Raw genomic sequence first — 144,179 nt, 5'->3', positions numbered from 1 at the left:
CGGAAGTGTTTTTCCCAAAAATTTGTTTGTGTTGTCTTCAAAGACTTTGTCAATCAAAGATTTATTTACATTTTTAATTGGGAAAACATGGTCTGAGTAGATTTTATTATCTCCAACCAAAGTGTACAACACATTACTGCTTTTAACAGTAGACACACATGTCTTATCAACTTTGACAGGATTAATCACTTGTTTCTGAACAGGTTGCACGACAGGAGTAGGAGGATCACAAAGAATATGATTCTCAATTGGAATTTCTACTCCTTTTGTTTCATCAAGTGATTCATCCTTGTCATTCACATCTGGTTCATCATCTGAAGAATCATAGTCCTCAATGATTGGAGGACTTTGCTTCACGGATGATGACGTTTCTGGTTGCTTAGAGGATGAATTTTCCGGTTTGAACCCTAGGCCAGTAGCAAATTCCTCGACATCTAGAGGCACACTGGGTTCATACCGAGGCATTTCCTCCTCATCAGGCATCTTGGTATAATTGTTCATCAAAGGGGGCGGACATTTCTTGTACCCTATGCCTTTCTGATTTCCCTTTGGTTGTTGAACATCGATGATGTGATCAAGCACAAATTGGGAGTTAGAATAACTATCCAATTTCTGTTTGATCGCATCGTGCTCGCATTGGGCTATGGCTAATTGCTTTTTAGTTTCTTCCACAATGTTAATATATTCATTTATACTTACTTGCTTGTGGTAAACTACTTTGTTAACCTCGGACACATTTTTCTTTAATGTTTCTATTACAGATTTAAAATCTTTTTCATTCCGAGTTAAAGCCATGTTTGCCTCTTTGCATTTCGACAGTTCAATAACCAAATTCTGGTTATGACTATGAAGCTTTTCTGATTCAAGCTTCATCTCAGCACATGACTTACAAATACTAGGAGCAGGAGGTTTAGAATTTACCTGACTAGAAGAGGCTGAACCGTTTGCCATAAAGGCAGTTTGAAAAGAAAAAGCTCCATCTTTAGAAAATAGCTTCTCCATTTCCTTTGATGCAGTAGCAGCCTTCCTAATCAGAATTGATTTCTGACATTTAAGCTCATCAGCTTCATTCAGTAGATCCTGAATATCATCATCTCCTTCCTCCTTCACATCAGGCTCTGAGTGATTATCCCCAGAAACAGAGCCTTCTTCATCAGAACTTCCAGAATAACCAGAACTGTCATCACTTCCAGAAGATTCTTCTTTATGAACCTGCTCGATGATCTTTGCATAAAGAGCTGTTCCACTTCTCTGATCATCATCACCAAACTGCACTGACCAGTCACAGCCCTCATCAGCTTGAACAGCCAAGGCCCGATTGGTATTTGAAGATCCAGGCTGGCCCTGATTGTTATTAACTGCCACCATCCTCCTCTCACGGTTTTCATTCACATTCGTCGTACTCGTCTGGTTTCTGAAGGGGTTGTGATTGCCGTGTTTTGTTGGTAAAGTGCACTCACGTTTGAAGTGCCCTTTATTACCACAGTTGAAGCATGTAACGACGTTGATATCAAACCCATACTTCGTATCTTTCTTTCCTTCTAATGAAGTTCTACCAGTACGAGCCATGAAGTCTTTGGCCCTTCTAACCGCACTTGCAAAAGCCCACTTAATATCCATCAACTCCATTTCTTCCTTGTCGATCTGCTGATAATCTTCATTGGTCATGTTTATGTTTCCAAGCTGACCTGCTACCAATCCACAGTAAGCACTGACCATTGTATTAATAATTTCCATGTGCTCCTTAGCAACTTCAATGCTGAGGTGTGAAAGGTTTGAATTATCGACTCGGATTGTGTGAGGATTTTGAGGTTGAGGATTGTTTGTATAATGAGCCTGCTGTTGTTGTTGTTGTTGAGGTTGTGGTTGTGGCTGTGTTGGGACAGGAATGTAAGACCTCGGATCAAATTGAGGTTGTGGTGGAGCAGCTGTTGACTGAGGAAATGGAAAGGAACTTGTGTTGGAGACAAATGCAGTCTGCAGTTTGGGTTGCTGGGCTGCAGCTGCTCTTGCTAGAGCATCGAAACCCGGAAGATACATTTCTGTATTTTGAGGGGCGGGAGCTCTCTTGGCTTTCCTGATTTCTTCATCATTTTTGTGTTCCAGTTTCTGAATGAACTCATAGATGTTGACTTGATCTAGAGTTCCAGTATGCTTCAACAGCTCAATGAAAGAGCTCCACTTTGGAGGTAAGGCGTCAGCAAACCTACTCACCATGTCTTGTTGAGTAGAGACAACTCCATAAGCACACATTTCACTAATCAAATGATAGAAACGTGTGGTCATATCATTCAGAGTCTCGTTTTCCAAAAACTGAAAAGATTCAAACTCTTTCTTCAACAGATCATGCCGAGACTTTCGAGCAGCTGCATTGCCTTCTCCTCTAGCAACTAAGGCATCCCACAATGTTTTCGTGGTCTTGCAATATGAGAACTGATGGTAGATGTCTTTGTTGAGTGCTTGAGTAAGTGTGGCAAAGGCCTTTTTCTCCAATTCATAAGCCTTCTTGTCATTTTCAAGCATATTGGCATAACCCTCAGAAGTGGACGCAGCAGTCTCCAGATTTTCATTGAATGCATTGATGAAACACGTCCAAAGATCGGTGCTTTGCCCTTGGACATACGTGTGAAAGCGGTTTTTCCATGATGGAAATTCATTCATATGATTTAGCTTTGGTGGACGATTGTTACTGCCCGTTTCGCTTTCACTGATCAAAAGGTTTTGAATGCTTTGACTTTGATTGGATACCAAAGCCCATTGACTTGGACTGATTGATGCAGGAGGAAACATACTCTTTGCCCAAGCTGCAGCAGATGTTAGTTCTTGACTATTAGATTGTGAGTCCAAACTCCAATCCCAAGGACTTGTACAGCTCATTTTGATCAAATATTAAGAGAAAAACCTACACAAACACAAACTGTTAAGGTTCAAACAGACCCGAAATGAAAGATACAACCTGGTTCGAAAGATCAATACTTGTTCGAATGATCAACAATGTTCGAACGATCACTGTTGAGTTTCGAACAATGACTTCGAAAGATTGACTTCGAAGGACTGACCACACGAAGGATCCTTATCTTTCGAAGGACTGATTTCGAAAGATTCTCCTTATATTACGAACACAGATCTCGAAAGATTCACCAACACGAAGGATCCTTATCTTTCGATGAGTAATAGTAGCTCGAAAGATATATCCTTCGAAAAGATTCCTTGGTCCGAAAGATAGTTCACTGACTTCGAAAGATGTTCGAAGGATGGTATCTGTCGAACCTCCTTGATCGAGGAATGATCTTTCGAGTTCGAAAGGTATCTTTCGACTGCTCTGACACACTGACAAAAAGTTGACGGGTAGGTGGGAAAAGGTGATGGGTTGGTGCACAACTTTCGGCAGAAGGGATGTGCAGGCACCAACTTTTCACCAAACTTGTTGAATTTTAAAAAAAAATATGCCCAAAAAGGAAAGATCTTATCCAGATCCAGTACCGGAAAATATGACCGGAATTTTCGCCGGAAAATACCAAATTACTTAAAAACAAGTTTTCAAGTTACCCAACCCAACCTTGAACACTCCCGAAGGTTTAGAACTCGTTTTTCAGTTTTAAGATGCAAGAAAAACCACCAAAATGGGTGCTAAACCTAGTGTCCAAACACACCAAGAACTTGAACAAACCCGGTTTTAAACAAGGTAAAGAGCCACGGCTCTGATACCACTTGTAGGTCCCTTTCCGGAGGATGACGAACCTAAACCTTGTTATACAAACCTACTAGCGAGTGCGGAATCCAAGCTAGTAAGCAAACCGGGATGAAGCAAGTAGAGAAACAAACACACAAGAGTTCACCGATTAACACCACTGTATTAATACGTATGAAGGTTCCAGTTACAAGCACAATGTTTTCAAATCTAACTTGCAAACTCTCACTATGTGTGTGTGTGTTTCGGACAGAATGCTCTCAAGCTCTCAAGTCTATCTTTCTGTCTATGTGGGAGTGTCTTTTTAAAACAACACACTGCATGGGTATATATATACCCATACACAGCAGGTCTGACCGAAGGATCCGATAGATGGTCCGAAGGATCATCTTTCGAATACGATGCTTTCGAAGGATCAGCAAGGACCTCGAAAGATTGTCTTTCGAGGTCTATCTATCGAAGCATATCTTTCGAGGTGATCGAAGGATCTACATTATCCTTCGATCACTCATCCTTCGAGTCAGACAACTTACATCAATTTTACTAACTGTTGCCAAGTCATACCAGGAGGACGGTTGACTTGGTCAACTGACAGGACTGACAAGGACATCGTTTACATCGTGACCGAATACAGACAAAGTACAGACACAAGTGCATCAACACATTTAACACCTGATACAAAAATAAATATTGAATGTGCGATGTGTGTTTATATATATCATCGTCACACACTACATATGCGATCATCTCAAGGAAGCCCCCATACATTTTATAGTAAAACCACAAATTATAAATTGTGGTTCCTTTGGCGGAGTTTGCAAAGCATGGCTGGAAAATTCCCGACTTGCCAAACTCGAGAAGCAATGGTTGGGTTCTCAATTGCAACGGTCACAAGATCAAAACCGAAGAGAAAAATGTCATAGCAGGATCAAAGCTGAAAAAAAAAATCCCATGGTTTTTGTGTTAGTTTTGATTAAAATACAACATACGTTCTTAAAAAGTTAAGAACAATGCTTGCAGTTAATAACAAAAGTAGATTAGAAATGTTAATCTTCAACTTGTCTCATTCTTCATCAGTTTCTTGTAGATTTATGCTTATTTATGAATGGATATTCATAAACCCACAAATAATAATGATTAAAAATAACCACACTACACCAAAACAATCCCAATTTTTTCTAAATTCGATTCCTATGAACATATCAATCCTTGATTTTTATTAAGATGTGATACGGCTGAAACTAAAAGAATTAGACAGAGATGCGATAGAAATCGAATTGTATGAGGACCGAAGAGATTAAAGAACCTGATAAATATACAACGATCTTCATTGATTTCGCCCGTTTGAACTCGGACTCCAAGAGGACGTCTCCGTGTAAAACCCTAGCTCTGCCAGGGGAAATCATGACTTACACAGTTACACTAATAAATCCATAATTTTGTCTAAGTCTGGTAACTTTTAATCTTTATATCTTTCATCTTTGTGACAAAGCATGTTTTATTTTAACGCAAACATTTTTCCACTTTTAACTTTCGCCCCTTATAGTTTTCATCTTTTACAAATTTTTCGTTTATGTTTCGTTATAAATTTTGCAACTTAACATGCTGCAAAGTGCATAAGTGGTTCAACGTTTTTACATTTTTTTTCCCGTTTAACAGCCCTATCACAAAGCGTGGGTCCTAGCATGGGTCCTAGGTCGACTTAATTTTATTTATTTATTTATTTATTTATTTATTTATTTATTTATTTATTTATTTTACACTTTGGTGTAATTTTTGCGCGTTAACACACTCTAACATGCGTGCGTGATTCAACATTTTTACTTTTACTTTTCATTCGGTTAACCCTAAACCCTAATGGTCCAGCCACAATGCACCGGACCTATTGTGGTGTGGCATTGGTGCTACTTAGCATGGGTTTTCACCCTCACCGCAACGCGAGGAGCTTAAGACTAGTTACGATTTTATATTTCAGATTTGGGTATAGTTTTGACTTTTGAGAAATTATACATTTGATCATAATATAAATAGTCATTAGGTGGATGGAAATTAAACTTTTTGTTAGACATTTAGTAAATGAATAAAACGCCCTTAATATTAAATATATAAATAAAGTATGGGTCCATTTAAAATATAATTAAGTTAACGCAAACCAACCCAAGCTCCTTCCCCGCTATCCCTCTCGCTCTCTCCTATAGTTTCTGCCAGCATTGCAATTTCAGGAGCGCAGATGGACAAACATCCATGGGAGCAAATTAGGTGGGTTAGAAATGGTTTATTGCCCGAGGTGCGTAGTAAGGCGTTTCCCCGCAAGTGGTGCAGATTCTAGCCCCATGGTTGACACTTGTGTAAAAAATATAAAACATGGTTATTTTATTGAATCACCCTTTACCGGTGAACCGATCTGCAACCCCAGCCCCTTTTTCATTGTAGCTGATCAAATGTAGCAATGCATCACCAAAATTTCTTGGATGCTAAAACATATCATTTTTCGATGGGCATTGTTGGAAACCTTTTGCAACGACACTGACAGTGTCTCCAGGACTTCTAGTGGGCAAACAGAACTGAGACAAGGGGGAGAACAATATGGGTGTTGAGTCACGAATCAGGTTGGTTTCGTGGTGGTTTTAATCTACGTTGGTGTTGTCAGGATTTTGGTGGTCGCAAACTAGTTAATCCCCGGTTACTAGCTTGTGTGTGGCAATATGATGGAAACATGGCAGAGAAGAAAATCATGGAAACATGGCAGGGAAGGTCAGCGGTGGCTTTGGTTTTAGTTTTGTGGAGGTGAAACGTAACAGCCAAGGGTGTTAGAACTCGTTGAAAACCGAAAAAATGGAGATGGAAATGAGGGTGCTTTGGGTATAGCTAGGGTAATTTCTCTCTTCCTTCTCTCTCCATCAGATAATTCTTTAGCATTACAAAAATTTAAAACACTAATTGTGTATTCAATATCTTTAAGAAGATAAAATCAGAACAAGTAAAAGACTGTCGCGTAGTTAATTAGGGACATTTGCATAGAAGTCAATACACTCTTGGCATCCACAATCCTCAAATCTGCACATCTGACATCCGAAACAAACACAGTGTGTGCATCCTTTGCAGTTTGTTTTCTTCGGGCATCCGCTATGTCGTCTTGAGCTTCTCTCCTCAAGATCTTCACAAGTCCACCTTAAACAAACAAAATACATATAAACAGGTCAGTTTTATGTGATTATGAATCCTTAAAAATCAAACAGGTAGATCAACTTACCTGCCCGGTATCATGTCATGACAGGTCCGGGTTTCCCTAGAAGCAGCATCATGATAGAACCTACATGCATCCTTTGACCGAAGTTCAAAGCGACGAATCTTGTTGCAAGCACTACAGCGCAAGAACTCATCACGGTGGGAGACTTGGTTGTGCGGTCTCACGTATTCATCTCCTTTATAGTGCCTTAGAAGACAAGTTTCACCCAACTTTATCTTCTCACCATTGCACTTTTGAACCCAAACCTTTGACCTCCAATTTCGCACGTTTGTACTACTTGAGGCATGTTTTGCAAATCGTGCAGGACTATTAAATACTGTTTTCAACCCAAAGTACCATAATTAAGTTTTTATAATAAAGTGTATAAAAAAAGAAAATGGGTGTGTAAAGGAGTTTGATCATGCCTCGATTGCAATTTGGGTTGCAAAGGCAAGTGGTGGAGATGGTACCATCGTCAACTATTCTCATGATGCCCACAGAGTCTCCAAGCCTGTTGTTTGTGCAACCACACTCTATTTCAATGTAACGTGGTGCTCTCACTATGATATGCTCAGCAAAGGCACTCAATTCCTCATTGGAAAAAATAGTCCCAGCTCCTGTTGTTTGTGCATCCAAACGCAATTGAGTCACAATTTGAAAAACTATAGGCATGATTTGATAGAAATATAAGAAAGTAATTTTATTTAAAGGGAATATGATTTCTTTATCAGCTAGGAAAAACTGTTATTAAAGAAACTAATAATTTCTTTTATAGGGAAATCAACCATTAAGTTATATGTCTAATCCATAGTAATATGGTCAAGTAATTCAAGTATAAATATAAACATAATGACAACCAATGAGGAAAAATGTCCAAGAAAAACTTCACAGGACAGATTAAGTTATACACATTGAAGTTTTGAGTTATTATGTTTTCTTTTGACAGATTAAGAAATTTAAATAATGCATCAGATATGATAATTACAAATATTAATTACTCTAACCATTTAAGAAAGAAATACTAAATCGATCATAACACAAGTTTGTGACATTCAACTTTTACCAACTAGGAAAAATGGTAATAAAATAATCTGACCATTTAAGAAAAAATTATCTACATACCTAAATATTATCGAAATACATTTCAAAATCGAAAAGGCTGGTTTGTGACGATCACAGGCGGTAATCTTTATCATCTTTGTTACTGCATCATAAACCGCTTTTGCCTAAATTAAATTTAAAGCGTGTGTTGATTTCTGATAAACTAATTCTGATTGTTAAAAGTTAATTCCTAAATAGGTGCATTTCTAGTAAATAATCCATCAATCATGAGACAAGTTATCAATTTAACACTCAAGCGTTAGTCTAGAGTAGATCTAGTCAAATGATTGAAATTTAGATATTGATTGTGAAAACACCTACGGAATCAAATCATAAATAACAAATTAAGCAAACTTAGTTCATCAGAAATCAAAATCTGGCTCCTATATCACAATCATAAGTCACGAATAGATCCGATCAGTTGATTTAAAATTCAAAGCAATCTTAAAAGAACATATAGATTTTGAAGCATATATAGCAATTCAAGCAACTTAAATGAAACTGAAATCAAAATTGGGCACATATAGCCCAAGCATTAACTTCAATTTGCTAAATGAAAACCTAAAATCAAACACGATTTGTGATAATGGATGAATTTCTAAAAAAACATGAAGAGAATGTTTATCTACCTTGCGCCATGTATTGTAATGCGAGTACCCAGCACTTGTGTTCGAAGAGCCTTTCGTTTGTGATTCTACGCCAAAATCTCACCCTTCGGAATTTATAGAAAATGATAAAGGTGAAAGTTGCGGGCACGTTACGTTCACCTCTCTAAGGTGACACTTGTCATGATTATTTTTGCCAAATCAGCTCAAGAAACCCTTAACGACATCGTTTTCAGACAATTTTGTTTCATGTGAGTGTTGTGTCGAGTGACATGAAAATTGTGAAACCAAAATATCCTGTTCTTTATTTAAACTTAGGTGTCCAACAAACTAACTTCAATTTTAAGTTACTATTATATTATTAGGATTTCTTTATATATAGTCCATGTGTATGAGATTGGCTTTTTTGTTGATGCATTTTTGTGTATGTCGCTAGTGATGGTTCTGCAGTGACTGATGTCAAACGATTGATGTACAAGATACGAGTGACAATGATAAACAATGTTGCCCATGGAACCTTTGGTTTGATAATGATGACATCCTGACATCATCAAGTTGACTTGGAAAGCATGCATTTCACTGTCGATGTAACAACAACATGCCGCTGTCGATCCATATAAGCCAAGGGCAGTGCTGTTGTTGACACTCAATCACTGTCAATAGGTTATGTGAGTTGTTAGTATAAACAGCTTTTTCCTTGTCACTTGTAGGGGATCTTGAATGAGCTAGAGAGAGAGTGTATAGAGAGAGTTTTGGATTGCTCGTATTAGTTGCATTTTGTACCGAACTTCTGTCCAATTGAATACACGAATCGTCAATCGTTGAACCTTTGTTATTCATTATGTTCTCTCGCTCGGTTTATGGTGTAGCTTGGATTCTGCACTTGTTACGCCATCTGAACCAAGAAATCATCTTGTTCGATATCCGATATCGGGACCTACAAGTGGTATCGGAGCTTCGGTTCGATTTCTTGTTAAAAACCGAAACTACGTCAAAAATGGGCTACAATAACCTTTTTGGCAAAACCGCTGATGTAGAGCGTGATACGGAAACGAAGATCGAACACGTTGATTCTAAGAATACCCGTGTAGTTCTTCCCCAACCCCCAAGATTCCACCCAAAAGGCACCGAATTTGAAGAAAGTCAAACAATTATTTTATAGAACTCAAAACTATCCCCCAATACAAATTACATGAGAACTTATATAGAGTTTTTATGATCAACTCAATGGACATAAATTAAAACAAAACTTAATGAACACTAAATGTGGATTTATTTCATTACATAATTGAGTCGACACTTGATATTCCCGCATCATTCTCCCCACCTTTGGAAAAACTCGACCTCGAGTTTTGTCCCAGGCTAAAGCCACCTGGATCGAAAGGAACATCAATCCGATTCTTTTCGATTATTATCAAGGCCCGCCCAAGTAGTTCTACTTCTCGGGTTATCTCATTTGACTCTGAACCTGTACCACCTGGGTCGAACGGAGCAAAGGACCATTTCTTGTTCACTATTGTCTTGACCATCTCAATTAATATAGTTCCAACCAAATAACCATATAATCGTAAACCATGGACCTCATTGTATTTTTTTACAAAATACCCATCAAGTTTAACAACTTTTTCTTCATTTTGATCAATATGAGGGGCATCTTTTGACGACATAGCTTCTCCAACCTCCACAATCTGGCCATCAACCAAATTTTCAAATAGAACCTCGTACCAGATTTTTACAGCATGAGAATTTTGTATACCATGGTTTTCATCATCCAAAATAATTTCCTCAAAACTATTTGTTGGAAAATTACCTTTTAAAATTGTACAAAAGTAAATTTGAGAAGCACCAAAATCTATTGTGTTTCTTAATGCCTTCGACTTCATTTCTTTGCTCATGAAATTTTTTTGCAAGCCCCCCATGCTAACAGGTTGAGTTCCAAATGTAGCCGCTGGACCACCCGTTACCATAGTAGGACCATCACCCTTAACGCTATGACTTTCGAAACTTGATTCGTCATCACCGGCTCCCATGATCGTCGACTCTTTTTTGTGGTCATGTCTAATGGTGAGCACACTACTGGTACCACCCGAATCATCGTCGCATGCCCAAGAATACCATTGCTCATCCTCGTATTCATCAAAACATGGTAGAGTGTGGTACAAGCGATAATCCCTCTCACAAGCCATTTTGAGCCAGGAATTTAGCTCTGATACCAACTGATGTAGAGCGTGATACGGAAACGGAGATCGAACACCTTGATTCTAAGAATACCCGTGTAGTTCTTCCCCAACCCCCAAGATTCCACCCAAAAGGCACGGAATTTGAAGAAAGTCAAACAATTATTTTATAGAACTCAAAACTATCCCCCAATACAAATTACATGAGAACTTATATAGAGTTTTTATGATCAACTCAATGGACATAAATTAAAACAAAACTTAATGAACACTAAATGTGGATTTATTTCATTACATAATTGAGTCGACACTTGATATTCCCGCATCAACCGCCCTGCCACACATTAGGTGACTTATAGCATTTTAAAACACTTTTAGCCACACATTTTGTAGGTCCCTAAAGGAGGATCTAGAGAACCAATTCCTTGTTGGTTAACACACAAACAAGTGCGGAATCCTTGTTTATATGCAAATCAAAGCCAAGAACACAATCAATACAACAAAGAAATCACTTCAAACATTCACTGTATTGATATTTCAGTAGAGTAACATTACAGATTCAACAAGAATGCTCTCAAACTCTCTGGTGTGCTCTCTAATTGAAATAGGGGACACTCACTGGTATTTATAGCACATACCAGTGAGAATACATCGAAATACAGACTCCAAAAACGAAATAGGACGATAAACGGAATGGTCACACAGGAATGACAAGGGAGGAAGAGATTGGAGAATTAGAGAAACAATATATTATAAGTAAGGGATCTGAACATGAGAAGTTTAAATCTGAATTCCTAAACGAGTACTTTGAAAATCTGAATATTTCATCAAGTGAACCGGATTGGAATATTCTTATTCTGCAGCAATGTCCTTTAAGGATTTTCAAGACTATAAGGCCCTACTGAATATGCTCGAAGATGAAGATTATGTTATTAAATATAAGTATTACCTTGAAACTACATTCAACAACATGATTGAATGGTTCTTAAGGAAAAACTGGAAATTCACACAAGAGCGTTGTCTGCATACGCTTCAAATAATCGGAAGGTAAAGTTACTGGATCTGTATATGGTGGTAAAGAGGGAAGGAGGTCACCGGAGGATCACTGAGAATGGCATGTGGGCTATGATAGCAAAGGATATAGGTTTCGAGTATGAAGATGGTGAATACATGCGTCTGATATACGCTATGTACCTGGACGTACTTGTATACTACTACAAGTTCAAGTTGACTCAAGAAAAGGCACTCGGAAAAGAGGAAGTGAAGACGGTGGATCCCAGACAGAACATGAGCGAAGGAGACAAGGAGGATATAAGTAATGCGGGTCAAACAGAGACTGCTGGATGTTCAAGCAGTACAGGAGCAGTAGGAACGGATGCAGATCAATATGCATTATTTACAGATCAAGCAGGTGTGACCAGTGATTTATACGAGCAGCTGGAAGCTAATCAAGAAGTAGCTGGAGATCATTACGCATTCTATGGTGGCAATGATTGGCATGGACTCAAGAAACTGCAACAACCAAAAAGATTCGATTTTTCAAGGGCAAAGAAGGCTGTAAATGAAGCAAATTGCAGCATTATCAAAAACTCCCGTAAACATAATTATGTTTAGGGGAGAGTATTAGTTTATATAAACATAATTATAATTTGATAGTTTATTTGTACTCATACAATATTACTATATTTCGTTATATTTGTATGTATGAAACGACATGGACAAGCAGTTGTGACGGTTGGTTAAATGGTTAAATTTGACGGTTTCTCCCGCCAAAATAAACCACCAAATAATTGCCTAGTCTATGTAATGTATATAACCTTGTTGCCGGGAACTTCCCTTGGCACCAAGACATTCATAACTTATTGTCTGTCCATTTTATCCATTCTCATTGTTACAATCATGTCTATCAATTCGGTTAGTAATCCACTGTTTCGTGTCAAACCACCAAAATCCCACTGTGATGATGATGAAGATCATCGGCTTCCGCTATCATCAACTAGTCAAGATTTATCTATTTGGATGAGACTATCTGTTGGTGCACTTGTGTCTGTACTTTGTCTGTATTCGGTCACGATGTAAACGATGTCCTTGTCAGTCCTGTAAGTTGACCAAGTCAACCGTCCTCCTGGTTTGACTTGGACCAACAGTTAGAAAATGTTTGTAAATGTTCTGTGTCGAAGGATAGCTCATCGAAGGATAATGTAGATCCTTCGATGACCTCGAAAGATATGTTACGAAGGATAATGTTGGACTTCGAAGGATATGCCATCCTTCGAAGTATATGTGAATCCTTCGAACACTTTGTCATCGATAGATGATCCTTCGATCATCTATCAGATCCTTCGACCAGACATGCTGGGCTGGGTATATATATACCCATGCAGTGTATGTTAGAAGATAGATGCACACAGACAGAAAGAGAGAGTTCTTGAGAGCATTCTGTCCGAAAACACACACACACACTAGAGAGTTTGCAAAATACATTTGTGAACATTGTGCTTGTAACCGAAACCTTTCATTCGCATTAATACAAGTGGTGTTAATCGGTGAACCTTGTGTGTTGTGCTTTATACTTGTCTCATCCCGGTTTGCTTGCTAGCTTGGATTCCGCACTTGCTAGTGGGTTAGTATAACAAGGTTTAGGTTCGTCATCCTCCGAGAGGGACCTACACTATCTTTGTCCCTGTTTAGATGGCATCCATGTACAACATTCTAACTTGTGTTGTTAACTAGTGACAGGAGGATGTCACAGTTAACACACTTACAAACAAATCAAACTATAAACACAATAAACAACTCGTAAACATTACATGTTCAAGATCGACGCACAAAACAACTAGATAATAATACAAGCTACAGACACAAAGTGCACCAACAAACTCCCCCTTGGCTGCAGCTTAGTCGTCGATCTTCAATGTCTCTACCATCCTTTGTGAGTATTCGACCACTTGCTTCCTGAGTTGATCCCATAATAATAACAGCTTTGTACAATCCACTGAAACTTCATTGCCTGTCGAGAATCTGCATCGTCATGATAGATCTCGCTGTTGAAAAGTCTTTCAATATCCTTCTTCGACGTATTCACAATCCACATGCTGTCAAAAATGCAAAAGTTAGGTGTTTCATCCTTGAAGACTATGACAGCTTCAGTCATGCCTGATCATAGCACCACAATCGCATATTTCCCAAGAAATCGTTAGGCATCTTCAATAACGGAATCACGGTCATTACTTCAGGTGCCTTGTACTTGAGACGATAGCGGCATGTGTTGGTTTAAGGATCAGAAGTAACCCGGATCTGAATGCGCTCAGGAAATTGCGGCCGATATAACTCATTTTTCCATGCATTACTTTTCCCCATCTAATTCCTTGTTCAAATAAGTTCAGCAGAGGATTGTTCGCTCAGTTGATCATCTTGATACCGGCCAGGGCAGATACATCGTAATGTGGCAATATAAGAATCCTCAAAATAGAATTAAAGTACTACATCCCAAACTCCCTCTTAATAGCCACGCATTTCAGATCCTTGACATAAATCCAGCTGAGTATGTTCCCCTTTGACTCATCATTTTCCAATTGCATATAAGCAACCTGTCGTGGAGGAGGTTGTGGCTTAGGAATACGTCTCACATATTCAGCTCCCCATTTTGCGTGTCTTCGTTCTTTCTCTACTGGATCACGCAAATCATCTAGAGCTGTGTCAGGGTTAGCCAAACTTTGTTGAATATCTTGTTCACATTTACCCAACATTCTCTCGTCGATTGGACTAAACGCACTGCCATCCACACAAACATATTTTTCTGTATCGATACCAGACTTCATAAAGTCAATCCCATCTACACCGAGAAGCTCACTTTCATCACCATCAATTGGAGGAACTTCAGCTTCATATAGATTCACATTTTCCATTTCGAACAAGACTATCGGATGGGCTTCTGTTAGATCATAAACAATCTCTCCCTCTTCTAACGGCTCACCAGTAAACGGATGAATCTTCAACTCAATAGTCTTTGAATGTTCCTGATCCTTTTCCAACTCTTTTAGAATTAAATCCCAACATCTTCAGCACCACTTTCCGAATCTACCCTTTTGGACGACTCCCCCTCAGGAATTACTCGTTTGAGTTTGTTGTTTCTATTCTTCGTACTTAGCTCACCCCGAGGAATTGTATTAATAGGCACTCCTGCAGATTCTTCATTCGGAGCAGTCGTGGTGGTGGCTGGATTATACACCACAATAGCTAAAGGACCAACATTCAAACCACAAGCAGACATACCCGGTTGTGACCCACTTGGAGCGTTGTTAGGATTACCTCGATCTTCTTCATATTCATTTCTTTTTCGGAGTACGTCATGAGGCCTGCACCGATCCACCCACAATTCACTGACTTTTCCAATGACATCATTGAAGGTTTTAAACACATCTTGAAATCCAGCAGGAATCCTGTTATCACGACCTTCTTGTGTTTCATGGAATGTGGCGTTTTGCTCAACCAAACCTTGTATTATTTTTTCAAGAGCCCCATTCTTAGACTTTTGATGTAGCGTGTGTTACGAAAATGAAGATCAAACACGTTGATTATGTGAATACCAGTGTAGTTCTTCCCCAACCCCCAAGATTCAACCCAAAGGGCACGGAATTTGAAGTGAAATATGACTTATCTCAAAATTCAAGTCTGCTTTTTCATATTACTAGAGGGACATATAAATAGAAACCAAAATTCGAAATGGGCCTCAAAAAGACAACGGGCCAAACACAAGCCCAAAAACAAAATGCCCAAAATACTTCAAAAAACATAAAAACGTAAATAACTAAAGGAAATAAGCATTTTTTTGGCCCGGACGATGACCCAAACCGCCATAGGCATTTGCAGCAAGATGGAGCTCATGCTCACGTTCGTTTCGCCTGGTCACACGCCCAAAACGGACCCCCGTAGCCCAAGTTAGAGTCGTTTTTGTGAAGCCCCTTTTGTTACACGATCTTGGGCCTCGAAGCATAAGATGGCCCAATCTTCCACACTTGGGCCCGCATCATTCCCTCCTGGGTAGACAAAATTCGACCTCGAATCTGCAACAACCTCATCATCAGACGAATCCCCATGAAAAGGCAGCAAATGTTTGACAATGAAAACATCAGAACAACGAATGTGGCTTGGTAACTTCAGACGATAGGCATTAGAATTTATCTTCTGCACAATCTCCACTGGCCCAATCTTCTTGGCTGACAACTTATTATACTCCCCCAATGAAAAATGATCCTTAGTCAAAATGGCCCAAACATAGTCACCCTCTTCAAAATCAACTTGCCTACGAACTTCATGTAACTCAACCACAAAATTTTGCACCTTCTTGGGAACAGAACCTGAGGTAGGAAGTGACATCAAATCAAGAGGACCCCGAGGCTTAGCAGAATAGACCACCTCAAACGGGCTAAACCCAGTACTCCTATTAACAGCATGATTATGAGCAAACTCAGCCTGACAAAGCTTTTGATCCCAAGACTTCACATGATCACCCACAAGACACCGCAAAAGATTACCAAGTGACCGATTAACAACCTTCGTCTGCCCATCGGTTTGTAGGTGGTAAGCACTGCCAAAATTGAGCTGAGTTTTCACCATCTTCCATAGACTGCGCCAAAAGTGACTCAAGAAACTAGTATCCCGATCAGAAACTATAGAGGATGGCAATCCATGCAAACGATAGATATCCCAAAAGAACAACTGAGCCACATTAACTGCATCTGTTGTCTTCTTGCAAGGAATAAAGTGCACCATTTTCGAAAACCGGTCCACTACTACAAAGATCGAATCATTTCCACGCTAAATATAGGGTAATCCCAACACAAAATCCATGCTAATATCTACCCAAGGCTGCTGAGGAATGGGTAGAGGCATATAAAGCCCTGCATTGGTAGCTGTGCCTTTTGAAACTTGACAGATCCTGTAACGTTTAACAAACCGATCAACATCCCTCCGCATAGTAGGCCAAAAATAGGAAGACTGCACCAATCGTAAAGTACGGTCTCTCCCCACATGCCCTTCTCCATGCAGTTCTTTAATTATTTGAAGGCGGAGGCTGGAATTGGGAATACATAATTGATTTTCCTTAAAAAGAAAACCGTCATGCACAAGGAAATCTGTCCTCTTCCCAAACTGCACGTCCTACAAAATGACAGAAAAATATGGATCTGTTGTGAGCTGTTCCATGAGATTGTCTAGCCCAGGTACAACAACTCTCATAGAAACAAGCAGGTTACTCCTTCTGCTCAAGGCATCTGCCACACGATTCAAAATTCCAGACTTATGCTCCACAATAAAAGTAAACTTTTCTAAGAAATCCATCCACCGGGCATGCTTATGTGATACTTTATCTTGTGTGCGGATATGCCTCAACGAATCATGGTTTTTAAATAAAACAAACTCCTTGTGAAACAAATAATGACGCCAATGTTTCACAGCCTGGACCACTACATAAAATTCAAGATCATAAGTACTATAATGCAACTTCGGCCCAGTCAACTTCTCACTGAAATAGGAAACTATACGTCCCCCCTGACTTAGGACTGCCCTAACACCACCCTGCGAGGCATCCGTGTGCAACTCAAAAACCCGAGAAAAAACTGGCAATATTAGAATTGGTTCTATTGTAAGCTTTTCCTTGATTAACTGAAAAGCTGATTCTGCCTCCTGAGTCCATATAAAAAAGTCTTCCCTTTCATGTAGTTAGTCACTGGCGCCATAAGGGAACTGAAATTTCAAATGAACCGTCTATAAAATGAAGCAAGACCATGGAAACTACGTACTTCAGTTATCGTAGTTGGAGTTGGCCATTGCTTAACAGCCACTACCTTTGATTCATCCACCTGTATAGCGTCACTAGAAACAACATACCCCAAAAATAGGACCTTAGGGACCATAAAGACACACTTCCTTTTGGCTGCATACAAGTTATCCCTACGGAGCAAGGTCAAAACCTGCCATACATGCTTCACATGCTCATCAAAATTAGGGCTATAAATGAGAACATCATCAAAATAAACCACCACAAATTTACCAATAAAGGGTCTAAACAACTGATTCATGACCCGCATAAACGTACTAGGGGCATTGGATAAACCGAAAGGCATCACTAACCATTCATACAACCCTTCACGAGTTTTGAAGGCGGTCTTCCACTCATCACAAGGCCTGAGTCGAATCTGGTAGTACCCACTCTTCAAGTAGACTTTTGTGAAAATAGTGGCACCACTAATTTGATCAAGTAAATCATCAAGTCGGGTACCTCACAGTGATCTTGTTGACTGCACGACTGTCAACACACATACGCCATGTCTCGTCCTTCTTTGGAGTCAACAGAGCAGGAACAGCACAAGGACTCATGCTTTCCCGAACATACCCCTTAGAAATTAAGTCTTCAACATGCCGACGCAATTCCTCATGCTCTTTTGGGCTCATTCTGTAATGGGGCTTATTGGGTAGTTGGGCCCCTGGTTCCAAATCAATGTGATGTTGGATGTCTCGTAGGGGTGGCAACCCTGCAGGCAAATCATCTGGGAAAACATCAACAAACTCCTCGAATAATGGAACCATACATTCAGGAATTTCGACCTCCTCGAGCACTGGCTTCCCAATCAAAATAAAAACATTGTCTGCATCCTGCAACTCATCTTGAAACTGACTAATGGTCAACAGAGTACCCGACTGTTTTGTGGCTAACTGCTTAGGCTTGCTAGGAATAAGAGTTATCTTCACACCACCAAACAGAAAGCTATAAGTATTTGACCGCTCATTGTGCTCTATATTACGCTTGTATTCCCAAGGTCTACCCAATAATAAGTGACAAGCATCCATAGGGACTACATCACACACAACATCATCTTTATATGTGGACCCAATAGAAATAGAAACAAGGGCTCTTTTAGATACCGTCACTTCACCTCCCTTTTTAAGCCATTGAAGCTTATAAGGCTTGGGATGACAATCTATCTTCAAAGCCAATTTCTGGACCGCCTCTTCCGATATCAAATTATGACAACTTCTCGAATCAATAACAAACGTGCAAACCTTTCCCAAAATGGTACATATTGAGTGGAAGATGTTATGCTTCAGCTAGTCATCCCCATCTGCCTTTGGTGTGTAGCAAGAGCGTCTGACTACCAAGTTCACTCCAACATCACCGGTCACAACCTCCTCTTCGTATTCAGTTTCTTCATCGTACACCGGATTGTTTTCATACTCTTCATATTGTTCGTCCTCAGACTCAGCAAACAAGTGCTTTTTGCCAGTCCTTTTACACTCCGCTTGACGATGGTCCGTTTCACCACAATTGAAACATCTCGGACCACTACTACTAGCCCCCTTAGAAGTAGACCCGGTATTGTTAACCCCCGGCCTTTGCTGACTAGGCCCGCCACGAGGTGCCCCACTGCCCGAACAAACGTTTCCTCCAGCAGGGGTAAATGAACCGCCCACCCGACGGTTTCACTTCTTAAAGTCCAACGCCCATTGGTGTGCCTCTGGAATGGTTAACGGGTCAAAAAGATTCGCGGACTCCATGATTTGAACCCTCAGACCCCCAATATACCGAGAAACAAGTTGTTCCTCCGGTTCTTGAATATTATTCCTAGCAATCAACTGGTAAAACTCTGTGGTATAATCATCAACCGATTTAGCACCCTGTTTTAAATTTTGCAGACGTTGGTACATCAACCTTTGAAAATTATGAGGCAAAAAGTTGGACCGCAAGCACTTCTTCATCTTGGTCCATGTCACGATCCTTGACTTTCCGAGCCTATTCCGTGTTAATTTCAATTGTTGCCACAACGCAGAGGCCCTACCACGTAACCTGGTAGCGATCAAGGCCACCCGCTTGTTTTCAGGCACCTCCTTATACTCAAACACCTCCTCCACGGTAGCCAACCAATCGATGAACCCCTCTGGATTCAAACTAGCCCCATCAAATTCTAGAATATCAATCCTTGTCCCAGAATCCCAACGCCTCTTACCCCTTCCACGTTCACCCCTTGGTCGCCCTTCCTGTTCGTCTTCAGAAGTCGAACCATCACCAAATGGGTTACTAAAATCAGAACCATACCCGTCATTGGGTCTCTGCCACCTACGATTGATCAAGTCAGCCATCCGGTCAGTCAACTGATCGACCACTTGATCCAACCGTTGATCCACTCTCGCCATAAGTCGCTGCTCCAACTCTCGTTCATACACTTCATCGAGAGGCCTAGTGTTGTTTCTCCTCGGAGGCATTTTGAGCCAGGAATTCGGCTCTAATACCAACTGATGTAGCGTGTGTTACGAAAATGAAGATCAAACACGTTGATTCTGTGAATACCCGTGTAGTTCTTCCCCAACCCCCAAGATTCAACCCAAAGGGCACGGAATTTGAAGTAAAATATGAGTTATCTCAAAATTCAAGTCTGCTTTTTCATATTACTAGTGGGACATATAAATAGAAGCCGAAATTCGAAATGGGCCTCAAAAAGACAACGGGCCAAACACAAGCCGAAAACAAAATGCCCAAAACACTTCAAAAAACATAAAAACGTAAATAACTAAAGGAAATAAGCGTTTTTGGCCCAGACGATGACCCAAACCACCGTAGGCGTTTGCAGCAAGATGGAGCTCGTTCTCACGTTCGTTTCGCCTGGTCACACGCCCAAAACAGACCCCCGTAGCCCAAGTTAGAGCCATTTTAGTGAAGCCCCTTTTGTTACACGATCTTGGGCCTCCAAGTATAAGATGGCCCGCTCTTCCACACTTGGGCCCGCATCAACTTTAGCCTTTCAATCTCCATTATCTTTGCTGCATCAGCATCTGACAGTCTTCTGATCTCGGCTTGTTGTCTATCAATCGTTGCTTTCATGGTGTGGTCATCTCGAGCTGATTCTTGATCAAAGTATGGCGATTAGCGATCATGAATTCCCCTTGATGACTGAATGCGGCTGAGAATGCTTCGGACTGATGTGGCTAAAACAAACTTTTATGGTATTTCATATAGTAGTAATGGTCACACTTAAAGTAAATATATGTGGCTGTTCCTATCCTTTAAATGCTAGATTTTAACAAAAAAAATGTTGGTACCCTTTAGCCACACTTTTAAGTTCTACGGCCACTAAAAAGTGTGTATGGCCTTATGATACCTACGATGGCTCGGGGATTTGGTCATACACAACCTGAAAAAAATATGTGTGACGAAAGACATATACTCACTTTTTTTTTGTGTGACAGTATCCCTATTTTGGCGTAGTGCGAGTTTTCGCTGAGGTTTTGGAGTGATTTTTTTAGAATTTTTGGATAAAAACCCAAAACATTGAATCTTATTGGCTGACCTTGGTGGGGTTGGGACTGTCCCTTTGTCCCCTGCAAATTGTACCCCTTGTCTTTTACAACACTGCATACAAATTTCAATCGACAATCTTGGTTTTTATAACTTCAATCGACAGTGAAGCTCACTTCGACAGTGAGATACACAGCTTTCAGATCGACACTGTGATATCAGCTAACTCTATTTAATCGACAGTCATTGGTCCTTATAGAATCGACAGTGAATACCAATTTTCAAAACCATCAATCGACTGTTAACATGAATTAATTGATAGTTTACATGAATTAATTGATAGTTAACATGAATTGCTATCAATCGACAGTGAACATGAATTACCATCAATCGACAGTGATCACTTATTAATCAAACGACAGTGGATGATTGATTTTTAAATCATTCAAGCTATGGTATTATAAAGCTCATTAATTGCAATGTCAGTGTTATTATTTTAATCCATACCCACTTCCGTTTAAACAATTCAAGTCCTACATTGTTCAATTTTATTCAGCCACTATCATTTGCTAAGCCAATGGGCCACATTTCATTAAATTCTAAAACAACAGTTGGGCCCAAGTTTCATTTTGTTCTAGAACGACAATTGTGAGAATTCTTATTAAAAAACAATAGATATCGTTTAATTACATCTTTTAATTTAAGCCCCAATTGGTCAATGCCCAATATCGTTCAACTTCTTGTTTCATTATTCCAAATGAGGCTTTGCAAGAGTCCACTAACCCTTGTTGTAATTAATAAACGAGTTCAAATTTCATTTATTAGTTGATCCATTATCATTTTAAATCCATAGTCCAGCCCATCTTTACCATCGTTTGGACTTATAAACATCACCATTGTTATAGACCAAGTGTCCAAATCCATCATTCAAAACAGTTGTGAGTTTTCTTGGGCCATCGTTTGAAAGCCCATTATTTGTTGGTGCACTTGTGTCTGTACTTTATCTTTATTCTGTATGATATAAGACGATGTCCTTTGTTAGTCATGTAAGTTTGACCAAGTCAACCATCCTCCTGGTTTGACTTGGCCAAACAGTTAGAAAATGGTTGTCATGTCTGTGTCGAAGGATGACTCATCGAAGGATAGTTTAGATCCTTCGATGAGCTCGAAAGATGAACCTTCGATGGATGTTGATGGACCTCGATAGATCATCCTTCGAGATATATGTAGATCCTTCGAAAGGTTTCAGGTCGATAGATGATCCTTCGATCAATCTATCTGATCCTTCGACCAGACGACCAGTGGGTATATATACCCATGTAGTGTGTTCACTTCATAGAAGACACTAGAGACAGAAAGAGAGACACTTAGAGAGACACTTCTTTGAGAACACACACACTTAGAGAGTTTGCAAAACAGATTTGTAGACATTGAGCTTGTAACCGAACCTTTCATACGTATTAATACAAGTGGTGTTAATCGGTGAATATTGTGTGTCTTGTGTTTGTGCTTGTTTCATCTCGGTCTGCACTCTAGCTTGGATTCCGCACTTGCTAGTGTGTTTAACATAACAAGGTTAAGGTTTGACCTCATCCTCCGAGGGACCTACAAGTGGTATCAGAGCTTTGGCTCTTTTCCTTGTTAAAACCGAGTTTTTACAAGACTTTGGAGTGTTTGGACACATGGTTTAGCACCCGTTTTTAGTGTTTTTCTCGCATTTCTTGACGTAAAAACGTGTTCTAAACTAACCGGGTGTGTTAAAGAACGGGTTGGGTAACTTAAAAACTTGTTTTTAAGAAACTTGGTGATTTCCGGCCAAATTCCGGCTTACTCCGGTGACCGGTTTCTGGATAAGGACCTTCCATTTTAAGTTTATTTTATTAGTCAAATCTGGTTTGGTAGAAAAAGTATGGTCTGACCATACCTTTCTGCCGAAAGATCTCTACCAACCCGTCACCTTTTCACCAACCTGTCACTTTTCGTGTCAGCTGTGTCAGTAGAGATCGAATGATATCCTTCGAAGTCGAAAGATCATCTTTCGATCAAAAGAAGTTTGATAGATAATCATCCTTCGAACAATCCTTCGAAGTCTGAGACTTATCCTTCGATCCAGGGAATCTTTTCGAGGGATATATATTCGAAAGATAAGTATCTTTCAATTGTGAATCTTTCGAAGTCATTGTTCGAAATTCAACAGTGATCTTTCGAACACTGTTGATCCTTCGAACAATTGTTGATCCTTCGATCTTAGTCTGTTAAGGTTTAACAAGTTTGTGTTTGTCTTGTCTTTCGAGCTTGGATCCTTCGGCTGGTTGTTATCTTTCGAGATATTAACATAGAATTCATTTTTCTTATCCAACATGAATCCGAGTTGGTGGGGAACTCCGGCTCCAGATAGTGGAAAATATACAAGTACGGGTTCAACCCCCTCATGGTGGGGTACACCTGCTCCAGATGGGGGAAAGTATACAAATACAAGTTTATCTCCCTCATGGGCCGAATCTCCCACACCACCTCGAATTATGGCAGAACAATGGGCATCGGTTACTAATCAAAAGCAAAGTGAACCGAAAATGACAACAGATTTATATGGCAATCCGATACAAGTTCCTAAGCCAGCTCTCACCACAGACTTGTATGGAAATCCATTACCACCAGTTGCCTCACAATGTCATCTTTCTACTGAAGCGCCATCATCTCCTGATCCAAGGAACAGTAGTCAGACAAAAACGGCGTTGTATGCTGAAATTGTCAAAGATGTCAGCAATGGTGAATCCTCGGGAGGAAATGACAGTTCTGAACATAACAGTAGTTCAGATGAAGATGTTTCAACTTCTGTTGAGGGTGATACAATTCAAGTTCAAGCGAGGATGGGTCTGAATGTGAATCATCAAGGGAGGTTATAAATTCTGATGCAGAAAGGCCAACACCTGAGAGTGATTCCAGTCAGGTATGTGTCGATGAACCCACTGCTGTAGATTGTGATAATTGTGCTAGCTTAAGAGTTAAGTGTGCTGATTTAGAAGCAAACATGTCTGAGTTGCAAGGCAAACATGATGCTTTACAAGCTAGTTTGTTTGACTTGCAAGACAAACATGTTTCTTTGAATGCCAAGTGGTGTGAATTGCAAAGCAAACACGAAGCTTTGCAAGAGAAATATGATGTGATATTTATCCACAACCAGAAGTTGACCGTGGATCTTTCAAAATGCACTGAAGCCAACATGTTTTATGAGAACCATGAAAAAGAGTTTAAGTCGGTAATTGAGAACTTGAAGAAAGATAAAACCGAATTAACTAAAATGGTTTCCAGAAAACAAACTGACATCAATTTGTATATATCTCGCCTTGAGATAATGCAAAAGGAGATAGCTTGTGTCAAAACTTAAAGTGAAGCGATCCAGCTTATGCTAGACAGTTATTTGAGCTCTAGCTATGTGTTGGATCACATCATTGACGTTCAGAAAGAAAAACGGGATGTCACATGCATAGGCTACAAGAAATGTCCACCACCAGTGAGACACAATTATGATGCATTGCCTGACGAGGAGGATAGAGTGTTCTTTGAACCATCTGTTCCTCTAGATGTAAAGGAGTTTGCAACAGGACTCGGATATAAGAAAGATGTATCATCCGATTCAGATGTATCAGCAGATACATGTGTGTCTTCTGCTGAACTGAATCAGGATCCTCCAGTCATTACTGAGGATGCTGATTCTTCTGATGATGAATCTGATGAGGCTGTCCCAGCAAAGTCTGATGCGGTAGTCAAAAATGGGGACATACCTCTCGAGAATTACATTCTATGTGATCCTCCTGCAAAACCCGCTAAGACTGTTGCAATCGAGTCCTCGTCTGCACAAGAGTCGGAGGGTGTGAACTTGCTGTACACTCTTGTTGGATATGATAAAATCTACTCTGACAAAGATTTTCCTATTAAGAATGTTAATCAATCTTTAATAAGTAAAGTCTTTGAAAATTCGACAAGTAAGTTTTTGGGAAAGACAGGACCACGTGTTACAGTTACACAGTGTCCTCCTATTCCAAAGGCTGAAATTCGAAAACAATATGGCAATCAGAAATTACCAACAGAGAAGAGGCAGCCAAATCATACCAAACCTAAAAGAAAATCACCGACTCAGGGTCAGAAGAAACAGACCCAAAAGAAAAACAAGAATGTGAACTTTGTGAAATCCAAGGGAACGGACAAAATCGAAACTTTTGAGAACAAATCTAACTTAGATTTTGTTAAACAAGCAACAGTGTTGAAAAGAAATGAACCAGACTGTTCAAAACCTAGTACCTCGGGATCAAAAAGTTCATCATCGGCAAGATGATCACATGATACTTCGGGGATTGTTGAACGAAGATCATGTTTTGAATGTGGTACAATTGGACACATAATTCGAAATTGTCCATATCTTCATAAGTTGAAAGCAAAGGTTGATGTTCCCCGTGAACAAAATCATGACGCCCAAGAGAATGGAAAAGGCAAACAGGGCGAAAACAAGAAGAAGGTTCGGAAGATAAAGTTCGTGAAATCAAGAGGGACTGATAAAATTGATACTTTCGAAAACAAATCCAACAAGGATTCTGTTAAACAAAGTAAAATTTTGAAAAGAAACAGTCAAAACAACTATACACAACAAACAAACGGTTGTGATGTAGGACCAAGTACCTCAAGATCACGAAGTTCATCATCCAGCTATTACAGTTATGATACTCCAAGGTTTGTTGAGCGGAGATCATGCTTTGAATGTTGTGAGTATGGCCACATCATTAAGAATTGTCCATATCTCACCAAGGGAAAGTCAAAATTTGATGCCCCCCCATGGTAACAGTTACCATAAAAGATCTGCTTCACCAAAACAGGACCCTCGTCTTGTTAAACAACGAGAAAAGAAACAGAAAAAGAAACAAAGAAAAGAAGTTGAAAAGGTTTTAAAACGGGAGGTCATCCAAACAAAATCTGTTAAATCGGATGTTAAAAATGAAAAACAGAAACAAATTTGGATACCAAAACCGGTAGCTGTTTCAGGGGGAGCTACATCAATTCCGAATCATCGGGAAATGGATGTTACAATTCTCGATGATGACGGACGACCCAAGTCTGTGAAGGCTTGGGTCCCCCTCTCCAACTAATCTCTGAATGAGTGTGCAGGATGTTCCAGGAGGAACTATTGATAATCTTAGGATTGTTGATAGTGGAGCGTCCATGCACAAGATTGGCGACATAAGGCTCCGAAATATTGTTATATCTAGGAAAATGTTGTTGCCATTGATGGAGAGAGAGGGAAACAGAAAAGAAGAAGGATATGTTGGTGAAAGAATGTGGTTGAATGAATTTGCAAAATTCGACCAAACGAAGAACGTGCCAAAATTTGGTTGTTATGGTTTTTGATCGGGTCCTCAGGAAAGATTCCAATGAAATGTACGCACCTGCAGAACGTCTGAAGTTCAAAATCAACAAAATGGACGTGTAGTGTACATTTCCTCGCGGTTTGATTGAAGAAAATGTGTTTGTTGAACGAACTACACCGGATGAGCAAATGTCTTGGCGTGGATTGAACAACCACACACTACTCCTCAAGAGGAAGACAAAGACCTTCGCTGGTGCAATGTGGAAGACCAGCCGGAACCAAAGGTTTTTGATCGTGTCGCTGTGAAGAGATTTTTTTAGTAGCTACAAAATCGACTTTGAAGTCCACACCAGGTGGACATCCAGTTTGGGAGAGTGCTCAGATTCCTTGCAATGCACGAAACAGTTGCAGGATACGGTTTTTAAATTTCTAATCTCTCCTATACTTGTTGATTTTTAAGCTGCTTAATGAATTATTATCATCTCATACAACACTCTTTGACCTGACACATTGATCTCGAATATCACCTTACACGTGATTGTTTCACTATGAAACTCGTCAATGTTATCATGGTCCGCACCCGATGACCAACGTGCCGACTTTTTTTTTACCAAAGCATTTGACAAATCAAGATTTGACTTTTTATTATTGGTAAACGGCATTAAGGTCAAGCAAGAGTAAACCAACATCGGAAAATCATTTTTGTAAATACCTTTGTGTTTTAAATTTTATCTTAGTTTATTGATTTTAGGGGGAGTAAATCCAAATCCAAAAATCTGAAAATCCAAAAACATCGAAAAATTTCAAAAACACAAAAACAATAGAAAAACAAAAATGAGTTTCCTAGCGAGCAAAAGAGAAAATGATAGTACATCAGTGGTCTATCCAAACCTCTTTAAACCTTAAATGAAAAACGATAAGCAGCTCTATATAAGATGTATCGGTAGGCTCACAATCATTTTAAAGTGTGCAGGGTGATATAAACTTAAACCGACTGAAGACCAGGTGGGAACCATTCATTGGCATATGGTCTTAGTACCGAAATTTCGTTTGATAGATTGCCGAGGTTCTGAGATATTCGGTCTTTATGCTACTTATCATCTGGGTATCATGGTTGTATCTTTTACCGAAAAATAACGGGGACGCAAGTCTAGATCTTCCATGATACTATACATACGTGTACATATTGCATACGACCTCAATAAGTGATCAACAATCACATGTCCATAACAAAATAAGTGATAAAATATCACATCTATCCGGGAGTCAAGTTCGTCTCTCTGCTGTACGAAAGTACTGACCTGTTCACGGACTTGCTCCTGTGCCCTCATGCATATGAAAATCAAGTTCCTCATCAATAAGTGATTCTATCACATAGGGCTTGTTTTCAAATCAAAATAAGTGAGAATCTCACATCATATACGGTCAAACAGATGATAATCGGTATACTCACTGGTAAGATGAATCCTCGTGTATACCTTGATACGGGAATGTGTCGTGATGTGGATGAACACCGGTCGGTAAGTATAAATCATACCTTAACGTATCCCCTCGCCATGATTACATCTGATAAGTTGGGCTTAAGTGGACAACAATACCGATAATTGTTATAGGATGCTTATCTTAATGTTAACTAACTGAACAACAAGAGTGTTTTGGCATGACCGTACACTGATATGATTCTCTTACCCTTGAAACTCGCAAAAAGTGTGTCTGTAAATATTTATTTAATGCTTTCAGTTTCTACATCTTTGTATATATTTATTTCCTGCTTTCAGTCTTTACATTTGAAAAATTTCAAAAATACCAAAAAGATTTTAGGTGTGTTTTAAAATAAACTTTCTAAAAGCCAAAAAGATTTTATTTCTATTTTATTTTCAATCGTACGATGTTGGATCTCGAGTCTTCGTTACCTGAAACCTGAACGAAAACCGAATTGACTAAATCTTCATAAACGGTCGAAATTTGCAAGTTTTTGAAAGTTAAATCTAAAACTGACAAATTTATTAAACTTTCAAACTCTCGGACGGTGTTTGATTGTGACATGGTCATTCGTGTGTCATTTGTTTATACTAACTATATTCCAAGCAGTTGTTCTCATTACGCGTTTAGATTTCTTGCATGTGCAGATTCTAAAGGCAAGGAGAACATGGTCGATGACAAGCTTCGGAATGAAGACACGACGTGAAGGCACTCAAATGATGAAGATGATCGAGTTGCCGCTGACCATCATCAACACCACAAGGATCTTAAGCATTGAAGATCAAGTCATTCACGAGCATAACTCGAGGGGGAGCTTATGTTAAGGGGGAGTTTGTCAACACACTTCCTACATGATACGGGTAGTTTGTTGATACACTTTCTGCTTTCAAGACGTGAAGACTTTGAAGATCCTCCGACATTGAAGACTTGAAAGGACGTCAGAGACTTGAAAACACGAAGATCAAGACAAAGCTACAGCCAAGGGGGAGTTTGTTGGTGCACTTGTGTCTGTACTTTGTCTTTATTCTGTATGATATAAGATGATGTCCTTTGTTAGTCATGTAAGTTTGACCAAGTCAACCATCCTCCTGGTTTGACTTGGCCAAACAGTTAGAAAATGGTTGTCATGTCTGTGTCGAAGGATGACTCATCAAAGGATAGTTTAGATCCTTCGATGAGCTCGAAAGATGAACCTTCGATGGATGTTGATGGACCTCGATAGATCATCCTTCGAGGTATATGTAGATCCTTCGAAAGGTTTCAGGTCGATAGATGATCCTTCGATCAATCTATCTAATCCTTCGACCAGACGACCAGTGTTGGCTATATATACCCATGTAGTGTGTTCACTTCATAGAAGACACTAGAGACAGAAAGAGAGACACTTAGAGAGACACTTCTTTGAGAACACACACACTTAGAGAGTTTGCAAAACAGATTTGTAGACATTGAGATTGTAACCGAACCTTTCATACGTATTAATATAAGTGGTGTTAATCGGTGAATATTGTGTGTCTTGTGTTTGTGCTTGTTTCATCTCGGTTTGCACTCTAGCTTGGATTCCGCACTTGCTAGTGTGTTTAACATAACAAGGTTAAGGTTTGACCTCATCCTCCGAGGGACCTACATTATTTACTAAACCCAACTATCGTTTCTTTTTATAAGTCAAGTCCAATTACTTGTATAAAACGATAGGCCCAAATTACATCTTTTAAAACCCAAAGTCCATATCCGAAGCCCAATCATTTGACGAAGCCCATTTCGTTTATTCGTTTTAACTAAGTGGCTTGTGAACCAAAAGTTTGCTTGAACGTCAACTGTCTTGTTTTTATTAAATTTTCCCGAGTTTATAAATTTTCTGGAACCCAAACAATCCAAGCTCGAGAAATTATTCACACCAACTAGAACAACCGTCTAAGAACGTAAACTCCGATAACCCTCCACAATAATCATCCCATACTTCAACATGGGCTTAATTATTTTTAGGATCTCAATCTTCGAAAATCAACAATTGGGTTAAACCTTATGTCGGCTGTGATCGGATCGTACAGTTGGGGGGAAATGATAGTCAAACAAGAACTGTGTTTTGTGCCGAAATTGTTAAGAATGTCAGTGATGGTGATTGTTTGAAAGACGAAGACAGTTCAAGGTATAGTGGGATTTCGGATGAAGATGTTTCAAGTTCAAGCGAGGATGGATCCGAAGGATTGTCGCAGGAGGTTATTGATGAGAAAGCAACTGATTCGCCTGACAAGTTTTTCTCTAATGATGAGCATGCAAACATGGTTCCCTTGGATGGCCAATCTAATAAGGTAAGTGTGGATAAAACCAAATCCTTGTAAGTGTGTTAATTGTTTAGAATTAGAAGATAAATTTGAACCGGTGAAGAGTCACTGCATTGTAGAATTGGCAAAGTACACTGAGGCTAACACGGCTATAAAGAAAAATGAGGAGTTTTAAACAACAATTGAAACCTTAAGAAAAGATAACTCTAAACTTAAGAAAATTGTTTTAAACAACTAAACTTGTATTAATAATTACATTAATATCATTGACGAAACAAAGAAAGAGTTAGCTCTCGCACGATGTAATTATGAGACGATCAGACAGAAGTTGGATAGCTATTCCAACTCGAGATACGTCTTAGATCACATCATTAATAGCCAAAAGAAGAAAGGAGATGTGAAATGCATTGGGTATCACGCTTGCCCTCCACCAATGAAGGATAACTACACCAAGTTACCTAATGATGAGGATATGCCACGTTTTGAACCCATCGTTCCTTTAGACCCTGCTGAGTTTACAACTAGACTTAGTTTCACTAAGTGTGCATCTCAAGTCAAGGTCAAACGCTAGAGGTCAAGGATTCACCATAAGTAAACAAATAGGATGCTCCCATAGTTCAGATGATGATGAAACAATGATTTTCCAATCAGAAACGTCAATCAATCCTTGATTGATCAAGGATGCAAATATACCTCTTGAGAATCAAGTTTTTGGGTAAGTCGAGCCCAAAAGTTATGGCAACTTAGTGCGCTCCTATCCCAAAAGTCAAACTTATAAAGCAATTTGGGAATCAAAAGTTACCGGTTCAGAACGGTCAACAAAAGCAAAATCATGTCAAATTCTGGAAAGAAAGAGGGAAAAAGAGCTCAGAACTAGAAAAATGTTCAAGAGGTGAATTTCCTGAACTCTAGAGATATAGAAAAAATTAAAACATTTGTAAACAAATCAAACACGAATTTTGTTAAACAGGTCCAGATTTTGAAAAGAAAACGTCAAAATAATTATACACAACACTCAAGCAAGTAGCCAAGTAAGATTAACCCGTGTGCTCCATACCTATCATCATGGTAAATGTTGGAGGTGCGGCAGGGTTGTGTTACTTTGAGTCTTGGAAGCTACTTGGATGAACATAACCAAAATAAATAAGTGAGGTAGTGGAACTAGTTTGGAAAGCCAAGGGCTCTCACGGTTCACACATTACACATGCACAAGCTTTTCAACATAGAAGGTTGAAGCTTGGATGCTTTCAATCACTTGGAACATGTATGAGCAGAATTTAAAAGAGTTTTTAAGCTTGTTTCTTGGTGGAAATCAACCACAACACAAACCCACAACTATGAGCTTAGTTGGGAGCTTGGTGGGTACAAGATTTCACCAAGTTTTAGCCAAGAAATGCAAGAAACAAAAAGATAAATTAGAGCAAAATTTTATCCTACTTTGGACCTCAAATATGGTGAGGTTCCACCTTAGTTTGCCATGGCAAAGTTGTGGAAACCTTCCTAGAGGTTGCCCAAGTAGTTTGAAAAAGATTAGAAGAAGAAAGGTGAATAAAAGTGAGTGAAAACTCACTTAGAACACTTGAAAGTATTCTTCCTTGCTTTGAATTCTTGAGAGGATTAGAGAGTTCTGGAGTAGATTAGTGTGTGGAAAGTGTTTAGAAGGTGATGGAGGCTTGTATTTATAAGTGGGGATTAGGGTTTAGGAGTTAATGAAGGTGGAAGGTGATTGGAGGAGAATGGAGGCGGGGAAGGGTGAAATATGATTGCCTTAAAAAATGTGGAATGTGATTGGAGGAGAAAGGAGGTGGAAAAGCTTTTGGTTTTGCTCAACTTTAGTCCATGCACTTTGTAACTAGGTTATTTTGTGTTGTTTTCATGTATTTTAACACGTTTTTAGGTATCCAAAGTATATTTTAAGTCTCGGGTTGCGTATAAACACGTATTTAAAGATTGATTACGTGTATAACACAAATATGAAAGGTAACATGTATGAATACTAAAGTGAATTCCCATTATGATCAAAGTCCCGAGATCGAAACGAAATACGAATTACAATGTTTCTAATAATAGAAATATGAATACAATTTTTTAAATAAGGAAAGTAAAAAAATGCGAAGCTTTACATGTACGGCAGTGGTTTCTAGTGGTTCGACAGTTTTTACGGTGGGTGGTGGTGGATCAACGACGGGTCGTCGTGCTTCGACACGGGGGTGGGGGTGGCGGTGCGACGACAGGTGCCGGTGGCATGGGTTATATGGTGAGACGGCAGGCGTCGGCGGCTTGGGTTATATGGTGAGACAGCTAGTTGTAGTGGGGGACTGCAGGTGGTGGTGGTGGTTCAACCGAAGATGATGGTTGGTCGACGGTAGGGCGGCGGTTCAACGACAAGGTGGTGGTTGCTGAGGTAACGGATGATGGTGGTGGGTCGATAGCGGGGGTGGTGGTTCGACGGCAAGGTGGCGGTGGCTGAGGTAATTTTTTTAATTTTGTGTCACAGGGTAACAAATTGCATCATATATGTTTTGTGTTGTTGTCAAGGTTTTTTGTCGGTTTTTTTTTTTTGTTAAATCAATGACTATATGTAGTTTTTTTAGTCGGCTTATTGGTTTGTTTTGTCGGCAGTGGCTGAGGTAATATTTTTAATTTTGTGTCACAGGGTAACAATTGTCACAGGGTAACAAATTGCATCATATATATGTTTTGTGTTGTCGAGCTTTCTTGTCGGGTTTTTTTTGTTAAATGAGTGACTGTATATAGTTTTTTAGTCGGCTTATTGGTTTGTTTTGTCAGGTTTTTTAGGTTGCACGTCGGCTTCGGGTGTGTGGTAAGTCAGAGTCGTTGTTTGAAGGTCCGGCAAGAACAGAGATTTCGGAAAGCATTGTTTTGTTACTTTTACATGGTGGTTTTCTTAGTTTTACACCCGGGTTTTGTTAGTTTTACATATTATTTTTCTTTTGTCCTTAATTTGTTTATGGTACTGTAAAAATCTATTACGTTTCATATGATGTTCAAAACAAAAACTTTAAGTATGAATGCGAAAGAAAATTCAGTCAATTTCATTTTTAGGAGAGAGAAATGCCCACTCCACTCCTGATGTAGATGGCAAATTGACATTTACACTGAGTTCCAAAGTTTACTAATGGAAGGAAAGAAAAGAAACAAAAAGAAAGTAAAAATATTTTGTATTACAGAGTTTCATTTAAGGAAGGAAAAGAAAGGAAAATAAAACATGTCGTGTTCCCGAGGTTCATTTAAAGAAGGAAAAGAAAAGAAATGAAAGGAAAACTAGGCTAAGTTCTTTAGTTTTTTATCATTCCAATTTGGAAGAAAACGAGGGGAAATACATCTTTTTTTCCTTTCTCGTTTTTGACTTTCATACTTTTACTTTCTTTTCTTTTCATTCGTTAAGTTAATTCGGGAACAGAGCGTTAAGGTACATGACCAATTTGATAAAAATGCCCCCTAAGTACAGTGCAACATTATTTAAAAAAACAAAAGAAAAACATAAAAGGTACAATCAAAGTCAGTGAAAGAATATCAAGATTGATCAATGACCATGTTTAGTTCTCTAGTTCTCGCATGAATAAGTGGTTCCTATTTCACCCATTTCCTATACATACATACATACATATATATATATATATATATATATATATATATATATATATATATATATATATATATAGGATTAGGTTGAAGAGTGAACACTAGTGTAGCTTGCGAACTGAGTAAACTAATCCTGACCATACACGTGTGTAGATCAATGGCAAGGATTTGTTCACTCAGTTCGCAAATACACTAGTGTTCACTCTAAAACCCCACCCTATGTATATATATATATATATATATATATATATATATATATATATATATATATATATATATATATATAAGGCAAGGATAAATTGAAAACCCACTTGAGTTGAATAAACCCTGAAAACCTAATAACAACCATTGATTATGATGCATGGATGGCTAAGATTAATTTTGGGATATGTGTTGCTTTTTCTCCCTTTTTCTCAATATTTAAATATATATGATGTACTTGAAGGGTAAAATGGGAAAAGTCTTCTTCCATGTGTCAGATTTCGTATTTCTTTTGATGTAATTCTGTTTTTTTTCATTATTATATAAATCAGACTTTTTGTTTCTTTTTTATATACATCTGTATTTTATTACATAAAAAAATGTAACATACATTTTTTAATTATCAATTTATGTCACATTTGTAATAACACACTTTATTTCTATAACATAAAATATTACACAGAATCGTAACATATAATTTTTACATGATCAAATGCACTTTATTTTCTGTAACGAACATTATTTATGTAACACAAAAATATGTAACAGGCATTTTTGCGTTGATTATTGTTACATTTCTAACACAAAAAAAATGTAACAGCGCACTTTGTTTCTGTAACAGTCACTTTGTTTTTACAATAATCCGGAAAAAAATGTAACAACACACTTTATTTTTACAACAGTCTAAAAAAGTGTAACAATCCACTTTATATTCAGTAACGTGCATTATTTATGTAACACTAAAAATGTAACATGTATTTTTTCTTTGATTTTTACATTTCGTAACTATGTTCAACATCAAACATCTTTTGAATCATCTTCAACTGAAACATCATCTTCAAATTGTTTTGGTTGGTACAGATCTGAAACAAATTTTACACAAAAAATTGATACAATCAATAACAAAAACAACCAACCCATAAAACAAGAACTTAAAAAACCTCCGTCTTCTTGAACAAAAAAAATTGCATATCCACAAAACACAAGAAAAATGCAGACTAAAAAAGTGTAGATTTGCAAACAAAGCTGAAAAAAAACATACTTTTTCACCTTCTTGAACAAGATCTGAAACAAATTTTACACAAAAAAATTGATGCAATTAATAATAAAAACAACAGTCTAAAAAAGTGTAACAACACACTTTATTTTCAGTAACGTGCATTATTTATGTAACACGAAAAAATGTAAGATACATTTTTTAATTATCAATTTATGCCAGAAACACAACACACTTTATTTTCAGTAACGTGCATTATTTATGTAACACGAAAAAATGTAAGATGCATTTTTTTAATAATCAAAAATTGCAGATCCACAACACACAACAAAAATGCAGACTAAAAAAGTGTAGATTTGCAAACAAAGATGAAAAAACCCATACTTATTCACCTTCTTGAACAAGATCTGAAACAAATTTTACACAAAAAAAATGATGCAATCAATAATAAAAACAACTAACCCATAAAACAAGAACTTAAAAACCTCCATCTTCTTGAACAAAAAAATAGCAGATCCACAAACCACAACAAAAATGCAGACTAAAAAAGTGTAGATTTGCAAACAAAGCTGAAAAAAAAAAAACATACTTATTCACCTTCTTGAACAAGATTTTGGAACAAACCCTTTCAGCCTCCTCAAAAACGTAAAAAAAATGTGTAATTTCACCGGATCTTTCCCTGGTTTCGAACAAAAACTTCAGCCTTCTCTTCGATATCGGATTCATCATCTTCTTCGTGCACAATTTTCTTCAAAATAAACCAAAGAAGATCTAATGCTCATCAGTTTCTCCGATTTCATTTTTGTTCTTGTTTTCTCTATATTGGAACAAGAGAGAGAGAGAGAGAGAGAGAGAGAGGGAAAAGTGTGCTAGAGAAGAGAGATGAAGGAGGAAATGAGATCTGGTGAGTTTTGAAAAGATTTGGTGAGATTTAATGGTAGAGAGAGAAAATGGTATTAAATGAAAAAGATGACAAGAAGAAGAAAAGTCCGCTGACGACTTTCACTTTCATTCAATCAAAAAGGTAAAAAGAAAATGACGAATATGCCCTTGTCTCCTATCAAACTAAAATCTAACATGGATCAATCCTAACCAAATGTGAGTGTTTCCTGGGTTTTCTTAACTGGAATGGGTTTTCTCATTATAATTAGCCTATATATATATAGGGGACCGCTAAAATGAAAACCACCTCTAGTTGTAAGAACCGCGAGAAGCAGTTCCTAACCACTAGATCAAGAAGATGGATGGATGAGATTAAAAGTAACTAAAATTAATAATAAATACATTTTATCTTATTATGTCCTTAATATTTTAATCCAAAAGGATAGTTTAGTAAAATTACTCTTTTTTGTCTTTTTGTCTTTATTATTTTTATTACTTTTTTTGTTTTATTATATTACTTTTTATTTTTTAAAAAGAATTTTTTTATTAAAACCATTTTTGAATTCAAATTTTTTTTAACAAAGACAATTATTTTTGCGCGTCGGTTTTTTGCATGCCGTTTTTACGCCCCGCTTTTTCACGCATCGTGGTCGTTTTTGCGCGCCGTTTTTTACGCTCGGCCTTTTCAAGCGTCCTTTTTTTAACGCACCGTTTTTACGTCCCGTTTTAACGCGACGTTTTTTATTTTCCATTTTTTTTCGCGGCGTTAATATTCGCCGCATTCACGCCCCTTGTTTACATTCCCATTTTAACGTGGCGTTTTACGTTAAACTTTTTACATTTTACGTTTTACGTTTAACTTTTTACGGTTTACGTTTTACGTTAAACCTTTTACGTTTTAGGTTTTACGTTAAACTTTTAAAACTTTTTACTATTTACGTTTTACGTTAAACTTTTTACGTTTTACGTTTTACGTTAAACTTTTTAAGTTTTACGTTTTTACGTTAAAATTTTTATGTTTTCGGTTAAACTTTTTACGTTTTACGTTAAACTTTTTACGTTTTACGTTAAACTTTTTAAGTTTTACGTTTTTACGTTAAAATTTTTACGTTTTCGGTTAAACTTTTTACGTTTTACGTAAAACTTTTTACGTTTTTACGTTTTACGTTTTATGTTTTACGTTTTACATAAACTTTTTACGTTTTTTTACTTTTTACGTTTTACGTTTTACGTAAAACTTTTTACGTTTTTACGTTTTACGTTTTATGTTAAACTTTTTACGTTTTACGTTTTACGTTAAAATTTTTACGTTTTTACATTTTACGTTGAACTTTTTACGTTTTACGTTTTACGTTAAAATTTCTACGTTTTACGTTTTTACATTAAACTTTTATGTTTTACGTTAAAAAGTTTACGTTTTAACTTTTTTTTTTTGAAAATCTTTTTTACGCAAAACGAACGCATCCAGAAATCACAAACTTGGTAGGTGTCTCAGATAGATTGTTATCATCATCGACAGGGGAAAAAAATATAAAAAACCAATGACATCCAAACAATATGTATCTCGGAAAAAAACGGGGCTTGGCTCAGATTTTCCGATAATCAAAATGGCTGCAAAAGTAGGGTTGCAGGTTCAAAAACCTACCCTCCACCATCCTTGTCGCGCCATCGTCATCAAAATCTACGTTTTTTTTTTGCATGATCGCCTCCCAATCCAACAGATCAAAACCCATGAGAATCAAAGAATACAAATGCATCATTCAAACAACCTGCATCATTTAACAAACATTCAAACAAATGCAACTGAGTTTTCCGAGTTCCAAAAAAACATTCAAACAACCTGCAACAGCAAAGATTGGGACAAAATAAGAGACACAATATCAGAGATCGGGACAAAACATCCAAAAAACATTTAAAATAGGCTGCAACATCAAAAGATCGGGACAACACATCCAAAAAAAAAACATTCAAAAAACCATTCAAACAACCCTCCTCAGCCCACCCCTCCACCCATCATTCACCGCCGCTGCCGCCTTCGACCACCGCCTCCTAACCCACCACAACAACCCCCTTCACCCATCGTTCACCGCCACCAACATCAAAAGATCAGTGTCACACCCCCAAATTCCACCTGCGGATGACACCCGCTTCGAGGGCGTGACCGACCAGGATCCAGCCACCAATTATACTAAGCATTGGTTATTAGTAAAGTAAATTGCTATCATGAGTAGTTTAGCAACATCTTAGTTCATAATTCGATAGTAAGTTTAAGCAAAACAGCGGAAGCATAAACCATATAGTTTTAAAGGACAGTTCATGATTCAAGATAAATAAAACCCAACACACGGGTTTTGACGATCACTACACATTCCCAAGCAGCAGCTCCTCAGTCACTGGTTACCTGCAAAGCATGCAGTAAGGGGTCAACAATAATGCTGAGTGAGTTCACTAGTTGTCCAGTTTTAATTACCAAAAACTTGTTTCACCAGTTAATTTATCCGTTTATACATGCCATGGGGAGCTACCCCAGAAGTTAGCGACTAAACTGTTTTTCCAATACCGAACACTAGGTAACCGTTTGCGTTTCCGCAGGATGCCCCGATGTCAATGTTCTATCATCATTGACGGATGCCTGAGTACATTAGTTCACGACCGATCCCATACCATGGCACGGTGTGAGGTTGGTAAAACCTAAATAGCGCTATCAACTAATAACCCGTCCGCCTGGCCCCGGCGACTAATCGGTATTATGTAGTAGGGACTTGAGTGATAGAGTTGCGTTTAGTGCCGTTTGGTTGCATTCCGTATAAACAGTAATTAACTAAAAGGTTTCCCAATACAAGGGAAGGTAAAGTAAGTTTGTTCCCAGTAACTAGGGAAGGAAGGTGAACGGTATCCCCTTTACAAGGGGATAGGGTTGTTTTCGTCTCGTGTCCCAAACCACCGGGACGCATGCTTTTAAGTTGTGAACTCACCTTGGGTTGCTCGGTAGATATTTTACCCGGTCAATTACGTTGGTCACCACGTCCTAGCATGGTTACCAAATATGGGTCAAGTTGGGTACAAATAAACACATAGCGAACACGTATGGCAAACATGTATAAGCACTTAGCATGCATACAAACAACGAACAGTTGGGTTATTGGGTCAGCCCTAAACACACAATCAGTAGTAACAACATGTAGCCCAGTCAACAGAAAGCCCAACAGTCAAAGCCCAATAACAACAAAGTAGCCCAGTCGAGACAAGGGTGGTTGCGACTCGCAACCGAGGTTACGACTCGCAACCGAGGTCACGGTTCATCACGTTTTGGTTACGAGTCGCGACCAGAGGTTACGACTCGTAACCAGCGGTTCCGTCTTAGCAGCAATGGTTACGTCTCGCAACCGGATTTGACACGCGTTGATTGTGACTCGCAACTGGGAGGTCTCGACAAAGCTTGATGTGGTCTCGAGTCGCAACCAAAGGTTGCGACTCGCAACCGTGATTACGTGCACAGCAATCATCTAGAACCTGCAATATGTACTGACCAATAGGATTGTATTTTCATGAAACAGTGTACTATACCCACTAAACATGTCTGTTTGTCTATTTTGTGTCTAATCGGATCAAACAAAGCATATTCAAAATATTTAAGTGGCATTCAAGCTGTTCATCATATTCAAATAACATTCAAGAAATTTCTTATGAACAATCAAACCCCATTTATCAACAAACCAACCCCGAGATCATGCATAAAAACCCTCCAACCTACTCGTAACATCATCCGGATAACCAAAACTATTCAACATGAACCCGCATCTACAACCATCATCATATATAACATGCAAACAATTCAATCCGAGACCTCTATATTTAATCAACCAAAAATCATGAGTATCCATTTTATCTAAACATTCCGAAATAAAAGCATATTAGCCGGTTATCCATTTCACACATTTTGATCCACACAAATCATGGCAAACAATCATCATCCATACACAAGAATCATAGTAACACATTTTTGTACTAACCGGTTGAAGTTGTGGGTTTGAAGAAGCAAAGATTCTTTCCGGTTGGTGATTCCGGTTGGTGGATCCGAGAGAGAGAAGGAGAGGAAATGGTGAGCTTGGTTGCTAGAATTCTTAGGGTTTTTAGTGAGAGAGATGAGAGGAGAGTAGGAGAGTGTTGGTGAAAATGAGGGAAAAGTTAGGAGGGTGTGTGGGTATAACCGGTTATATGAGGGTGGGCTTAGGGGGGTTGCAAGGCCCAAACCGGCCCAAATTCACTGTTCACTCGAGACCACTCCGGGTCTCGAGTCGGGTTGAGGTTTCGGCTCTAATATATAACACACACATATATATCTATATACACATATACATAAATACACATAACATGTAACACAATAGTTCAAATTTTCATTTTAATAGATTACGTACACACATGCTACATCGAAAGGTTGTCCGGGAAAACCCGAGGTGTCACATTATCCCCAAGTTTTAAGAACTTTCGTCCCGAAAGTTAAGGCAGTCACTGGTAAGCTAGTGTAAGTGAAAACGTTTCAACGGGGTGTCACATCATCCCCCCGTTAGTTGGGAATTTCGTCCCGAAATTCAGTTGTAGCTTCAGTGCTGGGGTTTTCGTTTGGGAACAACTGGGGATACTTGTGCTTCATCTGGTCTTCCCGCTCCCAGGTAAACTCTGGGCCACGTCGCGAGTTCCAACGGACTCGTACAAGAGGTATCTGGCTACGTTTGAGGATTTTGATCTCTCGATCCGTGATCTCAATCGGTTCCTCAGTAAAGTGTAGCTGTTCATCAATAGTTAGTTCTTTGAAAGGAATTACGAGCGTTTCATCTGACAGACACTTCTTCAGATTGGATACGTGAAATACGTTGTGTACCGCGCTTAACTCTTCAGGCAGGTTCAATCTATACGCAACCCTACCAATTTTCTCGGTAATTTCGAATGGTCCGATATATCGCGGATTAAGCTTGCCCCGTTTACCAAAGCGAACCACACCCTTCCATGGTGAGACTTTAAGTAGAACCCGGTCACCGACCTGGAATTCCAATGGTTTCCTACGCTTATCAGCGTAACTCTTCTGACGGTCACGAGCTGCCGCCATGCGTTGTCTGATCTGGGCAATCTTTTCCGTTGTGTCCACCACCATCTCTGGGCCCGTGATTTGACTATCACCAACTTCCGCCCAGCAGAGAGGTGATCGGCATTTACGACCGTACAATGCCTCAAAAGGTGCTGCCTGAATACTAGTGTGGTAGCTGTTGTTATAAGAGAACTCTACCAGCGGTAGATGCTTCTCCCAATTCTTGCCAAAATCGATCACACACGCTCTAAGCATGTCTTCTAGAGTCTGGATGGTGCGTTCGGACTGTCCATCCGTTTGCGGGTGATAAGCGGTGCTCATGTCCAAACGTGAGCCAAAGGATTTGTGCATAGCTTGCCACAATTCCGAAGTAAAACGAGCGTCTCGGTCGGAAATAATTGAGGTTGGCACCCCGTGCCTCGAAACTACTTCCTTTAAGTAAACCTCCGCCAAAGTAGAAAACTTGTCTGTTTCTTTAATAGCCAGAAAGTGCGCGGACTTGGTCAATCGATCTACTATTACCCAAATAGTATCATTTCCGCGTTGAGACCTAGGTAACCCTGTAACAAAATCCATGGAAATTTGCTCCCATTTCCATTTCGGGATTTCTGGTTGTTGGAGTAGGCCTGCTGGCTTCTGGTACTCTGTCTTGACTCTTGCGCAAGTCAAACATTTGCTGACGTATGTTGCTATGTGGGCCTTCATGCCAGGCCACCAATATGTAGTCTTCAAGTCGGGCCTTCATGCCAGGCCACCAATATGTAGTCTTCAAGTCGTGGTACATCTTGTCCGAACCAGGATGTACTGAGTAGCGGGACTTGTGGGCTTCGTCCATCACGAGTTCACGTAAACCTCCAAAGAGTGGAACCCAAATGCGCCCTGCTACATAGTAAGCGCCATCTTCTTTCTGTTCTAGTCGCTGTCTCGATCCTCGCAGGGACTCAGCCCTGATGTTTTCTGGTTTCAATGCTTCAACTTGAGCATTTCGGATCTGGGTAGGGAGGTTAGACTGGATGGTAAGTTGCAATGCTCGCACGCGCTTTGGTATAGTGTCCTTTCGGCTGAGGGTGTCTGCCACGACATTGGCCTTGCCCGGATGGTATTTGATGGCGCATTCGTAGTCATTCAAGAGTTCGACCCAGCGGCGCTGTCGCATGTTCAATTCCTTTTGCCTAAAGATATGCTCGAGACTCCTGTGATCGGTGTAAATAGTGCACTTGGTACCGTACAGGTAATGTCTCCATATCTTAAGAGCAAAGATCACTGCTCCCAGTTCCAAATCATGCGTAGTGTAGTTTCTTTCATGCGTCTTGAGTTGTCGTGAGGCGTAGGCAATAACTTTTTCGCGTTGCATTAACACGCAACCGAGCCCATGGATAGACGCATCGCAGTAAACCACAAAGTCGTCAGTTCCTTCAGGCAACGAGAGAATAGGAGCACTACAGAGGTTATCCTTAAGCCTCTGAAAAGCAGATTCCTGTGCTTCATTCCACTTGTAGACAATGCCTTTCTGAGTAAGGGTTGTGAGGGGTTGTGCAATCTTTGAGAATCCCTGAATGAATCTGCGGTAGTAGCCTGCCAAACCCAAGAATTGGCGAACTTCAGTGGGAGTCTTAGGCGTAGGCCAGTTCTTTATCGATTCGATCTTAGCTGGGTCAACATGAATTCCGTTCTTATTAACTACATGGCCGAGGAAATGGACTTCTCGAAGCCAGAAGTCACATTTAGAGAATTTGGCGTACAGCTGCTCGTTGCGAAGGAGTTCCAGAATGAGGCGTAGGTGTTGTTCATGCTCCTCTTGACTTTTCGAATAAATCAGGATGTCGTCGATAAACACAATCACGAATTTGTCGAGGTAAGGCTTACATACGCGGTTCATAAGATCCATGAACACTGCCGGCGCGTTGGTCATTCCGAAAGGCATAACGAGAAATTCATAGTGACCATAACGAGTCCTGAACGCAGTCTTAGAGATGTCCTCATTACGAACTCTCAGCTGATGATAGCCTGATCGCAGGTCAATCTTAGAATAGTAGCTCGATCCTTGCAACTGATCGAATAGGTCGTCGATGCGCGGGAGAGGGTAACGATTCTTGATGGTAACCTTGTTCAACTCACGATAGTCGATGCACATTCGGAATGTGCCATCCTTCTTCTTGACAAAGAGTACTGGGGCTCTCCAGGGTGACGAACTAGGACGGATAAATCCTTTATCCAATAGTTCCTGTAGTTGCGTAGAGAGTTCCTTCAGTTCTGCAGGGGCTAGACGGTACGGTGCACGAGCTATGGGTGCTGCTCCGGGAGCTAGCTCTATTTGAAATTCGACCTGACGGTGGGGAGGGAGTCCAGGTAGTTCCTCAGGAAATACCTCGGGATAGTCACGTACTACAGGAAAATTTTCAATCCTCTTTTCCTTTTCGTAGGTGTCGGTGACAAGTGCTAGGATAGCGGTGTGCCCTTTTTGTAAACACTTCTGAGCCTTTAAAAGCGAGATAATGCCTGTGACTTCTCCACCTTTGTTGCCTTGAACGATGAGGGGTTGGCCAGAACGACGAGGGATACGAACCGCTTTCTCTTGACAGAGGATCTCAGCGCGATGTTTGGATAACCAATCCATACCGATGACAACGTCGAAGCTTCCGAGCTTGACAGGGAAAAGATCGATACTAAACGTGTGACCAGACAATTCTAGTGTGCAGTCGTGGATCACGTGCGTGGCCTCGATGTTCCTACCATTAGCTATCTCGACGATGTGCTTAGATCTTAATAACGCAGGCGGGTGCTTAAGTTTCTTACTAATACGAAGGGATACATAACTGGCATCGGCACCGGAATCAAATAACACAGAAACAAAACGATCATCAAGTAGGAACTTACCCGCCACGACGTTGGGGTCGTTCCTTGCTTCTCCAGCTCCAATCACGAAAGCTCTTCCCCTTGCACCATTCCCAGCATTGTTGTTTTGCTCATTGTTCCCAGCTCCCGGATTGTTGTTGCGATTCTGATTCAGTTCAGGGCAATCCTTTCGCATGTGCCCTGTTGCCCCACATTTAAAACATGCTCGGTTGTTTCCCTGCTGCTGTTGCTGTTGAGGTTGTTGCTGATTCTGCCTTGCTGGGAACTGACTTCTACAATCCTTGGCTTCGTGCCCCATCTTGTGGCATCGCTGACACTGGCCCTTGTTACATGCCCCATTGTGGTGCCTGTTACACTTGTTGCACTTAGGGTAGCTTCCCCGGTAGCCACCCTGTTGCTGAGTGCCTTTGTTGTTGTCAGTTTTCCTTTGCTGAGCTGGGGCCTGAGTAGAGTTAGTATCTTTGCCCTGATTTCCATCCCACTTTCGTTTGCCATCACTGGAAGTTCCTTCCGCAGCACTGATCCTTTTGGGCAACCTGCCCTCTTCCACAGCCTGGTTAGTGAGTTTGTGGGCAAGACGGACCACAGGCTGTATGGTAGTGAGGTTGGCCGAGGTCACATGGCTCCTGATTTCTGGGGCTAAGCCTTTGATGTACAATTCGATCCTTCGGTACATGGGTCGGGACATGTTTGGGCAAAGAGCAGCATAGTCGTTGGACAGCTTGGTGTAGGTCTCAATCTCTGACCCAACCATCTTGAGTTCATAGTACTCGTCCTCGAGTTTGTGGATGTCATCCCTGTGACAGTACTCTTCCTTGATCATATCCTTGAAATCTTCCCATGCAGTAGCGTTTGCAGTCTCCAAACCAAGCATTTGAATTTGCGCCTTCCACCATGAAAGTGCGCTTCCCTCAAGAGTACCAGTAGCAAACTTCACCCAATTAGCAGGGGGACACTCGCAGACAGCGAAGACAGCTTCAACCTTCTCGATCCAGTGCAGGAGACCTATGGCACCCTCAGTGCCACTGAATGGAAGAGGCTTGCAATCCATGAAGGTCTTGAAGGTACAGACACGTGGTTGCACAGGCGCAGGCTGACCTGTTGTGAGGAGTGAAGCGAAATAGGTTTAGAGGCGAAAAGACGATGTGGCGGTAGGATCTAAACATCCTAAAACAGCGAGCTTACCTATAGGGTGAGCTGCGAAAGCTGCAGCCACCGTGTTGAGCAGGTTAGTGAACTGAGCCTGAGTCATGTTGACGTTTCCTCGTCCGCGTCCACTCATTGTCTTCATAACCATAAAACATAGTATGAGTGTGGTGTCGTAATATAGCGAGAAGGAGATAGAAGAGGGGAGGCGTATCTATCTAATCAAGCAAACTAGTACGTATAGTAAAGCAGAAAGCATAAGACAAATAAGCAAGTAATATGGGTCCGAGCTAGGAGGTCAGATAAGTCGAGTCTTGCACTTGGAGTGTAGTGTCGTCACAAGTCACGGGTTATAGTCTGGTTTTTCTCAAAAGATTTTCCCCCTTTTTAAAAACCAAGTTCACTATAACCAATGGCTCTGATACCAATCTGTCACACCCCCAAATTCCACCTGCGGATGACACCCGCTTCGAGGGCGTGACCGACCAGGATCCAGCCACCAATTATACTAAGCATTGGTTATTAGTAAAGTAAATTGCTATCATGAGTAGTTTAGCAACATCTTAGTTCATAATTCGATAGTAAGTTTAAGCAAAACAGCGGAAGCATAAACCATATAGTTTTAAAGGACAGTTCATGATTCAAGATAAATAAAACCCAACACACGGGTTTTGACGATCACTACACATTCCCAAGCAGCAACTCCTCAGTCACTGGTTACCTGCAAAGCATGCAGTAAGGGGTCAACAATAATGCTGAGTGAGTTCACTAGTTGTCCAGTTTTAATTACCAAAAACTTGTTTCACCAATTAATTTATCCGTTTATACATGCCATGGGGAGCTACCCCAGAAGTTAGCGACTAAACTGTTTTTCCAATACCGAACACTAGGTAACCGTTTGCGTTTCCGCAGGATGCCCCGATGTCAATGTTCTATCATCATTGACGGATGCCTGAGTACATTAGTTCACGACCGATCCCATACCATGGCACGGTGTGAGGTTGGTAAAACCTAAATAGCGCTATCAACTAATAACCCGTTCGCCTGGCCCCGGCGACTAATCGGTATTATGTAGTAGGGACTTGAGTGATAGAGTTGCGTTTAGTGCCGTTTGGTTGCATTCCGTATAAACAGTAATTAACTAAAAGGTTTCCCAATACAAGGGAAGGTAAAGTAAGTTTGTTCCCAGTAACTAGGGAAGGAAGGTGAACGGTATCCCCTTTACAAGGGGATAGGGTTGTTTTCGTCTCGTGTCCCAAACCACCGGGACGCATGCTTTTAAGTTGTGAACTCACCTTGGGTTGCTCGGTAGATATTTTACCCGGTCAATTACGTTGGTCACCACGTCCTAGCATGGTTACCAAATATGGGTCAAGTTGGGTACAAATAAACACATAGTGAACACGTATGGCAAACATGTATAAGCACTTAGCATGCATACAAACAACGAACAGTTGGGTTATTGGGTCAGCCCTAAACACACAATCAGTAGTAACAACATGTAGCCCAGTCAACAGAAAGCCCAACAGTCAAAGCCCAATAACAACAAAGTAGCCCAGTCGAGACAAGGGTGGTTGCGACTCGCAACCGAGGTTACGACTCGCAACCGAGGTCACGGTTCATCACGTTTTGGTTACGAGTCGCGACCAGAGGTTACGACTCGTAACCAGCGGTTCCGTCTTAGCAGCAATGGTTACGTCTCGCAACCGGATTTGACACGCGTTGATTGCGACTCGCAACTGGGAGGTCTCGACAAAGCTTGATGTGGTCTCGAGTCGCAACCAAAGGTTGCGACTCGCAACCGTGATTACGTGCACAGCAATCATCTAGAACCTGCAATATGTACTGACCAATAGGATTGTATTTTCATGAAACAGTGTACTATACCCACTAAACATGTCTGTTTGTCTATTTTGTGTCTAATCGGATCAAACAAAGCATATTCAAAATATTTAAGTGGCATTCAAGCTGTTCATCATATTCAAATAACATTCAAGAAATTTCTTATGAACAATCAAACCCCATTTATCAACAAACCAACCCCGAGATCATGCATAAAAACCCTCCAACCTACTCGTAACATCATCCGGATAACCAAAACTATTCAACATGAACCCGCATCTACAACCATCATCATATGTAACATGCAAACAATTCAATCCGAGACCTCTATATTTAATCAACCAAAAATCATGAGTATCCATTTTATCTAAACATTCCGAAATAAAAGCATATTAGCCGGTTATCCATTTCACACATTTTGATCCACACAAATCATGGCAAACAATCATCATCCATACACAAGAATCATAGTAACACATTTTTGTACTAACCGGTTGAAGTTGTGGGTTTGAAGAAGCAAAGATTCTTTCTGGTTGGTGATTCCGGTTGGTGGATCCGAGAGAGAGAAGGAGAGGAAATGGTGAGCTTGGTTGCTAGAATTCTTAGGGTTTTTAGTGAGAGAGATGAGAGGAGAGTAGGAGAGTGTTGGTGAAAATGAGGGAAAAGTTAGGAGGGTGTGTGGGTATAACCGGTTATATGAGGGTGGGCTTAGGGGGGTTGCAAGGCCCAAACCGGCCCAAATTCACTGTTCACTCGAGACCATTCCGGGTCTCGAGTCGGGTTGAGGTTTCGGCTCTAATATATAACACACACATATATATCTATATACACATATACATAAATACACATAACATGTAACACAATAGTTCAAATTTTCATTTTAATAGATTACGTACACACATGCTACATCGAAAGGTTGTCCGGGAAAACCCGAGGTGTCACAATCAGGACAAAAAAAGGAGACACAATATCACAACCAAAAACATCAAGAAAAAATGTCGATACCTTTGTCAGCAGTCCACCGACCACCGCCGCCGTCCTCTTTCTCCCTCCTCGGACTCTCTCTCTACAACGTTTCTTCCTCTTTCTCTGAAAATCCGGCCGTATGTGCGTTGGAACCCCCAAAAACGAAGGGTTTCATGGTGGTGAACGAGTGTGACAGAGAGAGAAACAGGGGTGTGAGAGAGAGAGAGAGGAACAGGGTGAACGAGTGTGAGAGAGAGAAACAGGGGTGGGTGACGGTTTCATCCTCACCATCAATCATCATCATCATCACCATCTTTGCTGTTTAACCAGGCGGTGGTCGCCAACAAAGAGAACCAGATGGGGGGTGTGAGAGAGAATAAAGGTAGTGATGTGGTTTGAGAGGAGAGAGGAGAGAGGAGATGGGGTTTTAAAAAGCTAGAGAGAGACAGACTTCTGACAATTATAAATGAGGAGAGAGGTGGGGGATATGACATTTGGTGGTAAATGACCAAAATAACCTTTTGATTGGCAGAATCTGATTGGTTGAAAGTGGTTCTCGCGGTTCTTACAACTGGGGTGATTTCTATTTTAGCGGCTCCCTATATATATATATATATATATATATATATATATATATATATATATATATATATATATAGGACAAAGATCCGTTAGGAACCACCCCTTATTGCGAGAACCGCGAGAACCAGTGTGAACACAAACAGTAATTCCTAAAAAAATCTAAAAAACACCCAAAAAATTTTTTTTTATTTTTTTACTATTTTTTTTTTTGAAAAAATCGCTATATTTTGTTAATAAAAAAAATAAAAAAAAATTTCAAAAAAAAAAAAAAAATTCGAGTAACAGTTATCCATGCACATGTGCATATGTGTCGTTTCTTTGTCAAATTCCGTAATTCATTACAAATAATAGTCAATTGCACTTTCATTTACACTACTACGTGTAATACACTATCTTTTACATTTCCAATGTTAGAAATGCACATGTGCATCTATATGTATCAACAGGAAATAAGGTGTTTTGGTACACTACTTTCTCTTTCATCTATCATTCCATCCATAATACACAGGCATGCACATGTGCATTTCTGTCATTTCTTTGACAAATTCCGTAATTCATTACATATATTAGACAATTGCACTTTCATTTACACTACCATATGTAATACACTACTTTTTACATTACTAATATTAGAAATGCACATGTGCATTATATGTATCAACATGAAATAAGGTGTTTTGGTACACCACTTTGAATACACTTTCCCTTTCATCTATCATACCATCCATAATACACTACCATTACCTCCTACCATCCATAATACAATGCCATTACCTCATACCATCCATAATACAATACCATTAACAATATTTTCACTTTATTACATGTATGTAAACACCATTTATACCATCCAATCAACATATTACATAAAAAATTGACAACTATAACCAAACCATCAACCACTAGATATAACTAACCAAAAAACATGTATATGGGTCTACTTCTCCATTCAAAATCACAAACTTTTTGTACCAAAACACGTTATATCATGGTTATACCTAATTATGCACATGTGCATTTTGAATATTGGTAATGTAAAAAGTAGTGTATTACTAATGGTATTGTAAATTAAAGTGCAATTGTCTATTCCTGATAATGTATTACCGAATTTGTCGAAGTAATGATACATATGCACATGTGCATGGATAACTGTTACTCGAAAAAAAAAGTTTTTTTTTTTTTTTTTTTTTTTATGGAACGAAATATAGCGATTTTTTGTTAAAAAATATTAAAAAAATAAAAAAAAAATTTTGAGTGCTTTTTTGATTTTTTTTAGATTTTATTTTGTGTTCACATTGGTTCTCGTGGTTCTCGCAATAAGGGTGGTTCTCGCATGAACCTTACCCTATATATATATATATATATATATATATATATATATATATATATATATATATATATATATATATATGTATGTATGTATATATATATGTATGTATGTATATATATATATATATAGGGTTGAGTTCATTTCAGAACTCTAAATAACTACAGAACTTTCGGAACTCCTAATAAACAATCATTTTATATGTTTTTGTATTTAGGATCTTTTGAATATCTATTATATGTATTTCTTTCACATACATGTTAAAAGTAGTTTACATATGTTTAATTGCCAAAATTATATATATGTGTCATAACTAATTATATATATGTAAATAAACTAGTTTACATATGTGTAATTATAAAATTACATATAAAAAATGATAAAATTACTCTTAACATGTATGCAATCGTAAAAATACACATAATAAATGATAAAATTATCCTGAACATAAAAATATATAAATAAAAAAATTGTTTATTAGGAGTTCTGCGAGTTCTGTAAATATTTATGGTTTTAAAATGATAATGATCCTGGCCCATATATATATATATATATACACACACTAGGCGTTTACCCGCGCGATGCGGCGGGAAACATATTACTTAGGTTGGTGAGTTTAGGGCTATGTACGGGGATGTAGTTTCCGATGTGGCATGCGAAGACCATAGTGACAGTGTAGCAGAACGTGAGGGTCGGTTGCGGCCTTCTTCAGTGGCGGGGAATCAACGGTGTGTGGCGATTGGTGGTTTCATGATGTCGTTTGGTGGTTTTTGTGTGACAGCCAGTTACCGGCTTCAGGAGAAAACTATAAAGGCCATTTACATATAATGCGTATATAAACCGAAATATATATTTTTTTTAACTTCGTAAACTATAAATATTTTAGTTTATTGTTGTCATCAAGAGGGGTTTTAGCTAAACATTTGTTTTTATTTACACCCTAAAAATTGGTTAAGTCAGCCCTATGAGGCGGGAGCAAAAATTTACAACGCAATACCCATTTTATGTCAGTTTATCAATTCTCTCGTGATACGTTATTTTATGTGAAATGAACACTACCTTAGTTCTTAATGACTCTTTCTGATGCATTCCTTTTATGCCATAAACTAATTTTCGGTACCACACCCATTTTCCTGCTTTTTGTAATCGGTATCGGTTCGGTATGGTACCAGTATTTTGGTACAGGTACCCGCTTTACCTATTTTTCAATACCAATATTTTCGGTACTGACCCGGTACCATGCTCATCCATAGTTGTAAACATTATAGCAAACTATCAAAATTCAAATAAAATACATATACCGATTACCTTACAATAAATTTAAAAAATATAGGACCCCATTTCCATTGTTTCATTCTCCGATGGTGGAAACATATAACTTTTGATCACAACAAAACCATATAGCATACCTAAATCAATGATCACAACAAAGTCTTAACAATCATGAAAACATAGTCTATTATAACTTTTGACTCTAAAACTTTTAACTTTCCATTATTATTGAAACACATTTCTACTCCATTATTATAGCAGCAAAACAATTTGAATAGTTAGAAAGGATGTCCAGCCAAAACAACAACTTCCCATCCAATACCAAAAATCTATTTGGTTCAGCTTACAAATCATCTCAACGTGACTGAGTTGACCATTGTCGCTGGGTAAGACCTGAACCACCAAACACCACAACAGTTCCATTATTGGTGGCTTATTCCACTACCAGCACCCAGCCCCTACATTCACTCTATTTTTACTTTTAATATCTAATAGCAGATGTCTATGACTATCAACATATCATACAATTCTAAATAAGCTCATTCTTTTATAGTAAACTACTATACAATCTCTGCTGGGAGAAAACCTTTCAGTTGTAACAACAGTAAATATTATACCTTCAATAGATGTTTTGTCTAATAAGAAAACAATAGATGCAACGGTTGGAAACTAAAAATATGGCTAATTAGAAAACAAGAGATGTAACTGTCAAAAAGGGCCGGCTCATTGGTTTTAGGGGCACAACAAATAAAAAAATGGGGGCACAGAGCATGCTTTTCAACAGTAGATGTTGTACTTTTGACATTTACTTTTCAACCCAGCTTTACAGTTGACAAAACAAAAGTAGATGTTGTACAGAGCATGCTTCTCACCACTGTTCCCTCTTTTCACCCTTCTGACCACTGTTCCCTCTTTTCAACCGAGCTGTTCACATCTTTTCAACCTGTGCCCGTAACATCTATCAGTTGGGACTTGTTCAAATATTAGTTCAAAACCAACAAGATATTGGTTTCTTGTTTACCAACTAAAAAATTGGTCAAACTTTTATTTTGATTGTTTAGATTTTAAAACAAGTTTAGTTTAGACTTCTAAAACTAAACCAAAAAACCAAACGTGTAATTTTGTTCGGGTTTATAACGGTTTCAGACTTTTGAAACCCAAAACCAAACCACAAAACCGAATATGTAATTTGCTTCGGTTTTAAACAGTTTTTGGTAAAATCGGTTTAACACCGAATAACACCCCTAATAAACGAAACGATACCTTTAGCGAGGCTCGGGTAGAGTTGCCCGTCTCGCGTTAGCGACATCATCACCTGCGGCAGTTCATCACCTCTATCCAGTGCCATAATCTCATACATATCCTGTCAAGTTCACAAACAAATGTTATTTCATATATCAATTGTTTGGACTGATTTATATGTAAAATGACGCCTAAATAATCAACATGACCGATTACCTGATAACCAAGCTGCTACCATCGTCAATCATCACTTGTCCGGTGACCAGAGGTCATCTCCACTTCCGGTAGTCACCACTGACGCCTCCATTTGTAAAAAAAAAAAAAAAAAAAAAAAAAAAAAAAAAAAAAAACATCAGACATGGTTAAACTTTAGATTTGACCAAAACTACCAAATATAGCTCGGAATAAAAATTACAGAAACCGGATCTTACCTCTTCGCGGAATAATCTCACATGCTGCATGTCTCTATTCTACACCTGATAAGACAATGTGCTGAATGTCCACTTCAGTTACGGTAGGGCCTTCTTCTCCCGCCTCGGTCTTGGCTTTGCTCATCTCTTTGTTTTTGTCCACAAGAGTGGATATTTGAGTTTTAAGATCCATTTCCCGATCACGCAACTCCCCAGCCTGTCAATAGCATAATATTAGCATTCTCATGTGTACAGAAAAAAAAATATATGTGACACCATGTGTGGATTGGCTAACAGGCCAAAACAGGTTTCGAGTTAAAACTTGGTTGACCTGTCACTCCGTCAAATTGGTTAATCCGTCCACATTTTTTGGCATTTGAGCCGTTCCATTTTAAGTTAATATTTTTTTAGGGTTTACCAATGTAAGCTGTTATAAATAAAACATAACCCTAAATCAACCCATTCAAAAGTAAATGGATCAAGTTGTCACATCCATAAAATTCACAAGAACAAGCACAGTACCTTTTTGAAATCTTGGCCACAAACAGCTTCGTTCTTTTCTTTTGTTATCTGCCTGAGTTCTTTCTCGAGCTCTCTAGCTTCTTCTGGGAGCTGAAGGGCATAGATCGTAAATTAATAGCTGATCATCAAAGTAAAGCAAACAAAATATACACAGAAATATACATACTTGTGCATGATGAAGTCTAACACGAGAACCGGCTTCATCGATTAAATCAATAGCCTTATCAGGCAGAAAACGATCACTGTGGGCATAGATTAATCATCAGATGCGTAACAGAAAAGAAAAAAAAGATGTACTTTTACCACCATTATAAAAATATAATTGATCATAATCTGCAAGAAATTAAAGATAATTAGGCATTGTGTTCTAATACCTTATGTACTGTTATGACAGCTGGGCAGCAGCTACCAGAGCATCATCGGTGTAACGGAGTTTATGGTGAATTTCACATCGTTCTCGAAGCCTCTTTAAAATCTGTATGGTTTCATCAACTGTGGGCTTGGGTACCTTTACGGGCTGGAAACGTCTCTCTAGTGCTGGGTCTCTCTAGTGCTGGGTCCAGAGTTATCACCTGAAAATCAACAGCATAAATCACAAACAACCTTCATTAAACTCAAAATGAGTCTTAAATACAAGATGCAAACAGGAATATGTAAACATGGAGATGTGATAAACATGGAAATGTGGAGTGTTTAAAATGGTCTAACATTCAAGCTAGATAATTTACTACTGAGATCATGTACATTCAAACCAATAAGCTTTATTTGCAACCCAAAGTTGCATACCTCTCATCCATTTCACATAACAAACCTCCCATATACCCTAACTTTGACCAATTTGACCCAAAACTCGCATAACCGTTATAGTTTCAACTCACATAACCGTTAATTAACAACAAATCCACTTACGTAACACTCAAATTTCACAAATTCAAACACAAATTAACTTAAAACACTTACCAAATCCACGACAAACACATCCGAAACAGTTTGTAGTACAGTTTCAACTCTCATAACCGTTAATTAACAACAATCCACATGAATAACACTCAAGTTCACATATCCAAAGTTCAATCACAAAATTATTAGCTCAAACTATATACAGTTAAACGATTACCAGTATTAAAACCAGATTTGAACAGAAGACGATGAGGATTAACACGAGCAGCAGCGGATCGCGGAGAAGTTAACTGCCAGTTAGTTAGTTGAACCCTAGCCTTTAGTTCTCTAGATCTTTGAAGGTTTGAAAATGGAATAAAATTGGCAGATTCAGATCTACAACCGCTAAAATCAACCAAAAACAACAGATACAAAGTAAACTAAAGCTAGATTAAATGATTACCGGTATTAAACCAGATCTGAACAGAAGACGACGATGAGGATTAACATAAGCAGCAGCCGATCTCGGAGAAGATGCTTTATAACGGTACCAAGAGGTCAACCCCAGTGGAAACATTGAAACCAAACCCCTTGTTGCAGCTTATCCTCGACAACAGTTGCACCAACAAGAATCAAATCCTTTTCCATCATGTCAGAGACCCGTTCAAGCATTGCCTCGCAAACATAATTTTAACCAGATCCAAATCAGACTCAAATAACAAACAAAAAACATTAGATGTGGTTTATAACGGTACCTAAAGGTCAACCACAGTGGATAACTAAAATCGAAAATGAGCGAATAAAACTAAAAAATATTTTAATACATCCTTTCGACATGACAATAGGTACCGTTTCTAATTGTTAGATAATATATTTATGTTTCCTTTTGTATGTAATTTGTATATAGTCTTAGGGTGCTAAGTGTAACTTGTATGTCTATATATTGTTCTCTGTATCATGTGTTTATTCAATGAGAAACAACCCTTCACATGGTATCAGCCGTTCCTAGTCAGTAGTTGATGATTCCCAGCCGATCTTCTTCCCACCCTTTTCCTCTTCCTCTTCCAGCCGATCTCCTTCCTCTCTTCTTATTCCTGTTTCCTTCCTTCCTCCCCTCCTGTTCCTATGGCTTCTTCCTCAAACCCTACTACTCCTCTCATGGCAGGCCTTGCCCCCATGATTACCATCAAGTTATGTTCCACAAACTATGTCGGTTGGCAAACCCAGATGTTGCCGATCATCACTTACCAAGGGTTACTTCCTCACATCGATGGCTCCCTTTCGCCTCCGTCTCTGATGATAAAATCGGGTGAAAAAGACGCTGTGAATCCTGATTATGCTTCTTGGGCCAGAGACGAACAGCAAGCAATCATTCTCTTAAATGCTTCACTGACTGAAGAAGCCCTTTCAGTCACCTTTGGACTCACTTCTGCTCGTGAGATCTGGACTGCTCTTGAAGCAGCTTTTTGCAACACTTCTGTTGAATGAGTTCAAAATCTTAGGGACCATCTTCGTGCTCTCAAAAAGGAAGACAAGTCTGTTGTTGAATATGGTCGTGCTTTCAAAGCAATCTGTGACCAACTCGCTGCTATAGAACATCCCGTTGATGCCATGGATCAGCTTCACTGGTTCTTATGTGGTTTAGGACCAAGTTTTGAAAGTTTCTCTACCACTACTCGATCGGTACGTCCCATTCCCACTTTTGTCGATCTTTTAGCAAGTGCTGAATCTCATGAATTGTTTATCAAAAATTTGCATGGAATTCATGAGAAACCTACTGCTGCCTTTATGGCCCAAAGCCATGCCCAGCGGCCCAATACTCATGGCAGTTCTTATCGCCCGAATAGGGCCTCTCAAGCCCAATATCGGCCAAATAGGCCTCAGTTTTATAACAACAGGGGATCCAATAAATCTTTTGGTCGCCAAAACCGGAACCCAATGTGTCAAACTATGCAGGAAACCCGGACATTATGCGTCTCAGTGTTTCCAACTAGCCTCTTATGCTACTGCTGCCACTCCCTCTCAAGAGCAGTTGGCTCAGGCTTTTCACTCTCAATGTCATATAAACTCAACCGTTCCTGACTGGACTTCGGACACCAGAGCCACTACACACATGCTTCCCAACAATACTTCACTTCAGAATTCTACTCCCACCCAAGGTAATCAACGCGTTTATTTCGGTAATGGTCAATCTCTCCCTATAACTCATATTGGCCAAACCAAAATTTTGGGCAATCTTGCTCTAAACAATGTTTTGGTTGTTCCTAATATTACCAAAAATTTGTTATCTATTGGGAAGTTAACTGAAGATAACTCTGTTGATGTCCTTTTTTCTCACCCATATTTTTTTATTCAGGATCGCCAAACCAAGAAAACGCTAGCCCGGGGGTACCGTGAAGACGGCCTTTATGTTCTCCGCCAAACTCATGAAGCTTTAGTTGCTACATCTTCGTGTCCAAAAGCTTCCTTTGAGTTATGGCATTCTAGACTTGGGCACGTTAATTTTGATACTCTTTCTATGTTAAAAAATAATGGTTCTTTATCGTTTACTTCTGTTTTACCTAAACCGGGTTTATGTTCCCCGTGTGAACTTGCCAAAGCAAAAAGGCAACCATTTTTCGATAATGATAAACGTGCATCCTTACCACTTGAAATAATTCATTGTGATCTATGGGGGCCTTCCCCAATAAAATCAGTAGATAATTTTGTCTATTATGTTGCATTTGTCGATGATTACTCCCGGTTTACATGGATATATCCATTAAGGGCAAAGTCACAATTTTTTGATGCCTTATGTATTTTTATACCGTTCGTGCAAAATCAATTTTCTACAACTATAAAAACCTTTCAAAGTGATGGTGGCACTGAATTCATCAATAATCGTGTTCGACATCTTTTTGAGCAACATGGCATTTTGCACCGTGTCTCTTGTCCTTATACACCACAACAAAACGGTCGGGTAGAACGAAAACACCGGCACATTGTTGAAACGGTTTTAGCCATGTTATTTCATGCTCACTTACCCACGAAGTATTGGGTTGATGCCTTCTCTTCGGCGGTGTTTATTATAAATCGATTGCCATCATCCATTCTCCAAGGCAAATCACCTTTTGAGTTATTATACAAACAAAAACCGAACTATGCGTTCTTTAAGTCATTTGGTTGTCACGTTTTTCCGCTACTTCGTGACTATACCCAACATAAATTATGTCCTCGGAGTATTCCATGTATTTTTGTTGGATATTGTTCAAAATATAAGGGATATCGGTGCCTTGATCCGTGTTCGTCTCGTGTATATGTCACTCATAGTGCTCGATTTGATGAACTCTATTTTCCTTTTGATACCTCTCAAACCGTTGGCACATCTATTGACAAGCTAGATATTTCCACCTTTTTGGATACTACTTTTGATCAAACCCAAAAATCAACTACCTTGCCCACTAAACCTACTGTTCCACACAACCCTTTACAAACTCACTCTCCCAATACGCCCATTACTATTCCATTTACACCAATATTCAAAACCCCACTGAAAATCTCGGCCCACAATCTCCTGTGGCCAGTGGGCCTAATTCCGTTCAGCAACAACCAGCAAGCCCAACATCACATCTTCTGATGTTGATTCACCTCATCCTCAATCTATCGGCCCAACTCCTATTGGCTCAACTCCTATCGGCCCAACTCCTTCTATCGGCCCAACTCCTGTTTCGTCGCACACTCATGAATCAATCCCTTATCAAACTGCATCCTCTGCCATTCCTATTCCATTACCGACTCCACCCCCCGTTCCAGCCCCCATTGTCTCTTCTCACCCGATGATAACTCGTGCTAAGGCCGGCATCTTTAAACCTCGTCATCAATTGGACTTGGCTCATACAAAAATCATTCCTCTTCATCAAGCTTTATTTACCACTTGTGATCCCACTACTTTTCACACTGCATCCAAAGATGAAAAATGGGTGCGCGCCATGCAAGATGAATTAACTGCTCTATACAAAAACAACACTTGGACATTAGTCCCTCGTCCAACAAATGCGAATATTGTGGGCTCCAAATGGATATATCGAACCAAATATCGATCTGATGGGTCGATTGAACGGTACAAAGCTCGTTTGGTAGCACAGGGTTTTAGTCAAGTTCCCGGTCTTGACTACTCTCATACCTTCAGTCCTGTTGTTAAGGCCACTACTGTTCGCACAGTTCTGGCTTTAAGCATCATACACAAGTGGAATCTTCACCAACTAGACGTCAATAATGCTTTTTTGCATGGTCATCTTAGTGAAAGTGTATTTATGGAACAACCAAAGGGTTTCATTAATCCTAACTTTCCATCTCATGTGTGCAAATTAAACAAAGCGATCTATGGCTTGAAACAAGCTCCCAGGGCTTGGTTTCATCGTCTAAGTATGTTTCTTACCAATAATGGTTTCTCTTGTAGCCGTGCCGATCGTTCATTATTTATCTACAAACGAGACTCATGCATAATGTATCTTCTTGTATATGTTGATGACCTTATCCTCACAGGTAATCATCAGCCTACTATTCAATCCTTTATCTCAACCCTTCATAACGAATTTGCCATCAAAGATCTTGGGAAACTCAACTACTTTCTAGGTTTGGAGGTTACCTACACCAAAAATGGTCTCTTTTTAAATCAGTCTAAATATGCTTTGGATATTCTAACACGTGCAAAGATGTTGGATGCAAAACCTGCTCCTACACCTTTAAGCACAAATGTTTCATTTGTTTCTACAGGTGACAAGTTTTCAGACACTATGCTTTACAGATCTATTGTAGGTGCTCTCCAATATCTGACGATCACAAGACCTGACATTGCATATGCTGTAAATCAAGTTAGTCAGTTCCTTCATGCTCCCACCACAGATCATTTTCAAGAAGTTAAGAGAATTTTACGTTACCTCAAAGGTACTCTAGCTTTTGGATTACATTATACTCGCCCCACTTCATCATCGCTGCTTGGGTACTCTGATGCTGACTGGGCTCGTTGTCTAGAGACTCGACGTTCTACGTATGGGTATTCAATTTTTTTGGGGGGTAATTTAATCTCTTGGAGTGCTAAAAAGCAACCCACTGTTGCTAGATCTAGTTGTGAATCTGAGTATCGTGCCATGGCCAACACTGCTGCAGAAATTGTTTGGATCACTCATCTTCTTCAAGAACTTCATGCTCTGCCTCCTGAACGACCAACCATTCTTTGTGACAATCAAAGTGCTATTTTCTTGACTCAAAATCCAATTGCTCATAAACGATCTAAACACATAGATCTCGATTATCATTTTTTACGAGAGTTAGTAACAGGAGGCAAATTAGCCACTAAATTTGTTCCAACCAAGCTTCAGGTGGCTGACATATTCACTAAAAGTCTTCCTAGTAGACAATTCACCAATCTTCGTCAAATGCTTCATATTGGTCCTCCACCGTTCAGCTTGCAGGGGGATGTTAGATAATATATTTATGTTTCCTTTTGTATGTAATTTGTATATAGTCTTAGGGTGCTAAGTGTAACTTGTATGTCTATATATTGTTCTCTGTATCATGTGTTTATTCAATGAGAAACAACCCTTCACACTAATGTTGCAATCAAATCCAATGCGAGCATTAGTTTTTTGAAATAGCCTGGCCACTTTAGAAAATATTCCCAACAGCTTCCACTACATCAAATTAACAGAAACATAGCAGATGATAATTTAGTAAGCATTTTAAGTCAATAACTCAAGATCATTTCTTGTGTTAAAGATGCAAGTCAACCCACTCATGTGGGAATTCAATAATTTGGTTCAAATAAATTATTGTATTCAATTACTCAAAATTATTGAGTAGGGGCAAAATAGGGAAAATGTGAGAAATGACTGAATTTCCATCTAGCGTGTGCCAAACCAGTTATGGATTTTTAAGAAAATAAAGCACAGTTCTAAAAAAAAAAATACATCTGGTTGGAAATATGCATGGAAAATGACTACAAACTCACAATCGGTCACATATTGAAATCTTCACGAAGAGCACCAGCTTTGTGTCCTTTTTTGTTGTTTCTGGTTTCATATTTGACATTCACTCCTCTTTATGGATCTTTTTACACTCCAATTCCACCAATGTCTGCAAATAATCACTGAATTCATTCGCAATTCGTAAACATCACTTATCCTTTGACTATTTGAGATATCAAATGTAAAGGGGGTGGGGGGTACCATTAGAACTTTATTGGTGAAGTCATTAAGAACCTGAACAATGAAAAAGTTGGACGGCCACGCGAGTGAACACACAGATCCGGTAGAGAGCTTGTATACCTGAACAATGAGACCATCAGACAACCATATAAATGAACACAGAAATGAGAACGAAAGAAAAGAATAATACCACAACCAGTACCTTCAACTTCAAACCGTAGATCTGGCCACCAAACGGTAGATCTGTGTCATCGCCACCATCTTCCACCCACAACCACCAGGTAATCTAATCTGAAATATTACACAGATCCGATTCAAATAACAAAAAAAAAAAAAAGATATGGTAAAAAGTAAGGTACCGAGCGGTCAAACCAGTCGATCTAGTGTCGGATCTAGAGATATTCATCACTGAGGAAGCGTAGATCTAGAAGTGACTTATAAAGAAACCCTAGAATCACCTGGAGAAAGGGAGGAGATGGTTAACAAAACTGAAGCACATATATCGCCTGAGATCACCACACCATTGTTGGATCTGGTGAGATCTTGCTCATACCACAGATCTCGTGAAACCCTAAATTGAAAATCACGAGAGAGAGAGAGAAAGAATGAGGAGCGGCTGTGGATGAAATGAAGTTAGGGTTTAGAAATCGAGTGAAAGAAACTTTATATTGGATCCATAAGAGGTAAAATAGGTCAAAGAGATCCGGTTAGGATCCATGAGCTGCTCCGCGTGTTGAAGAAAGTTTCAACACATTCATGCTTAAATGCTTGTACAATGGGCTTCAAATGGTTGTACAATGGTAAATGACCATTCTTGCCCTTCCTATATGCTTATTAAAGTAGTATATATATATATATATATATATATATATATATATATATATATATATATACTACTTTATAAAGCATATAGGAAGGATAGAAATGGTCATTTGCCACTTTACAAGTTTTTAAAGCCCATTGTACAACCTCTTAAGCACAAAGGTGTTGAAAGTACCTTTTCAACACATGTAGAACTCTTGGGCGGGATATCTAATTTGTGGGCGGCCAATCCTTTTTGTTCAAAATTTGAATCCCTGCTCATCCCCACTTCCCCATACATCTGTCTTTTCAAAATCAAATCTCAAAATCTGGCAACCATTCTCTCTCAAGAAACCCTACAAACTTATCACAGCCCAAATCCATCACGATACCAAGAAGACGACCCTAAGATGTGCAATTCCTCTTCAGATTACAGTTTGTTTCTCTTCAGGTCTACGATTCCTCTTCAGATCTGTGTTTGTTTCTTCTTCAGATCTACGATTCCTCTTCAGATCTGGGCAGTTAGCCAGCTCCGCACCTACTTTATATAGAAGAATACCCTTAATGTTCCTGTTGTATAATGTGCAAGGCTTTAGCTTTGTTTGCAGCAAGAACAACTTCAGCGGTGTAAGATTTCACGGGATCAATTCTGATTTTGCTCTCATCAGCGGCTGTAAATGGTGGTTGTTTGGTTAAGCTAGCGATTCCGACCACTTGACAAACTTTAAGGTATGAATATTCAAGATCTGATTCAAGTTAACTGATTTCATATGGTTTTATAAGGGCCTTTTGCTAAATCTTTCTACAGGAAGAACCATAGAGAGAGAAGGGAAGGAGAATCTCTAGAGAAGGTATAACATGTTAAACTCTAAAATGATTCAAATGTGCGACAGGACTTAGTTGAACAAAAACCCTAATCGAGTTGATTCTTGATCGTTTGGTATTGAATTAAAAAGGGTATTCAAGAATTACGGTTCTCGAGTTGATGATTGTGTAGTTTTTGTTGTTATGTAATTGGGAATGTTGAATTTTGGTTAATTTTGATGAAATTGTGTTGGTGCACTTGTGTCTGTACTTTGTCTGTATTCGGTCATGATGTAAAACGATGTCTTTGTTAGTCATGTAAGTTTGACCAAGCCAACCATCCTCCTGGTTTGACTTGGCCAAACAGTTATAATATGGTTGTAATCTGTCTGCGTCGAAGGTTGGGTCATCGAAGGATTGTTTCTATCCTTCGATGAGCTCGATAGATATCCCACGAAGGATACTGATGGACCTTGAAGGATATACCATCCTTCGAGGTATGTGTGAATCCTTCGATGGCAGTATAATCGATAGATGATCTTTCGGTCAGTAAACATGATCCTTCGACCAGATGATCTGTTATGGGTATATATATACCCATGTTGTGTTCACTTGTGGGTAGACTTAGTTACACAGATAGAAAGATAGACACTCCACAGAGAACACACACACACTTAGAGAGTTTACAAAACTGATTTGTAAACATTGGGCTTGTAACCGAACCTTTCATACGCATTAATACAAGTGGTGTTAATCGGTGAATACCGTGTGTCTTGTGTTTGTTCTTGTTTCATCTCGGTTTGCACTCTAGCTTGGATTCCGCACTTGCTAGTGTGTTTCACATAACAAGGTTAAGGTTTGACCTCATCCTCCAAGGGACCTACAAGTGGTATCAGAGCTAAGGCTCTTTTCCTTGTTAAAACCGAGTTTTTACAAGACTTTGGAGTGTTTGGACACATGGTTTAGCACCCGTTTTTAGTGTTTTTCTCGCATTTCTAGACTTAAAAACGTGTTCTAAACTAACCGGGTGTGTTAAAGAACGGGTTGGGTAACTTAAAACTTGTTTTTAAGGAACTTGGTGTTTTCCGGCCAAATTCCGGCTTGCTCTGGTGACCGGATTTTCTGGATAAAACTTTCCTTTTAAGGAATATTTTATTTATCAAATCTGAGTTGGTAGAAAGTAGGGTCTGACCATACCTTTCTGCCGAAAGTTGACTACCAACCCATCACATTTTTCACCAACCTGTCACTTTTCGTGTCAACTGTGTCAGTAGGTCGAAGGATATCCTTCGAAGTCGAAAGATCATCTTTCGATCAGAGGAGGTTCGACAGATATTGATCCTTCGAACATCCTTCGAAGTCTGTGTTTTATCTTTCGAGCCAAGGAATCTTTTCGAAGGATATATTGTTCGAGCTATAGTTCATATTCGAAAGATAAGGATCCTTCGCATTGGAGAATCTTTCGAAATCAATTGTTCGAAATTCAACAGTGATCTTTCGAACACTGTTGATCCTTCGAACAAGTGTTGATCCTTCGAACAAGGTGTTGATCCTTCGATTCTTGTCTGTTTATATTTAACAAGTTTGTGTTGTCTTGTCTTTCGATCAAGGGATCCTTCGGCTGGCTGTTATCTTTCGAAGATATTCACATAGAATTCATTTTCCTTATCAAACATGAATCCGAGTTGGTGGGGAACTCCGGCTCCAGATAGTGGAAAATACACAAGTACGGGTTCAACCCCCTCATGGTGGGGTACACCGGCTCCAGACAGTGGAAAGTACACGAGTACAAGTCTATCTCCTTCATGGGCCGAATCTCCGGTATCGACATCTTCACAAGCAAATGCCATATTGTCAGGTCAATGGGCATTAGTATCGAATCAAACTCCGAGCATTCAAAGTATTTTATTGAGCGAAAGCGAAACCGGAAGTTTGAATCGACCTCCAAAGTTGATGCACTTAAACGAGTATCCGGGCTGGGTTGATAGATTTCGTACATACGTTCTTGGTCAAAATACCGAACTGTGGATACGTTTCACTACAGATTTCGATCAAGCTATAGAGGTTGCTGCTTCAGATACTGCTACGTTTGCCGATCTTCCTGAAGATCAAAAGAAAACGTATGAGATCTGGAAAAGAAAGCATACGCCATTTTCACTAAGGCGTTAAGCAAAGATATCTACCACCAGTTTGTCAGTTTCAAGACAACGAAGAAGCTGTGGGACGGGTTGAAAACCAGAGGAGTAGGGAATGAAGCAACACGTCAATTGCGTCATGATCTTCTCAAGAAAGAATTTGACTGTTTCACGTGCATGGATAAGGAGTCTTTGGGAGACATGACAAGCCGGTTTTATCATCTGCTTACAGAGTTGAACAATTTTGGAGTAGCGACAACTACAGCAGAGGTGGTGAAGAAGTTTGCTGATGCTTTGCCTCCCCAATGGAACAGTTTCTTGGAAATCTTGAAGTATAACGGAGTGTTGAGAACTACAAATATCAACGACTTCGTGCAGCTTTTGGAAAACAAGGATCAGGAGGAAACATTAAAGGCAAAAAGAGTTCCATTGCCACAAATCCAGAAATGTATTATGGAACTTCCAGTTCTTCGTCTGCAAGAACCGGTCCACATGCTCCACTACAAACGGCGTTTGTCACAAGCACGAATATGTATGGCAATCCAGTGCAAGTTCCTGTTAAGCCACCTCCCACCACAGACATGTATGGAAATCCAATACAACCACCTCCTCCTCCTCCTGCTCAACAACAACATGCGTGTTATGGAGGAACATCATCTGCTGGTCAGCAATCAAAGCCAAATACAGTACAGCTCGACACTTCAAGCCTCTCTAAAGTCAGTGTAGAAGTAGCAAGGGAACACATGGAGCTGCTTAACACTGTAGTGAGCGCGTACTGTGGGTTAGTGGAAGGTCAGATTGGCAACATTAATCTGACACAAGAAGACTATCGGCAGATTGATAAGGAAGAGATGGACTTGATGGATATCAAGTGGGCCTTTGCTAGTGCTGTAAGAAGGGCAAAGGATTTCATGGAAAGTACTGGCAGAACCAGCTTGGAAAGCAAGAAAGACACCAAGTATGGGTTCGATAAACATGCAGTAAAGTGCTTCAATTGTGGTGAATGGGGTCACTTTAAAAGGGAGTGTACAAAGCCAGCAGAGCATGGGAACCAGAATCCCTTCAGAAACCAAGGCAACCAGCATAACCAGAACAGGAACAATGAACGTACATTGATACCTGTCAACAACCAGGGTCAAGCTGAAACATCAAATGCCAACCGGGCACTTGTGGTTCAAGTGGATGAAGGTTGTGACTGGTCAATCCAGTTGAGTGGTGATGCTCAGGATGGTACAGCTTGTTTTGCTAGAATTGTGAAGGAGGCAGTTCACACCAGTGGTGGAGAATCTTCCGCCAGTGGTGGTGAATCTTCTGAAGATGAAGACTCTTCTGGGTACAGCAGGAGTGTTGATGAAGAATCATTCAGTTCAGGTGATGATCATGTGGGTGAGACAGCAAATGTTTCGGTTGATGCTGACATTGATGAGCTTTTGGAGGAAGCTGCAGCACTAAGTGATAGAAGATCTATTCTGGTGGATCAAGCTGCTTATTCTTCGTCTTCTCTCCATTCAGCCTTTATGTCTAATGTCGACGGTTCATCAAGTCAGGTATGTGTCGATAAACCCACTGTTGTAAATTGTGATGAATGTGATAGGTTGCGTGCTAGATGTGCTGATGTAGAGAAAAGTATGTCTGAGTTGCAAGGCAAACATGATGCTTTACAAGCTAGTTTGTTTGACTTGCAAGACAAACATACTACAGTGAATGAGAATTTGTGTGACTTGCAAAGTAAGCATGAATCTTTGCAAGAAAAGTATGATGTGACTTTTATTCACAATCAGAAATTGACTGTGGACCTTTCCAAATGTACAGAAGCCAATATGTTTTATGAAAATCATGAAAAGGAGTTTAAATCGGTAATCGAAAAGTTAAAGAAAGATAAAACCGAGTTAACTAAAATGGTTTCCAGAAAACAAACTGACATTAATTTGTATATATCTCGTCTTGAGATAATGCAAAAAGAGATGGCTTGTGTAAAAACGAAAAGTGAGGCAATCCAACTCAAGTTAGATAGTTATTTGAGTTCTAGCTATGTGTTGGATCACATCATTGACGTTCAGAAAGAGAAACGAAATGTCACATGCATAGGTTACAAGAAATGTCCACCACCAGTGAGACACAATTATGATGCAATGCCTGACGAGGAGGATAGAGTGTTCTTTGAACCATCTGTTCCTCTAGATGTGAAGGAATTTGCTACAGGACTTGGATACAAGAAAGAAGTATCCTCAGATTCAGATGTGTCAGCAGATACACGTGTGTCTTCTGTTGAACTGAATCAGGATCCTCCAGTTATCATTGAGGATGCTAATTCTTCTGATGATGAATCCGATGATACTCTACCAGCAAAGTCTGATGCGGAAGTCAAAGAAGAGGACATACCTCTTGAGAATCATATTCTATGTGATCCTCCTGCAAAACCCGCTAAGACTGTTGCAATCGAGTCCTCGTCTGCAAAAGAGTCGGAGAGTGTGAACTTGCTGTACACTTTTGTTGGTGATGATAAAATCTACTCTGACAAAGATTTTCCTATTAAGAATGTTAATCAATCCTTAATTAGTAAAGTCTTTGAAAATTCGACAAGTAAGTTTTTAGGAAAGACAGGACCACGTGTTACAGTTACACATTGTCCTCCTATTCCAAAGGCCGAAACTCGAAAACAATTTGGAAATAAGAAATTACCAACGGTGCAAAAACAGCAAAATCACACCAAGCCAAAAGGAAAATCACCGGCTCAAGCACAAAAGAAGCCGAATCAAAAGAAGAACAAAAATGTAAACTTTGTGAAATCGACGGGAACGGACAAAACTGAAACGTTTGAAAACAAATCTAACTTAGACTTTGTTAAGAAAGCAACTGTACAGAAAAGAAATGAACCAAGTAGTTCAAAACCTAGTACCTCGGGATCACAAAGTTCATCATCATCGGCATGACAATCACATGATACTTCGGGGTTTGTTGAACGAATATCATGTTTTGAGTGTGGAACAATTGGACATATAATTCGAAATTGTCCATATCTTCATAAACAAAAAGGAAAAGTTGATGTTCCCCATGACCAAAATGACCGTAAGCGACCTGTTTCTGCAAAACAAGATCCCCGACTTGTAAAAGAAAGGGAAATGAAACAGAGACGCCAACAGGTCAAGAAAATTGAAAAGGCGATTAAAACCGATGTGGTTAACAAAACATCTGTTTCTGTCAAACCAGATAATCCAAAAACTTCAGACAACCATGAAGTTAAAATTTTAAAGAACAACACTGGTAAAACAAAACAGACCTGGAAACCAAAAACGGTTACTGAATCAGGGGGACCATCACAATTTACCAATCATCAAAGACAAGAAGTTATTGTTATTGATGAAAATGGAAGACCCAAGACCACAATGGCTTGGGTCCCCATCTCCAACTAATCATTTGAGTTCATGTGCAGGGTGTTCCAGGAGGAACTATCAGTAGTCATTGGATTGTTGATAGTGGAGCATCCAGGCACATGACAGGCGACATGAAGCTTCTCTACGACGTCAAATCTATTAGAGGAGGTTATGTTGCTTTTGCTGGAGATAAGGGTGGTTATATTACGGGTGAAGGAATGATATCCAACGGGATTGTCAGCTTTGACAAGATCAACTTTGTGCAACAACTTGATCACAATCTTCTTAGTGTTTCTCAAATTTGTGACAAGCAATTCTCAGTACACTTTGATGCTAATGGATGTTATGTGCTGAAACCCGGCTTCAAAATTCCAAAAGAATGGATTCTCTTGTTAGCTCCAAGGATAAATGATTTGTACGTCCTTGATATGAGCCAAGCTATTACCACGTCTGCACAAGCAACTTGTTTCGTTTCCAAAGCCACAGAAAAAGACTCTATCTCTTGGCACAGACAAATGGGTCACATTCACTTATGCAAAATGAATCATTTGGTTTCAAATGAATTGGTGAATGGTGTTCCTCTTAAAAACTTCCATCTTCAAGACGTCTGTGTTTCGTGCCAGAAGGGAAAACAAACGAAGAAACGACATCCTACAAAGAAGATCAACACGGTGGCAGTTCCTCTTGAACGTTTGCACATGGATTTGTTCGGTCCTGTCAAGCACAAGAGTATTCGGAATGATCAATACTGCCTCGTGATTACTGATGATTATTCAAGATTTTCTTGGGTGGCGTTCATGGCACACAAGAGTGAAACCTTTGGTATTATCAAAAACTTGATCATTCAGATTGAGAATTTGTATATGTTGAAGGTTAGGCGGATACGTAGCGACAATGGTACTGAATTTAAAAATCATGCCATGGCGGAGTTTTGCACTTCAAAGGGTATTCTTCTTGAGTTTAGTGAAGCTTATACTCCTCAACAGAATGGCGTCGCTGAACGTAAGAACCGCACATTGATCGAGACTGCTAGGACAATGTTAGTAGAGTCGCAGTTGCCCATTCCATTCTGGACTGAAGCTGTGGCCTCTGCATGTTACACATTGAACCGAGTCCATACAGTCAAAAGGCATAATAAGACCTGCTTTGAGCTTCTTCAAAAACGGAAACCAGATTTGTCTTATCTTGAACCGTTTGGAGCTCCATGTACAATCATCGATCCTAATGGAAAGTTTGGGGCAAAAGCAATTGATGGCTACTTTCTTGGGTATGCCACCCCTAACTTACGAGTCTGGAATCTAGAGACTAAAAGGGTCGAGGAATGGTCTGAGGTCAGAGTACAAAGGCACACTTTGCCAGTCAAATGTCCTGGTCAGCCTTGAATGTTTGAGTACGATGACTTTTTCAATTCGATCAATGTTGAAGCCGTTGAAGAAAGTGCTGCGGCAAGGATGTTTTTCGAGAGTGACAATGCAACAGTTTCACCGGTGGTTCGTCCAATTCTTGTCAATCAAGAACCATCTTCGGTGAACAATAATACTCTCGACAATGAGGATTTTCATGACGCAACCGAATTGAACGAATCTTCAGAGGATGATGAATTTCTAGATGCAGATCAAGAAGCTCTAACAGCAGTTCATGGTACTTCAGAGGGTACTCCTCCAGTGGATACCCCTAGGACAGCTGAAGCTACTGCATCATCCTCTTCGTCAATTCCGGGCCTTGATTTAGTTGTTGATCTCAATCTCAACAATCTGGGTATAAATATTCCAGTTCCAGATAATCCAGAAACAAGGATTCATAATACCCATCCTCAACAAAACATCATTGGAAATGTGCAAAGTGGCATTCAAACAAGAAACATGTTGCGAAACAACAACAATGCAGGCCTGTATGCAGCTATTCGAGAATCCGGCTAACAAAACGATTGGTCTTTTGCGTGTTATGTTTCACAGGAAGAGCCAAGAACTTGGAAAGAAGCCATGAAAGATAACTCTTGGGTTGAAGCAATGCAGGAAGAGCTGCAACAATTCTAGAAGCTTGGTGTCTGGAAACTCGTAGAAAACCTGCTGGATACAAGAAGATTGGTACCCGTTGGGTTTTCAAATGCAAAAAGGATGACCGCGGAGTTGTTATCCGGAACAAAGCACGTTTAGTCGTTCAAGGTTTTCGTCAGATAGAAGGAATCGACTACAATGAAGTCTATACACCTGTTGCACGTCTGGAAGCAATTCGGATCTTTCTGGCTTATGCCTCATTCAAAGGATTCAAGGTCTACCAGATGGACGTCAAAAGTGCATTCTTACATGGTGTGGTTGAAGAAGAGGTGTACGTCGAACAGCCTCCAGGTTTTGAAGATCCTATCCATCCCGATCGGGTTTGGTTGCTCAACAAAGCTCTCTATGGTCTACATCAAGCACCGCGAGCTTGGTATGCAACCTTATCTAACTATCTGCTGGAGAACGGTTTTCGAAGAGGTCTTATCGACTGTACTCTTTTCATCAAAGAACAAGATGGAGATCTTCTTCTGGTACAGGTATATGTTGATGATATTATTTTTAGTTCTACTAATGATGTCTTGTGTAGGAATTTCGAGCGCATTATGCAGGATAAATTCGAGATGAGTGCTATGGGGGAAATGACTTTCTTTCTGGGCCTACAAGTGCAACAAACTGAGTCTGGGATATTCATCCATCAGACTAAATATGTTGGTGACATCTTGAGCCGGTTCCAGATGTCTGATGCAATGCCCATTGGTACCCCACTGCCACAAAATCACGGAATTACCCCAGACTTGAAGGGTGAAGCTGTTAGCCCCTCATATTACCGCGCAATGATTGGATCTCTTATGTACCTCACATCATCAAGGCCAGACATAATGTATCCAACGTGCCTGCTTGCCAGATATCAAGTCAACCCGAAGGCCTCACATCTTGCAGCTGTAAAAAGGATTTTTCGTTATTTGAAGGGTTACCCTGACACCGGTCTATGGTACCCTAGGGATAATAACTTTGAATTGGTCGCTTTCAGTGATTCTGATTTTGGCGGATGCAAAATCGACGGCAAATCCACAACGGCTGGATGTCAGTTTTTAGGAAATCGCCTAGTCACATGGCAGTGCAAGAAGCAGACGTGCGGCGCTACATCAACATGCGAAGCTGAATACATTGCTGCCTCAAGTTGTTGCTCCCAAGTTCTTTGGATCCAACAACAATTACGCGACTACGGTTTTGAATTCCTAACTACTCCTATTTACGTTGATAATTCTGCTGCATTACAGATCACTAGAAATCCTGTGCAGCACTCAAAGACCAAACACATCGAAATCAAATATCACTTCATACGTGATTGCTTTGAGAAAAGGCTAATCGATGTTGTTAAGGTCCACACCGATGACCAACGTGCCGACCTTTTTACCAAAGCGTTTGACAAATCAAGATTTGACTTTTTATTATTGGTAAACGGCATTAAGGTCAAGCAAGAGTAAAACCAACATCGAAAAATCATTTTTGTATATATCTTTGTGTTTTAAATTTTATCTTAGTTTGTTGATTTTAGGGGGAGTAAATCCAAAAAAAAAAAAAAATCTGAAAATCCAAAAACATCGAAAAATTTCAAAAACACAAAAACAATAGAAAAGCAAAAATGAGTTTCCTGGCGAGCAAAAGAGAAAATGATAGTACATCAGTGGTCTATTCAAACCTCTTTAAACCTTAAATGAAAAACGATAAGCAGCTCTATATAAGATGTATCGGTAGGCTCACAATCATTTTAAAGTGTGCAGGGTGATATAAATCTTAACCGACTGAAGACCAGGTGGGAACCATTCATTGGCATATGGTCTTAGTACCGAAATTTCGTTTGATAGATTGCCAAGGTTCTGAGATATTCGGTCTTTATGCTACTTATCATCTGGGTATCATGGTTGTATCTTTTACCGAAAAATAACGGGGACGCAAGTCTAGATCTTCCATGATACTATACATACGTGTACATACTGCATACGACCTCAATAAGTGATAAACAATCACATGTCCATACAAATAAGTGATAAAATATCACATTTTTCCGGGAGTCAAGTTCGTCTCTCTGCTGTACGGAAGTACTAACCTGTTCACGGACTTGCTCCTGTGCCCTCATGCATATGAAAATCAAGTTCCTCATCAATAAGTGATTATATCACATAGGGCTTGTTTTCAAATCAAAATAAGCGAGAATCTCACATCATATACGGTCAAACAGATGATAATCGGTATACTCACCGGTAAGATGAACCCTCGTGCATACCTTGATACGGGAATGTGTCGTGATGTGGATGAACACCGGTCGGTAAGTATAAATCATACCTTAACGTATCCCCTCGCCATGATTACATCTGATAAGTTGAGCTTAAGTGGACAACAATACCGATAATTGTTATAGGATGCTTATCTTAATGTTAACTAATTGAACAACAAGAGCGTTTTGGCATGACCGTACACTGATATGATTCTCTTACCCTCGAAACTTGCAAAAAGAATGTCTGTATATATTTATTTACTGCTTTCAGTCTTTACATTTCGAAATATTAAAAATACCAAAAAGATTTTAGGTGTGCTTTAATATAAACTTTATAAAAGCCAAAAAGATTTTATTTCTATTTTTATTTTCGATCATACGATGTTGGAGCTCGAGTCTTCGTTACCTGAAACCTGAATGAAAACCGAATTGACTAAATCTTCATAAACGGTCAAAATTTGCAAGTTTTGAAAGTTAAATCTAAAATTGAGAAATTTACTAAACTTTCAAACTGTCGGACGGTGTTTGATTGAAATATGGTCATACGTGTGTCACTTGGTTATGCTAACTATATTCCAAGCAGTTGTTCTCATTACGCGTTTAGATTTCTTGCATGTGCAGATTCTAAAGGCAAGGAGAACATGGTCGATGACAAGCTTCGGAATGAAGACACGATGTGAAGGCGCTCAAGAGATGAAGATGATCGAGTTGCCGCTGACCATCATCAACACCACAAGGATCTCAAGCATTGAAGATCAAGTCATTTACGAGCATAACTCAAGGGGGAGCTTATGTTAAGGGGGAGTTTGTCAACACACTTCCTACATGAAACAGGGAGTTTGTTGATACACTTTCTACTTTCAAGACGTGAAGACTTTGAAGATCCTCCGACATTGAAGAATTGAAAGGACATCAGAGTCTTGAAAACACGAAGATCAAAGATGATCAAGATCGAGACAAAGCTACAGCCAAGGGGGAGTTTGTTGGTGCACTTGTGTCTGTACTTTGTCTGTATTCGGTCATGATGTAAAACGATGTCTTTGTTAGTCATGTAAGTTTGACCAAGTCAACCATCCTCCTGGTTTGACTTGGCCAAACAGTTATAATATGGTTGTAATCTGTCTGCGTCGAAGGTTGGGTCATCGAAGGATTGTTTCTATCCTTCGATGAGCTCTCGATAGATATCCCACGAAGGATACTGATGGACCTCGAAGGATATACCATCCTTCGAGGTATGTGTGAATCCTTCGATGGCAGTATGATCGATAGATGATCTTTCGGTCAGTAAACATGATCCTTCGACCAGATGATCTGTTATGGGTATATATATACCCATGTTGTGTTCACTTGTGGGTAGACTTAGTTACACAGATAGAAAGATAGACACTCCACAGAGAACACACACACACTTAGAGAGTTTGCAAAACTGATTTGTAAACATTGGGCTTGTAACCGAACCTTTCATACGCATTAATACAAGTGGTGTTAATCGGTGAATATCGTGTGTCTTGTGTTTGTTCTTGTTTCATCTCGGTTTGCACTCTAGCTTGGATTCCGCACTTGCTAGTGTGTTTCACATAACAAGGTTAAGGTTTGACCTCATCCTCCGAGGGACCTACAAATTGTGAAATGGGGTTAAGTGTTTATAGATAGATCTAAGTTGGGATTGAAGTAAGAGTTATGGATCATACTGTTGGTGGGAAGTTTAAGCTTAAAAGGAAAATTGGGAATGGGTGGTTTGGTGAACTTTATTTAGGTATAATCTTCATTTTGGGAATTCAATTGCAGGTGTTATGTATTAATGAATGTGGATGATCTTCATGTTTGATGATATTGCAGGTGTCAATATTCAAAGTGGTGAAGAAGTAGCTATTAAACTGGTATTATTGACTTCCAATCTTAGATAGTTTGATGGTTTTGTTTGATTAATCATGTATTATTTTCTGTTACAACTGAGAAATCATTTTTCTTGACTAAATCCAAAACATAAACCATACAGTTTGTGATATTGAGTGACTCTTGTGTACAAGTGTGAAGTACTGAAACACTCAATCTTGCAAACAATTTTTCTTGACTAAATGCAAAACAAAAACCATACAGTTTGTGATATTGAGTGAGTCTTGTGTACAAGTGTGAAGTACTGAAACACTCAATCTTGCAAACAATTTTGTTATATTGCAATAAAAAACGAACCACTCAAGTAATCTCTTATTGATTGACGATTGGTTTTTCCCCCTCTCTTTCTCTCTCCTCCAGCCACCACAAAAGCAACCAAAGACGACGACCTTTCTTTCATTTTTTCAGATGCCACAACAAGCTCAAGAAAAGTCTTGAAAAACAACAGACAGGTGAGTTCATTCGTTCAAAGATTCAATCTTGATTGATTTTTAATGAATACCCAATTCAGCTTTTGGATTAAACTCAAAACCCTTTTGATGGGTTTTGATAATTTTGTGAAATTGATCTTGGTATTGTTACTATTAGACTATTAGTCGATCTGTACAGAATTCGACTAGGGTTTGATGTTGAATTTGAATTGAGGGTAGTCTTTTTTTTTGTTTGTTTGATTGTTGATTAAACCCTTTATGACAGATTTTTAAATTTGCAAGTTGTTATGCTGTTATGATTGTTTATTTTTTTCTACTTTTTGATGAGATCTGTGAATATAAAGCGTAAACTTTTATATATCTGCTCTTTTGTAGATCATAAAACTACTTTTGATTGGGGTTTTATTCCAAACAGTTGGTCTGACTGCTCTTTTTGCTATTTTTATGTTTGTGTGTGTGTTTAGGTGTGTTTATGTGTGTTCTTTTTGTTTCAAGTTGCTTAAGTTCTCTGTTAAGTTTGTACAATAAAAAAATCTTTTGATCATAAAAACAAATACGAACAAATAAATCTTTAAAAGACCAATTTTAAGATAAAGTTTGATACTTCAATGCTCATAGGATTACTGCTGTTGCGCTGGGTTGGGAAAAATGCAACAGGCAAAAGTTCGAGTCCAAGGGTATTCCAGTAATTCTTCACCTGGGTATCATCAATATATGCTGCAATGTTGTTTTCTGGGCCTACGTTTTGCTTCGGATATGGCTGTTGAAGGCCCCATTCTGGGTTGCTTGGATGGTGCAAAAGTCTCATTACTCGGTACCAAATAAAGGGACTAAAGGCCTGTTTCCTAACTGGGCTGATAATTTGGATCTCAACTACCGGTTTCGGACGAAGGCCCCAAATGGGTGCCAGCAGTTAATGGGCCTAGGTGTCTATGCATACTTGAAGACCCATAGTGGTTCTCAACCTGAACCAACCCGGGCCCGTTTTCATGTTGTTAGCTTAGCAATCCATCTACACTTCATGAGACTGTTGTGGAAGTGCCCAATGTAAGATGGGAAGACATTGGCGGCCTCAAGAATGCTAAATGAGAGCTGCAAGAGGTATTAATACTTAATTATGCTCATAAGTTCTTACTACCTGAAAGGACTTTACATATGCTTTTTTTACTCGAATTTAGAAAGTGCTGAGTTCAGCCAGTAATATGCTTCTCAGGTTTTTTACTCATCACTGTGTAAGGGATCGACTCTCATTTCCGGTTGTAGTGCACATTTGAAGAGTATCTAATGCTAGACATTTGGAGGATTAATCAATAAACAAGTCCCTTCATGCTAAAGACTTGAATAAAAGATTGCGGTTTTGCATCTGGGTAAGCTAAAAAGGCTTATGATTAGAGATGTACAAAAAAAAAAAAAAAACAGTTTGCCAACTGAAACTGACAAAAAAATCGAAACCGAGATTTTTAAACATGAAATACATAGGTACTTTTTGGGAATTAACTTGTTCTGTCGTATTTCCATGTAGGTTTTTTCATGTACATTTTTTAAATTTATGCTCTTTTTTAACCAAGTTATTGTGCAGATCCAACATACATGATCCGGGCTGTTCCAAGTAATGCGTATGATAGTATCTATTGCACACTTCTTGCTTAAAGTGCCGTTCATGGGGCCATGGCCATACTCGGGTTTCACTATGGGACCTGTGAACAGCACATACGCATACCGCATATCCAAACGCGTATATTCCAATTGAGGTAAGCGCACATACGCATACCGCATATCCAAACGCGTATATCACCCGACTCATTAGTTTTGATGTGCATGTATTGCAGCGTGTAACCGAGGTTACAAATGTTGTGAAGTTGATAGATAGATGTGGGCTAGACTTCTAGCTTCGACTAATCAACCCACTTTTTGGATGGACATGAATAGATTTGACCCGATATTCGTATGTTTCTTGTCTCCAATTGGTCCTCTGTTGAGGTGGAAAGTTGAATTTTAAAGAAGCTGGCTTACATGAAGAAAAAGTTTTATTCAAACTTTGAAGGTACAACTAGCTTCCATTTGTTATGAATATTTTTGTACAATTATACCACTAAATGTTGCAGTTTGCACTGATTGTAACAATGATATGCATAAACATTCATCCAACATTGAAGTCAACTCAAGATTTAAGAGTACTATAGTCTCACCTTTTGGGCTGATTTGGGTTAAAATGTTTGCTTATGTGTTTATTTGGGTCTACTCAAATTATACAGCAAGTCAAAATGAGCAATCTTGTTAACTTAAAATGTGTCCAAATAGCATCACGCACGACCACTTTTGTTGGTACCCTGGTCGACACCAACGACACGTCCACCACCCAACAAGTGTTTATTATTGGCTCTCACTATCTACACACCATGTCAGGCTATCTGCACAATTAGGGTTTGCATACGCTGCGTATTGGTCAATACGCAGCGTATAGGGTTACCTAAATACGCTGCGTATTGGTCAATACGCAGCGTATATAAGTGGTAGGTGGACGACCAGACAGTCAAACCTAGTACCATGTCAAATCAGTCTTACATAGGGTGCGTATTGATCAATACGCTGCGTATTGGCAGACTGATTTGACCTGATACGATGTTGTCCAGGGCACGTGAATGAAGTAATACGGTGAGTAGGGATCAATACGCTGCGTATTGACATGCCAGATGAAAGTCTATTTATCCCTCCATTCATGTCTGTTACCCATCATCCGACATATACTTTGCTTTCCTTTTCATATACTTTGCTTTCCTTTTCATCTTCTTCTTAAGTAAATTGTTTGTTTTGGGTTCAACCTTGTTAAAATGTCATCATTTTGGAAGGATAATTATTTCGGTAATCGCTATTCTAACGACACATGGGGATCAAATGCTGCCAATGAGGAGGAGGAGGTTGTGTCTGGAGTCCCTGTTGATCAAGAAACACAGTTGCCAGACTTGAACAAGACTCCCACTCCACCTGTTGATGAACCAAATTACCCGGTGCATCAAGTGTGTCCAGATTACGGATACGGGTATGAATCTCCGTACGTGCAACAAAGTGGATACGGTGCTGAGAATGCACCTGTTGATGAACCAAATTATCCGGTGCATCAAGTGTGTCAAGATTACGGATACGGGTATGAATCTCTGTACGTGCAACAAAGTGGATACGGTGCTGAGAATGCACCTGTTGATGAACCATATTACCCGTCGCAGCCATCGTATCCGGGTTATGGGGTATACGGGGACGAAGGTGGATACGGAAGTTACAGTGGATACGGTGGTGATGGTGGATACGGGGGTGAAGGTGGTTACAATGGATATGGGGGCTACGGTGGATACGATAGATATGGGGGTGACGGTGGTTACAGTGTATACGACAGATCTAGGGATGAAGTTGGATATGGTTATGAGTCCCGTAACACATCACTTTATGAACCATCTACCCCGAGCAATCCATTTCAAGTAAATGAGGTATCACATTAAAATAATTATTGTTATTATTATTATAATTATAATTGTTATTATTATTATTATTATAGTTAAAAATAATATAATTATAATAATTATTATTATTGTTAAAATACTTTAATTATAAATATAATTATAAATATTATTATTATTATTATTATTATTATTATTATTATTATTATTATTGTTGTTGTTAAAAATATTATAATTAATTAACAAAATAATTATAAGATTTAGTAAATAAACAAGTTAAGAAAGTTAAGTTAATAAACAATTTATTTTTCTTTTCTAAATAAATAAATTAATAAAAAATATTTTAAATAAATTAGTATTGTAAATAAATAAAAGAATCATGAAATTGATTTTTAGTTAAAATGGTTAGTTTAAACCTAACTTAGTTAGTTAAATCATAGTTAAAATGGTTAGTTTAAACCTAACTTAGTTAGTTAAATCATAGTTATATCCTAACTAGGTTAGCATTTAATACAAGGGACCACTAACTGAGTTAGAGAACTCAGTTAGTCCAGTTAAGTGCCAAAAACAAAAAAAAGTCCCTGAAGTTTCAAATTTTACGAAAATAGTCCCTGAAGTTTCCAAAAATTGACAAAACAGTCCCTGAAGTTTTGAAAAATTGACAAAAATGGTCCCTGAACTTTCGAAAATGGACAAAAATGGTCCCTGAACTTTCGAAAATGGACAAAAATGGTCCCTGAACTTTCGAAAATGGACAAAAATGGTCCCTGAACTTTCGAAAATTGCAAAAATGGTCCCTGAACTTTTGAAAATTGACAAAAATGGTCCCTGAAGTTTCTAAAATTGAAAAAAATGGTCCCTAAAGTTTCTAAAATTGAAAAAAATGGTCCCTAAAGTTTCTAAAATTGAAAAAAATGGTCCCTAAAGTTTCTAAAATTGAAAAAAATGGTCCCTAAAGTTTCGATTATATTATTATTATTATTATTATTATTATTATTATTATTATTATAATTATTATTATGGTTATTATAATTATTATTATTATTATTATTATTATTATTATTATTAATATTGTTATTATTATTATTAATGTCTTTTTGACACAAATGGTCCCTGAAGTTTCGATTATATTATTATTAACGTAACCTTTTTTAGCGTTTCATGTCTCTAACTGATTTGAAGAATTGGGTACAAGAAACGGGAAAGGATAATGGTTACGTAATTGTTACCCGCCGATCAAAAAATATTGGCGGTACTACTGGGATGGTATGGCTTGTGTGCGACCGTAGTGGTGAACACCGTAGTAAAGCAACAGTTAGGAAAGCTGGTAGCAAAAAAATCGGCTGCCCGTTTTCATTACTCGCCATCCGGGACGTGACGAACGACACGTGGGAGTTAAAAGTGGACTGTGCGAACCATAACCACGAACCTACGACGAGTCTGTTGGGCCACGCTTTTGTGCGAAGATTCACTAAAGCCGAATACAAGCTAGTGGAGCAGCTAACTGCTCAAAACATGGAGCCACGTATCATATTTCAAACCCTAAGAAAGCAGTTCCCCGACAGCCTGCACGTTCAGAAAGACGTGCAAAATGCGGTACAAAAAATTAGAGCGACAATAATGGACGGAAAGAATCCTATTCAGGCACTGGAAAGCCTGCTGCATGACCGCCGATTCATTTACGACACCCGACAAGATCCCAAAACAGATGTCGTAACAGAGATTTTCTTTGTTCATCCTTATTCAATCACTATGTGGCGTGCATTCCCGCACGTGATGTTGATCGACGCGACCTACAAAACAAACCTCTACAACATGCCATTTGTCCAGGTTGTGGGTATGACGTCGACTGGGAAGTCTTTTTGTATCGCACATGCCGTTATTTGTAAAGAACGAAGGGGTAACTACGTGTGGGTGCTTGAGCGGATCAAGTCAATATTGCATGAATGTATGATGCCGCGTGTGATAGTCACGGATAGGGAGCTTGCCCTGATAAACGCGTGTTCTAAAGTATTCCCGAACGCAAAAAGGCTTCTATGCCACTTTCACATCCAACAAAATATAGCTAGAAAGTGCAAGGAAGGGTTCGATAAAGAAGATTGGGGGAAATTTATGTCGTACTGGCGGACATTGTGCGAATCTTCATCAGAGCCCATGTACAAGTACAACTTGGAGAAAATGTATAACCGACTCGTGGTTGCCAACCGAGAAAGTAAGTGTTCCTTCAACAAACGACTCACCCAATCTATTATATTTCACACACGCTTTTACATTTCATTATTTTATTTTTACAGGTGTCTATGATTACGTCTACGAAAACTGGCTCAAAGACTATAAAGAAATGTTCGTTTATGCGTGGACCGATAAGTGTCGCAACTTTGGTCAGCGCACCACCAACAGAGTTGAGAGCCAGCACGCAAATTTAAAAAGATACATTACGCGCGGGAGTTCATTGGAGCGAATAGCAAGATGCATCATTGATATAGTTGAAACTCAGTATGATGAAATACAAAAAAGTTTCACTGAGAGCATCGAAAAAACGATGAACCACCATAGACACCGAATGTTGGACAACCTACGTGGAAAGGTTTCCCATGAAGCACTTGATTTGCTGGAAAAAGAGCTACTGAGGAAGATGGATGTGTTGCGGAAACTTAACGCATCATGTGGTTGCCATATGTGGCTTAGCAAAGGATTGCCGTGTGCTTGTAGACTGGAAAACTACAACCGTACAGGTAAAAAATATTAAAACAACAAACCTTTTGTTATTTTGTACGATTTAGCTGTTTCTCACACCGTATTAACTTAACTGTGCAGGGCGTATAATACAACTCGACGAGATAGATGTATTCTGGCGTAAGCTTGACTTGCTCCCTTGTAAACTGGTAGACGAGGAGGTCGATATTGTAGCAGAGCTCAATAATGTGCGGCAACATTTAGAGGCGCAGTCCCCCGTTCAGCAAAAGAGTATGCTTTCAAAGATAAAAGCGGTTTTCACCCCGAAATCGTCAACCAAGAAACCACCGATCGTCCAGCAAAACACTCGCGGTCGGCCTACATCAAAGAAAGTACAAGAAAGGCTAGATGAAGCTGCGAGGTTAGACCAAGCTGCGAGATACAGCTCCTATGGCGAGGACAGCAATGTAATTACCGCTTCCCCCAAGCATAGGTACGATTTACCCCGACACAGCTCATACGTACCGTCAGAGGGCTCTCGTGGAACTGGTTCGTTTGTGAAGTCTGAAAAACCTAAAATGCAACCAAACAGTTCAACAAGTTCTAAAAAGAAGGAGACGAGGGATGATAAGGTTTTTCCATTAATAAAGGGGGACGAGCACTTGTTATGCATTAAGAGGTTTAAGAATCAAATTCCATCAGAGTTTCGCTCTTACATATCGCGTATACAAGATGTGACCCCAGACGGTCATTGTGGGTACAGGTCTGTGGCTGTCGGGTTAGGTTTTACGGAACACGCATGGCCCAATATTCGAAGAGATTTACTACTGGAGATTGACCATAACAAACCGCGTTGGAAGCATGTATTCGAAACATATAACGAAGGAGACTTTAAACGAATACGTAAGAGCATCGAATGGCATTCAGTGAAAGGGTGCGATCAAAGTCACTGGATGGAAATGCCCCACGTAGGGCTTCTCATAGCGCAAAGGTATAATATTGTCCTCCACGTGCTAAGCATTGAATGGAGCTCTACCATCTTCCCATTAACGGATGCCCCACTAGATCCACGACCTCAAGCGATAACGCTTGTACATGTTCACGGGGGACACTTCATACATGCTAAGTTGGAAGGAGACTACCCCATGCCTTTAGTGAACCCGATGTGGTCGGCACATCGATCAATAGCTGCGAAACGGTGGGAAGAAATGTATACACCGCAGTTAGAGCACTACTACGAGTTAATGCATCCTAAATCAGACCGAGACAAAGACAGAGAACCGAGTTTAAATGTTATCGAAGATTAAGCGGAAACTTGTAATTTTGTAAATTGTAGAAATTTTTTAATTTATAAAGTTTTTATCATTTTTAATTCATTTATAATTTATAATTTATAATTTATAATTTATAATTCAAATTTTTATAAACATAATTTTTGGATTATTTTTAGTTTCTCTAAATACAAACGAAGAAAAAAAAAAAAAAAAAGGTCTTCTAAGGTGCGTAGGGATCCCTACGCATCGTATGTTATCCAAATGACAATAAAGCCCCTCTTTTTGGCTTCCTTTAGCCTCATAACAAGGGTAAAAAGGTAAAATGAGAAAAACCAGGCAGCGTATTGATCAATACGCATCCTATGTCAAAGGCGGACAATTTTCCCCCCAAATTGAAGTTTGAAAATATAAACATGTTAAATTACTATTTTGCCCCTCTTTTAGGGCTATACGGGGCTTAAAATAAGGGCAAAAACGTCATTTTCGGACCTTTAAATACGCTTCGTATGGGTCTCTACGATGCGTATTTAGTTGTCATCATAATGACCTTTATGCCCTTCTACAGATGCTTTGTATAGGCTAAACAGAAGGGTATAAAGGTCATTGTGATGACCTCTTATATACGTATCGTAGAGATCAATACGACGCGTATATAAAGGTGCACAATGACGTTTTTGCCCTTATATTAAGCCCCGTATAGCACTGATAGAAGGGCTAATCGTAATTTTAGACATAGACCTACGCTTCGTATTGATCACTACGCTGCGTATAGCTTCTGATATAAATCAGGAAAACCCCTACGCAGCGTATGTTCTTCCCCAAATTACAAACAAAACCACTACGAACCCCTACGAAGGCGACTACGTATTTCCGACCGTATACACGCGAATTCGAAGTATAAACGAGGTATATACTCAACCTATTTAAGTAATTTTGATTTTTTTGGTATTTTATCCGTAAATTAGGGCTGTATCATAGGTAAATTAGGGTTTACAGTGAATTAGGGGTGTTTGTTTGATGTGTTTGATTAGGGTTTACAGTAAATTAGGGGTGTTTTTTTGATTTGTTTGATTAGGGTTTACAGTGACCATTTTTTGTAAACTTATCAAACCTCAGGGACCAATTTTGTAAACACGTCAAACCTCAGGAACCATTTTTGTAAATTTATCATCCGTAAGGCGCGTATGGGCCTACGGGCAACGACGGGCTTAGTTTCGACGCCCGTTAGGCTCGTACGCGCCTTACGGACGACGTCGACTAAATAATATTTTTTTATTATTTAGTCGACGTCGTCCGTAAGGCGCGTACGGGCCTAACGAGCGTCGAAACTAAGTCCGTCGTTGCCCGTTAGGCCCGTACGCGCCTTACGGACGACGTCGACTAAAAAAACTAAGTGCGTACGGGCCAAACTAAGTGCGTATGGTCAATTTAGTTTTCGGGATAAGAACAGGGTCTGGTGTTTCCAGGATTTAATAAAATGGTCCCTTGTGTTTCAGAAATTGACCAGGGACCATTTTTGTAAATCCTGGAAACACCAGGGACCATTTTTGTAAATTCATCAAACCTCAGGGACCAATTTTGTAAACACATCAAACCTCAGGGACCATTTTTTTATACATAAACTTAAATTGTTTTTTTTTTTAAAAAACAGAAAAATATATATTTTTAAACAGAAAATATAAATTTTAGTCGACGTCGTCCGTAAGGGGCGTACGGGCCTAACGAGCGTCGAAACTAAGCCCGTCGTTAAAATTTTAACGACGGGCTTAGTTTCGACGCTCGTTAGGCCCGTACGCGCCTTACGGACGACGTCGACTAAATAATAAAAAAAATATTATTAGTCGACGTCGTCCGTAAGGCGCGTACGTTATTTAGTCGACGTCGTCCGTAAGGGGCGTACGGGCCTAACGGGCGTCGAAACTAAGCCCGTCGTTAAAATTTTAACGACGGGCTTAGTTTCGACGCTCGTTAGGCCCGTACGCCCCTTACGGACGACGTCGACTAAATAATGTACGCGCCTTACGGATGACGTCGACTAAATAATAAAAAAAATATTATTTAGTCGACGTCGTCCGTAAGGCGCGTACGGGCCTAACGAGCGTCGAAACTAAGTCCGTTTAACGACGGGCTTAGTTTCGACGCTCGTTAGGCCCGTACGCGCCTTACGGACGACGTCGACTAAATAATAAAAAAAATATTATTTAGTCGACGTCGTCCGTAAGGCGCTTACGGGCCTAACGAGCGTCGAAACTAAGTCCGTCGTTGCCCGTTAGGCCCGTACGCGCCTTACGGATGATAAATTTACAAAAATGGTCCCTGAGGTTTGATGTGTTTACAAAATTAGTCCCTGAGGTTTGATGAATTTACAAAAATGGTCCCTGGTGTTTCCAGGATTTACAAAAATGGTCCCTGGTCAATTTCTGAAACACAAGGGACCATTTTATTAAATCCTGGAAACACCAGGGACCATTTTTGTAAATTCATCAAACCTCAGGGACCATTTTTGTAAATTTATCATCCGTAAGGCGCGTACGGGCCTAACGGGCAACGACGGACTTAGTTTCGACGCTCGTTAGGCCCGTACGCGCCTTACGGACGACGTCGACTAAATAATAAAAAAAAATATTATTTAGTCGACGTCGTCCGTAAGGCGCGTACGGGCCTAACGAGCGTCGAAACTAAGTCCGTTTAACGACGGGCTTAGTTTCGACGCTCGTTAGGCCCGTACGCGCCTTACGGACGACGTCGACTAAATAATAAAAAAAATATTATTTAGTCGACGTCGTCCGTAAGTCGCGTACGGGCCTAACGAGCGTCGAAACTAAGCCCGTCGTTGCCCGTTAGGCCCGTACGCGCCTTAAGGATGACGTCGACTAAATAATAAAAAAAAATATTATTTAGTCGACGTCGTCCGTAAGGCGCGTACGGGCCTAACGAGCGTCGAAACTAAGTCCGTCGTTGCCCGTTAGGCCCGTACGCGCCTTACGGATGATAAATTTACAAAAATGGTCCCTGAGGTTTGATGTGTTTACAAAATTGGTCCCTGAGGTTTGATGAATTTACAAAAATGGTCCCTGGTGTTTCCAGGATTTACAAAAATGGTCCCTGGTCAATTTCTGAAACACAAGGGACCATTTTATTAAATCCTGGAAACACCAGGGACCATTTTTGTAAATTCATCAAACCTCAGGGACCATTTTTGTAAATTTATCATCCGTAAGGCGCGTACGGGCCTAACGGGCAACGACGGACTTAGTTTCGACGCTCGTTAGGCCCGTACGCGCCTTACGGACGACGTCGACTAAATAATAAAAAAAAATATTATTTAGTCGACGTCGTCCGTAAGGCGCGTACGGGCCTAACGAGCGTCGAAACTAAGTCCGTTTAACGACGGGCTTAGTTTCGACGCTCGTTAGGCCCGTACGCGCCTTACGGACGACGTCGACTAAATAATAAAAAAAATATTATTTAGTCGACGTCGTCCGTAAGTCGCGTACGGGCCTAACGAGCGTCGAAACTAAGCCCGTCGTTGCCCGTTAGGCCCGTACGCGCCTTAAGGATGACGTCGACTAAATAATAAAAAAAAATATTATTTAGTCGACGTCGTCCGTAAGGCGCGTACGGGCCTAACGAGCGTCGAAACTAAGTCCGTCGTTGCCCGTTAGGCCCGTACGCGCCTTACGGATGATAAATTTACAAAAATGGTCCCTGAGGTTTGATGTGTTTACAAAATTGGTCCCTGAGGTTTGATAAGTTTACAAAAATGGTCCCTGGTGTTTCCAGGATTTACAAAAATGGTCCCTGGTCAATTTCTGAAACACAAGGGACCATTTTATTAAATCCTGGAAACACCAGGGACCATTTTTGTAAATTCATCAAACCTCAGGGACCATTTTTGTAAATTTATCATCCGTAAGGCGCGTACGGGCCTAACGGGCAACGACGGACTTAGTTTCGACGCTCGTTAGGCCCGTACGCGCCTTACGGACGACGTCGACTAAATAATAAAAAAAATATTATTTAGTCGACGTCGTCCGTAAGGCGCGTACGGGCCTAACGAGCGTCGAAACTAAGCCCGTCGTTGCCCGTTAGGCCCGTACGCGCCTTAAGGATGACGTCGACTAAATAATAAAAAAAATATTATTTAGTCGACGTCGTCCGTAAGGCGCGTACGGGCCTAACGAGCGGGACGGGCTTAGTTTCGACGCTCGTTAGGCCCGTACGCGCCTTACGGACGACGTCGACTAAATAATAAAAAAAATATTATTTAGTGTACGTCGTCCGTAAGGCGCGTACGGGCCTAACGAGCGTCGAAACTAAGTCCGTCGTTGCCCGTTAGGCCCGTACACGCCTTACGGATGATAAATTTACAAAAATGGTCCCTGAGGTTTGATGTGTTTACAAAATTGTTTCCTGAGGTTTGATGAATTTACAAAAATGGTCCCTGGTGTTTCCAGGATTTAATAAAATGGTCCCTGGTCAATTTCTGAAACACAAGGGACCATTTTATTAAATCCTGGAAACACCAGGGACCATTTTTGTAAATTCATCAAACCTCAGGGACCAATTTTGTAAACACATCAAACCTCAGGGACCATTTTTTAAACATAAACTTAAATTGTTTTTTTTTTTTTTTAAAACAGAAAAATATATATTTTTAAACAGAAAATATATATTTTTATGCTTTCACTTGTCTTTATGCTTTCACTTTGTAAACAGAAAATATATATTTTTAAACAGAAAATATATATTTTTAAACAGAAAATATATATTTTTTTAAACTTAAACTTAAATTGTTTTTTTTTTTAAAAACAGAAAAATGGAGGAAATGGATTTCGAAGTAGATATTCCGGAGCAGCCGCAGCGGAAACGGCGGGCGCGTCCACCGCCAGATCCTCTAGAGAATCACCCTTATTTGGAGTTTCCTCTGGAGTCCGAGGCTGCGCTCCGTTGCGAGAAGCTTCGGAAGATGCATATTGGTGAACACTTTGCGGTTTCGTGGAAAACCCTCCGGAAGCTTGAGGTTGAAGATTGGGTGCGGGGGTTTGTTCCCGTTGATTCACCGTGGGATCGTCTGTTTGAGCTATCATTTACGCCGACCTACAGGGAGATACTAGTCGAGTTTCTGTCGTCGTTCGAGTTTCATCCTCGTCGGCCAGATGAGGTTGTGGACCCCGCGCAGCCCCCTCCCCCGCCCGAGGTTTCTTTTCGCATGGCTGGCCAGGCGCGCGAAATGTCACTTGCACAGTTTGCGGTGCATAGCGGTTTGTATACGGAGGCTGAGATTGCTACGGATCTTTATACGAAGGTACGTTTAACACAAATTTTGTATTGTTATTATTATTATTTTTAATATATAACATTTAAGATTTAATATTAATTTAACGTTTAATAAACATTCGTGTAAACAGGGGCTCGTAATGATTGATAAACCCACGCTATTAGGGTTTTGGGATCTGATCGCGGACATCCGTCATTGGGACCACCACCAATCCAAGGGGAGGAGTACGCTGATTGAGGATCCGCTCTTCAGGTACGTTAGTTATTAAACAGTTTTTTTTAAACAGATTTTTTTAAAAGAAAATTTCTTTTTTTAATTATTTAGTTGATTTTTGTCAATTTTTGAAACATCAGGGACCATTTTTGTAAAAAATAGAAACTTTAGGGAACAAAGTGTAAATATATCAAACCGTCAGCCGTTTTTGTAAAAAATTGAACGACGTCTAAACCGGCAGCCGTTTGGGACTGGGTTTGCAGCCGTAAACCGGCGTTTAAACGGCTGCAAACACAGCCCCAAAGGGCAACGATTTCGCAGCCGTTTGGGGCTGCGTTTGCAGCCGTTTAAACGCCCGGTTACGGCTGCAAATGCCGCCGCAGACGGCAGCGAAAACGCAGCCGTTTAAACGCCCGTTTACGACTGCAAACGCAGCCGCAAACGGCAGCGAAATATCTGCCGTTTGCGGCTGCGTTTGCAGCCGTTTAAACGCCCGTTAGGGACCTACGCGACTTACGGTTCGACTTCGACTAAATAATAAAAAAATATAATTTAACGACGACGATCATAGTTTTGACGCTCGTAAGGCGCGTACGGTCCTAACGAGCGTCGAAACTAAGTTCGTCGTTAAAATATATATATTTTTTTTATTATTTAGTCGAAGTCGAACCGTAAGGCGCGTAGGTCCCTAACGAACGTCGAAACTAAGTTCGTCGTTTTATATTTTAACGACGAACTTAGTTTCGACGCTCGTTACGGACCTACGCGCCTTACGGATCGACTTCGACTAAATAATAAAAAAAGTATAATTTAACGACGATCTTAGTTTTGACGCTCGTAAAGCGCGTAGGTCCGTTCGAGCGTCGAAACTAAGTTCGTCGTTAAAATATATATTTTTTTATTATTTAGTCGAAGTCGAACCGTAAGGCCCGTAGGTCTCTAACGAGCGTCGAAACTAAGTTCGTCGTTTTATATTTTAACGACGAACTTAGTTTCGACGCTCGTTAGGGACCACTTGTGTCAATTTTTGAAACATCGGGGACCATTTTTGTAAAAAATTGAAACTTCAGGGACCAAAGTGTAAATATATCAAAAAAGGGACCATTTGTGTCAATTTTTGAAACTCCAAGGACCGTTTAAACCAAATTTCTTTTTAAACAGGATTTTTTTTTAAACATATTTTTTTTTTAATTTTTTAGTCGAAGTCGAACCGTAACCGGCGTTTGAACGACGTCTAAACCGGCAGCCGTTTGGGGCTGCGTTTGCAGCCGTAAACCGGCGTTTAAACGGCTGCAAACACAGCCCCAAAGGGCAGCGATTTCGCAGCCGTTTGGGGCTGCGTTTGCAGCCCTTTAAACGCCCGGTTACGGCTGCAAATGCCGCCGCAGACGGCAGCGAAAACGCAGCCGTGTGCGGCTGCGTTTGCAGCCGTTTAAACGCTCGTTTACGACTGCAAACGCAGCCGCAAACGGCAGCGAAATCGCTGCCGTTTGCGGCTGCGTTTGCAGCCGTTTAAATGCCCGTTAGGGACCTACGCGACTTACGGTTTCCATTTAATCGATGTCGTCTGATTATTATTTACTGACTGGTTTCCATTTATGCAGGTATTTGCACAAGATGATTTCCACTTCGATCACTGCTCGAAACAAAAGCCGGGAGTGGTGTACGAGTGGTGACTTATTCTTTTTGTATTGCCTCTTATACAAGAGGCCGTGCGCTCTCGCCTACGGGTTGGCACAGTATTTCGCCTCCGCGCATCATCGACAGGAGCGCGGAATGCTATTCGGCGGCGCTTACGTGACCAAGATAGCCCATTCGTTGGGCTATCATCCGGAGAACGACCGCGGCCGTGTAGGCCCGGCGGCACAGCCAAAGCGGATGGGGATGAACACAATAAACGGGATGCATATTACCAAAGACTTTCCATGCGGGAAGCGGTTAAAGAATCTGGACGGCACGCAATACCAGCTTAAGGAACTGCCAGAAGAGTTCCCTCTGATTTATCCCCCGCGGGATCCGGAGCCGCCGGAGCCGCATGACCCGGCCGCCGTTCTTCCGCGGCCACCACAGCCGCGTGGACCACCCGGGGCGCCCCAGTTCCCACGCCATGTTATGCCCGGTCCTGACCCGTCACAAGAGCGGCTGCTTCGAAACGTTGAGAGAAACAATTATTTGTTAGAGTGGGTGGCTGCGGCGCTGCAGCAGCAGCGACAGCATGACGGGTTACCTCCACTACCCTTCATTGCGGATGCGGACTGGGATCAGCATCAGCGGCAGCAGCAGCAGCATCAGGAGCAGCAGCAGCAGCATCAGGAGCAGCAGCAGCAGCATCAGGAGCAGCAGCAGTAGTATTTTATCATTTTGTTATGTATGTACAAACTTTGTAATGTATTTTGTTATGTATATATCAAACTTCGGTGTAAACAGTTTCACGTATTTTGAAATGTTATATTTTGAAATTCAGGCAGGTTATAAAAAATTCTGGCAGGTTATTTAAAGTGTTTTGTCGTTACGGACTTAGTTTCGACGCTCGTTAGGCCCGTACGCGCCTTACGGACGACGTCGACTAAATAATAAAAAAAATATTATTTAGTCGACGTCGTCCGTAAGGCGCGTACGGGCCTAACGAGCGTCGAAACTAGGTCCGTCGTTGCCCGTTAGGCCCGTACGCGCCTTACGGACGACGTCGACTAAATAATAAAAAAAATATTATTTAGTCGACGTCGTCCGTAAGGCGCGTACGGGCCTAACGAGCGTCGAAACTAAGTCCGTCGTTGCCCGTTAGGCCCGTACGCGCCTTACGGATGACGTCGACTAAATAATAAAAAAAATATTATTTAGTCGACGTCGTCCGTAAGGCGCGTACGGGCCTAACGAGCGTCGAAACTAAGTCCGTCGTTGCCCGTTAGGCCCGTACGCGCCTTACGGATGACGTCGACTAAATAATAAAAAAAATATTATTTAGTCGACGTCGTCCGTAAGGCGCGTACGGGCCTAACGAGCGTCGAAACTAAGCCCGTCGTTAAAAAATATTATTTAGTCGACGTCGTCCGTAAGGCGCGTACGGGCCTAACGGGCAACGACGGGCTTAGTTTCGACGCTCGTTAGGCCCGTACGCGCCTTACGGACGACGTCGACTAAATAATAAAAAAAATATTATTTAGTCGACGTCGTCCGTAAGGCGCGTACGGGCCTAACGAGCGTCGAAACTAAGTCCGTCGTTGCCCTTTAGGCCCGTACGCGCCTTACGGATGATAAATTTACTAAAATGGTCCCTGAGGTTTGATGTGTTTACAAAATTAGTCCCTGAGGTTTGATGAATTTACAAAAATGGTCCTTGGTGTTTCCAGGATTTACAAAAATGGTCCCTGGTCAATTTCTGAAACACAAGGGACCATTTTATTAAATCCTGGAAACACCAGGGACCATTTTTGTAAATTCATCAAACCTCAGGGACCATTTTTGTAAATTTATCATCCGTAAGGCGCGTACGGGCCTAACGGGCAACGACGGACTTAGTTTCGACGCTCGTTAGGCCCGTACGCGCCTTACGGACGACGTCGACTAAATAATAAAAAAAAATATTATTTAGTCGACGTCGTCCGTAAGGCGCGTACGGGCGTAACGAGCGTCGAAACTAAGTCCGTTTAACGACGGGCTTAGTTTCGACGCTCGTTAGGCCCGTACGCGCCTTACGGACGACGTCGACTAAATAATATTTTTTTTATTATTTAGTCGACGTCGTCCGTAAGGCGCGTACGGGCCTAACGAGCGTCGAAACTAAGTCCGTCGTTGCCCGTTAGGCCCGTACGCGCCTTACGGATGATAAATTTACAAAAATGGTCCCTGAGGTTTGATGTGTTTACAAAATTAGTCCCTGAGGTTTGATGAATTTACAAAAATGGTCCCTGGTGTTTCCAGGATTTACAAAAATGGTCCCTGGTCAATTTCTGAAACACAAGGGACCATTTTATTAAATCCTGGAAACACCAGGGACCATTTTTGTAAATTCATCAAACCTCAGGGACCATTTTTGTAAATTTATCATCCGTAAGGCGCGTACGGGCCTAACGGGCAACGACGGACTTAGTTTCGACGCTCGTTAGGCCCGTACGCGCCTTACGGACGACGTCGACTAAATAATAAAAAAAATATTATTTAGTCGACGTTGTCCGTAAGGCGCGTACGGGCCTAACGAGCGTCGAAACCAAGTCCGTTTAACGACGGGCTTAGTTTCGACGCTCGTTAGGCCCGTACGCGCCTTACGGACGACGTCGACTAAATAATAAAAAAAATATTATTTAGTCGACGTCGTCCGTAAGGCGCGTACGGGCCTAACGAGCGTCGAAACTAAGTCCGTCGTTGCCCGTTAGGCCCGTACGCGCCTTACGGATGATAAATTTACAAAAATGGTCCCTGAGGTTTGATGTGTTTACAAAATTAGTCCCTGAGGTTTGATGAATTTACAAAAATGGTCCCTGGTGTTTCCAGGATTTACAAAAATGGTCCCTGGTCAATTTCTGAAACACAAGGGACCATTTTATTAAATCCTGGAAACACCAGGGACCATTTTTGTAAATTCATCAAACCTCAGGGACCATTTTTGTAAATTTATCATCCGTAAGGCGCGTACGGGCCTAACGGGCAACGACGGACTTAGTTTCGACGCTCGTTAGGCCCGTACGCGCCTTACGGATGACGTCGACTAAATAATAAAAAAAAATATTATTTAGTCGACGTCGTCCGTAAGGCGCGTACGGGCCTAACGAGCGTCGAAACTAAGCCCGTCGTTAAAATTTTAACGACGGGCTTAGTTTCGACGCTCGTTAGGCCCGTACGCGCCTTACGGACGACGTCGACTAAATAATAAAAAAAATATTATTTAGTCGACGTCGTCCGTAAGGCGCGTACGGGCCTAACGAGCGTCGAAACTAAGTCCGTCGTTGCCCGTTAGGCCCGTACGCGCCTTACGGATGATAAATTTACAAAAATGGTCCCTGAGGTTTGATGTGTTTACAAAATTGGTCCCTGAGGTTTGATGAATTTACAAAAAGGTCCCTGGTGTTTCCAGGATTTACAAAAATGGTCCCTTGTGTTTCAGAAATTGACCAGGGACCATTTGTGTAAATCCTGGAAACACCAGGGACCATTTTTGTAAATTCATCAAACCTCAGGGACCAATTTTGTAAACACATCAAACCTCAGGGACCATTTTTGTAAATTTATCATCCGTAAGGCGCGTACGGGCCTAACGGGCAACGACGGGCTTAGTTTCGACGCTCGTTAAGCCCGTACGCGCCTTACGGACGACGTCGACTAAATAATAAAAAAAATATTATTTAGTCGACGTCGTCCGTAAGGCGCGTACGGGCCTAACGAGCGTCGAAACTAAGTCCGTTTAACGACGGGCTTAGTTTCGACGCTCGTTAGGCCCGTACGCGCCTTACGGACGACGTCGACTAAATAATAAAAAAAATATAAGAATTAAGTTCCAGGTTCTGTGTGAATTTAAAGTTCAGAAGGCTTTATACGCTGCGTATTGACCAATACGCAGCGTATACTAACTGTCAGTATACGCTGCGTATAGGTCAATACGCAGCGTATTAGTAGTCACTGCATATAAGAATTAAGTTCCATGTTCTAACAGCTCCGGAACGGAGGATAAACTGGTTAAGGCGTTACGGTTCTAAATGAAAGGTCACGAGTTCGATTCATGCTAAGGGCCGGTTCTTTAAAGAAGACCCCCTTTTATTCTGATTTTATATATATTTACACTTTGGTCCCTGGTGTTTCATTTTTTATAAAAATGGTCCCTGAAGTTTCATAAAATTACAAAAATGGTCCCTGAAGTTTCATAAAATTACAAAAATGGTCCCTGATGTTTGATAATTTAGATAAATGGTCCCTGATGTTTCCTGGATTTACAATAATGGTCCCTTATGTTTCTGAAATTGACACAAAATGTTTCCAAGTATGAAGTGTCAAATTTTACCAAGTTTATATACGCTGCGTATTGGTCAATACGCAGCGTATAGAAACCTGGCAAAAATTTGACACTTCAAACCTACCAAAATGACCCCAAATGAGCATCAGTTTTGTATACGCTGCGTATTGGTCAATACGCAGCGTATAGGTGTTTCCAGGATTTACAAAAATGGTCCCTGGTCAATTTCTGAAACACAAGGGACCATTTTATTAAATCCTGGAAACACCAGGGACCATTTTTGTAAATTCATCAAACCTCAGGGACCATTTTTGTAAATTTATCATCCGTAAGGCGCGTACGGGCCTAACGGGCAACGACGGACTTAGTTTCGACGCTCGTTAGGCCCGTACGCGCCTTACGGACGACGTCGACTAAATAATAAAAAAAAATATTATTTAGTCGACGTCGTCCGTAAGGCGCGTACGGGCCTAACGAGCGTCGAAACTAAGTCCGTTTAACGACGGGCTTAGTTTCGACGCTCGTTAGGCCCGTACGCGCCTTACGGACGACGTCGACTAAATAATATTTTTTTTTATTATTTAGTCGACGTCGTCCGTAAGGCGCGTACGGGCCTAACGAGCGTCGAAACTAAGTCCGTTTAACGACGGGCTTAGTTTCGACGCTCGTTAGGCCCGTACGCGCCTTACGGACGACGTCGACTAAATAATATTTTTTTTATTATTTAGTCGACGTCGTCCGTAAGGCGCGTACGGGCCTAACGAGCGTCGAAACTAAGTCCGTCGTTGCCCGTTAGGCCCGTACGCGCCTTACGGATGATAAATTTACAAAAATGGTCCCTGAGGTTTGATGTGTTTACAAAATTAGTCCCTGAGGTTTGATGAATTTACAAAAATGGTCCCTGGTGTTTCCAGGATTTACAAAAATGGTCCCTGGTCAATTTCTGAAACACAAGGGACCATTTTATTAAATCCTGGAAACACCAGGGACCATTTTTGTAAATTCATCAAACCTCAGGGACCATTTTTGTAAATTTATCATCCGTAAGGCGCGTACGGGCCTAACGGGCAACGACGGACTTAGTTTCGACGCTCGTTAGGCCCGTACGCGCCTTACGGACGACGTCGACTTAATAATAAAAAAAAATATTATTTAGTCGACGTCGTCCGTAAGGCGCGTACGGGCCTAACGAGCGTCGAAACCAAGTCCGTTTAACGACGGGCTTAGTTTCGACGCTCGTTAGGCCCGTACGCGCCTTACGGACGACGTCGACTAAATAATAAAAAAATATTATTTAGTCGACGTCGTCCGTAAGGCGCGTACGGGCCTAACGAGCGTCGAAACTAAGTCCGTCGTTGCCCGTTAGGCCCGTACGCGCCTTACGGATGATAAATTTACAAAAATGGTCCCTGAGGTTTGATGTGTTTACAAAATTAGTCCCTGAGGTTTGATGAATTTACAAAAATGGTCCCTGGTGTTTCCAGGATTTACAAAAATGGTCCCTGGTCAATTTCTGAAACACAAGGGACCATTTTATTAAATCCTGGAAACACCAGGGACCATTTTTGTAAACACATCAAACCTCAGGGACCATTTTTGTAAATTTATCATCCGTAAGGCGCGTACGGGCCTAACGGGCAACGACGGGCTTAGTTTCGACGCTCGTTAAGCCCGTACGCGCCTTACGGACGACGTCGACTAAATAATAAAAAAAATATTATTTAGTCGACGTCGTCCGTAAGGCGCGTACGGGCCTAACGAGCGTCGAAACTAAGTCCGTTTAACGACGGGCTTAGTTTCGACGCTCGTTAGGCCCGTACGCGCCTTACGGACGACGTCGACTAAATAATAAAAAAAATATTATTTAGTCGACGTCGTCCGTAAGGCGCGTACGGGCCTAACGAGCGTCGAAACTAAGTCCGTCGTTGCCCGTTAGGCCCGTACGCGCCTTACGGATGATAAATTTACAAAAATGGTCCCTAAGGTTTGATGTGTTTACAAAATTAGTCCCTGAGGTTTGATGAATTTACAAAAATGGTCCCTGGTGTTTCCAGGATTTACAAAAATGGTCCCTGGTCAATTTCTGAAACACAAGGGACCATTTTATTAAATCCTGGAAACACCAGGGACCATTTTTGTAAATTCATCAAACCTCAGGGACCATTTTTGTAAATTTATCATCCGTAAGGCGCGTACGGGCCTAACGGGCAACGACGGACTTAGTTTCGACGCTCGTTAGGCCCGTACGCGCCTTACGGATGACGTCGACTAAATAATAAAAAAAAATATTATTTAGTCGACGTCGTCCGTAAGGCGCGTACGGGCCTAACGAGCGTCGAAACTAAGCCCGTCGTTAAAATTTTAACGACGGACTTAGTTTCGACGCTCGTTAGGCCCGTACGCGCCTTACGGACGACGTCGACTAAATAATAAAAAAAATATTATTTAGTCGACGTCGTCCGTAAGGCGCGTACGGGCCTAACGAGCGTCGAAACTAAGTCCGTCGTTGCCCGTTAGGCCCGTACGCGCCTTACGGATGATAAATTTACAAAAATGGTCCCTGAGGTTTGATGTGTTTACAAAATTGGTCCCTGAGGTTTGATGAATTTACAAAAAGGTCCCTGGTGTTTCCAGGATTTACAAAAATGGTCCCTTGTGCTTCAGAAATTGACCAGGGACCATTTGTGTAAATCCTGGAAACACCAGGGACCATTTTTGTAAATTCATCAAACCTCAGGGACCAATTTTGTAAACACATCAAACCTCAGGGACCATTTTTGTAAATTTATCATCCGTAAGGCGCGTACGGGCCTAACGGGCAACGACGGGCTTAGTTTCGACGCTCGTTAAGCCCGTACGCGCCTTACGGACGACGTCGACTAAATAATAAAAAAAATATTATTTAGTCGACGTCGTCCGTAAGGCGCGTACGGGCCTAACGAGCGTCGAAACTAAGTCCGTTTAACGACGGGCTTAGTTTCGACGCTCGTTAGGCCCGTACGCGCCTTACGGACGACGTCGACTAAATAATAAAAAAAAATATAAGAATTAAGTTCCAGGTTCTGTGTGAATTTAAAGTTCAGAAGGCTTTATACGCTGCGTATTGACCAATACGCAGCGTATACTAACTGTCAGTATACGCTGCGTATAGGTCAATACGCAGCGTATTAGTAGTCACTGCATATAAGAATTAAGTTCCATGTTCTAACAGCTCCGGAACGGAGGATAAACTGGTTAAGGCGTTACGGTTCTAAATGAAAGGTCACGAGTTCGATTCATGCTAAGGGCCGGTTCTTTAAAGAAGACCCCCTTTTATTCTGATTTTATATATATTTACACTTTGGTCCCTGGTGTTTCATTTTTTATAAAAATGGTCCCTGAAGTTTCATAAAATTACAAAAATGGTCCCTGAAGTTTCATAAAATTACAAAAATGGTCCCTGATGTTTGATAATTTAGATAAATGGTCCCTGATGTTTCCTGGATTTACAATAATGGTCCCTTATGTTTCTGAAATTGACACAAAATGTTTCCAGGTATGAAGTGTCAAATTTTACCAAGTTTATATACGCTGCGTATTGGTCAATACGCAGCGTATAGAAACCTGGCAAAAATTTGACACTTCAAACCTACCAAAATGACCCCAAATGAGCATCAGTTTTGTATATGCTGCGTATTGGTCAATACGCAGCGTATAGGGACCTTGTTTTCTGTGCAATGATTGGTAATCAGGCACTGAGATCTATGGTTTATCTACGCTGCGTATTGGTCAATACGCAGCGTCTAGGGTTTACCTTATAGGCTGCGTATTGACCAATACGCAGCGTAGATAAACCCTAACTTTTGCTAGGGTTTGGTGTGCCAATAGGCACTTTAGTGTGCCAATAGGCACACTCTTATTATTTACAGGTGGCGCTTTATATTATGAAGTTTCTTTTTTGAGTAAACGTCAATTTGCACCCGCCCCATTAACGTTTGCATAGTTCGTCACTGTACACGCTTCCGTCCAATAATACCCTCATGGATGTTAACAACATACCGGTCAAACAATCGGTCAACTGACAGAAGGGTGTAAAGTGATGAGAAATGCAAACGTCAATTGGGGCTAATACGAAATTCGCGGGTTTGGGTTTAGTCTAAATGGGGTCTGGTCAGTTTCGAGTTGAACCCACGAACCCGTTTAGCTAAATGGGTCAGGTTTGGGTCAACTCGGTCGGGTTGGTGGGTTGACCCGTTTAACCCATTTGTATTATATTATATTTTTTACGATATGTTGTATATCATAAATTAAATTGGGAGTGTATTATATGTCATAGTTATAACTTAAAATGAGATATTAAAATAAGATTTCTTAATTTAAATGTAATTTTATTATATACATTTGTGTTTTTTTAGTGAATTTTAATATATTAATTTGCGGAAAAAATTTAGAAAGTAAAAAAAATCGAGTTGAACGGGTCGTGTTCGTGTCAACCCGCGAATATCGGGTCGTGTTCGGGTTCATATGTATTCGAGTTGAACGGGTCGTGTTCGGGTAGATAAGTTTATACTTTACTTGCTATCTGCTGGCAAGAAGGCGCTAGAAGATGGTGTTACAAATGTGGTCATGAAAGATTTAGACATAACAAAATATGGTGTCATAATTGGACCTGAATGGTTTAGTTGTTAGTTTCTATGAATCAAGGGGATTAATCCTGAATAGTTGTAAAAACAAAAGTCTGAGCATTGCAACACAGAACCACACAACTAGAAATATCAAAATTCCCAAACATAGTAAAGTTTTTTGATTAAAAAAAAACAATCAAGCCACTTCGTAATGTTGATTTACAAGTTTTTCCGAATAATGTTTGCTTAAGTACACATATTTTTGTTTTAGTTTTTATGATAATCATTATTTATTACTGATATGCAGGTTCTGGACTGTAATATAGAAGTTTGGTTGGTCCTCACTTCCAGATTATCAAAATGCCTTTTTTTATTTGGTCCCTGGATAACGACCGAGGAATCCAAACACCGACATGATCAAGAAAAAGAGGAACACATATTACAACTGAATTGAATATTTAAACATGTTTTGATTTTAAATATATAACAAATCGAGTAAGATGGCAGCATGCCTATCACCATCAGTTCCAAAATGTTGATTTGTTCTTGGCAAAAGCATTTCATTGATCGTTAATATTGATGCTGCCTAGATTTGTTAAACTATATCGAGCAATAGCTGGCCAACCAGTTGCGCCTTAAGTTGCACAGTAGGTGGCTTCATGTTGTTTCTTGGTTGATCTGGTATCTTGCAGTGCCACTAAGGCACTAAATGGGTTACCTGATGTTCTTGATGTTTTTACTTTTTAGGTGGTTTATTTGAAAAAAATAATTTTCACATTTTTAACTCTATTTTCGTACCTTTTGGGTAAACTTTGACTGGTTTATGGATGAATGGGTCAACTTGGGCAAAGTTTTTTCTCTAATGAGTCAAATGGGCTGGTTTTTTAAAGTTAAGTAAATTGAAAACCAATACTAAAAGGCAAATTATAACATGTCTACAATATAAAAAACAACCTGATACTCCCAACAGAGTTGTAAACTTTGCTTGCACCCTCTTCTCCACGTCTTCAAACCCGTCAAGCTGGGAAAGAAAATCAAATCGTCGCCTATCGAGCCTTGGTCTGTCGGAACACTAACATTGATGAAAAAAAACATGCCACCAGGCGATTTTAGCCAGCAAACTTACAACGAAAAGTGGTCATATAACACATTTTCGCTTTTTAACCAAAAACGAAACCGACCTTGGAAAAAAAATGAAAACCGAACTTATGGTTAACTGAAACCAAATGGTAATACAAAAAGGCTAACCAAATGTCCGGTCACGGTTTTGATTGTGGCTCACAACCAAACTGATCTGTGCACATCCCTAAATACTTAAATGTTGTGCTTCCCTCCACGTCGCGCAAGCACCCCACCAACGATGAAAGTACAAGATACTTTGTTGTTCAAGGCTTTGTAAACGAGTATCCTTTTGCAAATCGCAACTCCCGCCGCATCACGCGGGTAAATGGCTAGTATATATATATATATATATATATATATATATATATATATATATATATATATATATATATATATATATATATATATATAATAAAAACATTTTAACCTCACCTTGGTTTATTTTTATGTACTTCAACAGCCCAAGTGCAACTCCGGCAATCTCCCAAATGTTTTTTTTTCGTCTTCTCTAGCAACCTTCGCCAACAATTGGTGTTAAAATTGTTTACACAGCTATGTGACACAATTTAAAAAACGTTTGAAGGTTGTCGGAGCTACAATATATAAAGATAAAATTGGTTTATGACAAAAATCGTAACATGAACCTAACCTTTCATAAATTTTATAAGCAAGCTTGTTTTCATTTTAGTTCTTTATGGTTTTAATTTAAAATTGTGTTGGCAGTGTAAGATATGACTTGTTTTTTTGTTTCTGAAACTTCATTTTGAGTATGTTAGAAACATTCTTTTTGAGTTTTAATTTATAAATTGCGTTTGAATAGAAATCAACACACACCTGGCATCGGCAGTCCTCAAACCTGCACATTTTGCATCCAAAACACACACAATGCATGCAACCTTCGCACTTGCTATTCTTGCGGCATCCACTGCGTGGCCTTGAGCTCCTTTCCTCGAGGTCTTCACATGACCACCTTAACCAAACAAAATACATATAACACAGGCTTTATAAGTCCTTACAAATCAAGTAATCAAATTTAACTTTTAGATAGGTGGATTAACTTGCTTGCCCGGTATCATGTCACTGCAAGTTCGATCTTCCCTTGTAACTGCAAAGTGGTAGAACCTGCATGCATCCCTTGTCCTTAGTTCGAAGCGACACACCTTGTCGCATGTTGTACAACTTAAGAACTCATTGCGGTGGGAGACTTGGTTGTGTGGTCTCACGTATTCATCTCCTTTATAGTATCTGGGAAGACACGTCTCACCCACTTTTTTCTCTTCTCCCACTTAGAATTTACAACCCAAACCTTGGTCCTCCAGTTTAGCACGTTTGTACCACTTAGTGCATGTCTTGCAAACTTTGCAGGAGAACTAAACACTGTTTCCAGCAAGAAATACCATAATTCAGTTTTTGCAACAAAAGATACACAACAGGAAGCAAATGTGAGAGAGTTTGATCATACCTTCTTTGCAATGGCAAGTTGCACGAATGGTACCATCGTCACTGACAGGACACCAAATTCCTCCACTGTGATTTGCTCAACAAAGGCACTCAATTCCTCATTGGAAAAGAGTCTCAGTTCCTGTTGTTTATGCAACCAAACTCAATTAAGTTAGAAATTGAAAAGAATCTAAAAACAGTTTGCAATAACGGATTTTAATAATCCCAACTATTAGCCATTGGCCGGAAACGGTCTCAACTTCAAAAATAACCAGTGGTGATCCTACCTTTTCACATATTGTAAATCAATTGACCGTTGCTAATAGAAAAGGAAAAGGGGATAAAAAGAAATTAAGGTTCTGTTAGTAAAGGTTCAGTGGTTTACAATTTGTGAAAAGGTAGGACCTCCGCTGGTTATATTTGAAGTTGGGATCGTTGTCGGCCAATGGCTAATGGTTGGGATTATTAAAATCCATTATTCCAACTTCAGGTATGTTTAATTTTATATCTTAGAATCTAAAAACAATTTAAACTTCAAAACGACTTTACCTACTAGGAAAAACTGTAATACAACAATTCTGAAAGTAATAATCTTCCTATATAAATTTGATCGAAAGCAAAATCTGAGTATGGGCACTGATTTGTGAAGATAAACTATAATCTTTACCATCAAAAATCACTTTTGCCTAAATTGGAATTAAAGCGCGTGCTCATTCATGATAATAAACCAACTCTGATTGTTGACAAAAAATTCCTAAATGTTTATACAAAAGCAAGTAAAATAATGCTATTTGCGCCTACTATCATTTAAATAGCAAATAGCAATGATGGTGTCATCATCATCAGTGTTGATTCTCAGGATGCCGACAGAGTCTTCAAGCTAGTTGTTTGTGCAACCACACACTATTCCAATGTAATGTGGTGCTTTCACCGTGATTTGCTCAACAAAGGCACTCAATTCCTCATTGGAGAGATCGTTGAGGGGTCTGTTAGACACCACCCACTGCGATGACCATCTCCTAGGTAAAGGTTGGTTGTGATTTCTCAACAGGGTGGGTGGGGCAACCCAAGGTTGCAACCCAACCCAACCCAAGGTTTCAATTTTAATTTATTTTTTCTTTTTTACTTAACAATTAATTTCTCATATCATTTGATTTTATATAATAACTGAAAAACATTTAGCCTTAAAAATTATTTAAAACAAATTTTTGTTTAGTTGTTTTTTTAACATTCATATATAAACTTTTTGAAAAAACGAAATTTGTTCAAAAAATTATATTTGTTTAATATAAATAAAATTTTTGACCATTTAGTGAATGTTAACTTTTTTTATATTAAAACAAATGATGGAAGTACAAAGAAAAAGACGGAGAGAATTTTCTTTGCCCTGCGCCAAGTATTGTAATCTCAGTACCCTGCACTTGTGTTTGGAGAAACTTTTGCTTATGATTGCACACCTAAATGTCATCCTTACACATATATAGCCAAAAAAATATACACATGGTGGCTAAAGTTAGAGTCACCTCTTTAGATTTTGGTTATAACCCCCAACACTTGTCACTTTTTTTTGACAACCCCCAGCACAAGAATCCATATCACATTTAGATAATTTGTAATCATGTGAATGTTGTGTACAATGATATGAATATTGGGGAAAGAATAACCAGGTTTTTTATTATTATTTTTTTTATTTAAGTCTCTACAATTGTCTTGACACTAGAAAGCTAGGACTCCGAAAATACAGAACTGAAAGAAATGCTATGAACAAATGAATCCTTGAGATTCGTTAAAAAAATCTTAAAGTTATATTTTCCAGATCAGTTTGAGTTGTTGGATTAAGAAAATATATTTTACTTTAATAGAGTGGAGTCAAGTAAGAAGCAGTTACAACAGACAAAACAATCAAGACATGATCTAACACCAATCAGGCTGTTGTGTTCAAAACAAGAGGAACTTAAAACACAAGTTAAAGTGGCCATTTCAACTCCAACAAAGTGGAAAGTGTATATTGAAAATCTTTTAAACTTAAGAAGTCTTGAACTGACGGATATAGCTGACTATCTACAGTCGTAACATAAAAAATGGATTAAAGCCATAGATTAAAAAATAAACCAAATAAAATTTCAATTTAAAAGAAATAAAAAAGGGAGACAAAATGAGCAGGTTAATTATGGATCCTAACAAATCAGTTAACTAAATTTAAGTTCTAGGTGGCTGATCAACATCAACTTACCGGGCAGTATCGTGTTAGAGCAAGTTCGATTTTCCACTATAGCTACATCATGGTAGGTCCGGCATGCATCCCTTGTCCTAAGCTCAAAGCAACACACCTTGTAGCATGTGACACAACTTAAGAGCTCATCACGTTGGGAGACTTGGTTGTGTGGTCTCACGTATTCATCTCCTTTATAATACCTAAGAAAACACCTTTCACCCAACTTTATCTTCTCACCATTGCAATTTAATTAAAACCCAAACCTTGGTCCTCCACATTGGCAAATGTTTAACACCCGATGCATGTTTTGCGAAGTTCGCATGACAATTAAACATTGTTAACAGCTAGATGTACCATAATCAATTTTTCTTTAACAAAAGATACTAAAATGGAAGTGGATGTGTGAAAGAGCTTGATCATACCTCGATTGCAGGCATCGTTGCAATAGCAAGTTGCAAAGATAGTGCCATCATCACTGATTCTAAGGATGCCCACACAGTCTCTCAGCCGGTTGTTTGTGAAACTACACGCTATTCCAATGTAATGTGGTGCTCTCACCATGATTTACGCAACAAAGGCACTAATTCCTCATTGGAAAAGTTAGTTATAGACATGGTTTGATTTTAAATTTTTGAAACCATTGAAACTAATAAGATTCTTAACAAAATTTAAACTTCAAACTTCTACGGTTTTTTCAACTTGTACCTGAATTATGTTTGGATGCACAAACAACAGGTGCTGGGACTATTTTTTTCAAATGAGGAATTGAGTGCCTTTGCTGGGCAAATCATAGTGAGACCACAACATTACATTGAAATAGTGTGTGGTTGCACAAACAACAGGCTAGGAGACTCTGTGGGCATCCACAAAATACGTGACGGTGGCACCATCTCTGCCACTTGACATTGCAACGAAAGTTGCAATGTAGGCATGATCAAACTCCTTTACTCACCTACTTTCTCTTTTATACACTTTGTTATAAAAACTTAATTATGGTACTTTTGGTTGAAAACATTAATAAATAGTCCTACACGATTTGTAAAACATGCCTCAAGTAGTACAAACGTGCCAAACTGGAGGTCGATTGGGTTCTGGATTGCAATGGTGAAAAGATAAAGTTGGGTGAAATATGTCTTTTGAGATACTCTATAGGAGATGAATACGTGAGACCGCACAACCAAGTCTCCCAAAGTGGCAAGTTCTTGTGTTGTAGCGCTTGCCCCAAGATGCGTCGCTTTGATCTTTGGCCAAAGTATGCATGTAGGTTCTATCATGATGCAGCTGCTAGGGAAAACCGGACCTGCCATGACATGACACTGGGCAGGTAAGTTGATCTACCTATCTAAAATTTTAATTTAATTACTTGATTTCTGTGGATTCATAATCACATAAGACTGGCCTGTTTTATATGTATTTTGTTTGTTTAAGGTAGACATGTGACGATCTTGAGGAGAGAAGCTCAAGAGGACTTAGCGGATGCCCCAAGAAAACAAGCAGCAAAGGGTACGCATCTTGTGTTTGTTAATGTTCGGTGGATGCCAAGAGTGTATTGACTTCTATGCAAATGCACCTAATTAATCATCAGTCTTTTACTTGCTCTCGCTTTATCTTCTAAAAAATATTGAATACACATTAGTGTTTTAAATTTTTGTATTGCTAATGAAATTTGTATTGAGAAGTCTGATGCACTCTGGTGGAGAGAGAATGGGGGAGAGAAGGTCATTGTGGGGTCCGTTAGACATACCCACTTTGCTGACCGATTCTGAGGTAAAGGTTGGTTGTCATTTCTCAACAGGATGGGTGGGGCATTCCAAGGTTGCATCCCAGCCTAAGCCACATGTCAGTTAGAGTGTTTTTATTTATTTATTTTCTTATTTACTTAAAAATTAATTTCTCATATCATTTGATTTTGAGTAAATTTCAAATTTCGTCCTTTATGTATGTCTAAAATATCAAATCATGTCCTTTGTCTTTAATATCTTCAAGAAACATACTTAATGTTTGAAAAACCATTCAGGTTATGTCCTTTACCCAAAACCTGGTTTGTTTTCGCAGTTAAGTCAGGTCATGTGAGAGGCACATGAGGGTATATTGGTCATTTTACCTAAATAAAATTATTTTATTTATTGTTTTTTAATAAAATTATTTTATATACATAATAAAATAATTTTAAAATTATATATGTATATATACTTGATATAATCAGAAGATTTGTCTTCTCCCTTCTCTCTTCACATTCTTTCTCCCTCTAGAACCACCACCACCACCCCACCACCGCCACCAACCCACCACCGCCACCACCCACCCCACTACCATCCACCTCTGATCAAACCAACACCATCACGACCTCCACCGTCACGGTCATGGTTCTGAACCACCTGCAACATCCGACGAACGGATCTAAAATCGAGCCCCAACCAAGAGACGAACGGATCTAAACCCACTGCCATAGCTCCGTACACCACCGCCACAGCTCCGTACACCACTGCAACTTGAACGAAGATTCCACAACGTTCAACGATTGCAACACCGCCGTTCCGGCCAGTTCTCGACGACGCCGGTTCAACGATTGCAACAAACCACAATAACATGCTTCACAATCTCAGTTTCGCATATAGAGATTCAAGTGTCCTTCATGTCTCATACAAATAACCACTTACCTTCAACACACTAGCAAAATAATGAATAAAACGTACATTTTATGTTTAGATATGCTAGAATATGCTTCAGATTCAACAAACTTCACTCCAAAACGAAAAACGAAAAACCCCAAATTTGGAAATTAGGGTTCTTCACACAATGTTCTGATTTATTGCAATCGGGTGCGAATCGGATCAAACGAAGGTTAGAATCTTGTTCTTTGTGAAAAATCATTCAAAATCGGTTTGATTTGGTGGAGAATCAAGACAATTAGGGTGAGGTGTGGCTATGGAGGGCTTGAGAGCTAAGAAGAAGAAGATGATGATTGAGAGTTTGTGGGGATAATTTTGACCTAATTCGCACACAGACGTGTTTGTTGGATCGGATCTGAGTTTTTTTATGTTTAATATTGTGTTTCGGACCCATTTAGGTAAAATGACCAATATACCCTCATGTGCCTCTCACATGACCTGACTTAACTGGGAAAACAAACCAGGTTTTGGGTAAAGGACATAACCTGAATGGTTTTTCAAACATTAAGTATGTTTCTTGAAGATATTAAAGACAAAGGACATGATTTGATATTTTAGACATACATAAAGGACGAAATTTGAAATTTACTCTTTGATTTTTTATAATAACTTAAAAACATTTAGTTTTAAAAAGGTATATAGAAACACATCTTTGTTTAGCTATTTGTTTAACATTCATATATAAAATTTAAAAAAAAAAAAACGGAATTTGTTCAAAAAAAATGTATTTGTTTAATATTGTTGGTGCACTTGTGTCTGTACTTTGTCTGTATTCGGTCTGTATGTAAACGATGTCCAAAGTCAGTCTGTAAGTTGACCAAGTCAACTATCCTCCTAGTTTGACTTGGACAACATGATGTTGTCTGGATCGAAGGATAGCCTCGAAGGATACAACTGATCCTTCGAGGTGCTCGAAAGATATGGTTCGACCATAGTTCAACCATTAGACATCGAAGGATGATCCTTCGATGTCCATGCTGATCGTTCGAGCTCCCTGTTATCGATAGATGATCCTTCGGACCATCTATCGAGTCCTTCGACCAGAACTGCTGTGTATGGGTATAAATACCCATGCAGTGTGTTAGTGTCAGTGAGATGTACACATAGAGAGTTAGAGAAACTCTGCTGAAAAACACACATATACACACACTTTAGAGAGTTTGCAAACAGATTGTAAACCTTGTGCTTGTAACCGTAAACCTTCATACGTATTAATACAATGGTGTTAATCGGTGAACTTTGTGTGTTCTTGTGTTTGTTCTTGCTTCATCCCGGTTTGCCTACTAGCTTGGATTCCGCACTCGCTAGTGGGTTAGTATAACAAGGTTTAGGTTTGTTCTCGATCCTCCGAGAAAAGGGACCTACAAGTGGTATCAGAGCCTCGCTCTTTACCTTGTTTAAAACCGGTTTGTTCAAGTTCTTTGGTGTGTTTGGACACTAGGTTTAGCACCCGTTTTGGTGGTTTTTCTTGCTTTTCTAAACTGAAAAACGGCTTCTAAACCTTCGGGAGTGTTCGGGGTCGGTTTGGGTAACATAAAAATCGTTTTTGTGAAACTTTGATTTTTCCGGCCGTGTTCCGATCATCTTTCCGGTGACTGGACTTGGGGATAAGGTTGCTTGTTTTGGCAAACTTTTTGAAAGTCAAAAAGTTGGTGAAGATTTGTGTGCAGAACATACTTTCTGCCGAAAGCAACTTCACCTACCTGTCACCTTTCTCACCAACCTGTCCTTTCGTGTCAGTGTGTCAGTAAGCTTTCGAAGGATATCTTTCGATTTCGAAAGATCATCTTTCGATTAGAGACAGCTCGAAAGATTAGCATCCTTCGAGTAGTCTTTCGAAGTCTGAGAAGTATCCTTCGTTGTTGGAATCTTTTCGAAAGTTGGTTGTCCGAAAGATAAGGATACATCTCGAAAGATAAGGATCTTTCATTGTGAATCTTTCGAGATCAGTATTCGAAAGATATAGATCTTTCGAACTGTGAATCTTTCGTGATAATCAGTCGAAAGATAAGGATCTTTCATTGAGAATCTTTCGAAGACTTTGCTCGAAACTCAACAGTAATCTTTCGATCACTGTTGATCCTTCGAACAAGTCTTGATCTTTCGATCAGATTGTATCTTTCAATTGTTGTCTGTTTGTTGTTAACAGTTTGTGGTGTGTAGGTTATTTGTTAATTTTTGATCAAAATGAGTTGCACAAGTCCTTGGGATTGGAGTACGGATCCACAACCAGATCTAAAACAGATGTCGATGGCTGAATATATGACGAGTGCAATACCTAAACAACAACAGTCAATAAGTTCATGTCAATGGGCTTTGGTATCCAATCAAAGTCAAAGTCTTCAAAATCTTCTGATTAGTGAGAGTGAAACAGGCAGTAACAATCGTCCACCAAAGCTGAACCACATGAACGATTTTCCGTCATGGAAAGGCCGCTTTCACACATATGTTCAAGGACAAAGCACCGACCTTTGGATGTGTTTTGTCAATGCATTCAATGAAAGTCTTGAAAGTAGAGCATCCACTTCAGAAGGTTACGCCAACATGCTTGAAAATGACAAGAAGGCTTATGAATTGGAGAAAAAGGCCTATGCAATACTTACTCAAGCACTCAACAAAGACATCTACCATCAGTTTTCATATTGCAAGACCACGAAAGCATTGTGGGATGCCTTAGTTGCTAGAGGAGAAGGCAATGCAGCTGCTCGAAAGTCTAGGCATGATTTGTTGAAGAAAGAATTTGAATCTTTTCAGTTTTTGGAAAACGAGACTCTGAATGATATGACCACATGTTTCTATCACTTGATTAGTGAAATGTGTGCTTATGGGGTGGCAGCTACTCAACAAGACATGGTGAATAGGTTTGCTGACGCCCTACCCCCAAAGTGGAGTTCGTTTATTGAGTTGTTGAAGCATACTAAAGCTCTAGATGAGATTAACATCTATGAGTTCATTCAGAAGCTGGAACATAAAAATGATGAAGAAATTAGGAAAGCAAGGCGTGCTCCAGCTCCTCAGAATACAGAAATGTATTTGCCTGGTTTTGGTCCTTCAGCTAGTTCTAGTTCTGTTCAGCAACCGAAGCTTCAAACTGCTTTTGTGTCCAATACGAGTTCCTTTCCATTTCCTCAATCAACAGCTGCTCCACCACAACCTCAATTCGATCCGAGGTCTTACATTCCTGTTCCAACACAGCCACAACCACAACCTCAACAACAACAACAGCAAGCTCACTATACAAGCAATCCTCAACCTCAACCCCAAAGTCATCACACAATCCGAGTCGACAACTCAAATCTTTCACACCTTAGCATTGAAGTTGCTAAGGAACATATGGAAATTATCAACACCATGGTCAGTGCTTACTGTGGTTTGGTAGCTGGTCAGCTTGGAAACATCAACATGACCAATGAAGATTATGATCAGATCGACAAGGAAGAAATGGAGTTGATGGATATTAAATGGGCTTTTGCTAGTGCGGTTAGAAGGGCAAAAGATTTCATGGCGCGAACTGGAAGAACTTCGTTGGAAGGAAAGAAAAACACGAAGTATGGGTTTGATATTAATGCCGTCACGTGCTTTAACTGTGGCGAGAAAGGGCACTTTAAACGTGAGTGCACTCGACCAACAAAACACGGCAATCACAACCCGTTCAGAAACCAGACTAATGTGAATGCCCAACAAGAAAACCGTGAACGGAGGATGGTGGCAGTGAATAACAATCAGGGACAGCCTGGAGCTACCAATCACAATCGGGCTTTGGCTGTTCAAGCTGATGAAGGATGTGACTGGTCAGTGCAGTTTGGTGAAGGTGATCAAGGAAGTGGAACTGCATTGTATGCTAAGGTCATCGAGCAGGTTCATAAAGAAGAATCTTCTGGGAGCGATAACAGTTCTGGTTATTCGGGCAGTTCGGATGAAGAAGGCTCTGTTTCTGGGGATAATCACTCAGAGCCTGATGTGAATGAAGAAGGAGATGATGATATACAGGAGCTACTGAATGAAGCTGATGAGCTTAAATGTCAGAAATCAATTCTGATTAGGAAGGCTGCTGCTACATCAACGGAAATGGAAAAGCTATTCTCTGAAGATGGAGCTTTTTCTTTTCAAACTGCCTTTATGGCAAATGGTTCAGCCTCTACTAGTCAGGTAACTTCTGAACCTCCTGCTCCTAGTATTTGTAAATCATGTGCAGAGATGAAGCTTGAATCAGAAAAGCTTCATAGTCATAATCAGAATTTGGTTATTGAACTGTCAAAATGCCAAGAGGCAAACATGGCTTTAACCCGGAATGAAAAAGAATTTAAATCTGTAATAGAAACATTAAAGAAAAATGTGTCCGAGGTTAACAAAGTAGTTTACCACAAACAAGTAAGTATAAATGAATACATTAACCTTGTGGAAGAAACTAAGAAGCAATTAGCCATTGCCCAATGCAAGCATGATGCGATCAAACAGAAATTGGATAGTTATTCTAACTCCCGATTTGTGCTTGATCACATCATAGACGTTCAACAACTGAAAGGTAACGTGAAAGGTGTAGGGTATAAGGCGTGTCCACCCCCTTTGATGGACAACTATACCAAGATGCCCGATGAAGAGGAAATGCCTCGGTATGAACCCAGTGTGCCTTTGAACTTTGAGGAATTTTCTACTGGCCTAGGGTTCAAACCGGACAGTTCTTCAAACACAGCCCTTAAGGAACAAGAAACTTCACCATCCATGAAACAAAGTCCTCCAATTATCGAGGACTATGAGACATCGGATGATGAATCAGATGTGGCTGTAAGTGATCAGGATAAATCACTTAGCAAGATGAAAGGAGTAGATATTCCTCGAGAGAATCACATCCTTTGTGATCCTGATACTCCTGAGGTTCCATCTGTTGAGAAGCAAGTGATTGATCCTGTCAAGGTTGATAAGACAGGTGTGTCTACTGTTAAAAGCAGTAATGTGTTGTACACTTTGGTTGGAGATAATAAAATCTACTCAGATCATGTTTTTCCAATTAAAAATGTAAATAAATCTTTGATTGACAAAGTCTTTGAAGACAATACAAATAAATTTTTGGGAAAAACACTTCCAGGAATTGTGGTAACACAATGTGATCCAATTCCTAAGGCTGAGATTAGGAAACAATTTGGTAATCAAAAATCTCCAACCACTCCACAACCTACTGCTTCTAAGGGTAAACAACCACAACGAGCTCCAAAGCCAAAGGCTAAAGTTGAATCAAAAGGAGCTCGTTACATGAAGAAAGGAAAAGATGTTAAGTTTGTAGCATCAAGAGGTACAGATAAAATTGAGACTTTTGAAAACAAATCAAACACTGATTTTGTACAACAAGTCAAGATTTTGAAACGAAACAGTGATAACAATTACACCCAACACACAAACGGGTGTGATGAAAGAGCAAGTACCTCAGGTTCTACAAGCTCAACATCTGGTAGTCGATCAAGTTCTCCTAAGTCTGTTGAAAGGAGAACTTGTTTCAAATGTGGAGAAATTGGGCACATTATCAGAAATTGCCCAAATGCTCCAAAGAAGAAATTTGTTGAGAAAACTCCACCTGAAACAGTTCACCCTCAACGTCGGTCAGTTTCACCTAAACTAGATAAACGAAGTGCAAAAGAACAAGAAACTAAACAACGACGTAAGAACATAAAAACTGTTGAAAAAGCTTTAAAATCTGAAGTTAAAACAATACAAAAGGAACCAAGTGTGTCACAACCTGTAAAACCAGAATCTTCAAAAACTGGTAGACACAGACAAACTTGGTTACCTAAGTCGGGTGACAATTCAGGGGGAGCAGTTGTTCTTGAAAACCATCAAGAGATAGAGCTTACGTATCGTGATGCCAAGGGACGACCCAAGACCACTAAGGCTTGGGTCCCCATTCTCAACTGATGTGTTTATTTGACATGTGCAGGATGTTCTAGGAGGAACTATTAATAGTCATTGGATTGTTGATAGTGGAGCATCCAGGCACATGACTGGCGACTTACGGCTCCTGTATGACGTGAGAAATATTAGAGGAGGGTATGTTGCTTTTGCAGGTGATAAAGGTGGGTACATCACTGGAGAAGGAAGTATCTCCAATGGTATCGTGTGCTTTGATAAGATCAATTATGTGAAGCAAATTGATCACAATCTTCTGAGTGTGTCGCAAATCTGCGATAAAAAGTTCTCAGTGATTTTTGATGACGCTGGCTGCTATGTGCTGAAACCTGGATTCAAAATTCCACAAGAATGGATTCTCTTATCGGCTCCGAGAGTTAATGATCTTTATATTCTCGACATGAGCCAGGCGATTACAACATCTGCACAAGTTACTTGTTTTGTCTCAAAAGCCACAGAAAAGGAGTCTATATCTTGGCACAGAAGAATGGGACACATTCACTTGAGAAAGATGAACCATTTGGTGAAAAATAATCTTGTGAATGGTGTGCCTGTTAGAAGTTTTCATCTACAAGATATCTGTGTCTCGTGCCAAAAGGGGAAGCAAACAAAGAAGTCTCACCCTTTGAAGAAAATCAACACTGTCAGCATGCCTCTCGAACGTCTTCATATGGACCTCTTTGGACCTATGAAGCACAAGACAACGTTTGGTGATGCTTATTGTTTAGTAGTTACTGATGACTACTCTAGATTTTCTTGGGTATCTTTTATGGCACACAAGAGTGAAACTCCTGGCATCCTCAAGGATCTTCTTACAATGTTGGAAAATCTCTATACATTGAAAGTGAAAAGGATCCGAAGCGACAATGGAACCGAATTCAAGAATCAAGTTATGGATGAGTTTTGTACTTCTAAAGGCATTCTTCATGAGTACAGTTCTCGTTATACTCCACAACAAAATGGTGTCGCTGAGAGGAAGAATCGGACGATTATAGAAACTGCAAGAACAATGTTAGTAGAGTCGGAACTCCCTATTCAATTCTGGGGAGAGGCTGTATCGGCTGCTTGCTACACGTTGAACAGAGTTCTTACAGTAAAGAGACATGGCAAGACTTGCTTCGAACTCCTTCAGAGAAGGAAACCGGATCTTTCTTGCCTTGAACCATTTGGTGCTCCTTGTACTATGATTGAGCCGGATGGAAAGTTTGGTGCAAGAGCTATCGAGGGTTTCTTCCTTGGATATGCTACTCCGAATTTCCGTGTTTGGAATCTAGCTTCCAAAAAGATTGAGCTTTGGAGCGAAGTTAGGGTTCAAAGGTACACGAGTCCTGTTAGGGCTCCGGGTGATCCGTGGATGTTCGATTATGATGGGCTATTTGACTCCTTTAATCTGCCAACCTTTGACGAAGAATCAGCAGCGGCTCGAATGTTGTTGGAAAGTGACAACGCTGCTGTCTCGCCATTGGTTAGACCTATTGTTGTTGACCCTCAAGCTTCTTCGTCAGTCAACAATATGGTCCAAAATGAGGTTTATGAAGATGCTGCTGATTATAATGACTCTTCTGAAGATGATGAATATCATGATGCAGCCGAAGGATCTTCAGCTCCAGCTGCTCCTGTTCAAGGGGCCTCTGGTGATACACCTCATACGCAGAATATAGATACTGCTGAAGGGAATGCATCCACCTCTAACCACATTCCTGGTGTGGAGTTGGTTGTTGATCTTAATCTGAATAATTTGGGTATCAATGCTCGTGTGCCAGATAATCCTGAAATGAGGATTCACGATACCCATCCCCAGCAGAATATCATAGGAGATGTCCATCGCGGTGTGCAGACGCGTAATCAGCTGAGAAACAACCGGAATGCTGGTTTGTATTCAGCTATAAGAGAATCTGGTCAACAGAATGACTGGTCCTTCGCGTGTTACGTGTCACAAGAAGAACCAAAGTCGTGGAAAGAAGCTTTGAAAGACAGTGCCTGGGTTGAAGCCATGCAAGAAGAATTACAGCAATTTCACAAGCTGGGTGTTTGGAAGCTTGTTGAAAAGCCTGAGAACTACAAGAAGATTGGCACTCGATGGGTCTTCAAATGCAAGAAAGACGATCGTGGAGTGGTTATTCGGAACAAAGCTCGTTTAGTCGTTCAAGGTTTTCGTCAGATTGAAGGGATCGACTACAACGAAGTCTATGCACCGGTTGCACGTCTGGAAGCTATTCGGATCTTTCTGGCTTATGCCTCATTCAAAGGATTCAAGGTTTACCAGATGGATGTCAAAAGTGCATTTCTACATGGTGTGGTTGAAGAAGAGGTATATGTCGAACAGCCTCCAGGTTTTGAAGATCCTGTTCATCCCGATCGGGTTTGGTTGCTCAACAAAGCTCTCTATGGTCTTCATCAAGCGCCACGAGCTTGGTATGCAACCTTATCTACATATCTGCTGGAGAACGGTTTTCGAAGAGGTCTTATCGATTGTACTCTCTTCATCAAAGAACAAGATGGAGATCTTCTTCTGGTACAGGTATATGTTGATGATATTATTTTTGGTTCTACTAATGATGTTTTGTGTAGGAATTTCGAGCGCATCATGCAGGATAAGTTCGAGATGAGTGCTATGGGGGAAATGAATTTCTTTTTGGGCCTACAAGTGCAACAAACGGAGTCTGGGATATTCATCCATCAGACTAAATATGTTGGAGACATCTTGAGCCGGTTCCAGATGTCCGATGCAACGCCCATTGGTACCCCACTGCCAACTAATCACGGAATAACTCCTGACTTGAAGGGTGAACCTGTTAGCCCTTCATACTATCGCGCGATGATCGGATCCCTTATGTACCTCACAGCATCAAGGCCAGATATAATGTACCCAACGTGCCTACTTGCCAGATATCAAGTTAATCCGAAGGCCTCACATCTTGCAGCTGTCAAAAGGATTTTTCGTTATTTGAAGGCTTACCCCGACACCGGTCTGTGGTATCCTAGGGATAATAACTTTGACTTAGTCGCATTCAGTGATTCTGATTTTGGCGGATGTAAAATCGACGGCAAATCCACAACGGCTGGATGTCAGTTTTTAGGAAATCGCCTAGTCACATGGCAGTGCAAGAAGCAGACGTGTGTAGCTACATCAACATGCGAAGCTGAATACATTGCTGCCTCAAGTTGTTGCTCACAAGTTCTTTGGATCCAACAACAATTGCGGGACTACGGTTTTGAATTCCTAACTACTCCTATTTACGTTGATAATTCTGCTGCTTTAGATATCACTAAAAATCCTGTGCAGCATTCAAAGACCAAACACATCGAAATCAAATATCACTTCATACGTGATTGCTTTGAGAAAAGGCTAATCGATGTTGTTAAGGTCCACACCGATGACCAACGTGCCGACTTATTTACCAAAGCTTTTGACAAATCTAGATTTGACTTCTTATTATTGGTAAATGGCATTAAGGTCAAGCAAGAGTAAACCAACATCGGAAAATCATTTTTGTAAATATCTTTGTGTGTTTTTAAATTTATCTTAGTTTGTTGATTTTAGGGGGAGTAATTCCAAAAATCTGAAAATCCAAAAACATCGAAAAATTTCAAAAACACAAAAACAATAGAAAAACAAAAATGAGTTTCCTGGCGAGCAAAAGAGAAAATGATAGTACATCAGTGGTCTATCCAAATCTCTTTAAACCTTAAATGAAAAACGATAAGCAGCTCTATATAAGATGTATCGGTAGGCTCACAATCATTTTAAAGTGTGCAGGGTGATATAAATCTTAATCGACTGAAGACCAGGTGAGAACCATTCATTGGCATATGGTCTTAGTACCGAAATTTCGTTTGATAGATTGCCGAGGTTCTGAGATATTCGGTCTTTATGCTGCTTATCATCTGGGTATCATGGTTGTATCTTTTACCGAAAAATAACGGGGACGCAAGTCTAGATCTTCCATGATACTATACATACGTGTACATAATACATACTGCATTCGACCTCAATAAGTGATAAACAATCACATGTCCAAATCAAATAAGTGATAAAATATCACATTTATCCGGGTGCCAAGTTCGTCTCTCTGCTGTACGGAAGTACTGACCTGTTCACGGACTTGCACCTGTGCCCTCATGCATACGAAAATCAAGTTCCTCATCAATAAGTGATTATATCACAAAGGACTTGTTTTCAAATCAAAATAAGTGAGTATCTCACATTTTATACGGTCAAACAGATGATAATCGGTATACTCACCGGTAAGATGAACTCTCGTGCATACCTTGATACGGGAATGTGTCGTGATGTGGATGAACACCGGTTGGTAAGTATAAATCATACCTTAACGTATCCCCTCGCCATGATTACATCTGATAAGTTTGAGCTTAAGTGGACAACAATACCGATAATTGTTATAGGATGCTTATCTTAATGTTAACTAACTGAACAACAAGAGTGTTTTGGCATGACCGTACACTGATATGATACTCTTACCCTCGAAACTCGCAAAAAGAATGTTTGTATATATTTATTTATTTACTGCTTAACTTTTATTGTTTTTCTTTTAAACAGTTTCGTCGTTTGGTGCATATCAGCACGACATTAGCGGTGATGTCGTTTGATAACACTCAAAGGATTTTAAATTGTTGTCTTTTTCTTTCAAAAATACCAAAAAGATTTTAGGTGTGTTTTAATATAAACTTTATAAAAGCCAAAAAGATTTTCTTTCTACTTTATTTTCGATCGTACGATGTTGGAGCTCGAGTCTTCGTTACCTGAAACCTGAACGAAAACCGAATTGACTAAATCTTCATAAACGGTCGAAATTTGCATGTTTTGAAAGTTAAAGACTAAAATTAAAAAATTTATTAAACTTTCAAACTGTCGGACGGTGTTTGATTGTGACATGGTCATTCGTGTGTCATTTGCTTATACTATGTTCCAAGCAGTTGTTCTCATTACGCGTTTAGATTTCTTGCATGTGCAGATTCTAAAGGCTAGGAGAACATGGTCGATGACAAGCTTTGGAATGAAGACACGACGAGAAGGCACTCAACTGATGAAGATGATCGAGTAGCCGCTGACCATCCTCAACACCACAAGGATCTCACTTCATAAAGATAAAGTCCATTCACGAGCATAACTCAAGGGGGAGCTTATGTTAAGGGGGAGTTTGTCAACACACTTCCTACATGATACGGGTAGTTTGTTGATACACTCTCTGCTTTCAAGGCGTGAAGACTTTGAAGATCCTCCGACATTGAAGACTTGAAAGGACATCAGAGTTTTGGTAACTCAAAGACCAAAGACCGTCGAAGTTCAAGACGAGTCTGCAACTATAGAAGATAAAGACAAAGCTACAGCCAAGGGGGAGTTTGTTGGTGCACTTGTGTCTGTACTTTGTCTGTATTCGGTCTGTATGTAAACGATGTCCAAAGTCAGTCTGTAAGTTGACCAAGTCAACTATCCTCCTAGTTTGACTTGGACAACATGATGTTGTCTGGATCGAAGGATAGCCTCGAAGGATACAACTGATCCTTCGAGGTGCTCGAAAGATATGGTTCGACCATAGTTCAACCATTAGACATCGAAGGATGATCCTTCGATGTCCATGCTGATCGTTCGAGCTCCCTGTTATCGATAGATGATCCTTCGGACCATCTATCGAGTCCTTCGACCAGAACTGCTGTGTATGGGTATAAATACCCATGCAGTGTGTTAGTGTCAGTGAGATGTACACATAGAGAGTTAGAGAAACTCTGCTGAAAAACACACATATACACACACTTTAGAGAGTTTGCAAACAGATTGTAAACCTTGTGCTTGTAACCGTAAACCTTCATACGTATTAATACAGTGGTGTTAATCGGTGAACTTTGTGTGTTCTTGTGTTTGTTCTTGCTTCATCCCGGTTTGCCTACTAGCTTGGATTCCGCACTCGCTAGTGGGTTAGTATAACAAGGTTTAGGTTTGTTCTCGATCCTCCGAGAAAAGGGACCTACAAATATAAATTAAATATTGTCCATTCAGTGAATGTGAGTTTTTTTATATTAAACAAATGATTTGTTTATTTCCAACATATGGCGTATTAAAGTTCCTAAACATGTCAAATATACGCGAAAAAAGTCCATCAACCAAATTTCCTATGTTAAAGTCTCTACAATTGTCTAGAAACTAGAAAGCTAGGACTCCGAAAATACAGAACTGAAAAAATGCTATGAACAAACAAAGCCTTGAGATTCCTTAAAAAAATTCTTAAAGTTATATTTTCCAAATCAGTACGAGTTGTTCGATTAAGAAAATATATTTTACTTTAATAGAGTGGAGTCAAGTTTGCAGCAGTTACGACGGACAAAACAATCAAGACATGATCTAACACGAATCAGGGTGTTGTGTTCAAAACAAGAGGAACTTAAAACACAAGTAAAAGTGGCCACTTCCACTCCAACAAAGTGGAAAGTGTATATTGAAAATCTTTTAAACTTAAGAAGTCTTGAAATGATGGATATAGTTGACTATCTACAGACGTAACATAAAATATGGATTAAAGCCATAGATTAAAAAATGAACCAAAATAAAATTTCAATTTAGAAGAAATAAAAAAGGGAGACAAAATGAGCAGGTTAATTATGGATTCTAACAAATCAGTTAACTAAATTTAAGTTCTAGTTGGCTGATCAACATCAACTTACCGGGCAGGTATCGTGTTAGAGCAAGTTCGATTTTCCCTTGCAGCTACATCATGGTAGGTCCTGCATGCATCCCTTGTCCTAAGCTCAAATCGACACACCTTGTAGCAGGTGACACAACTTAAGAGCTCATCACGTTGGGAGACTTTGTTGTGTGGTCTCACGTATTCATCTCCTTTATAATACCTAAGAAAACACCTTTCACCCAACTTTATCTTCTCACCATTGCAATTTAAAACCCAAACCTTGGTCCTCCACATTGGCAAATTTTTAACACCCGATGCATGTTTTGCGAAGTTCGCATGACAATTAAACATTGTTAACAGCTAGATGTACGATAATCAATTTTTCTTTAACAAAACATACTAAAAAGGAAGTGGATGTGTAAAAGAGCTTGATCATACCTCGCTTGAAGGCATGGTTGCAATAGCAAGTTGCAAAGATAGTGCCATCACCACTGATTCTAAAGATGCCCACACAGTCTCTAAGTCGGTTGTTTGTGCAACTACACGCTATTCCAATGTAATGTGGTGCTCTCACCATGATTTGCGCAACAAAGGAACTAATTCCTCATTGCAAAAGTTAGTTATAGACTTGGTTTGATTTTAAATTTTTGAAACCATTGAAATTAATAAGATTCTTAACAAAATTTAAACTTCAAACTTCTACGGTTTTTTCAACTTGTAACTGAATTATGTTTGGATGCACAAACAACAGGAGCTGGGACTATTTTTCAAATGAGGAATTGAGTGCCTTTGCTGGGCAAATCATACTGAGAGCACCACATTACACTGAAATAGTGTGTGGTTGCACAAACAACAGACTATGAGACTCTGTGGGTATCCTCAAAATACGTGACCATGGCACCATCTTTGCCACTTGCCATTGCAACTAGGCATGATGAAACTCCTTTACACACCCACTTTCCTTTTTATACACTTTGTTATAAAAACTTAATTATGGTACTTTTGGTTAAAAACATTATTTAATAGTCCTACACGATTTGTAAAACATGCCTCAAGTAGTACAAACGTGCCAAACTGGAGGTCGATTGGGTTCTGGATTGCAATGGTGAAAAGATAAAGTTGGGTGAAACATGTCTTTTGAGGTACTATATAGGAGATGAATACGTGAGACCGCACAACCAAGTCTCCCACTGTGGCGAGTTCTTGTGTTGTAGCGCTTGCCACTAGATGTGTCGCTTTGATCTTTGGCCAAAGTATGCATGTAGATTCTATCATGATGCAGCTTCTAGAGAAAACCGGACCTGCCATGACATGATACCGGGCAAGTAAGTTGATCTACCTATCTAAAATTTTAATTTAATTACTCGATTTCTAAGGATTCATAATCACATAAGACTGGCCTGTTTTGTATGTATTTTGTTTGTTTAAGGTAGACATGTGACGCTCTTGAGGAGAGAAGCTCAAGACGACATAGCGGATGCCCCAAGAAAACAAGCAGCAAAGGGTACACATCTTGTGTTTGTTAATGTGCGGTGGATACCAAGAGTGTATTGACTTCTATGAAAATGCACCTAATTAATCATCACTCTTTTACTTGCTCTGGCTTTATCTTCTTAAAAATATTGAATATACATTAGTGTTTTATAAATTTTTGTATTGCTAATGAAATTTGTATTGAGAAGTCTGATGCTTGTATTGAGAAGTCTAAAGCACTCTGGTGGAGAGAGAAGGGGGAGAGAAGGTCGTTGAGGGGTCTGTTAGACATACCCACTTTGCTGACCGATTCTTAGGTAAAGGTTGGTTGTGATTTCTCAATAGGGTGGGTGGGGCATTCCAAGGTTGCAACCCAGCCTAAGCCACATGTCAGTTAGTTAGAGTGTTTTTATTTATTTTTTTCTTTTTAACTTAACAATTAATTTCTCATATCATTTGATTTTTTTTATAATAACTTAAAAACTTTTTGTTTTAAAAAAGTATATAAAAACACATTTTTGTTTAGCTGTTTGTTTAACATTCATATATAAAGTTTTTGGAAAAAAAAAAAGAATCTGTTAAAAAAATGTATTTGTTCAAATAACATAAATATTGACCATTCAGTGAATATGAGTTTTTTTTTTTTATATTAAAACAAAGGATTTGTTTGTTTCCAAATAAAAATAATATATTTAATATTTTTTGTGTAGTAATAAATAATCAAAAGTTAGATTTATTTAACAAAAAACTAGTAAACAGGGAGCTCTACGTCGTCACATGGTGCATAGTGTTAACCGTAAAAAAATGTCCAAATGTTAACGCCAGGCCACATGTTGGGGAGGGCATTTGAATCTATATAAAAATTGAAATCTTAATGTAAAGCAACCCATTGCATCAACTTCAATTTGCTAAATCAAAAATTGAATCAAACACGATTTCTAACAATGAATGGAAGTACAAAGAAAAAGACGGAGAGAATTTTCTTTGCCTTGGCCATGTATTGTAATATGAGTACCCTGCACTTGTGTTCGGAGAAACTTTGGCTTGTGATTAAATGCCTAAATATCACCCTCACACATGCATAGACAAAAAAAATATATCCAAGGTGGCTAAAGATACGGTTACCACCCTTAGATTTTTGTTATGACACCCGACACTTGTCACTTTTTGGATAATTTGTAATCATATGATTGTTGTGTACAATGACATGAAAATTGTGGCAAGAAGAAATACCGGATTTTTTTATTATTTGTTAGGATTAAAATTATGTAAACCAACATACTTTCACATTTTTCTAGAAAAAGTCCAACATATGGCGTATTAAAGTTCCTAAACATGTCAAATATACGCGAAAAAAGTCCTTCAACCTAATTTTCCTTTGTTAAAGTCTCTATAATTGTCTAGAAACTAGAAAGCTAGGACTCCGAAAATATAGAACCGAAAGAAATGCTATGAACAAATGAAACCTTGAGATTCGTTAAAAAAGTTCTTAAAGTTATATTTTCCAAATTAGTACGAGTTGTTCGATTAAGAAAATATATTTTACTTTAATAGAGTGGAGTCAAGTTTGAAGCAGTTACGACGGACAAAACAATCAAGACATGATCTAACACGAATCAGGCTGTTGTGTTCAAAACAAGCGGAACTTAAAACACAAGTAAAAGTGGCCACTTCAACTCCAACAAAGTGGAAAGTGTATATTGAAAAACTTTTAAACTTAAGAAGTCTCGAAATGATGGATATAGCACGTAACATAAAAATGGATTAAAGCCATAGATTAAAAAATAAACCAAAATAAAATTTCAGGCAAAATGAGCAGGTTAATTATGGATCCTAACAAATCAGTTAACTAAATTTAAGTTCTAGGTGGCTGATCCACATCAACTTACCGGGCAGGTATCTTGTTAGAGCAACTTCAGTTTTCCTTTGCAGCAATGAGCATTAAACGGTAAAATCTCCGTCTCGAACGAGTCATGGCAAGAGACTTCATTATGCGGTCTCTGGTGTATTGATCTCCTATGTAATAACTCAGAACATGTTTTTTCCTGACAAATTTGACCCTCTAGTCATTGCAATTGAGAACTCAAACCTTGATACTCCAATTCCAATTCTTGAGGTATGCTTTGAAAACGCAACAAGAAAATCAAACAATGATATAAAAACAGATATATAGCGAATTTGCAAAGAGTGTTATAATATCTTTAACCACCCCTTAGTCCTAACAATGACAAATGGAGTGGATGGTGTCGTCGTCGCAGATTACAAGGATCCCGAGGGACTCCATCCCTTTTCTTTTAAAACCACATGCCATAAATTTCATATAATGATATCATTGTCTTTGACGGTGACTACTATACACCATCCGCAACATTTTTCATCATTACGAAGAATGCAAACAAGGCCTGATGACCACACTCTCTTACACGTCCACAATCCATCATTGTGTCTCGTATCGAGTTAAACAAATTACGCCGACTTTGATTGAATTTGCAATGCCTGGCTCGAAATTGCCCAACTTTCGTAACTCAATTGGAACGGTCAAAAGATCAAAATGTAATAAAACATGTCTTCTGAGATACTAAGAGGAGATCAACATAAAAAGCTGAATAAATTGTAGGATCAGAAACTGCAACGAAAAGTCATAATCCAATTCTTTTGTGTTAGTTATGATGGAGTGATAAACCTATTTATGAATCGATGTTTATAAACACGCAAACAACAATAAATAATTAAATTAATGAGATTAGAATCAAAACATCCCCATTTTTGTTTGTGAAACTGAAGACCAATCGGATAGAGATGCAATAAAGATCAAAAATAAATCGGATAAAGACGCAATAGAAATCAAAGACGGAGAAGTTAACTGATCTCATGGATCTTTCTTCGCCCATCCATAGTTGGAATTCTAGAGGACGAGTTCCTCCGTATGCAAACCCTAGCTTTCATTATGATAAAACACTTAAAATGTTTAGCTGATGAAATTACACATTACATCCTTTATATCTGGGATAATGTAAAACCCTAGCTTTCATTATGATAAAAACACTTAAAATGTAGTTGATTAAATTACGCATTACATCCTTTATATCTGGGATAAATTACAGATCATGTGGATATCCCTAAAGTTTATAAGTTGTCACAGTTTACGTCCTTTTGTTTTACCGAACATTAAATTTTCGGGTTAACTCAGATCATGTGTGATACACATGAGGGTACTTTTGTCTTTTTACCCATTTAGTCAAATAAAAGAAATTAATAATACGTTAAGGGAACCTAGGAGAGCCGACGACTCCACTATGGTCCATGCACAACAAAAAACTAATACATTATATAGCCCTACAAAAAGTAACATAGGGTGTCATTGGCTAACTTAATAGTTGTGTCTCTTCACGTTGTTGATACACTTTGTGTGGACGCGACTCGGCTCGGTTCGACTTGGTTTCGACTCGGTTAGGTCCGGTTCAAGCCCGACGTCACGACATTCCTCCGTCGTGCGCCCCAGAGTTCGACACGCGAAGCACGGAGAGCCGCGGCCTTTCCCGCCGACACATCACCATGACATCACTAGGTGATGTCATGATGATGTCACCTATTTTGTCTTATGTTGGAAATTGTGAATATGCGAAGCCATATGACGAGATCTCTTTAGTGGCCTTGGCCTGTTTCGTCGTCTGTGGGCTTCTTCAGGCCCAATCTTTGGCCCAAAGGTGTTTCGTTGAGTGCTTTTGTGTTTCGTCAAGTCTGTGTCTGTGTCCAGTATAAATACCCCTCTCAGTTTCTGTGTGAAACTGATGAGCACAGAGAGACTTAGTGAGAGTCTGTTAAAACATTATTTGTATATGTTTGTGGTTGTACTCATCCATAATCAATAGATATTGAATCATTGGTTATTCCGTGTGTTTTGCACTTTGTTTGGTTTGCACCGTCACGGGGATTCCGCACCCGTTACCGTGTTTGTGATAAACAAGGATAGGTTTACGTTATCGATCCACCGGAAAAACGGGACCTACACACGTCACATCCCTTAAATAATATCCTTTAATTAATAACATAAGGTATTGGATAACTTGTCACACCCTCAATTTTCACATGTGGAGTTTTACCGCGAGGCATGTGACCAACCAGGATCTAGCCACTAATCATGTCGAACCAACTATTCAAAATCATAAAACTTCACTAATGACATGATTAGCGAATAAGTTTAATTGTCCAAAACACTGTTTATAACGCTGTGGAAAAATAAAGTAAAAAACCCATAGGAACTAAAACCACAAGTTAAGTAAATGTATAAAAACATAAAGTTTTTAGCAAACCACCAACTCCTGCCGTTTGCAACAACCATCCTTAGCAAACCATCAACTAATACCCCGCGTATGCCCACCTGGCAATTTAATCAGTAAAATACAGCGACTTTCATGATAGAGTTTTCCGTTTAGTCCAAGTGTACTAACCACCTCCAGTGGATAGCATGTTTCGGTGGTCCACACAAGGGACGTGCGCGTAGCCCAAACCAGGGATACCGTAAAAAGTGTTGTCCCAAACCAGGGACACATGCTTTTAGAAAAAGTTGTGAACTCACCTTAGTTTGCTCGATATTGAACTTGAAAGGTAAGCAGGAATGTCAACTTTGACCTGATATGTTTAGCGTTTCAATTAGTTCAATTTATGAAATCCTACACGTATCTAGCACACAGTCACCGAATCACATTATCACGCAATTACACGTTTAGGTAAGTTAGAGTAGGTGATCGTCTAATTCCATATAACGCATTCACAGACACCCATTAACGTTTTTGATAACATATAACACTTTGTTGCAACATATAAGCATATTTAAAACGTTCACAAACACTTTCAGCTCATTGCAGTTTAATATCAGTTTTTAGGCAGTTTTCCATAATTTATTTAAAGTACTAAACGGACTCATAAAATCATGATGTTTTAACACAACATGTTATTTGGTTCTGGATACTAATTTATTTTTCTTATCGCCCGAATCGTTACACAAAAATTACTAAAAATCATTCTTTACAATTTACAAGTTTCTGATGACAGTTTATGCCAAAAATTATTTGAAAATCCTCGTTTACTCTTTTTACGAAATTCCAATTGGAGATTTTTGGAATCACCTGGAAGTACGTACACAAAAAAATTCATATCATAACTCAATTACTACATTGAGTTATGACATTCATAATGCGCTGCAAATTCTGACGAAAAACACAGCCTGAACCTTCAATACGGAAAACTTCATAAAAGATTCAATTTTTGTCGAAAAAATGCAATTCGAGTGGGGTTTGAAAGATATTTACTGGAAGCACGTCATAGGTTCAGAAAATGCACGTTTTTGTATAATTTGGACCCTGTTACAGCCGATACAATTCGGCTGTAAATTCTTATCAGAATTTGTTTGAATTCAGCTTTCAATTAAAACATGTTTATGACACTATAAACCCTATTTTCAGTAATCAAAATCCCAACTACATCCCATATACGAATTTAGCATCAAGTTTCATTATCCAGATCACACATAATCAAAACCCTAGCATGCATACATGATCATAGAGTTGCTAACTAACAAGTATGATCATCTACAAATTAAAATACATAATCCTAGCAAACCCTAACACATAAAATCCATGTTATCATGCATCAAGAATCCAAGAAATCAACGAAACGCAGCCATGGATAACAAGTTATGAGTGTGTGTTTGAGAGATTACCTAAAGCGATAGAGATGAAGATGAAGAACCCGAAAAGATGAATTCTTCCTTACTTCTTCTTGAGTTTGCTAGAGAGAGAATAGAGAGAGAGGGATAGGTCGACGTATGGGGGTTTGTGGGCGGCCTAGGGTCGGGTTTATGTTTATTACATATATTTTTTTAAAACCAATTTTCAACAATTGCATAAATGGTCTCTTAAGTTTCCAAGTTACAAACTTGGGTAGAAAGTTACCAACATAACTTTGTGTAATGGCTCTCAAGCCCCTCAATTTGCAAAGTTAATCAATTTAACTTCGTGTTTTTGATCGTATGTTAAAACTCTTGCGTTTATATATTGAAATTAACCGAAAAGGGTTAACGGCGTTAACCTGAAAGTGCGGATGTCACATTATCCTCATGTTGAAAGAATTTTGTAGGTCCCTCTCGGAGGATGACGAACCTAAACCTTGTTATACTAACCCACTAGCGAGTGCGGAATCCAAGCTAGCAAGCAAACCGAGATGAAACAAGTATAAACACAAACACACAAAGGTTCATCGATTAACACCACTGTATTAATACGAATGAATGGTTCCGGTTACAAGCACAATGTTTACAACTCAGTATTGCAAACTCTCACTATGTGTGTGTGTTTCGGACAGAATGCTCTCAACTTTCTATCTCTCTATGTGTGCATCTATCTCACAAGTCTATCTTCTAACACACACTGCATGGGTATATACATACCCAGCACAGGTTGCCTTGTCCGAAGGATTCGATAGATGGTCGAAGGATCATCTATCGATTACTAGGCTTTCGAAGGATCAACATCTACCTCGAAGGATGATCTATCGTTCATCCATCGAAGGTTCATCTTTCGAGCACATCGAAGGATCAACATTATCCTTCGATGAGCTGTCCTTCGACACAGACAATACAACCAGTTTACTAACTGTTGGCCAAGTCAAACCAGGAGGACGGTTGACTTGGTCAACTTACAGGACTGACAAGGACATCGTTTACATCGTGACCGAATACAGACAATGTACAGACACAAGTGCACCAACAAACTCCCCCTTGGCTGTAGCTTTGTCTCGATCTTCGATGTTTGCAGATTTGTCTCGATCTTGATCATCTTTGATCTTCATGTCTTCAAGACTCTGATGTCCTTTCAAGTCTTCAATGTCGGAGGATCTTCAAGGTCTTCACGTCTTGAAAGTAGAGAGTGTATCAACAAACTACCCGTATCATGTAGGAAGTGTGTTGACAAACTCCCCCTTAACATAAGCTCCCCCTTGAGTTATGCTCGTGAAAAACTTGATCTTTATGAAGTGAGATCCTTGTGGTGTTGATGATGGTCCGCGGCAACTCGATCATCTTCATTTTTTGAGTGCCTTCACGTCGTGCCTTCATTCCAAAGCTTGTCATCGACCATGTTCTCCTAGCCTTTAGAATCTGCACATGCAAGAAATCTAAACGCGTAATGAGAACAACTGCTTGGAATAGTTGGCATAAACAAATGACACACGTATGACCATGTCACAATCAAACACCGTCCGACAGTTTGAAAGTTTAATAAATTTCTCAATTTTAATCTTTAACTTTCAAAGCCTGCAACTTTCGACCGTTTATGAAGATTTAGTCAATTCGGTTTTCGTTCAGGTTTCAGGTAACGAAGACTCGAGCTCCAACATCGTACGATCGAAAATAAAGTAGAAATAAAATCTTTTTGGCTTTTATAAAGTTTATATTAAAACTGATTTTAGGTGAGTTTTAATATTACGAAAGACAACAATTTTAATATCCTTTGAGTGTTATCAAACGACATCACCGCTAATGTCGTGCTGATATGCACCAAACGACGAAACTGTTTAAAAATAAAACAATAAAAGATAAGCAGTAAATAAATATATACAGACATTCTTTTTGCGAGTTCCGAGGGTAAGAGAATCATATCAGTGTACGGTCATGTCAAAACACTCTTGTTGTTCAGTTAGTTAATATTAAGATAAGCATCCTATAACAATTATCGGTATTGTTGTCCACTTAAACTCAACTTATCAGATGTAATCATGGCGAGGGGATACGTTAATGTATGATTTATACTTACCGACCGGTGTTCATCCACATCACGACACATTCCCGTATCAAGGTATGCACGAGAATTCATCTTACCGGTGAGTATACTGATTATCATCTGTTTGACCGTATAAAATGTGAGATACTCACTTATTTTGATTTGAAAACAAGCCCTATGTGATATAATCACTTATTGATGAGGAACTTGATTTTCATATGCATGAGGGCACAGGAGCAAGTCCGTGAACAGGTCAGTACTTTCGTACAGCAGAGAGACGAACTTGACTCCCGGAAAAAATGTGATATTTTATCACTTATTTGTTTGGACATGTGATTGTTTATCACTTATTGAGGTCGAATGCAGTATGTATTATGTACACGTATGTATAGTATCATGGAAGATCTAGACTTGCGTCCCCGTTATTTTTCGGTAAAAGATACAACCATGATACCCAGATGATAAGCAGCATAAAGACCGAATATCTCAGAACCTCGGCAATCTATCAAACGAAATTTCGGTACTAAGACCATATGCCAATGAATGGTTCCCACTTGTTCTTCAGTCGATTTAAGTTTATATCACCCTGCACACTTTAAAATGATTGTGAGCCTACCGATACATCTTATATAGAGCTGCTTATCGTTTTTCATTTTAAGGTTTAAAGAGGTTTGGATAGACCACTGATGTACTATCATTTTCTCTTTTGCTCGCCAGGAAACTCATTTTTGTTTTTCTATTGTTTGTGTTTTTGAAATTTTTCGATGATTTTGGATTTTCCGATTTTTGGATTTACTCCCCCTAAAATCAACAAACTAAGACAAATTTAAAACACAAAGGTATTTACAAAAATGATTTTCCGATGTTGGTTTACTCTTGCTTGACCTTAATGCCGTTTACCAATAATAAGAAGTCAAATCTAGATTTGTCAAAAGCTTTGGTAAAAAGGTCGGCACGTTGGTCATCGGTGTGGACCTTAACAACATCGATTAGTCTTTTCTCAAAGCAATCACGTATGAAGTGATATTTGATTTCGATGTGTTTGGTCTTTGAGTGCTGCACAGGATTTCTAGTGATCTGTAAAGCAGTAGAATTATCAACGTAAATAGGAGTAGTTAGGAATTCAAAACCGTAGTCCCGCAATTGTTGTTGGATCCAAAGAACTTGGGAGCAACAACTTGAGGCAGCAATGTATTCAGCTTCGCATGTTGAAGTAGCGACGCACGTCTGCTTCTTGCACTGCCATGTGACTAGGCGATTTCCTAAAAACTGACATCCAGCCGTTGTGGATTTGTCGTCGATTTTGCATCCGCCATGATCAGAATCACTGAATGCGACTAAGTCAAAGTTATTATCCCTAGGGTACCATAGACCGGTGTCAAGGTAACCCTTCAAATAACGAAAAATCCTTTTTACAGCTGCAAGATGTGAGGCCTTCGGGTTGACTTGATATCTGGCAAGCAGGCACGTTGGATACATTATGTCTGGCCTTGATGCTGTGAGGTACATGAGAGATCCGATCATTGCGCGATAGTATGAGGGGCTAACAGCTTCACCCTTCAAGTCTGGAGTAATTCCGTGATTTTGTGGCAGTGGGGTACCAATGGGCGTTGCATCAGACATCTGGAACCGGCTCAAGATGTCACCAACATATTTAGTCTGATGGATGAAAATCCCAGACTCAGTTTGTTGCACTTGTAGGCCCAAGAAAAAGGTCATTTCCCCCATAGCACTCATCTCGAATTTATCCTGCATAATGCGCTCGAAATTCCTACACAAGACATCATTAGTAGAACCAAAGATAATATCATCAACATATACCTGTACCAGAAGAAGATCTCCATCTTGTTCTTTGATGAAGAGAGTACAATCGATAAGACCTCTTCGAAAACCGTTCTCCAGCAGATAGGTGGATAAGGTTGCATACCAAGCTCGTGGCGCTTGATGAAGACCATAGAGAGCTTTGTTGAGCAACCAAACCCGATCGGGATGGACAGGATCTTCAAAACCTGGAGGCTGTTCGACATATACCTCTTCTTCAACCACACCATGTAAGAATGCACTTTTGACGTCCATCTGGTAAACCTTGAATCCTTTGAATGAGGCATAAGCCAGAAAGATCCGAATAGCTTCCAGACGTGCAACAGGTGCATAGACTTCGTTGTAGTCGATTCCTTCTATCTGACGAAAACCTTGAACGACTAAACGTGCTTTGTTTCGAATAACCACTCCACGGTCGTCTTTCTTGCATTTGAAGACCCATCGAGTGCCGATTTGTAACAACTGCCACTAGAATCCATAATTAGGATGGTAATTAGCTATTAAGAAAACCCTAATTGAGAAACCCAAGTAATCCTGCACTAACCCTAAAATTTCCAGAACAATCGGAATCTGGATCAGGGCCCCTAAAACTCAGGGGGGTCAAAACCCTGGCTACGATTATCATCATAACTCTCTGTCGAAATAGAATTTTAAAAATCTATCGACTCAGCAAGCCTACACACGCAAAAACCTAGTCTATGAAAGTAGGGTGGTCACTCGCGTAGCGCGACGCCTAAAGGGGTACCCCCTTGCGCTACGCGACGGTGTCAAATTTTCAGTATAAATAGCAAGGGTTGGGACTTGAAATCTGGCACTTGAACGACGTTAAAATTCATAATATACGTCGAGTTATAAGCAAAACAGTCCAAACACACACACAATCATCGAAACGCTGCCGCAATCAGGGTAATAACTCGATCGCTATTACGATTCAACGTCCGATCGATTATAACTATCCAACGATAGTCCGGGTGCTGCTCAATTGAGCTTGTACTTTGATTATTCGTCGTGATTTCGACTTGAATATTAGAGTGGTGTTCGAATTCGGACTATGCTCTGTTATTCGTTGTGAATCCGATTGAATTATCGAGTATTGCACTGATTAATCGTTGTGAAGGTTTAATCTCGGGAATTGACGTAACTGCTGTATTAGTTACTAACCTGTGTGTGTGCATTGTGTTAAATTAGGTTTAAGCAAGGCTAATCAGTAGGCTTATATCTATTGCTCGTTAATCTGCAATGTGAGTCATTCTTCTTTTTAAATTGTTTTCTCACAGTTTGTGAGTAAGTATTACAATACCTCAAATTATTTTCAAAGGTTATAATTACAGGGATTAAGTCTTTGTAATCACCAAATTACAGCTGGTATGTGGGGTATTGTGCACAGTACTGTTATTATCACTCTATGTGAGTGAATATTACTCTATGTGAGTTATTTCTACTCTGTGTGAGTACACCGTCACTATTTGGGCAACGGGACCCAATAGTGGTATGACCACAGTCATAGAAATGAATCGAGTGACAAATACCCATTCTTGATAATTGGTTGATAAAAACATTGTAATCGCTCTTAATACTGTAAATTATAACTAACGGGTCGTTTTAGAAAACAGAATGATTCACTCAGTATTTCCCCGCTGACAAAACCTTTTTCAAACATGTTTCAGGTGATCTGTGTGATCCAGGAAAAGTGCAGTAAAGCACTATCAAGCTCAGAGAAGTGGCTCAGTGTAAATAAATGAATAAAACATGTTTTGAAAAATAAAGATTTCTGTGTGAAATCAACGTATTGTAAATTATGGGATTTATCCCTTAAACTTTGTGTAATATATTAAACGAGCATAATTCACGGATAAAAGATCCTGTTATAAAAAGACTTCCGCTGCCGCATTAATTAAATACCACGGGAACTGTCTCGCGGTCCCCCGACTCCGTCCAGGGTGGGTCGGGGAGCCGTGACAGCGAAGGTGGTATCAGAGCTAATAATTAAATTGAGCCACTGATCGAGCCACTGATTAAGCCTAAATTAAGAATTTTGGACCACAGTGCTTAATTTTACTAATTATTATTCGGTGATTATATGTTTTATTAACTGGCTATTTTTAGTTACAATATGGGTAAGCAAAAGCTGTCTGCTATCTACCACAAACTAGATGTGGCATCTTCTTCTAAAAATCCAGTAAATTTAGAAGAAGGAATCTTTGTCCGCAAGGCAAACTATGAGAATCCACTTTCCCCAGAGAAAAGGGATTCGATACTTAAAAAAAGTCAGGAGACAAAGAAACCCCGAACCATGAGAGTTAGGTTTAACCCCGAAGTCCAAGAGTTGGGTAATAGTACACCTTGGGAAGATAAAATAGACGGGAAATGGGCAAATCTCTATATGCTAGCTACTGTAGCAGAAAATGCTAATCTCTAAATATCCGATAAGTTGGGTCTAGTAAGAGAAATCACAATCCCGTAAATAAATAAAGTCCTAAGTGTGTTTATTTCTGTTATTCTTTGTATAAATTAGTATGCAATAAAACTTCAGTGTTTTGTTTGTTAAACTTTGTTCCAAAGTTTTAACATTACATTTTGCATATATGCTATGCAGCATGAATGAGATGTCGGAAACATTCCAGAATCTCAACTTATATCCAGTGCCTATTGAAGTCTCTCACGACTTTACTGGTTACATTGCTGACATAGAAGAACCTGTGGAATTCCAAGCCCCACCGCTGGAAAAAGCCAAACCTAAAAAGAAGAGAAGATATGTAGGGTGGAGGAAAGTGCGCCGTAGGAAAACTGCCACTAGGAAACTCCCTAAAATAGAAAATCCTGTGATCATGAATAAGGGAAAGGAAATAGAAACTGGAGAAGGTTCGAAATCACCTGAAAAAGAAATAGGAATAGATCTAAATCAAAAGGGAATAGAGATTGGCGAAAGCTCTAAACAATCTGAGGAATTCACGTTCCAGGACGAAATAGATCGCCTACTGGAGAATTGTGATGTTTTAGAGCCTATCAACGATAATCTCTTCTCTTACCCGGCTACAGTTCAATTCCCACTAAACCTAGGACCAACTATTCCAGACCCACTAGTTCATACCAGACCATTAGGCCAAATGGAGGAATGGTGGACTAATGATTGGCAATTCCAAAATATAGTTAACAGTCCTTATAGCTTCCTTCCACAATTTGACCCAGAACCACTCCCAAATCCTCCCATGAGTAATGAAAACCTAGCTGAACTCCGTCAGTTCGGTGAAGAACTGATAGGTACAGGTAATAGGATCAGGGAAATGGGGGAGCATCTAACTTGGAAGTACGATGAAAGGGAGCACCGTTACTAGAACAGTCAGTTAAACCACAGAAAGCCGTATTATATGATAGTAACTTAAAATTCTGTAAAATGGGCAATAAAACTCTGTAAAATACGGTGTGTATGGATGCATATATAATATACTAACAAAGTAAAAGTCGAGAAATCGACAATTTTGGTAATACTTGTATATTGTGATAATCTATGTGTATCTATGTGAATTTTGTCATTGATAAGTTAGACACTAATAATTTTACCAATTAGCAGATGGAAAATGCTAACAATGAACCAATTAATGAAGTAAATCAATCCGATCAAGAACAAGAAGATCAATATATAACTCGACAAGATATCGAGCATTTTATCGCCCAAGGGATAGCTCATGCTATTCCAGAAATTGTAGCTGCTGTTCGAAAACCTGCCGAACCACAATTAATTCCTAGTAAACGTATTCCAGAAGATAACGGCAGTAACAGCATAAATGGAAGCGGCAATCATGACGATCATGATCCGCAGCAGGCCCCACTCCCTAAAAGAATGAAAGCTGCAACGCCTGGTTGCACTTACAAAGAATTTCTTGCTTGCAAACCCGCTGAATTTGCAGGTAACGAAGGGGCAACTGCAACACTGCGTTGGTTAGAGAAAACCGAGGCAGTAATTGCAATAAGCAAATGTGCCGATGGAGACCAGGTGATGTATGCATCAAATCTGTTCAAAGAAGGAGCACTCGAATGGTGGAACACGGTCCTCCAGGCAAAAGGGAGAAGGATAGCTTATGCAATGAGTTGGGAAGAATTTAAGAGTCTTGTAGAAAGAAAATTCTGTCCCGAATACGAGAAGGAACAAATGGCAAACAAGTTCCTAAGTCATCGTATGTTAGGCGTAGATTGTCGGGGCTATACTTCGACATTCTTTGAATACGCAAGGGTAGTGCCATCACTGGCTTCGCCAGAACCGGTACTTATCTCTCGTTACATCTGGGGGTTAATTAGTGAAATCCGACACATCATTAAAGCTGCGAGACCTCGTACTATTGACGATGCTGTAGAATTAGCTAATACCCTAACTGATGAATTGATACGCACAAGAGAGGAAGATCGCAAGAAGGAATTAGCTCACAAGATTACCCAAGGATTTCGTGTGGGTAATGCCAAGAAGAGAGGAACCGGACAATCCTCATCATCTCCTTTCTACAAAATTTGCAAAAAGAAGCATTATGGACAATGCAACATGGTTTGAAATTTTTGCAAAATGAAAGGACATCGGGAAGAAGACTGCAGGAAGAAAACAAAAGTTTGTTATAATTGCAGAGAAAGGGGACACTTTCAATCTGAATGTCCTATGTTAGCTAAACCTGTAGTTAACCAAACCAAACCAGCTGAAGGAACAACCAAGAGAAATGCGCGAGCATTCCAGCTGACTACTCAAGAGGCCGAACTCATTCCAGATGTGATAGCTGGTACGTTCTTAGTTCACAACGTATTTGCAAAAGTATTATTTGACTCTGTTGCGAACCAAAGTTTTATAAATACTTTATTTTGCCAAGATCTTAAGTTACCTTTAACCCCTCTTAGGAAAATTTTCACAGTTGAAACCGCAGAAGGAAATTCTGTGAACATAGATAAAATCTGGCAAGGAGGAAAAATAGAATTATTAGGCCATAAGTTTTCTGCAAATTTGTTACCAATGAATTTAGCAGGATTCGATGTAGTATTAGGAATGGATTGGTTAATAGCCAACCATGCACGAATCCTATGTGACAAAAATGCTGTAGAAATTCAAACACCTACAGGAGAAATAATTTTAATTACTGGAGATAAAACTCGAAAGCCACTGAAATTTATCTCAGTAATGAAATTGGCTAGTTATTCGAGAAAACAGGAAATGGTGTATATGATTTCAGTAATCATTAACATTAAGGATAAGGAACTGCAGGACATCCCGGTAGTGTCAGAATACCCAGACGTTTTTCCAGAAGAATTACCTGGATTACCACCTGATAGAGAAGTAGAGTTTAGAATTCATTTAATTCCAGGTACTGCACCAATAGCTAAAGCACCATATAGATTAGCACCTACCGAAATGCTAGAATTGAAAAAGCAATTAGATGAATTATTAAGCAAAGGATTCATACAACCGAGTTCATCCCCTTGGGGTGCACCAGTATTGTTTGTGAAAAAGAAAGATGGATCGATGAGAATGTGTATCGATTATAGAGAATTGAATAAGGTTACGATTAAGAATCGATACCCACTACCTAGGATTGATGATCTTTTTGATCAATTGCAAGGAGCTAGGTATTTCTCTAAGATAGATTTAAGATCTGGATATCATCAGTTGAAGGTACAAGAAGAAGACATACCTAAAACTGCTTTCAGAACTAGGTATGGTCATTATGAGTTTACAGTCATGCCCTTTGGATTAACGAATGCCCCAGCAGCATTCATGGACATGATGAATCGAATCTGTAAACCATATTTGGATAAATTTGTAATCGTTTTTATCGACGATATACTCATTTACTCCAAAAGCCAAAAAGAACATTGTGAGCATTTACATGTTCTCTTAACTTTGTTAAGAAACGAAAGGCTTTATGCCAAATTCTCAAAATGTGAATTTTGGCTACAAGAAGTACAATTCTTAGGTCATGTGGTAAATCACAAAGGTATCCATGTAGATCCTGTTAAGATAGAAGCAATTACGAAGTGGAAAGTTCCACAAACAGCAATGGAGATAAGAAGTTTTCTAGGCTTAGCTGGATACTATAGACGATTTATCCAAGATTTTTCTAAGATAGCCGTACCATTAACTAAGTTAACCTGTAAAGCTGCTAAGTTTGAATGGGGACCTAGACAAGAAGAAGCCTTTAAGATTTTAAAGCATAGGTTGACGAATGCACCAATCTTAGCTTTACCCGAAGGAACAGGAGATTTTGAAGTATATTGTGATGCTTCAAAATCAGGATACGGATGTGTGTTAATGCAACGCAAGAAGGTAATTGCGTATGCCTCTAGACAATTGAAAAAGCACGAAGAAAATTATACGACTCATGATCTAGAATTAGGAGCCATAATCTTTGCCCTTAAAATATGGAGACATTATCTGTATGGAAGTAAGTTTACTGTCTATACCGATCATAAAAGTTTAAGATATATATTTGGGCAAAAAGAATTAAACATGAGGCAAAGAAGATGGATGGAGATGCTAAGCGATTACGACTGTGATATCCAATATCACGAAGGAAAGGCAAATGTAGTTGCAGATGCCTTAAGTCGTAAGTACCATGAGAAACAGAAACGAGTCCATGCTCTGAGGTTAAATCTACAAGTAGATTTAATGGCACAAATTAAAGAAGTTCAGAAAATAGCAATCCAAGACGATGCTGAAGGAATGAAAGGTTACCTAAAAGAATTAGAACAAGGCAGTGATGGAATTTGGAAATTCCATAAGAAACGAATTTGGATACCTAAGCAAGGAGAGTTAAGAAATAAGATTTTAGAAGAAGCTCATAAATCTAGGTATACTATGCACCCAGGAAACAATAAGATGTACCAAGATTTAAGAAATAATTTCTGGTGGATAGGAATGAAAAAGGATATAGCCGAATACGTATCCAAGTGCTTAACTTGTTCACAAGTTAAAGCTGAACACCAGAAACCTTCAGGACTACTACAACAGTTAGAAATGCCTGTATGGAAATGGGAACTTATAACAATGGACTTTGTTACAAAGTTACCCAAAACCAAAAGAGGTAATGATGCGATTTGGGTAATTGTAGACCGCTTAACCAAATCAGCTCATTTCCTACCAATGAAAGAAACCTTTAGTATGGAAAGGTTAGCACAACTCTACGTGGACGAGGTAGTATCCCTACATGGAGTCCCGCTCTCCATTATATCGGATAGAGATAGTCGATTTACTTCGCATTTCTGGAAAAGTTTTCAGAAAGCAATGGGAACTCGACTAAATCTAAGTACTGCTTATCATCCGCAAACAGAAGGACAGAGTGAAAGGACAATACAAACGCTAGAAGACATGCTCCGAGCATGTGTAATTGACTTTGGTGGTAATTGGGATAGCCATTTGCCATTAATTGAATTTTCCTATAACAATAGTTATCATTCAAGCATCGAAGCTGCACCATTTGAAGCACTATACGGACGTAAGTGCAGAACTCCAGTATGTTGGGCAGAAATCGGAGAAAGTCAATTATCAGGTCCTGAAATAATACAAGAAACTACTGACAAGATAACTCAGATCAAGGAAAGACTGAAAACAGCTCGAGATCGTCAGAAGAGCTATGCAGACAATCGTCGCAAGCCTTTAGAATTTCAAATCGGAGATAAAGTACTTTTAAAAGTCTCTCCTTGGAAAGGAGTAGTACGATTCGGTTAGAAAGGAAAGCTAAGTCCAAGATACGTTGGACCATTCCCCGTGACTCAACGAATAGGACCAGTTGCTTATCGTTTACAACTACCAGAAGAATTGGCTGGAGTACATGATGTATTTCATGTATCCAATCTTAAGAAATGTTTAGCAGACGAATCCCTGGTAGTACCTCTTCAAGATGTAGAGGTGAACGAAAAGTTAAAATTTATAGAGAAACCACTACAGATTGAAGATAGAAAAGTCAAGTTTCTCAAGCACAAACGACTAGTGCTAGTAAAAGTCAAATGGAATTCAAGAAGAGGACTAGAATACACTTGGGAGCTGGAATCGGAAATGAAGCGAAAGTACCCTCATCTATTCCAGTAAATCTCGACGACGAGATTTTTCTTAAGGTGGGGAGGATGTAACAACTGCCACTAGAATCCATAATTAGGATGGTAATTAGCTATTAAGAAAACCCTAATTGAGAAACCCAAGTAATCCTGCACTAACCCTAAAATTTCCAGAACAATCGGAATCAGGATCAGGGCCCCTAAAACTCAGGGGGGGCAAAACCCTGGCTACGATTATCATCATAACTCTCTGTCGAAATAGAATTTTAAAAATCTATCGACTCAGCAAGCCTACACACGCAAAAACCTAGTCTATGAAAGTAGGGTGGTCACTCGCGTAGCGCGACGCCTAAAGGGGTACCCCCTCGCGCTACGCGACGGTGTCAAATTTTCAGTATAAATAGCAAGGGTTGGGACTTGAAATCTGGCACTTGAACGACGTTAAAATTCATAATATCCGTCGAGTTATAAGCAAAACAGTCCAAACACACACACAATCATCGAAACGCTGCTGCAATCAGGGTAATAACTCGATCGCTATTACGATTCAACGTCCGATCGATTATAACTATCCAACGATAGTCCGGGTGCTGCTCAATTGAGCTTGTACTTTGATTATTCGTCGTGATTTCGACTTGAATATTAGAGTGCTGTTCGAATTCGGACTATGCTCTGTTATTCGTTGTGAATCCGATTGAATTATCGAGTATTGCACTGATTAATCGTTGTGAAGGTTTAATCTCGGGAATTGACGTAACTGCTGTATTAGTTACTAACCTGTGTGTGTGCATTGTGTTAAATTAGGTTTAAGCAAGGCTAATCAGTAGGCTTATATCTATTGCTCGTTAATCTGCAATGTGAGTCATTCTTCTTTTTAAATTGTTTTCTCACAGTTTGTGAGTAAGTATTACAATACCTCAAATTATTTTCAAAGGTTATAATTACAGGGATTAAGTCTTTGTAATCACCAAATTACAGCTGGTATGTGGGGTATTCTGCACAGTACTGTTATTATCACTCTATGTGAGTGAATATTACTCTATGTGAGTTATTTCTACTCTGTGTGAGTACACCGTCACTATTTGGGCAACGGGACCCAATAGTGGTATGACCACAGTCACAGAAATGAATCGAGTGACAAATACCCATTCTTGATAATTGGTTGATAAAAACATTGTAATCGCTCTTAATACTGTAAATTATAACTAACGGGTCGTTTTAGAAAACAGAATGATTCACTCAGTATTTCCCCGCTGACAAAACCTTTTTCAAACATGTTTCAGGTGATCTGTGTGATCCAGGAAAAGTGCAGTAAAGCACTATCAAGCTTAGAGAAGTGGCTCAGTGTAAATAAATGAATAAAACATGTTTTGAAAAATAAAGATTTCTGTGTGAAATAAACGTATTGTAAATTATGGGATTTATCCCTTAAACTTTGTGTAATATATTAAACGAGCATAATTCACGGATAAAAGATCCTGTTATAAAAAGACTTCCGCTGCCGCATTAATTAAATACCACGGGAACTGTCTCGCGGTCCCCCGACTCCGTCCAGGGTGGGTCGGGGAGCCGTGACACGATTTTCTTGTAATTCTCAGGTCTTTCAACAAGCTTCCAAACACCAAGCTTTTGAAATTGCTGCAATTCTTCCTGCATGGCTTCAACCCAAGCACTGTCTTTCGACGCTTCTTTCCACGATTTTAGTTCTTCTTGTGACACGTAACACGCGAAGGACCAGTCATTTTGTTGACCAGATTCTCTTATAGCTGAATACAAACCAGCATTCCGGTTGTTTCTCAGCTGATTACGCGTCTGCACACCGCGATGGACATCTCCTATAATATTCTGCTGGGGGTGGGTATCATGAATCCTCATTTCAGGATTTTCTGGCACACGTGCATTGATACCCAAATTGGTAAGATTAAGATCAACAACCAACTCCACACCAGGAATGTGTGTAGAAGTGGATGCATTCCCTTCAGCAGTGTCTACATTCTGCATATGAGATGTATCACCAGAGGCACCTTGAACCGGAGCAGCTGGAGCTGAAGATCCTTCAGCTGCATCATGATATTCATCATCTTCAGAAGATTCATTATAATCAGCAGCATCTTCATAAACCTCATTTTGAACCATATTGTTGACAGACGAAGAAGCTTGAGGGTCAACAACAATAGGTCTAACCAAAGGCGAGACAGCAGCGTTGTCACTTTCCAATAACATCCTGGCCGCTGTTGATTCTTCGTCAAAGGTTGGCAGATTGAAGGAGTCAAATAGCCCATCATAATCGAACATCCACGGATCACCCGGAGCCCTAACAGGACTCGTGTACCTTTGAACCCTCACTTCACTCCATAGCTCAATCTTTTTGGTAGCTAGATTCCAAACACGAAAATTCGGAGTAGCATATCCAAGGAAGAAACCCTCGATAGCTCTTGCTCCAAACTTTCCATCCGGCTCAATCATAGTACATGGAGCACCAAACGGTTCTAGGTAAGAAAGATCCGGTTTCCTTTTCTGAAGGAGTTCGAAGCAAGTTTTGCCATGTCTCTTTACTGTAAGAACTCTGTTTAACGTGTAGCATGCAGCCGATACAGCCTCCCCCCATAATTGAATAGGGAGTTCCGACTCTACTAACATTGTTCTTGCAGTTTCTATTATCGTTCGATTCTTCCTCTCCGCGACACCATTTTGTTGTGGAGTATAACGAGAACTGTACTCATGAAGAAAGCCTTTAGAAGTATAAAACTCATCCATAACTTGATTCTTGAATTCGGTTCCATTGTCGCTTCGGATCCTCTTCACTTTCAACGAATAGAGATTCTCCAACATTGTAAGAAGATCCTTGAGGATGCCAGGAGTTTGACTCTTGTGTGCCATGAAGGATACCCAAGAAAATCTAGAATAATCATCAGTAACAACTAGACAATAGGCATCACCGAACGTTGTCTTGTGCTTCATAGGTCCAAAAAGGTCCATATGAAGACGTTCGAGAGGCATGCTGACAGTGTTGATTTTCTTCAAAGGGTGAGACTTCTTTGTTTGTTTCCCCTTTTGGCACGAGACACAGATATCTTGCAAATGAAAACTTCTCATAGGCACACCATTCACAAGATTATTTTTCACCAAATGGTTCATCTTTCTCAAGTGAATGTGTCCCATTCTTCTGTGCCAAGATATAGACTCCTTTTCTGTGGCTTTTGAGACAAAGCAAGTGACTTGTGCAGATGTTGTAATCGCTTGGCTCATGTCGAGAATATAAAGATCATTAACTCTCGGAGCCGATAAGAGAATCCATTCTTGTGGAATTTTGAATCCAGGTTTCAGCACATAGCAGCCGGCATCATCAAAATGCACGGTGAATTTCTTATCGTAGATTTGCGACACACTGAGAAGATTATGATCAATTTGCTTAACATAATTGATCTTATCGAAGCACACGATGCCATTGGAGATACTTCCCTCTCCAGTGATGAATCCGCCTTTGTCTCCCGCAAAAGCAACATACCGTCCTCTAATGTTTCTCACGTCGTATAGGAGCCGTAATTCGCCAGTCATGTGCCTGGATGCTCCACTATCAACAATCCAATGACTATTAATAGTTCCTCCTAGAACATCCTGCACATGTCATGTAAAAACATCAGTTGAGAGTGGGGACCCAAGCCTTAGTGGTCTTGGGTCGTCCCTGAGCATCACGAAACGTGAGCTCGATCTGTTGATGGTTTTCAAACACATTAACTCCCCCTGAACTATCACCCTTTTTAGATCTCCAAGTTTGTCTTTGTTTACCAGATTGTGTATTATGTACAGTTTCTGATTTTAATGGTTGTGACAAACTAGGTTTCCTTTTAACCGTTTTGACTTCAGCTTTTAAAGCCTTTTCAACAGCTTTGATGTTATGACGTCGTTGTTTCGTTTCTTGTTCCTTAACAGTTCTTTTATCATGTTTTGGAGAAACAGGACGACGTTGTGAGTGACCTTGTTCAGAAGGGGTTCTTTCAACAAAATTTGGTTTGGGCGAGTTTGTGCAGTCTTTAATGATGTGCCCAAACTTCCCACATTTGAAACAAGTTCTCCTTTCAACAAACTTAGGAGAACTTGATCGACTAGCAGATGTCGAACCTGTAGAACCTGAGGTACTTGCTCTTTCATCACACCCGTTTGTGTGTTGGGTGTAATTGTTATCGCTGTTACGTTTCAAAATCTTGACTTGTTGTACAAAATCAGTGTTTGATTTGTTTTCAAAAGTCTCAATTTTATCCGTACCTTTTGATGCTACAAATTTAACATCTTTTGCTTTCTTCTTGTAACGAGCTCCTTTTGATTCAACCTTAGCCTTTGGCTTTGGAGCTCGTTGTTGTTGTTTACCCTTAAAAGCAATTGGTTGTTGCTTTGTCGGTGACTTTTGGTTTCCAAATTGTTTTCTAATTTCTGATTTTGGAACAGGATCACATTGTGTTACCACAACTCCTGGAATGGTCTTTCCCAAAAATTTATTCGTAGTATCTTCAAACACTTTGTCAATCAAGGATTGATTGACATTTTTGATTGGAAAATCTTTGTTTGAATAGATTTTACTATCACCGATCAAAGTATACAACACATTATCACCTTTAACAGCAGACATACTTTCCTTGTCATTCCTGACATCTTTGACAGCTTTGACAGGATCTATCACTTGCTTGGCAACAGGTTGCACGACAGGAGTAGGAGGATCACAAAGAATATGATTCTCAATTGGAATTTCTACTCCTTTCGTTTCATCAAGTGATTCATCCTTGTCACTCACATCTGATTCATCATCTGAAGAATCATAGTCCTCAATGGTTGGAGGACTTTGCTTCATGGATGATGACGTTTCTTGTTGCTCAGAGGATGTGTTTGAAGAATTGTCCGGTTTGAACCCAAGGCCAGTAGCAAATTCCTCAACATCAAGAGGCACACTGGGTTCATACCGAGGCATTTCCTCCTCATCAGGCATCTTGGTATAGTTGTTCATCAAAGGGGGCGGACATTTCTTATACCCTATGCCTTTCTGATTTCCCTTCGGTTGTTGAACATCGATGATGTGATCAAGCACAAATTGGGAGTTAGAATAACTTTCCAATTTTTGTTTGATCGCATCATGTTCGCATTGGGCAATGGCTAATTGCTTCTTAGTTTCTTCCACAATATTAATGTATTCATTTATACTCACTTGCTTGTGGTAAACTACTTTGTTAACCTCAGACACATTTTTCTTTAATGTTTCTATTACAGATTTAAATTCTTTTTCATTCCGAGTTAAAGCCATGTTCGCCTCTTTGCATTTCGACAGTTCAATAACCAAATTCTGATTATGACTATGAAGCTTTTCTGATTCAAGCTTCATATCAGCACATGATTTAAAAACACTAGGAGCAGGAGGTTCAGAATTTACCTGACTGGAAGAGGCTGAACCGTTTGCCATAAAGGCAGTTTGAAAAGAAAAAGCTCCATCTTCAGAAAATAACTTCTCCATTTCCTTTGATGCAGTAGCCGCCTTCCTAATCAGAATTGATTTCTGACATTTAAGCTCATCAGCTTCATTCAGTAGATCCTGAATATCAGCACCTCCTTCCTCCTTCACATCAGACTCTGAGTGATTATCCCCAGAAACAGAGCCTTCTTCATCAGAACTTCCAGAATAACCAGAACTGTCATCACTTCCAGGAGACTCTTCTTTATGAACATGCTCGATGATCTTTGCATAACAAGCTGTTCCACTTCTCTGATCATCGTCATTGAAACTGCACTGACCAGTCACATCCCTCATCAGCTTGAACAGCCAAAGCCCGATTGGGATTTGAAGTTCCAGACTGGCCCTGATTGTTATTAACTGCCACCATCCTCCTTTCACGGTTTTCTTGCTGGGCATTCACATTTGTAGTACTCGTCTGGTTTCTGAAAGGGTTGTGATTGCCATGTTTTGTTGGTAGAGTGCACTCACGTTTGAAGTGCCCTTTATTACCACAGTTAAAGCATGTAACGGCGTTGATATCAAACCCATACTTCGTATCTTTCTTTCCTTCCAACGAAGTTCTACCAGTACGAGCCATAAAGTCTTTGGTCCTTCTAACCGCACTTGTAAAAGCCCACTTAATATCCATCAACTCCATTTCTTCCTTGTCGATCTGTTGATAATCTTCATTGGTCATGTTGATGTTTCCAAGTTGACCTGCTACCAAACCACAGTAAGCACTGACCATTGTATTGATAATTTCCATGTGCTGCTTAGCAACTTCAATGCTGAGGTGTGAAAGGTTTGAATTATCGACTCGGATTGTGTTAGGGTTTTGAGGTTGAGGATTGCTTGTATAGTGAGCCTGCTGTTGTTGTTGTGGAGGTTGGACTTGTGGCTGTGTGGGGACAGGAATGTATGACCTCGGATCAAAAGCCGGAGCAGCAGTTGATTGAGGAAACGGAAGAGAACTTGTGTTGGACACAAATGCAGTTTGCAGTTTAGGTTGCTGTTGCTGAGCTGCAGCGGATCTTGCCAAAGCATCGAAGCCTGTAAGGTACATTTTTGGATTCTGAGGAGCGGGAGCTCGCTTTGCTTTTCTGATTTCTTCATCATTTTTATGTTCCAGCTTCTGAATGAACTCGTAGATGTTAACCGTGTCTAGAGTTCCAGTGTGCTTCAACAGCTCAATAAAAGAACTCCATTTTGGAGGTAAAGCATTAGCAAATCTATTCACCATGTCTTGTTGTGTAGATACAACCCCATAAGCACACATTTCACTAATCAGATGATAGAACCGTGTTGTCATATCATTTAGAGTTTCGTTTTCCAAAAACTGAAACGATTCAAACTCTTTCTTCAACAAATCATGGCGAGACTTTCGAGTAGCTGCATTGCCTTCTCCTCTAGCAACTAAGGCATCCCACAATGTTTTCGTGGTCTTGCAGTAGGAGAACTGATGATAGATATCTTTGTTGAGTGCTTGTGTAAGTGTAGCAAAAGCCTTTTTCTCCAATTCATAAGCCTTCTTGTCATTTTCCAGCATGTTAGCATAACCTTCTGAAGTGGACGCAGCAACCTCCAGATTAACATTGAATGCATTGATGAAACACGTCCAAAGATCGGTGCTTTGCCCTTGAACATACGTGTGAAAGCGGTTTTTCCATGATGGAAAGTCATTCATATGATTCAACTTTGGTGGATGATTGTTGCTTCCCGTTTCGCTTTCAATAATCAAAAGGTTTTGAATGCTTTGACTTTGATTGGATACCAAAGCCCATTGACTTGGACTGATTGATGGCGGAGGAAACATACTCTTTGCCCAAGCTGCAGCAGAAGTTAGTTCTTGACTAGATTGTGAGTCCAAACTCCAATCCCAAGGACTTGTACAACTCATTTTGATGAATACCAATTGAAAACCTTCACAAACACAAACTGTTAAATTCAAACAGACAAGAATAAAAAGATCAAGACTTGTTCGAAGGATCAAGACTTGTTCGAATGATCAACAGAGTTCGAACGATCACTGTTGAGTTTCGAGCAAAGACTTCGAAAGACTTCGAAAGATTCACAGTATGAAAGATCCTTATCTTTCGAGCAATTATTTCGAAAGATTCACTAATCTCGAAAGATTCACAGCGAAAGATCCTTATCTTTCGAGATAAATCCTTATCTTTCGAAGATTAACAGTAGCTCGAACGATTGTATCCTTCGAAAAGATTCCAAGA

At 39.5% G+C, this 144,179-nt stretch overlaps 2 protein-coding genes and 3 long non-coding RNA genes across 9 annotated transcripts; 3 read left to right on the top strand and 2 right to left on the bottom strand.

Annotated features, from left to right (window-relative positions):
- Positions 1-51,648: 51,648 nt before the first annotated feature.
- Positions 51,649-54,889, bottom strand: LOC110939379. 3 transcript variants are annotated; one of them, XR_002592213.2, is made up of 9 exons: positions 54,500-54,889; positions 54,275-54,390; positions 53,532-53,729; positions 53,324-53,399; positions 53,158-53,247; positions 52,657-52,852; positions 52,442-52,526; positions 52,247-52,346; positions 51,649-51,926 (listed from the first exon to the last, which is right to left on the bottom strand). It is a non-coding gene; the product is annotated as an uncharacterized LOC110939379 (long non-coding RNA). The 3 variants fall into 3 exon arrangements; XR_004893321.1 differs by having other exon boundaries at positions 54,275-54,347; positions 54,500-54,812; XR_004893322.1 differs by lacking the exon at positions 54,275-54,390 and having other exon boundaries at positions 54,500-54,809.
- A 4,735-nt stretch (positions 54,890-59,624) lies between these two features.
- LOC110939378 lies at positions 59,625-60,954 on the bottom strand. Its single transcript, XR_002592212.2, has 5 exons — positions 60,594-60,954; positions 60,424-60,507; positions 60,243-60,341; positions 60,026-60,150; positions 59,625-59,708 (listed from the first exon to the last, which is right to left on the bottom strand). It is a non-coding gene; the product is annotated as an uncharacterized LOC110939378 (long non-coding RNA).
- An 874-nt stretch (positions 60,955-61,828) lies between these two features.
- LOC118492352 lies at positions 61,829-75,775 on the top strand. 3 transcript variants are annotated; one of them, XR_004893320.1, is made up of 6 exons: positions 61,829-61,873; positions 73,453-73,493; positions 73,870-73,961; positions 74,598-75,041; positions 75,139-75,307; positions 75,520-75,775. It is a non-coding gene; the product is annotated as an uncharacterized LOC118492352 (long non-coding RNA). The 3 variants fall into 3 exon arrangements; XR_004893318.1 differs by having other exon boundaries at positions 75,154-75,307; positions 75,520-75,773; XR_004893319.1 differs by lacking the exon at positions 61,829-61,873 and adding an exon at positions 73,338-73,369 and having other exon boundaries at positions 75,154-75,307; positions 75,520-75,773.
- A 178-nt stretch (positions 75,776-75,953) lies between these two features.
- LOC110943933 (PKS-NRPS hybrid synthetase CHGG_01239-like) lies at positions 75,954-81,444 on the top strand. The gene is made up of 6 exons (XM_035990014.1): positions 75,954-75,984; positions 76,046-76,114; positions 76,968-77,422; positions 78,548-79,604; positions 79,687-80,127; positions 80,210-81,444. The coding sequence occupies exons 1-6, from the start codon at positions 75,954-75,956 to the stop codon at positions 81,373-81,375; spliced, it is 3,219 nt and encodes a 1,072-aa protein (XP_035845907.1). The 3' UTR covers positions 81,376-81,444.
- Positions 81,445-82,101: 657 nt separating this feature from the next.
- LOC110943932 lies at positions 82,102-103,714 on the top strand. Its single transcript, XM_022185662.2, has 6 exons — positions 82,102-82,248; positions 86,158-86,650; positions 86,754-86,875; positions 88,441-89,109; positions 103,426-103,485; positions 103,594-103,714. The coding sequence occupies exons 2-6, from the start codon at positions 86,162-86,164 to the stop codon at positions 103,712-103,714; spliced, it is 1,461 nt and encodes a 486-aa protein (XP_022041354.1). The 5' UTR covers positions 82,102-82,248; positions 86,158-86,161.
- Positions 103,715-144,179: the final 40,465 nt, after the last annotated feature.

The sequence above is a fragment of the Helianthus annuus genome, chromosome 5 (genome assembly GCF_002127325.2).
Source record: "Helianthus annuus cultivar XRQ/B chromosome 5, HanXRQr2.0-SUNRISE, whole genome shotgun sequence".
In the NCBI taxonomy this organism is placed as follows: domain Eukaryota; kingdom Viridiplantae; phylum Streptophyta; class Magnoliopsida; order Asterales; family Asteraceae; genus Helianthus; species Helianthus annuus.
The sequence above is the reverse complement of the archived record's forward strand: the minus strand, read 5'-3'. Positions and strand labels throughout refer to the sequence as shown.

Excerpts from the sequence above, each read along its gene's own strand:
- LOC110943933 (XM_035990014.1), top strand. The coding sequence starts at position 75,954 with ATGAAGAAAAAGTTTTATTCAAACTTTGAAG. Across the intron at positions 76,115-76,967 it reads AGTCAACTCAAGATTTAAGA|ATTACGGATACGGGTATGAA; the intron begins GTACTATAGTCT and ends AAGTGTGTCCAG. Across the intron at positions 80,128-80,209 it reads GGAAAACTACAACCGTACAG|GGCGTATAATACAACTCGAC; the intron begins GTAAAAAATATT and ends TTAACTGTGCAG.
- LOC110943932 (XM_022185662.2), top strand. The coding sequence starts at position 86,162 with ATGGAGGAAATGGATTTCGAAGTAGATATTCCGGAGCAGCCGCAGCGG. Across the intron at positions 86,651-86,753 it reads CTACGGATCTTTATACGAAG|GGGCTCGTAATGATTGATAA; the intron begins GTACGTTTAACA and ends TCGTGTAAACAG. Across the intron at positions 103,486-103,593 it reads CATGACATGACACTGGGCAG|ACATGTGACGATCTTGAGGA; the intron begins GTAAGTTGATCT and ends TGTTTAAGGTAG.